A 124,778-nucleotide genomic window follows, 5' to 3' on the forward strand; every position below is an offset into this window, starting at 1 on the left:
CCACAGTTGAGTGCACATACCTAAGGGTAATAAAACCCCTTTTAACATTCTTTGACTATATAAGCGGACACAAAGCTTGTTTTGTTCTCGACTGTCCGTGCATATCACCAATGTCTCTTGTCTCTCTCTGAATGGCATGAGCACATAAAAGTGACCTACAGCAGTGGTTCTCAAAATTTGAAATTTGAAGGTCTCCCCTTAACTTTGACAGAGTACAAAATGAAACCAAATTGGCCCTCAGGGTCCATTTGGTTCCATTTGTACACTGTCAAAGTTACAGACTTGTAAAGGTAAATTTAAACCCCATAAAGGAGCCTAGAGAGCCATTGGAATTCACTTTGATAACCACTGACCTACAGTACTGCAGTCTGTGACGCTTAACCGAAACTGCAGCAATGGCCTCGCAGTCTGCCAACTCTACACCCTGGCACCACATGGCACTAAATTAAAAAAAAGAATGTCAGTTTAAAATGAATCTTACCGTGTGTTCCATTTTGTTGCCACTGCTGGTGTTACTCCTGACTGTTGTCAACACAGCGTTATCAGTCCATGCTGTTTGTTCTGTAGGCTGTTCTGGAGCTGCAACTGTTACTGAACTGCCAACCAGGAGAGCCTGTGTCAAAGGATAAATACTCATGTGGTGTGAAGCAGCCAAACTGGTTCCTCGTTGAACATCCCGCCTCTATCGCCCACATGTTCCCACCCTTGTTATGGTCTAACCCCCCCTTCCCAGACACACACACACAGATATGAACACTCTGTATTTGACCCAGTCCCAGTTCCAAGCTCACACGCATGCACGGATTGTACACACACACACACACACACACACACACACACACACACACACACACACACACACACACACACACACACACACACACACACACACACACACACACACACACACACACACACACACACACACACACACACACACACACACACACACACACACACACACAGAATTTCTATTCTGTACACTAGCACAAACCAAGTTCATGGAGGGTAAAAACTGAAATTTCAGGTACCCACACACACAAAACAAAACCTAAACACGGCACTCCCCATAACAACAGAAACAGGTGTGTGAAAGTGACAATATTACGTAAATGCTCAGTCTCACCTATAAGAACCACCTCCCTTGGGTGTTTCCATAGAGACCGTAAAATATAGGGTGGTTCAAGGGAATCGCATTCAATCAGATGAGTCATTCAAGTTGTTGAGATTATAAGGATACAATGACTGCTACCTGAAGAAGAATGTGGCTGTGTGTTATCCCTGCATAAATAGCCATCGAACTAGTCACTGATGTTATGTTAGGACAAAGTGGCAGGCAAACATAGTCCAGACAATAATACAGTTTAAAAAATAATAAATAAACATATGGGTGAAAGTTGGTGTGACTGTCCATTTGCGGGTCCAACTGGTTGCATTTGCACTCTGAGATTGAGATGAACACTCAGAATTCTAGTATGAATGTATAAAACCACCCAAGTCTCATAACCATAACGTTTTGATACTGTATATTGAATATGTGTAAAGGAAATAATGATGTACTCACATGACACAAGCTTTGACAAGGGATGTCAAAAACAGCAACCTTATATGTACTTTTGATCATAGAATTTTGTTAGCCTAATTACATTCCCTTCATAAAACACCATCAATGTTGAAATGAGATTACAGTGTGAACATATGCCAGGTATACAGTATATATCAAATCAGATTTATTCATAAAACACTTACATTATAACCAACACCATAAAGTGCATTATGGAAAACAGAAAAACTGGAGACCACAAACACATCAGAACAAGATGTGACGACTGCAGCATTTCCAGACCAACAGAACGCACTACAGATCTCTCTTCTTAATTATTGACATCACAAAGCAAATCATTTGCTCTGGACAGATTGTCCATTATTTCTATTTGTATAAAAAATATTCCCTTTGCTTGTATATAAAAAAGAAAAACACCTTTCTTCATTTCACTTGTCGAGTCCACATACCTGTATATTATATATAATATATACATATATTTATTATTACTATTAACGTTTTTTTGTTTCTCAATAAAAGGCAAAATAATAAAAAAGAAAGAAGTCCAGGTTATAAAATTAACCAGACTAAAAATAAGCAGTACAGACCACTTTCCCCTCACATAGAAGGCCAACAGTGTCTTTAACACTAAAGTGTTACCATTAACAGATGGAATAAAATCTGATCCTGTAACAGTGTGTAGTGTAGAGCATTTCAAGAACCAATACAGTCTGACCAGAAGCAGGGAAACAAACATTTCCCTCCTGGCAATAAAAGTCAAAATGAGTGGGGGATACGTTAAAAGCAGAGGTATGGATTCCCCCATCCTTGCCAGCAAATCGAACACTTCCATAAGGTATATTGTTGCTGTTGGGCAGAAACCTTGTATCATCATTCTCTATTCTAACTTTTTGTGTTTTTGGTAAAGAACTTCAAAACTATATCTGTAAAGCGTGGAAAAACTCTGTACATCATGACTTGATGATTGGGACATAATATGCTTGGACATTTAGGGCCAAGCCCATCTTCAGTGTGCCACATGACAGAGAAACGTCTACCAGGTAAAGGAACTCACTGTTTCAACATAAATGGCTGTTAATTACCTTATGCAGAGACTTATGTACACAAAAGGCCTCGGAGACAGAAGCCGTCTCTGGCACTCGGGTGGCGCAGTGGTAAAGTCCCTGCCCACCACCACAGAGATTGTGGGTTCAAAGCCATGGTGGTGAGTGTTGGGCGTCTATGCGAACATAGTTGGTCCGTGGTGGGGGAGGGAAGCCGGGCAGGGAGGGTGATATTGTTCATTGCACATACTCCTACGGGCTTTTTCCGGTATCTCAAGAAGTCACACACATTTAATTTGTAAACTTGTTGTAAAGGAAGGAGAAAAAAGGCAAACCAACCATGAGTATACTGCCACATTAGGAGGGGACTGATAAGACGTGACCCTACAACACAGCCCAGCATTTGGAAGTATATCGCCTTGACTTATCAGGGGTGCGCTACTTCATGAAGTCCCTCTATTGCACATTTTCTATGCTAGTTCTCTGCCCGGCACCTGTCAGAGCAGAGGGGAGTGTTGGGCGGGAGGAGTAGTGGCGAAGCCTCCTGGTGAGGGATCCTCACCGGCAGGTGAGCCAGAAGGATACAACAGCAATGACAACACAGAAATGTGTCGGCATAACAACTAAATTGGGCAGAAAGGGCTAAAAAAAAAATTGGCTACTAAATAAGATTAAATAAAATAAAAAAGCCATCTCTGCTAGTGGCTAGAAGTCCAAATGAAATGGTCCTTTAGCTGTGTAAATGTGGAACAGGTCAAAAGCACAGGCATCTTCACCAAAAAAAAAACTCTTTCACTAAATAAATAATGTTTCAAACTAAATGTCCTAAGTGTCACTCTGCTCTTCCATCAACTAGCCTGTGGAACACAGAGCTGTCTCTCTGGTAGAGAGCAGAGGGTGTGTCAAACTCCACCACCTTCCCAGCATGCATCACCAGCACCCTGTCACAGTCCATGATGGTGTTGATTCTGGTGACACCAAAAGGAAGGAATGAAGGACATGTCATTGTTGTGTGAGTGACACCAAATGACTTGCTCAATAACGTGACGTAATTTTCTTTCTAAATTCTTGAGTATTATACTGGCAGTGTGCACAAAACATTTGGCACTGATCCGTCCGGCATTTTGCAAGATTAGCTCCGGACATACGGACAGACAGACAGACAGACAGACAGACAGACCCTCTTCTAGACGGCTCGGCTCTGAGGAGCCATACCAAGAATTGCCTGTTCGTAATTAAAAACTGATTGACAGTACAAAAGATTTATCTAAATGTATCTTAAATCCATGGTTACATTTTAGATATCTAATCATGATCCAAATATCAAAATTGTCTTGGATGGATATAAAGGGACTAGGGAAATAATACTCTACAAGGCTATAATTTCAATTATTGTTGAACATTTTGTTTGGAAATCCTAAAGGCGGTAGCAATATACATTTTTTTCATCGTATTTTTAATTCATCAGAAGTGCTTAACGGTTACCTGTGAGCAATAGTGAGAACAGTCTTGTTCTGAAACTTTTCTCTGATGGTCTGCTGCAGTAGTTTATCCGTCTTCTGATCCACGCTGGCTGTGGCTTCATCAATACACAGAACCTGTAGACAGGACATGTGTATTGTAGCAGTTATGAGTAATGACTATGGCATTTTAGAAGTGGGATATGTTTTATCCTATCAGATAGATGTTTTCAGGACCCTCAAATGTATTTTATTCTTTTGACAAAATGTGAATGCAATTAGGTTTGAAGCTAGATCTTTTAACCCATTAAGACCTGAGGCTGATTCTACAGACAGAGACTATATACTGTACGATGCCTTCACGTGTTTCCGGCAATTCAGTAGCAAAACAGACAGATGAAAGCTAAGAAACAGCATTGAGGTGAACATCTCACAGTTATCAGTTCAGTAGTCATATCTCTACATAGTTCTTACATTGGCCTGCGTCAGCAGAGCCCTGGCCAGACACAGCAGCTGTCTCTGACCCAGAGAGAACATCTTCCCCTTTTCTCCTACCTCAGCATCCAGACCACCTGAGAGAAAGAGAGAGAGAGAGACACAGACAGACAGACAGACAGACAGACAGACAGACAGACAGACAGACAGACAGACAGACAGACAGACAGACAGACAGACAGACAGACAGACAGACAGACAGACAGACAGACAGACAGACAGACAGACAGACAGACAGACAGACACACACACACACACACACACACACACACACAATCATATTTTAATGTATGATCACAGTTAGTATGTCATTAAAAACAATGTTTCTCTATTCAGTCTCAAGAGATACAGGGATAAATAGGGACATGCCAAGGACAGCACACTTGGTAACACTGATCTCACCAAGTTAAAGTTGCTATGATAGCTGAATTTCCCACACAGGATAAATAAGGATGTCGCAGAAAATGTTGTAAAATAACCACCGCTTTTCCCACGTTCTCAGCCAATCTGCCAACAACATCCACACAAGTCTTTATTCTTACAAACTAAGACTCGACTATATCAGCTGTATATTAAGATGACTATTGTGAGCTTGTAGATCGGCTATTTTTTTCATTTAATCCAACATTACGCTGGTGTTTATCTTCTCAAAAAGTAGCGATTCTTATTTTGACCGGAAACAAAAACCGGAAACAAAAAAAACAGATATCTGTATCGGGTCGCATGTTAGATTTTGCAAGAAAACGCCCATTTCTCGGTTCCCTGAAACCTGATCCTGCACCGCGTCCCGCAACATTTCTTTTTTTCCGCACGACGTGGCGCAGCGCGCGTGTGGATCGTGCACGATCGTACTGGATTTACTTGAGATGGATAACTTATGGAATATCTTAGATTCCTCACCCATCCCGTGAACCACATGTCTGAGGTGACACTGGTCCAGGGCGTCCAGCAGGCTCTGGTCCGTGTGCCGCCCGCTGGGGTCCAGGTTCTCCCTCACGCTGCCACTGAACAGAAAGGGATCCTGAGGGATGATGGCCAGCTTGGACCTGCAGGGGGCGCCAACACCCCACAGCAATTAATATCCTATATCAGGGTTCCCCAATAGGCGGCCCGCGGGCCGCAAGGGGGGCTACTGTCTGACCCCCACCAACTCCAGTAATAATGGTGGTATAAGAACAGCAACAACACTATTATATCGTCGTTGTCGGGTGGAAAATCCGTATCTCAAAATGCGTACGCTCTTTCACAAAGTAAAGCTCTGCTTCATCAAACAAGGCCGTCGCACAAAAGTAGTGAAAACAGCAGATCTACAAGCACAAACGCCTCGCGGTGCGAGGCGTTGTGTGCTTGTAGATCGGCTGTTTTCACTAGTTTAAATCATTTTTTTTAAATGATAAATGCAAAACGAACGGTTTTGGACATACAAGATTTTCACCCGACAGCGACGATATCTGAACTGCCGCTGGAGTAGCGGGAACGCCACCGTCGCCCCCTGCAATGTTGTGGCCCTGGGCTTGGTACCCTAGACATAATTTGGCCCTTGGGGAAAACTAATTTGGGAACCCTGTCCTATATGATCCCTGTCATAATCGCTGTCACAGTTTATTGGTACATACTGTATTTTATACACATTCTGTGCGTCTATCCTGCTCATATCTGTAGTGCAGAAACCTCTTTATCTCCAATTTATTTTACCTTTTGTGTTTTTTCGTAAATTAATGCTCTACTTGATCATGCTACAGTTGTCAAACAAAAGTAGCAGATCTACAAGCTCAAAACGCAGATGCGTTTCGAGCTTGTAGATCTGCTACTTTTGCTTCGGAACTACAACTGCGAGGCGTTGTGAGCTTGTTGATTGGCTGTTTTCACAGCGTCTGCCTCTTTCTTACATAATTTTGACAATCTGGCCAATTTGGTATTAAACAGGAGACACGGGGAGAACATGCAAACTCCACACAGAAAGGCCCTTTCGCCAACCCCACCTATGGTATGGGCACTGATGACGCGGAGGAGAGAACACGCCCCCTGCGCCCACAGCGTCCCCGGCGGTAATCGAACCCAGGACCTTCTAGCTGTGAGGCGACAGTGCTACCGACTGCGCCACGGTGGCCCCAGTATGTTTACTGTTGTGTGAGAAAACAGTGTTGCACATTACGCTGATCCATCCTGGGACCGCCTCAAAATAATTTGGGGACCCGACTCTGGGTCCCACTGCAGTAAATGAATGGTTCTGTCACCTGAGCTGAGCCAGGCCCATGGTGCTGATGTCCAGGTCGTCCAGGAGGATGTGTCCCTGGTTCAGCTCCGCCATGCGGAACAGAGCCAGGAACAGTGTGGATTTACCAGAGCCGGTGCGGCCCACCACCCCCACCTTCTCTCCCGAACGCACCACCAGGCTCACCCCGTCCAGGGCATTGGGCAGAGACGCTCTGTAGGCCAGCACTGCGCCGCAGAACTCCAGCCTGCCTTTCTGGGGCCACAAGGGCGACACCTGAAATCAAAGACGAACCAATTAAACGTGTTAACAGCTGCGGTCTTGGGATTTAGCTAGATATCGTCCTGTGGGGCATATTGTTAACCATTTCTCCTAGTCATGCTGTAGGAGAGAACAATAGCTCGGTGCCACTCAGCTTAAACCATGCCAATAGGCCCTATGCGCAGCAGCCATTTTGGAGAGAAGTTGGATGGTCTTCTCACTTCCTTCATAGGTGTTACCAATGACACTAATGAAGGCTCTGTTCCATTTCATGTTGCACAGTGGTTCTCAAACCTTTTACGCCTGCATTTGGTTCCATTTGAACACTCTCAGAGTAACACATTTTAAGGGGTCATTTGAAACCCCCAAGGAAGCACGAGGGTCCCTGGACCACAATGAGACCCACTGGTGTAGCAGAGTGTTTCTAGTGAGCCAACATGCACAATATCAGCACCCTGACTCTGTTTGAGCAGAATGGAACAGAGCCTTCATTAGTATTATTGGTAACACCTCTGAAGGAAGTGAGAAGACCATGCAACTTCTAGCCAAAATGGCTTCTGTGCATAGAGCCTATTAAACCAGGCTGAAAGTGTGCAGAGAAATGACAAACTCTGCTCGAGGTTTCTTTCATCTCCAGGCCCTAGTAGAAAGCAGAGTGAGAGGCCTGTGTATGTGAAATAGTATTAGAGTAAGGTAATGTGGTACCTGTGGGTTGTGGTACTGTGGCTCCGTGGGCAGGCTGCTGCAGTACTCCTCTGTGCGCTCCACGCTGACCAGCTGCATCTCTGTCTGCGTGAAGCTGAAGATGAGGCCAGAGAGCAGGCCTGTGATGGACAGGGCATAGGACAGAGACAGACCCACCAGACCTGGCGACAGTGGACAACACACACAAATCAATGACAAAGGTGTGACCAGAGTGACAAAAGGCACGCACATCTTGTCCTGCTGGGCTGGGTGCTGGATCAACATTTTGACATGAAATAACAAGACAATCCGGCATTTGTGAGCGGTGCTCCTTGAAGGAGCTATGCTCCAACATCTGTCTTTGTCCGGTTCCCAAAAGATATCTGGGCCCTAAAGTAAACTGAAGAGTGGCCTACATCTGGCCTAGATCTAGGCACAAACGACTCAAAGTGTGTTGTATTCCCGCCCCGGGGTCCCATTGGCCAAGTGTTGCAGGACGGTCCCGCTATGATTGGCTTGATGAAATTAACTCATAAATAGCACTGCTCACTTCACACTAGGTGTGATTTGTATTCGTAATATTTCGAGCCTGGCTCGAAACGTTACCAATACCCACGATGGGAGCAGCATTCTGGTGAATGGATTTTACTGTTATTTCAACACACAAAAATACACATATTTTCATGCTGGAACTGTATTATGCTCATTTTAGAAGGTCCAATTATATTCAAAGATGATGTCCAACCACAGAAAGATGTGATCAAATTCATCAACTACAAACTATTCAGCCCAGCCGTTTAAAAAGTATTATAATAACACTAATAACAGTTATAATATACTGTAGCATGTTTTCTGTATTCATCTGTAAATGCCAACCGCACACAAATTCAACACAGGCATCCTGGATTCGGATACTAGTGTATAGAATACTACCCAGTTGCCTTCATGAGTTCAGGTTAATGATTTGGCTAATGGAGTGATAAACGGACTGTGCTTTGTCTGGTCTTCCAACCTTAAAATCCTTATCTGCTGTCTATTCACTCACACATTCACATACTGAAGGTCTTATCCACTTTACAATACAGTAATGTCCCTTCACTCACAGACAGAAGGAATGTGGATGCCAAGATCTTGAAAATGTGTGCAAATCTTTAAAATTATACATTTTTAAATATATAGGTACATTTTTAAAGCTAACTTTTGTAAATCTTTGCTTCTGGAGGTGCCCCTGGAACAAAATATTTTGAGATGGGGTAGGCGGTCAAATACATATAATTTTAGGAGTTCTTGACATTAAAAAGTTTGAGCACCACTGATCATAGGAACATTCGTTTTTCAAAAAAAAATAAACATAGTATTTAGAATAGGTTTGTAGGTATTTTTCAGGCCTTAACCTGACTGTTGACTATCTGGGACTCACCTGGGTCTATGGAGCTGTACTGATGCTGGATGACGGCGATCGCTGCGATGCCGGTCACCACGGCGACTCCAATCATCTGCAAGCGGATGTCCAGCCACTGCATGGCAGCGTTGCTGAGGAACAGGCAACGCTGGTTCTGCTCCAAACGCCTCAGGTTCTCCTCCTCGAACCTGGGACCATCATCACATACACAGTCAACAAAGACTTATTTTGGCGGGCCTTGATGCCGTCGTAATGGCTGATTTGGTTAGATGCCAAAAATAGACGATCTACAAGCTCACAACGAGCTTGTAGATCTGCATAAAATGACCCGTCTTTTAGCTCTACTGGATCTCTTCTCCACTAGTCCCTCCCTAACATTTTAGTCTAGTTTTTTTATTTGTTGACTAAATCGTCAATATATATTTTGTCATTCGACAACATCAACGCTGCTTTCTAACCTGGCCGAGCTTCGACTGGCCCGGATGGTGCCCAGGCCGCTCAGCGTCTCAGAGAAGTGCGAGTAGACGGGCGAGAGCGTGAGGCTGCAGAGGCGCTTCAGCTCCCGGGAGGTGTGCCTGTAGAAGCTCTGCGTGCGGTGGTAGAGCAGCCCCAGGGGGAGCAGGGGCACCAGGATCCAGGGCAGGCCATAGCTCATCACCGCCAGCATGCCCAGCAGGCCGAACACGTTGGCCAGCAGGATGTTGAGCACGAAGGGCAGGCTGTCGTCCACCGTGTACAGGTCAGAGGAGAAGCGGTTGAGGACCCGTCCCAGCGGCGCCGTGTCAAAGAACGCCATGGTGGCCTAGAGAGGGTGTTAGGGAGGGGCAGGGGGGTTGAGTGACGTGAAGGCAGTGGTGTAAAGTAACAGAGTACAATTTCCAATAGTTTTACTTCTACTCCACTATGTCTCGGATCCACTACAATTATATGAAAACTTTAGTTTCTGGTTACTTTGTAGATTTTGATTATTATTAAAAAACATAAATTACCCACTTCAGTCCTATATACATTTTGTCCATTTGAAAATAAACGATCTACAAGCTCACAATGTGTCGTGATGGGACACATTAGACATTTGAAAAGTTGTGAAATCGAATATTCTGCATTGTGAGTACTTTCTACTTTTGGTACTTTTGTTACATTTTGACATATACACATTGCAGTATTGATACTTTTAGTTAAGTAAAACATTTAGTACTTTTTCAACCACTGGTGACGTGAAGGGATATTGGTCACTGGTATGAATCCCTGTCAGGCTGGAAAAATCTGAACTGGGATGCGATTGTGTTCTCCTGTCCCTTAGTAACAGTAGTTTAACCCATTTAGGCCTAGAATTAGAAGGATTCAAAAGACACTTATAGAATCGGGTCAAAATTCTAATGTTCACGACTTTTCAAAAATAGCAGATCTACGAGCTCGCAGCGCGGCACTCGGTGCCGCGCTGTGAGCTTGTATATCTGCTATTTTTCAATAGTTAAAGCATAAAATAATGATACACAAAATGTGTACCCGTTCTAAATGGGTTAAAGGCCAGTGAGCAAGGCACTGAACCACCATCTGCTCATGTGCAGCAGCTTAAGTGTCCAGCATTGAATCAAGGAATAGTACAGGGAAGCTCCCAGTTGTAAGTTAACCTCAAGAAACCTATATCATCCCAATTCTGGGCATGTTATAACAGGTGGAAATTCAGCAAAAATAACATTTGGTGAGAATATCTACAAGCTCAAAACGCATTGCAAGGCGACTAACTTATTGGGTATGCAAACAACTTACTCGTATCGCGGAGATTTATCATGAAGTTGTCCTCCGCCGTACACTAGGATGAATTAGCTTTTGTTTAGCTTTAAAGGAGTAGTTCACCCCCAAAATGCCTTTTTTTCTATTGATTAGTCACGCCATGGAGACTAGAGTTCAATAATATTTTTAGTTTTTTGTCGCATTCCAAAAGACAAAAATGTGATAACAATAAATTTACCCCCATTCGTTCCGGATGGGGACCCGTTTCGAAACGGGTCCCCATCCGGAATCAATGGGGGTAAATTTACTCTAATCAATTTTTTGTCTTAGGAATGTGACAAAAACCAAAAAATATTATTGAACTCTACTCTCCATGGCATGAGTAATCAATAGAAAAAAGTCATTTTGGGGGTGAACTACTCCTTTAACTTGGACTTGTAAAGAGCATATTTGGTACGCTCTTATTTATTTCACACAAGTCGATTCGGCAAAAAATGTGTTGCAGCATGAGCTTGTAGATCGGCTAATTGTTGGTGAACGTTCACGTGGTTAACAAAAGAGACATGTCATTTTCATATGGTCCCATCCCTACTTCACAGAAGCAGGTGGAGACAGCTACTCCGGGTTAAGAGTTCAGATGACATACTGTACACACCTTAAGGACCTTGTCCAGAAGTCTGTTGTGAATGACCGTTGCGGCACAGATGGCTCCGTAGGCGAAGAGGAAAGCACGGAGAGCGGTGAACACAGTGTTGCCGATGGCGATGGAGCTGTACACTATCAGATAGAACTTCACCTCTGAGCTCACGTTGGCTACAGGAGAGCTTTCTACAATGGAGGACAATGGAGACCTGTATGGAAAGATAGGTTTGACTATGAAAAGAAATCATGATCAATTCATATTGCACCACAATAATGTTTAAAACCTCTTACAGTAAATTTGAATACTTAAAACCACGTGGCACAGTTCTGAGTATTATGGAGGCACGAAGGCGTTAAAACAAGAAATTATACAGCAGTAACTTACCTAACCTCAGTAATATAAAACAGTGCTTCTCAAACATTTTAGTTCGACCCAAATTAGAAATTTGATGTCTACCCGAGACCCAAACTAGTGAAACTAGCTACTTCTTAGATATTATTTTTTTGTACATCGAATTTATTGGAAGACCCCAGACCCCAGAATTGGGTCCTGAGTCCCGACCCAGCCACGAACATGAAGTACTGTATGTTTAACATGACGCGAGCTGATGTTGTGACTCACACTAGTCCTCCGGATGAGAACAGCAGCAGATGTGGTGAGCTGTAGGTCGCTGCACATGAACTATTACTCCAGGAGGAACCGTTGTTCTTCAGCTCAGAGATCCAGTGGGACAGCCACCAGTCAGAAACGTTCTTTGAGGCTGGATTTGAGAGAACCAAACAATGCTAGGTGACTTTCTGACATTGCTTGATGCAGGCCTTGGTTGAGTCCGACATCACATACTAGCGTACTACATAGTAAACAGTATGCTATTTCCAACATACTATTTAGCCCCTACTAAATACTATGTCTCATCTTGCACATACCATACTAATGATGCCATACATAACGTTAGGAAAGTGCACCATCTTGTGACAAAGCAGAGGTACTACACATACTGTATTTTCCTTTTTTAACACAGCATATAACCGTAATACCTTATTTAATGAACAACAAATAACTAGCCAAATAACTACATCATGCAAGTGTTTAATAGAAGCATATTTGACGTTATATCAATGGCTGGGAAACTTTGTGACGGACTGATCGAGGCCTGTGCACTCACTCTCTTTTTATTATCTATATTTAAGATAAAATAAGATACAAAGTTCAATCTTTATTGATCAAGTGACAACTGTGAGAGTAAAGGTAAAAAGAAAATTAAAGCAGTTTTAAAAAGGATATAATTCTGTGCCTGTTTATTTCAAAATGTTAAGAAAATATAGAATAGGTGAGTTAATATTACCTGTAGTGTAAAACATTAAGAAAAAAAAAAAAAATCCTAATCAATAAGCTCCAAAAGCCATAATGAAACCCAGACAGTGCAAGGTGCAGGGCAGGGGGTCCAAATGCAAACCTTGCATGAGAAGCAGGGACACCAGGACGGAGAAAGCCAGCACGCTGCCCACGGCCATCCAGTAGGTCTGGTACACCTTCCACGCCAACCCGCCCATCTGCTTCTGCTCCTCCCCTGATAGGTCAGATTCATCGTCTGCTCGCAGCTCATTGGATGCACCCAGGTCCTCCGCCACTTGCTCGGTACCACCGTCTGACCCGAATCGCAATGGATTTAAGAAAAAGAAGAAAAAAAGAAAAAAAAACGATAAGATACATAGATGCCACATTTGACTTTACAGTACATGTCAGAAGCTCAATTTTGGATCAAAACATCTCTTCAATCCATACACCATCCCAGCAAAAGACTGTTGTCCCCCACCTCTCGTTGTTAGTCTACTACTAAAGCATAATTCAACCCATTCTGACGTACTGTTCCTCCCCATGCTTTTACACCATGCTGTTTCAACATATTTATGTATATTTGTGTTGTATGCTGCTGTTTCTGGTGTCTCAGGCTGAACAGGCTGTGAAAACACATACTGTTAGATGTCAACTTTTAGTAATGGTGGAAATGGTTGTTCAGTGAAGTTAAGTCACAATATTAAATGAACTTTTATTAAGTTGAAGATGAGATACACAGTAATCATCCATTTATTTAAGTTTAGTATTCAGAATGACTATTTTTAATGGGAAAATATTTAGTTAAAGATAATATACCTTTCTCTTTAGCATTGCTGTCATTCTTGCGCTTTTTGGGCACTGCTTCCACCATTGGCAGGACCTCTGCAGGTGTGCCTGTTCAACCATCAAAGAGGAAGGTTAGGTTTAGTCCAAATCTGCTGAAACGTGTATGGGATGCTTACAAGTAGAATACGTAGTTGATTCAATTATAAACCTTTGCAGCCTCATTTGGAACGTTTATAAATTGCTGCCATAGTAGGTAATGTTACAATTACAGTTGAGCTATTAAGTATATTTCATAGAGATTCATGTGTACTGAATAGTGTACATTTGGGAAGGTCAGAACATGCTTTCAAAACCTATTTTCTACCCATTTTAATGATGATGGCTTTGTCCATAACGACAAAACGTGTTTTCTACCTGTTTTAATGATGGTCCCATTGTCCATGAGGACCACCATGTCAGCTTTGTCCACGAACTCTATGCGGTGTGTGCAAAGGATTCTGGTCTTGTTCCTGAGGACTCCCATGATGCATTTCTGCATAAGGTGATGGGCAACGTCTGCGTCAACTGCCGCCAGTGGATCATCGAGGAGGTAAATGTGTTTCTCCTTGTGAAGTAACAGACAAAATAAATGTGAAAATACATTCACATGCCATGCTAAATTAGAAAAGAAAATGGTTTCCTTGTTTTATATTCTATACAATTCCTAAGACTTATAATTATTATTATTATTAAGTTATTATTATTATTGATAATGAACTTTATGTGTATATTGGAAAACTGTTTGGAGAGGAGAGGCTAAAAATTATGATTTGTCACATAAAAATCCAATATTCAGACCAATATGAGAATACGTTAGCCAGATAAAACTTTCTGCAGGTATTCAGCTTCTGTTTATTCAAATGATTTCATTATCACTTGACACCCATCTGAACAGATGGCTGTCCTGTTGCTATGGTTACTGTGGAGCACTGACCATATAAACCGCTCTGGCCAAGGCCAAGCGAGCCTTCTGTCCTCCACTCAGAGTCACGCCGTTCTCGCCTACTTCTGTCTTGTCACCGTTTGGAAGGATCTGCACAAATACAACACAGTGAAGACCCTGGACGAACCTTTCTCTCTCAATGTTTCAGCGTCAAGCTGATGAAACGCGACACCAAACTTACATTAAATACATGACTTGACCACCACAGTGCCATGTAGCTTTAGATTACATTTTATTTATTTGATAAATTAAGTAAATAGTGTCTGTGAAAATTAATTTGTAATGAGCATCACAGTGAAATCATAATTTACCATTGAATAATAAGGAAAGCAAAGAAAGAACAGAGACAGACAGACAGACAGACAGACAGACAGACAGACAGACAGACAGACAGACAGACAGACAGACAGACAGACAGACAGACAGACAGATAAAAAGTATATATTTTTTTATCTCACATTGAGGTCTTCTGTGAGTGCACAGGCCTCGATCACAGTCTGGTAAAAGGTGGGGTTGTAGTCTCTTCCAAACAGGATGTTGTCCCGTACTGTTGCATGTTGGATCCAGGGCTCCTGAGAGGCCAGGCCAAAGCCAGCCTCTCTTCCCTCTACGTAAACCACACCACCAAGCCTGAACGACAACAAGATGCTTTACTATAGGCCACACCACCAAGCCTGAACGACAACAAGATGCTTTACTATAGGCCACACCACCAAGTCTGCTCTTAGCTGTCCAGTTACTTAATATTTCAGCATTCTAGAGTAAATGTTCAAAAGCTGTACCTGTTGAGTTCCCCAGTGATGGCTGCCAGTAATGAGCTCTTCCCACAGCCAACCTTTCCCACCACAACCACAAGGGAGCCCTGAGAAACACACAACAACAAAAATACATTCTTACCACATCACATCACAATCTGATGGGAGACAACAAGAACCTGATAAATGAGCCTGTAAATAGATACCTTAGTGATATTGAGATTCAGACTGCGCAGCAGCAGACTCCCTTTAGGAGCACCAGTGTCCGTCTCTGTGGGTTGCTCTGCGTTGGGGATGTCTGGGCCATCAGAACCCTGCTCCGTGTGGAGGAGGCCTGAGCCGTCAGAACCCTGCTCTGTGTGAAGGAGGTCTGGGCCGTCAGAACCGTGCCAGGAGAAAGAACCCTGACTCAACAGCACAGATATCTGAGGGTCTTCGGGACAAACTGTGGACAGAGAAAATACACTACAGTAAAATACATTTGTAAATTGTTACAAATGAAATGATATTGTATACTTATCACGTTATCAGCACAACACAAATGGCTCAATAACATGCACATGAGGGTGTGTGCACGTGTGCATGCACACACACGCAGACACACAGCAGCCTACCCAGGCTGTAGTATGCACAGAGGTCCTGGTTAGACAGCTTGAGGAAGCGTTGGATCCGTTCCAGGGACACCTTGGCCTCCAGGATGCCGTTGAGGACCCAGGGGAAACAGTTGAGTGGCAGGATCAGCATGCCCACCAGAGCCAGGGTGGTGAATACCTGCAGGGCAAGTGGACAGGGTTTTGATATACACAACCCGGGCCCGATGGACACTTGCTCAGGGACACATCGACACATAGCTGGGTCAGGGATGCAAACCGACGCTCTGTTTCCCAGACCCATTCAACAAAATAGGAGAAATTATGATGCCATGTGATGTAGGACTAGGGATGGGAAGATATGAAAAGGAAAATTACACTATTGTGGCACAAATAATTACAATTAGCGTTATTATCGCGATAATCCACATAGGCTTAAAACTTAAAATGCAACTTTTGTTAACCACTTGAACCTCCAGCATCCCTATTCTGGGAGGAACGTTTGAGTGTAGTGAAATAAGAGCGTACCAAGTGCCTCTTTACAGGTCAGTTTTATCAAAGTATAGCAGGGTTTAAGACGAGTGGTACTCAATTCTCAGCTCAACAAAAGCCAGTTCATCCTAGTCTATGACAGAGGACAATCTCACGATAAATTACAATCTCTGCGATACGATTGTTGTGAGTAGTAGATAGTAGACATAGTAGATAAAGTACTATGTTCTATCCGTCTGTCTTTCAATGTTATATGAGATACTTAAAGTGTGGTTCCTGTGGAAATAAGCCTCGGCTTTCTAGGATCTCCTTTTAGTTGACCTTGTACCAGTGATTTGTACTGTCATGAAACTGTACTTTTTTCTATTGCAAACTTCTAATAAATTCTTCAATCAATCAATCAATCAGTGATTGAATGTCAAAGGAAACACAAAACAGACACGCCTATGACAACCACGACTATCATGGTTGCCCACCTTAGCTGCGGTCAGTTGGTGTCCCAGCAGCACGTAGGTGACAAAGGTGAGGATGGAGATGACCACAGGCAGGGCTGCCCAGGTGTACACGCACACTGCATCCAGGTACTTGATGGCCTTGAGATGGGTCAGCTCTTGTTTGCGACAGTCTCTGATCTTCTGAGTGAAATGGCTCTCCCAGTTGTAAAACTTGATGACACGTATTCCGAAAAGGACCTCTGTCATCAGCTGCGAAAAAGAATGAGGCAAATGATGAAAATTATATTCTGTATGTATTGGAACACATACAGTATGCATTGCAAGCAAAGCTTTGTTTATTTATATAGCACTTTTTGAACACGCTGTGTCAAAGTGTGTTATCTCTATTTTCTAACTTTTTGTGAATTAATCCTGTACTTCCTACTATATACTACAACATCACAAAAAGCATCAAAAGTAGCAGATTCACAAGCTCAAAACACGGCGTGAAGCAACATGTTTTGAGCTTGTAAATCTGCTTTTGAACTTGAATCATGAAAACTAACATTTTCGAGATTTACTCCCGACAGAGACGATATACCTGTACATTCTGATGTACCGGTACTCTGTACAACATACTGTATGCTTCTGTATGTTATTGATGCATTATTTTCTGTGTATGCTGACATCATCCACCAGCTCATGTCCCCCCCCCCCCCCCCCCCCACGGTGTAATGTATCACTTTAGTGTGTTCAATATTAAAGACTTTTTTCAACCATGTGCTTATTGATGTGCTATATTACAGTGGTTCTCAACCTGTGGGTCGGGACCCCCAGGGGGTCAACTTAATGTGCAACATTGTTGTCTCACTCAAAAGTGAACAAACAAACATAAAGTTTAAGTGTACTAGACCTTACCCGTTGTTTTTATCCTCTCCTTTCTTTTCTTTTTGTTGTGGAATGATTCCGCCCTCTACTGGGCTGTATTGGTCACTGCAGTATAATGCATTTTGTGACTGAGTGACTGAGTGACTGACCTCTCTCTAAAATTATATGTAGGATAGAGGGTATCTGCACATGTCTAAAGTGACAATTTAAGGACTTTTTAATACATCTAAAATGACACATTAAACATTGGCCAAATTGTCAAATATTAGAGGCTGGAATTGTGAAAATAGCCGATCTACATGCTCACAACGCCGCTAGGTGTTGTGAGCATGTAGATCTGCTATTTTCACAATAGAACCGTGTTATACAAAATGTAATGCCTCAACTCTTAGTGCTTGTCAGGGTGGGGGGGTCCCCAGTTAAAATATGATTATTTTGGGGGTTGCGGCCTGAAAAAGTTGAGAACCACTGTGCTATAGTACAGTGTGAAAATAACAATAATAAAACAGTGCAGACAAATCTCACCTTAACGCGGCTGTCCTTGTGCCTGAGCATGTGCCTGTTGTTGTCGAGGATACGGGAGGCCAGCATCTTGTTGAGCGGGACGAGCAGCAAGGCCACGCCCAGCCCCCCCAGGAAGGCCACGCCCACCTGCAGGTACAGCAGGTAGAGGGCGATGGAGAACGTGAAGGGCAGACTCCACAGCTCGTGGAAGCTGTTGAAGAAGTTGACCACACGGTCCGCGTCTGCACTCATGAAGTTGACCACCTCGCCCAGGGTGAAGCGTGCCAGGCCGCCGCCGCTCACCCGCACGGTCTTCCCGTAGATGGCCGACACGAGCGCGGCGCGCGCGGACAGCGACACCTTGGACACCTGGAAGTAGGGATGCAAATGATCGATTCATTCATTAATTGATAGTTGATAACCTTAGCGATCGATTAAGCAATTCATTGATAAGCAGCGTTTTTTTTTTGGGACCAAATGGAAAAATCTTGTCCGAAACTGAAAAGGAGTGCAGAAACATAATTGCCTGGATGTACATAACATTAACGAGTGTCAACGAGCTTCAGTTGGGCACAGACACACCTCCCCTTTGCAGTGCTCTATGGAGTGTGTCTCATTTCTCTCCAAAAGCCCTTGAATATGATGGAATATGATTAAGGATTACTGTGATTATGTTAAGCTCACATTTGATATCACACATGCCTTACCTGTAACTTTCACTAGGCAAAACATTTAATAAAAATAAATATATATTTATTAATTCTTTCAAAAAATAAATAATAATAATAATAATACGATTATAATCGTTTAATTTAATCGAATAATTTCTTAACGGCAATTAATCGATTTTAAATGACATCTCCACCTGGAAGGAGAAGACGTTTCGGATGACGGCCGAGATGAGGGTGCTGGCGAAAAGTCCCAGGGCGCACCAGGCGCCTCGGCTGACGGGGGCGCCCTCGTCCTCCATGAAACCGACCAGGGCACTGAGGAGCAGGGGGCCCGTGAAGCCCAGCATGTTGCCCATGAGCTTCAGGATGCCCAACATGTAGTACCTCACGCCAAAGGCCTTGTGCAGCACCCTCACCAGAGCCACCTCGCCGTCCAACTCCAAGTCGTCCTCCTGGTGAGGGGAAGTCCAGCTGCCGTTCAGCAGGTTTCTGTTGACCGGGCTGGGCCACTGATCCCGCCCTCTGTGCCTCTGTGCTGCTGCGTCCTGCCGGCCGGCCTCCCAGCAACGGTAGAAGTGTCGCCGGATAACGGCGGTGCGCAGTTTCTGAGGGAGGTGATAGACGTCACTCGCTCTGTCCAGCTCCCCACGCTGCCCTCGCCGAAGCAGAGGATTCAGCCACAGGTACAGAAGCCGAGACACACAGCTACTCCCGTCCTCCGCCACCATCTCGCCTGTATCCGGATGAACACTCTCTGGAATGAGGTGAGCGCCGTCCCCGGCGTTAATGTACATGGTCGCCCTTGCATCGCCGACGCAGGGAAACACAAATGCCAGGATGTAAAGGGCGACAGGGAACGTCCGAGCTGAGGCAAGTACCAATCGTGTCATTTTGAGGGGTTCTTCGAGGTTTAGATACACCTCACTACGGTAATAACCGACCAGGGTGATCACAAGGTTCGGAACAGTGAGAAGAACCAGCAGTGGTAAAATCAGAGGGCCTCTGGTTCCTCTGAGAACAGATCTCTGGAGGGCTATCATGGTGCCAAACTGTACCAGCCAGGCCAAGATGGCACAGCCATCAGCCAACGCGTCTAGGTACATGTCATCCTGGTTGAGAAGGGCTGTCAATGCTACGTCTACCATGAAGAGCAGCGTAACTAGCAGCGCCGATGACACCCTGAGCATCCAGCTACATGGAGGAGACGTCTGAAGAAGTCTGTACCTGAGAAGAGGAAACAGTATGTACAGTATGATTGTTTTAGGGAATATCGAAACAGATATTTAGAACAATAGCCAACTTAATCTTGCTCATGTATGTTCATTGAATAATCCACAACTTGGATTGGATGTTTTGTTTTAGCTCATCATATTAACGAATCGACACTAAAGATTATAATGTACACTACACGTTGTGGGCTTGTAGATCAGCTATTTTCTTGCTGCTACATTGTACTGTAAATGTATTGAATTCATTAAGATCATTATGCTATAAATCATGTTCATTATTAAAATATATAGCGCAATATATTCTATTCTATAGACGATTGAGCAGGTGAGAGGCCCCATGTCTGGGGTAGAACCATATAGCTCAATGGGTAGCCCTTTTCTGAACCCTGTATACCTTTTTTGTATTTGGAATTTGGAATGATGGTATCCAGGATAATATCCTGATTCCAGATGGGGACCCGAATGGATTTGGGCCCCCATCTGGAATCAATGGGGGTAAATTTACTATAATCAAATGTAGGAATGCAACAAATAAAATAAAATAAATAAAATAAACTTATTGAACTCAAGTCTCCATGGTGTGGCATTTTGACTGGCATTTCGCCTAATGTAATTTCTGTCTACGCCACTGGATGAAGCTTAAAGTTTTCATTCTTCTGGCAGAATGTGCCTCACCTACCTTGGAATGCTAAGGTAGTAGGCGCTGATGATTGCCATGGCAGCATGAGGCAGGGCCCCCAGGACGAGCTGGTTAAAACAGGGGCTCAGGCTCAGCAGGGTTCCATTCTGCCAGACAGGGAACGGGTTGTGGACGTCTGTATGGCAGATGCCCGAGATCAACTCTGCTGGGCCAAAATCACCCATGTCTCCTCCGGTCCTCCCCCTATTCTCAGCTCATTCTAGAAAGAAATGACAGAGCAACAAAAAGTATATATAAGTGCTAGCCATAAATCATAACTCTTGTAGAGTGCTTTTATTTTGGGACGTTATCTTGTAGAGATAAAACGTCCCAAAATAAAAGCACTCTACAAGAGTTGTGATTTATGGCTATACAAGTGCTATGTCAAAATTGACAGAGAACATCCCCTTTCTAAAGCCATGTGGCTGGTATGAATGAGAATGTCCAACCTCAGTTAAACATATTAGATTCCATTGACAGTAGATCTCTGGGACGTCACTGACGCCTGACTATAATCACGAGCAGTGTTGTACCCGAACGCGTTCAAAGAACGATCGTTCATGAACACGTTCATATTTTGGGCGAACGTGAACTGAACGTAATTGTTTTCGCTTGATGAACGATATTGTCGAACGCGGTCATTCTGACGCCCGTGAACGACGTTCGTCGGCGTTCGTCGGCCGTTCATGCGGCGGTCCGCGCCTCCGCGGTCGTCTGTCCTCTGCTCCTCTCGTCTCTCTTTTCATTCACGTGCTCCAATAGTAGGCACTGCACGCAGCAGTGCCTCGTGAACGTTCGTCGGAGGCTCCGTTGATATGCGGTGCTGTCTACTCTGCACTCTGCTCCTGCACTGTGAATCTCCTCCTCGTCTCGCAAGCCTGACTGACTATACTTTGTCCTATGTGTTGCACGGCGAAAATATCTGATCTGCAAGCTCACAACGCGTCGCATCCACGAGACAACGTGAGCTTGTAGATCAGCTATTTTAACCAACGCGGATCATGCTGTGCACGGTTTAGAAACGTCTGCCTTCTAGTGGGGTTCCTTGTACATGTAACTTTTTGTTTTTTTCTAGTGGGGTTCCCTGTACATGTAATTTTTTGTTTTCATTTCAAATGTGTGTTAAAGTTTCTTTCACTTCCAATTTGTAGATTATGGTCTATAGCACAATTTTGGTTAGAGTGTCAAGACAGTAGATTGAAGAAAAATATATTTTTTGCCCTATTTCCAAAATGACCAAAATCGGAATTGTGTTTTTATTGAACAATGTCTTAGTTTTCCCACAACTGCTGTGTAATATATATCTATATTATTTTTTATTGCTATATCAAGTCAATACTGTGTGGGGAATCAATTGGAGTCAAATATTTGTTTTTGAATATTATGATATTTCACACAATGAGACAATAACATGGTTATTACATGCAGTCCTTCACAATAAGGGTGCAGGAAGACTGATATTGTGGGCACCTCAATGTTAAGTTGGATGAAATTATTGCTGTGTGTGGTTCTATATAATATGGGCTGAGTCAATAATTTTGACAAATAATAGCATGCAGAAACGTCTAAACATTTATATATATATAGACCTTTATATATTTTTTTCCCCTTTTTTTTGAATTGCCAAAAGTATAAAAAAAATATGGTTAAAAAAAGAACTAAAAAAGAACTATGTAGTTCATTTTGGGGAACCATGAACTTTAGTTCATAATGGGGAATTATGAACTAAAAATGAACTAGTTCATTTTAGAAGTTCTGAACTTGAACTTGAACTAGTTCATTTTTAAAGTGAACTTTCCCAACACTGATCACGAGTCACTGACGGTCACTGACCACTTCTACATGTTGCTGCTGCAGTAGCTCGGTTGCAGGAGAATTAATAAAAAATGTTTTTATACCTAGTTAACTATCTATGTGTGTAGTAAGATTGTGTGTAGGCTAAGGCTATGTATTGCTTTGTTTACGCGACACCCTGTAAAACAAGATGCATATATGGTAAATATCTTCTGATTGGCTTTTATAATGCAATAATTACCTTGCAACAAATGTAAACGCCTCGACTTTGTTTTGTTTATTAATGGAGCTTCCCGTCGACTCCTGATGACGCAGTGCGACTAGGTTTTCAAAATAAAGGTATTTTTCGAGCGTTTTTTTTTTTTTTGTACCATCTATTTTGATTTTTATGGACGACTATTTGACAATGAGATGTAGTATTATTATGTCATATTTTGTTCGGACATTTATCAACTGTAACCTATGGTTATGAATGATATAGCATGCATGCATTATTTTCTTTTTGTTGTAGATGACTACTAGGTTAATAGGTATCTTGGATTATCATTGTGACATAATTATGCCGATATAGGCATCCTTAGGCTTCTAAGTGGGGCAAATTCTAATCTAGTGTAAATAATTTACTTTTAATTGTAATATTACGATGATAAATGAAAGGGTTCACAAGACAAGACAGTAAGAAGGATTTTAATTCTTTATTGAGGGAGAGACTGTAGAAAAGGGGCAAGCGCTCTGTAGTAAGCACCTTAATACAAGTTGTAAAAGTAATTGCTGTATCCCTGGTTTCTCCTAATATACAAGGAGCATGGGGAAGGGAGTCTAGAATGTTAGATGAAAGTAGGGTGTGGGAAGGGAGAAAAGCACTTCATTCACAAAAAATAAACATCTTAATTTAGTAACTGTCATACTTTAAACACAATTAAAACCAAAATAACAAATTTAGAGCCTGGCATGGAAGTCAGTGCACATTAAATTGGCATGTAACATAAGTTAAAACAAAAATAAAAATAAGTCTACAAACATTGTTCCCTGGAATTAGAAATCTCTTTTAAATACTGGGTGTATAGCTGTCTAAGGCATGTTTATGTCATTCAATAGAAAAGAGATCTAGAAGTCTTATACAAAGCAGGAATGAAGCTATACAATGTCACATTATATTTTATTCCTTACACACTGTACAAAGTCCACTTCCTTTAGGTCTGGTCATGCCAGCCACAATACTAGGCAGTGTAACTTTTTATCCTACATTTTCAGCGTCAAATAGACATTGATGTATATACATACTGTATTATTCAGACAAAGTGGAAACTTAAATATGAGAAGGCTCCTACTATTCTTCCCACTGGCCTTTCATGTCTCCTGACATTATTCAAAAGGAATATAGACTGTTTTCCCCCCCAAATAAGCTATATATGAAATGTTGCCCTGTAAAAGCACTTTAAGACAACCCTGTTTGTCATAAATTGAATGAACGTTTGCATCAAATCACCATAGTGCAAATTGCAATGAGGACATTAGCAGGAGTGTCACCTCTGTGTTCAGCGTTTTGTACACAACTCTGCTTTATTGTTAAAGGGACAGTTCATTCAAAATACTATATATTTTTTCCTCTCAACCACTCAGTGCCATCTATCCAGTCTACCAGTTACTTTTGTGATTTGCCAAGATTTAAAGATGTTTAGCGTAGACGTTCCATCCCCCCAACAAAGCTCATTGGTATCTCCTTTGACACGCCAAGTGTCAATTGTGAAAAGGCGGAAAAAAGACAAACACCTCTTTCCTGTATGCATGGAAAGGTCACTTATAATTCATAGACCTCGTTATAAAACATTTAATCAAGACCCATCCGGTCAGCCAATCGTTTTGTGTATTTTGGGTGAACTGCCTCTTAAAGCTAGCTTGTACCATAGAAATGGGCTTAAAGCTACAATCCCTAAATGTGATGTCCTCTCCTGACAGAGAGGTGGTTTCAACTGTAAATAACATCTGGCATTCAAATCTGGGTCTCCTGCATTAAGGGAAACCAAAAATGTACCGCTCAAGGGATCAAGGGAATCCAACCTTTGGCCAGTGCAGATATTTGGGCCGATCAACCAGCAGGTGTCCTACTCTGCCTCAGTGGTTCTCAACCTTTTCAGACCGCGACCCGCCCCAAAATAATCATATTTGAACTGGGACCCCCAACCAGTTGAGGCATTGTAGGAGTTGATGCATTCAATTTAAAATGAGTTTGACTTGGTTCCAGAGATATTTAAAAAAAAAAAAAAAAAGTAGCTGATCTACAAGCTCACAACGCCTCAGTTTATAGATCAGCCATTTTCAAAGCCCACCTCCAACCTTGTGTTGGTTATATCATTAACATCTACCATACAGATTGGTTAGATATAAATATAAATGTAATTCATTAAAACAATAAGGATTGCAGCTCTAAATGTTTAGGATGCACACACAGTATTACATTATATTAAATTAAATTAACACTGAACAAAAAGGTGTGACTGCCATCTGGTACACCAATGGTTATTGGTCAAAGAGATTATCTGTTAAAAAAGTTAGTCTATTCTGTTAATGGAAGTAATTCCCATAAAAGCAGATCGGGTTTAGCATTTTCATAATAGAGAAAATAAGTCATGTCAAAATGTCCAAATCAACTGCATTATTTGATGAATATTGTACATCAGGGTTAATGCTGGTTTTCTGTATATAAATAGGAATTCAAACTTCTCAAGTGCTAATTCAAAATTAAAGCTATTATATAGCCAGTAATGTAATAAATGTAACAAAGTAACTGATCATAGGCCTGAGAAAGCTTTCGATGTTTTGTTTTTTTTGCATCTTGTGACGTGATTGTCAAGTCAGGCCAGTCATTTGGAAATCAAATTTTAAAAGTAGTGATGCATAGCCTACAAACCACCAAATCAAAACCGTACTGTTAGTCAGAATTGCAGTGTTACCCAAACACGCTATCAGACGTAACTGTGTTCCTTGTGCTACAAAACCTAAGCCCAGGGCCTGTGTAGAAACCTGGCTAGGATGACAGAGATAAACGGGTGGATGAGAGCAGGTATATCACATCAGAGGGTTCAGTGAACTGCCATGAGAGCTTCTGGCATGGCAGGACCACCTCTCTCTATAGCAGTGGTTTTCAACCTTTTCAGGCCGCGACCCCTAAAATAATCATATTTTAACTGGGGACCCCCACCCCGACGAGCTTTAAGAATTGAGGCATTACATTTTGTAGCCTATAACATGGTTCTATTGTGAAAATAGCAGATCTACATGCTCACAACGCCTTTCTGCCTCTAATATTTCACAATTTGGCCAATGTTTCATTTGTCATTTAGAGGTATTAAAAAGTCCTTAAATTGTCGCTTTAGAAATGTGCAATTACCCTCTATACACTTAAACTTTACATTGTTTTTTTTAACTCTTGAGTGAGAAAACTTAAGTTAATCATCTGGGGACCCCCCAAAATAATTTGGGGACCCCGACCCACAGGTTGAGAACCACTGCTCTATAGAATCATTGGTTTGCTAAATGACAGGACCTCTGGGACACAAAGAAATATTCCCGGATATCTATGCGATCTGCATTTCAGTTAATGTTAAAGTATGATGGTATGTGCTTATACACACATAAAATGTATAAAGGAAACTGACAAAGTTCTATACGTTTCAGAATAAGATACAGAGCTTCATATAATGTCCTCGAGGTTCCTGGATACGTTGGCCAAAAAGTTGTTCAAACAGCTGAAATGATAGCGACCAATCACAAAAAGCCCACGGTCAAATAAAACAGATTTAAATGCTGCAACAAATAATTGTTGGTCAAATGGTCAAATAAGATCTGCGAATCATCTTTTTACCCTTTTCACAGGGCCAACTTTAAACTAAAGTTCTGTTGCTGTTCCACAACAACAAAACCACTGGAAAAAAGTTAATGGTTGGGAAGTTGGGAGTTCTGCAGACTTGGGTGTTATGGATGATGATACAGGGCATGTTAAGCATCAAAGTCTTCAGATCCAAGCTGCATCTAGCTGTCCATCTGAAGAACAGATCATCTTGCCCCCTACGCATTTCACTTACATAGCGGAGCTGGTCATCCATTGGGGTTGAGGGGCACATAAAAACTTCTATTAAAACAAATAAAATCCCGGAACAGTTTTAGAATCCCTGCCAAGGAGGGATTGTTTTATGTACATCAGGCTACAGAGAGTCCTCGAGGAGTGGAAGGGTGATCGGAGTCTTCTTTGTGGAGTTGTCCCATTATGGGACGATGGACAGACACCCCATTTTTTATCCTTGTCCTGTTCCCCACTCCATATATTCTGCGGGATTAGGTCCATGAGGGTGTGTGGGGTGTATATACTCTGTATACAGTCCACTCATAAGTTCTTTGTGTTTATGTGCGTCTTGTAATGCTTGGTCAGGTGGTCACTCCTCATGAAGCGTTTCTGACACTGGTTGCACTCGAAGCGCTTGTCTCCTGTGGGGAAGAAGGATTGATTAAAGCAAAATAAAATCTCACAGGCCAAGTCCTAATCTGCAATTTGTGAAACAGTGTGAAAGGAGCCCCAAACACTATCGCCTAAAAAATAAGCACAATTATGATTTTTAGTATTATCGTTCTAATCCCATGTCCTTGCTGTTCTACATACTGTATACCCAACCAGTTGAATAAATTGCACATTAAGTCTTTAACCTTTGCTTTTTTTAATAAGTATATTCCTGACCATTAAGGTTTTATGGAAGATGCTTCTGTTCATACTACTGCTAGTTTGACCCATTCAACCTCTTTCATCTTAAAATAATGAATAACCAAAAATAACCCAATCTACAAGCTCAGTTGTGAGCTTGTAAATTGGCTATTTTTGGTGCATGATATGATTCCATAGAAGACATGCTGACTTCTATGTGGGATGGTTTATAATGGAACATGAAATAGGTTAGAACATTGAGACATCATTGAGAATAGTCATTTGAATGAAAAACGTAATTCTAAGTTGGATCATTATTATTGTCATATTTTTCTGGAAGCCTACATCTATCTCACAATTGATACCCCAGCTAACGCAGCCTTTTGATAGCTAGTGTTTTGATGCATCTGCTCTGTCTTCTTTGCCCAACTCAGGGTTCCCACACATTTTTACCAATTAAATTCAAAACGTTTCCATTTCTTATGCTGCATTCACACTGAGAGAAGCCAAGCTAATGGTTTGCTTGGTAATTCAAAGTATTCTCTATGCAAACCAGCTTTAAAACCTTCCAAGCTTTTTTTCCAGCTTGGAAATTTTAAAAGCTGGTTTGCATAGAGAATGCATTGAATTACAAGCAAACCATTAGCTTGGCTTTTCTGTATGTGAATGAGGCATTACCCCAATCCCATGCATATAGCAATCGCACAATGCAAAAATCAGACTCCAGTAAGCTATCTATGCCCCAAGACTCAAGCAAAGGCATCAGTTCTACAAGCGTGTCACGGTGTAGTGTTGTTTGCTTGTAGATGTTTCTCTCTTTTGTTTGGGTTAGGGTTAGGGTTGACGTCCTGCATACATTAGACTGCACTCACACGAATCGTTCAGCGCAACACTACATTTTACCATGTTACACATTTCACGTAGTGTTATGCTGCATTCACACTGCAGATATATAGTTGAACGTTTTGCTTGCTTGGTCAATGTTATCTCAATGGAAACCAGCTTTAAAGCTTTCAAAGCTTTGTTCTGTGTATGTCCTGTATCTTTAAAGCTGGTTTCCATTGAGATAACATTGACCAAGCAAGCTAAACGTTCAACTATATATCTGCAGTGTGAATGCAGCATTAGACATGTTTTGGGACATGTTTATATCAATAGACAAAAACAATGAATATCCAAACATTTTATTAATTAAAACCTTTGGCCTCCCCTGCAAGTAACAAGAAAATCTTGTGAAACAAATGTTACCACCCAATCATCAAGGACGATGATTGAAGAACCTTTTCCAGACCTGGAAACGGTTTTTCAAATTTCAAAATATTTCCAGGAATTTCATGACTGTGGGAACCCTGACAACTTGAGTGAGACACTGTTTTCATAGGGGTCAAACCAGTGGAATGTGCAATCTGCTGGTCCAGTGTTTCAATAGAGCAGTAGAGCCCCCCTATTATTGACACAGCAATTGTTCTTGAGGGTCAGGTGAGCGCCTCACTACCACCAGCGGCCGTGCATACATTCTACAGCATATTTTTTGAGACAGACAATTATGAAAATCTTACATAAGTTTACATTTAGTTATAAACCTAAAAAATTTCTTTTCGAGGACATTTTAACTATTTTGTTATTTTCCATGATAAGAATTCAGGTTTTCTGTGATGCAGGGTTCTCACACATCTTTACCAATTCATTTTCAAAACTTTTCCAAAACCTTTCCAGAATATTTAACCTGATTTCCAGGACTATAAAACAATAATTCAGCTCAATAACGCTCAGTATGCCAGTGGTTCTCAACCTTTTCAGGCCGTGACCCCCAAAATAATCATATTTGAACTGGGGACCCCGGCACCCTGACAAGCACTAAGAGTAGAGGAATTTTGTATAACACGGTTTTATTGTGAAAATGGCCGATCTACATGCTCATATAGATCTGCTATTTTCACAATTTCTGCCTCTAATATTTTACAATTTGGCAAATGTTGAATTTGTCATTTCAGAGGTATTAACAAAATCAATAACCAAAGACAATGCATAGCTATTTATTTTCCAGGACCTTCCAGGACCCTTGATCAATTCCAAAACCTTTCCAGTACTTTTTTTAATTTCAAAATATTTCCAGGAATTTCATGACCGTGGGAACCCTGGTGATGGGTGGGAAGTGGGAACCCCTGCATTGTGAAATCTAGTACCACATTCTTTCATCAGACATTACAGCAGACAAACCTGTGTGTGTCCTGGCATGTCGCTGCAGTTCATCACTGCGTGTGAAGCGCTTGCCACAGAAGACCCAGTTACAGACGAAAGGCCGCTCGCCCGTGTGCAGCCGCACATGCGCTCTGAGAAGGGAGGTTTTCCTGAACGTCTTCTCACAGCCAGGGATGTGGCAGATGTGCTTCCTCTTTTCCAAATCACCAGGCCTGCAGTTTATATACGAGACACAGGCGCACCAAAAACATTAGAATGATACATTATATACATACATACACCCCTTGCTTTTACAGCACAGCCTCTTCACTAACACCCCTAAGACGTGGGTGATCAGAAATGGAAATATTATAAACTTTTATCTATAGGCAACGTCAGATTAAAAAATATTCAATATTCAGCATCTACTTTTGCTTTTTACACTTTCTGATTAAAATGATTATTTTAAATCCCAATAGGTTGTGTACAGGTACATAAGAGTAAAACTTATTTTAGTTTTGCGTCCTTCAGACAATGCATAGATAATAACAAAAATATGATAAAATGTGTGTAAAAAAGAGCAAACAAAGAATAAAAAGATCTAGATAAAGATATACATAATTCCCCAAGGATGCAACAATCTCTGGCAGATGCCGACTTGCCTTCTGTCTGCGTCCTTACAGTTGGGACAGGTGCAGGCCATGCGTCGTTTCTTTTCTCCAGGCTGGGGGGGCAGCTCCAGAGTTAGGGTCTGGTCTACCTGGACCGCTTGCTGACCCTGGGAACCTGCCAGCTGGAGCCCTCCTCCTTGTATCTGCTGCACCGTGAGGTGCTGCTGGCCTAACAGATGCAATTTAGGGGTGAAATGTTAGATAATTCCCCCCCGGTGTCAGGTGAAAAGAAGATGGTGGCATGACGGATCGGAGGAGACCCGTTGTTGTCTTCACCCTCCCAATGAGTACTACGGGGATTACAGGGATGGGTCTAGCGTAGAGTATGGGAATGGGGGAATTGGCTTAACACTAAATTGGGTATATGGAGGGGAGAAAATGTTTTCTTTTATTATCCTTTATGGGCAGGGTTTCTCTTCTTTATACTAAATCTGTACGTACCGTGATGGCCTCAGATCTTGTGCTAATTTGTACCAATGATTATTGTGATGGGAATGGGACTTGGGGTGTCATCAATATGTGTGTGTACCTGCCTCATTGTGACACTGTACGTTAATAAAAAAAAGATTTGAAAAGAAATGTTAGTTAATTCATCAAATTAAAGTAGATTTAACTCATTAAGACATGAGGCAGATAAAAAACGGTTTTCTGAAAAACCTATGTTGCTACTATATGTATCGTTGCTGTCGAGCAGAAACCTTCCATCTCCATATTTAAATGTTTAGTATTTTCATAAATTAACTTGTTAACTGCCAGGGACCTAGAATGACGAGAGTGCTTACATAAGCCAATCTGCCAAGGACAGTTTGATGATATCAGACATCATAGAAAGACTTAATATTTTTAAAATGAGTGCTGTGTCGTATCGTTCCATATTGGAATCCTATCGAATTAGATGCTGCCATATCGTATATCACATCGAAGGTGAAATATCTATATCGCAGCATCACAACTTCAAGCTCACAACATGTCATGTTTAGACAATGTTGTGAGCTTATAGATTTGCCATTTTGTACTTGCCTATTGAAAAGATCACACCCGTGTGAACTGAGCGGTGGTCGCGGAGGCTGCGCAACAGCATATATATAATAATAAGGGTATTAAAAAAATATTTTACAAAAATATTAAAAATAATAATAATATGGGGGGAGGTGCTTGCTTGCGAGAGAGAGAGCCATCCATCCATCAATATCACTCAGGCCGCCACTGGTATTGCAGTTGATGCTCAGGGCAGACTAGACTCAACAGCACCTCTCTGGTCTCCATCCATCCATCCATCATCCATCCATCCATCCATCATCCATCCATCCATCATCCATCCATCATCCATCCATCATCCATCCATCCATCCATCCATCATCCATCTATCATCCATCCATCCATTCATCCATTCATCCATCCATCATCCATCCATCCATCATCCATGCATCCATCATCCATGCATCCATCCATCATCATCCATCCATCATCCATCCATCCATCCATCATCCATGCATCCATCATCCATCCATCCATCCATCCATCCAACATCCATCCATCCATCCATGCATGCATGCCATGCATGCATGGATGCTGTCACTCAGGCCACCACTGGTATTGCAGTTGATGCGCAGGGCAGACTAGACTCAACAGCACCTCTCTGATCACCCAGGGGTACTTAGGCTACATACATACACCTCAGGCTACATACAGACAGACAGACAGACAGACAGACATACATACATACACGGATACACACACGGCCACGCTATGGAGACGCTGTGACCACCGCTCAAAAAGCCCTCCAGTCCTCCTGCTGATTTTGCTTCCTGACACCTGTGTAGTTCTCAAACTTCAAAAACTAGAGTTACCTACACTTTAAGACTCACAGAAGGAACACTGACATGAGTAATATATACATGTACTGTATGTGTGTCTGGTGTTTACTGTTGACAATCATGCCACCTACATCAGTATGTATGGGAAATGATTACATATGCAATTCCTTTTAATGGGAATCACAGTTCTATCATCTCTATAGCACCGTTTCTAATTCTGATTGCAAGAGTAAAAAGAGGTTTGACTTGTCTAATCAGGACAGTCACAGTAGTGCCTAGATTGATATATCTATGTATTGGATGTATTGATGTTGATGCAATAGCTTGCTTATTGTTTTGATGTATTACCTTACTTATTGTAAGTCGCTCTAGATTAAGAGCGGTGCTAAATGCCTAAATTGTACCACAGCACAAACTGCAACACAGGGACACATTTTTGAAATGTTCTTTGAACTTCTGTACTCAAGCACTAGGGTCAAACCAACAAAAATCACACATTTTAATTGCATCTTGGGAATTTAAATGAACCATACACAGAACAGCTCAACTCAAAATGTATTATAATATAGCAGCCTTAAAGTTATACCATGTAACTTTTTTTATAAAACAAATCTTAAAATTGTCCTAACTGTTAAATCGCTAAAGTTTTAGAACCCCCACTCCGTTATTTTCAGCTTCTAAAGCCTTCTCTTTATATGTTTTCTATGATCCCTACCGGGGACCGGTTTTCGCGGCAAAATTGCGTCGTCACACTACCGGCCAATCACAGCGAGGGTTATACACTGCCGGCCAATCACAGTGCATCTTGGAGTGGGGTCGCTAGGGCGGCCATATTTGTAGTCTCCCGTGTGTCTCTATACTCGGGTGCACGGTGAAGCATGGGAGAAGGAGTGTATCTCCGGAATGGCTGAACGCACAGCAACCAGGGACCCCTCAAAAGATAGATCTCGGCGAGGTGGAGGCAGACGCGGGGGTGTGAGAACCGAAAAACGTCCGGAAGACGCGGACGCGACCGAGGTTTGCTATAGAGCTACTGACCACAAGTTGAGCAACTTACACAGTATAGCTTTAAAGATTGAACCTTACAATGAGGAGAAAATTCCTAAAAATCACCAATGCAGAAAACACTCAAGGTCTCGCCAACAAATGAATTACATTACATTTTCCAAACAGTGTATGAGTGACTGACTATCGTAAACAATACCAAGCCAACTCCCTTACAATATCGCCGGGACATTTTTTGTTTTTACAATTCTTATATGAGACCCAATTTTTCTCCAAAGAGAAATTACTTCTGTGACCATGGGGATGAACGAGTGACTAATGAATGACTAACGACCCATGGGGAGGGAATAGACAAAAGTACCAACTGCACACCATTCAAAACTCACCTCCAGCATTGGTAATGGTGACCGGTACACCCTGCACCTGGACCCCATTAATGTTGATCGTCTGTACTGATTGACCAGCTGAAGTGAGCTGCGACGTGTTCAATGCAATCATCCCCCCTGCTGGGGCAATCTTTGCTAGAGTCCTCTCTTTCCGCCCCCCTGCCAACGTCCTCTTGGCAGCACCCATGGGCGACGTGGTGGTAACAACTGAAGTGGTGGGGGATGATGCCAAGGACACCGCCTCGTGCAGCTGAACTGTTTGCCATTCTCCTGACGGTGTCTTGATCAGGATCTGGCGCGAGGGGGCACAATACAATTCAGACCAATGTACCACAGTTATTACAGAAGCTGAAAATGAACAGTACCCAGAATTTTCAAAGCTTGAAAAACTTTTCCAGACAGTTAATAGGGTGTGGAATCTGTGGATGAAAGCATCATGTATGTATGTATGCCTGAGCGTGTGTGCATGTGTGATTAGATTACATTTACACTTAGATTAAAATATTGTTTGGTCCATTTCTATTTCTTTTGGCCATTTCTATCATTTTCAATTCAAAGAAATTGCTGGAATACATACTAGGTTTTGTTTGCACAAGTGTTTGTCATTTTCCAGGTGAAAGCTTGTACATGGATAACGACATACTTCCATCAGAAAGCTTGCTTTCAGAAGTGAGTGCGTTAACACGTTGTGTGTACCTGTGTTTGTGAGGGTTCTGCAGATGACTGAAGGCTGTGTTGATGTGGATTGGACTGTCTCTGCGGTACTGTAGGCAGAGTTGCCGATGCGGCCTGAACAACCTTTAGGGCCTGCTGAGGAATCTGAACCATCTGAGGTTCCTGTTTGGGCTGGATCAGCTGCACCTGTTGCACCATGGGTGGCTGGCCGGGGCTCTGCACGATCAGCAGGTTGTTACCTGCCTGTAAAAACAGGGAGAGACAGCCAGTTAGAATTATAAATTGATAGGGCCGCAACTAACAATTATTTTAATAATACGGCAATTTGAATCATCAGAGAGTGGACTGAGTTTCTCTCAGTGGTTGAATAACCTAAAAAATTGTATTAATAGAAGCAGAATAATCAACTTAGATTTTTGTCAGTCCTGCACACATTCCTACACTGTATTGAAATGCAGAATACAATACTATGCTGGATACAGCCCTCAAGCTTAGCATACATGGTCAGGACAGTACATGAGCAACATACGTGAATTATGTTGTCCGTTTCAATCAATATGGTCTCCATCTGTTCTGGAGGTGGGGAGGGAGGCTGTGGAGGGGGAGGCGGTGCCAAAACCTTCTTCTTTCTCCCTCTGCGACCCTTCACTGGAGTGGGAGGGGACGCTGCCGTCTCTGTGACTATCTGGGCTCCACCCACCTCCCCGGTGGCCACGTTGAGTGGCAGTGTGAGTCCGCCAGGTAATTGCACCATGTTGGACGCCGCGTAGTTGGACTTGCGCGACCTCGGGGACGGTTTGATGGCCGTCATCTTCTGGGGCGTAACCGGGGCGGTGGCGGGTGCCGGCATAGCCATAGGAGTGGTGATGAAGGCCTGGTTGGAGCCTGGTTGGATGATTTGGAACTGGCCACCCTGTTGCAGCACCTGGATGGTCTGGGTCCCCTGGATCTGGGGCATCACTTGGTACTGGATGTTGGCGGGAGACGAGGCATTGGTGCGCGTCGGGCTCTGAATGGTGAGTACGATGGGGCTGCCGGGGCTGGAAGAACCCAGGCCGGCAGGCAGCTGGATCACATTGCCCTTGGCTGAGAGGAAGCCCAGGTTTTTGGGTGGCGCGGGAGCAATGGGGGCAGGTTTAATGGGAAGGAGTCTGCGAGGTTGTGGGTTCGCTGGGGGAGATGTGACTGGGGCCTGGGCAGCAGGAGGACCGATCTTACTGCAGGTGGCAGCCAGCAGGGCTAAGGGAGAGGGCTGAGAGTCCTATAAACAGAAAACAAAGGCACACTTAGGGCACAGCCACAGTCACACCAAAGTTTAATTCTACTCTGAGGGCGGATTCTGCCAATGCTTTTCAATGGGGAACGGAGCAGTTTTATTGCCATTTGCGGCAACTCTGTTCCCATTGAAATGCAGAATCCACCCCCATAGGTAGAATTAAACTTCGGTGTGACTGTGCCCTTAAATCACAATCCCTGATGGGGAGTAGGGCTGTCACAATTACATACATAATCGTCTAATCGTGATTATTTGACATTATCGCAATTATTTTGTCATAATCGTGAATGTTGAAAAATGTCAGAAATAGTGGAAATAGCAGATCTACAAGCTCACAACGCGTCGCATCTCGACGCGTTGTGAGCTTGTAGATCGGCTATTTCCACTATCAATGTTATTTTTTAAGTAGTAAGTTGTCAAATATGTCAGTAATGTATTTGTGTGTTTAGGTTATGTGTCATATCTGCCATATGCAACTTCAAAGCCTAAAAGCCAAACAGAAATGTAATTATCAACGACAAAAACACAATTAAATCGTTAATCGCCAATTATTTCAGTGACAATTAATCGTCATGTAAAATGTCATATCGTGACAGCCCTAATGGGGAGAATACATTTAAATTAATAGTTTGTCAATGCCAGGAGGGGAATCTTGGGTGTGGTCTGCATTGTTAACCAGACAGAGCATAGTAAATATTAAGGATAATACACACACAACGACGTAGTACAAAAGCCATGCTCCTGTTATCAGCAGGTTGCGCTACTGGCTGAGAGCCACATGACCTTTAATGAACTCTACCTGACAGTTATATTACACACAACAAACCCATGCACTGCCAAGTTCCACTTTAAGCCTTGTGTTTCCATAATATATCTTCCGTTTCCAGATAAGACAACAACCAAACATTGTACACTCTCAGCTCTTTCTGGACTCTTCTAATTGTTGTCTGTTTTTTCTCTATTTTTACAAGACAGTTATGTTCGGAGAGCACTGAGATGCAACATCAATGTGACATCTGTGGCATTCGAATAGTCGGACGGAGAGCCCTTGCGCTCTCACACACAGTGATAAACATTTTGGCTGTGCTGGCTGCCTGCTCCAAACACTATGAAAAACACTGTGATCAATATATTCTTACAAAGAACTATTTTCTTTTCGCCATACTTATCACCAGATCTGGAAATTACTCAAACAGTACATAGGCATTTGCCAAGATGCATACAGTATTATGTGTAGTTTTGGGGGAGGTCATATTCCATACGTTTCTTTTCTTTCTTTTCTACTCACCACAGTATAGGTGAGCCGTTTGATCTCATGCTGGCTACTGTAGCATAGCTCTACAAAACTACATACAATTTGTACACAGCATTGTCAGCAATTAAAATAAGCTGTCTGCTATGATATGCAGTAGTCTTGTTTTAACAGTTTTATTGATTTGAAATGGTAACAGAAAATATATGACTCTTTTGCACTTTAAGTGTCTAAATCAGTGCTGAAACACTTGCAAATGTAAAACTTTTCAAAGTGTAATGTGATTTTCTAATGAATTATCAAATTGTTCTGCTAAATCAAATTACGCAACAGAAATTCTCAGACAGCCCTAGACATACAACAAACAAGCACAGCTTCTACAAACTCATGTGTCATGGATGCAGTGCATTGTGAGCCATTTTCAGTGTGTGACACCGCCATAAGACAGTATAAATAATATTGCTTGTAAGATATATTTCTAATTTAACCCCTATATTGAGCCCAATTCAAGGTAACCCTGACTTCCCACCAGGCTTGATTGACAACGAATACAAAATCTGGACATCGCTGGGAATTAAAAATCTTGGTGATTTATATAAGGGTTCAACCCTTCTGTCTTTGAGCAGCTTCGAACAAAATATGGACTTCCCAGACAGAAACGTTTATAGATACCTCCAAAAATTAGAGATTTCATTACCAGAAAAACAACTTGGGTATACATGCCACAGCGTCAGAGGTAGAGCAATCACTTGGGTCCAACCAAAAAATCCATAGCCCACTTTTATAACCTGCTATGCCAGGATGATGTGTTGAATGTACAGGTCACATAGACATGGCAAACCTAATTAGGAATAAACATTGATGAGCAGGAATGAGATGTCATATGGGGCGGTGTAAAGAAAATGCCTGTGTGCAATCGTGTTAATCCTATACAGATTGCAAATCTCTCCTAACAGAAGGAATAATATGAACCTGCAGCTATCACCTATGTGCCTAAAATGTAAAATTTCAGTAGGGACCTACACTCATTGTTTGGTCCTGCTATAAAATACAGGCATATTGGACAGATATTTTGCAAGATATGCAAGAGGCAATGCGTGTGGTTTAACATATGAACCCGCTCTCTTTGCTTCTGGGTCACACGATTCAAGATGCAACTTTTGTTGCTAGCAACCGTAGGCTGTATGACATCTTTGCATTTGCTGCCAGAAAGAATATAATCGTGTCTTGGATAAGTGACAAACCTCCCACTAAGACCACTTGGCATACGTTGGTTATGGTGTTTCACTTGTATGCTTCACTCTTCAACTGGACAGTTCATGACGATATGGGCTCAATACCTTAGGTTTTCTAATACAGTGGTGTCAATGCTTACAAGTGTTTTTCATTGTGTGTGTCAACTTTTGTACCTTGTCTAGGGTAATGTGGTAATTATCCATCTCTGTCTTTATCCCCTCTCTGCTCCCTTCTCTTTCTGTCTTGAGCTGTAATTGTAATTATGATATGCATGTCTTTAACTCATCATTTTATTTTTATTGTGAATATGTGTAGATATGCATACAGTATATTCTTATATCTGACTTAAAGAAATGTTTCTATTCATGTCAATTGTAAATACTTGTTTGTTTGTTGCTGAGCTGTCTTTGTGTAAAACAAAATGTAAAACTCAATAAACATATTTGAGAAAATATATATTGCTTAACTAACTGGGTCTTACTTGTGAAGAGGAATTGGTAGAAGGCTGGAGATACTCGCTGGGACTGACGGCAACGGTGGCAGCCATACTGTCCTTATTATCTGAAATGACAGATTACCATTAGGTACAGGGTACTAAAGTTAAAGCATGCACACAATATTTTGTTAGAAGGACATGTGAGAATCTGACATAACACTTCCCATCTGTCTTGAGAGCTCACTCTTTAAGATGCCAGATAAACTCTGCCAGTGAGCCAACGTAAAACAAGTAGTTTTATGTACTGTAGGCGGGCAGAGTTTATCCGGCACCTTTGGAAATTGTTAGGTCTGTTTTTCCAACGGGTGCCCCAACAATAGAACAATATTATGATTGAGGTGTAAAATAGTTTAAGTGTCCTTTAACAGCTTTGACTTGGCATAATTAAAAGTAAATTCATACAATAATGCAATTACAATTATTGCATTTAGGCAGAGGGAGAGCAGCGCCAATTGGCACTCTGTGACAACGCAGTATTTATGTATTGTCTATTCTATTGTATCACTATGTTCTGTTGTATTGTGTGGACCCACTGATTAACTGGTATGATTAGCGATTTTCATATTTTGGAACAGAGGACAAAAAGTGGTAGAAAGAACCGTTTACACATTAGGTGCTGATTTTGTGTCCAGCAGAGTATTTACTATGAAATGCATCATATAGCCATGCAAGCTAACTGTGATGACATAATCCTTCAGAACTTGCTTATGTTTGGCTGACATCAGTATGTGAAGGGTGCTGTGAAAATAAATAAATCAACCTCTAAAACAAAAGAAAAGAAACTCCCCATTAGTCCATGGGCCATACGAGTTGTCGGTATCAAAAAGGTGGCAAAGGTTACCATGCATTTTTGAAAAGCTCTATATCTGTAGATTATATTTTGGTATGATAACCCTTTCTGAGACACAGCTAAATTGGTGTTATCAGCCGCTAGAGTTGGTGTCCCATTAACTTTACATTACAGGAAAAAAATGCTAAAAATTAATCTGCTTTAAGTAGCATAAGAGGGGTCCAACTAGGGGGTTTTCATGATGCTGAATCCATTGCAAGCATCTGTTTTGCACAAAAAACATCCGTGGGGCTAAAACGCCCCCCACAAAAGTGTGAAAAGTGATGACTCCTCACTTTTCATCACTAAACCATAGTCTTGTGGGACAGTTTTTAGCCAAAGGAATGTTTTTTGTGCAAAACAGATGCTTGCAATGGATTCAGCATCATGAAAACCCCCTAGTTTGACCCCTCATATGCTACTTAAAGCTGATTAATTTTTTGCTTTTTTTCCCTGTAATGTAAAGTGAATGGGACAACAAATCTAGTGGCTGATAACACCAATTTAGCTGTGTCTAAGAAAGGGTTATCATACCAAAATATAATCTACAGATATAGAGCTTTTATAAAATGCATGGTAACCTTTGCCACCTTTTTGATACCGACAACTCGTATGGCCCATGGACTACATGTTTAAGCATCTACCCTACCCTGGTGCTAACCTCAGCAGTAAAGTTCACAGAGAAATAGGGGCATGAATCTTGAGTACACACACAACATATATAATATCACGTTTACGGACATTGCCTTGGCATCCAAAGAGAACCCCCATTCAAGAACAGGCATTACTGTGACACATTCAACTGTCGTTGACATTGACCACACAAAATATATATTACATAAGAAACATCTCTGCACGATAACACACTAGGGCAGGTTCTTCAAGATTTGAGGTGGGGGTAAATCCTGGGAACAAACACAGGGTAATGCAAGCTAATGGTTAAAGTTAGGTTGCTGCTACTCAGCGGTGTCAAATCAAGCTAGAAATTCCCATATAATATGGAAGCGATATTCCTTTGGGTCCGCTTATTTGAATCCTCACAGCTTTAATATCAAAAACATCTGAAATATATGGGAATCTGTTCTGCATCACCATACGACAAGCGTAGACTAACAATCCAACACTTCAATGACAACCATCCCTATGACAGTAGTAGTCTGGAGGTAGACCAATAATGCATGCGGGTACTCTTAAGTTTTACTCCCAGTTGCACAATGCACATTAAGCTTGTGTTGCTAAAAAAAAGAAAGTCATCTCATGAGACCATCTCTACATGCATGTTAATTGGTTGTGCATCGATTTGCAGCACTGAACTTTGCAAGTTAAATGAGGAAACTGTGGCTCTGTGGGAAGTGTTGAAGCCACCTCTGATGGAAGCTATGCATTATGGTAAACATAATGCAATCATGGCTTGGCGGTGTCTTTCTTGGATCCGCTACTCTTCCGTTCTCTTCTGGCTCAAAGTACATTCTGAGACCCATCAATATTGTCTAGGCATATTTATTTTATATCATAACAACAAACAGCAGTAGGTGGCAGGCACAAGCAAAACACAATGCACACACTATTCCATTTTCACAACACCAAAAGCTATCTAAAGGGGTCCCCCTGTGTGTATGCGTTTGACTCAAAACTTAGTGGTGCACGATTGGGGGAAAAAAACCACCACTACACACAAATCCGGGCTGCGCGCGGCCTGAAAATAGCGCCGCCATCAAACAACATAGTGGATTCTCTCTGGACATCCAGCTAACGTTCCTTCTGTCAAGCCGAGGACGGGCTTCTGAAACGGCTATACTACTAGTAGCAACGAGCTTCAAGGGCTCCACTGCTGCTAAAGCCTTGTATTTTCCACTACACCCGTGGGAGGCGATAATAATGCTAATTCTAGTTAAACAAAGTCAAATTGTTTCCAATGTAATGTCGGTGCTGGGCAATAAAAAAGGAAGTTCAACATTACTACTATGGCTTCATTGCAAGAAAGTAAAGGAAAGAAAGCCACTGCAACAACAGTGAGCTTACAAGGCTAGCTTAATGTGTTAGCTAGCCTAGCTAACGCGTAGCTGCTAGCAAGTCAAACTCTTTGATAACGTTACAGAAAAAGGCTGCCCCTTTTTTCCGGAAGTGCATTGCTTTATTAGATGGCCCAATGCCCCAAAAAATGTTATCCCAAACATACTTATTCGCAACACACGAACACTGCGTGTGTTGCGGCTCAGAACGAACATAACGTTTTACTAAGTACAATGTATTATAAACACCAATGTTTTAATTCCTACCCACCGCTCATGACGACATTCGCTCTCCGCGAGCCTTGAAGAGCAAGCCCTGATGGATGAGTCCGCCCGCGCGCCTGCACCAATCCACGGACAATGGATCCCAGACGGATGTCCGGAGCGGCCAATGGCTGCGAGCCGTCGTCCCGAGTGACGTGCGACGCGGCCAATGACGAGACGCCCTTTTGTCATCGTCGGAGACGGGTGTCGTTTTGTCCAATGGGACGCCGAGATGGCGTTGGAGAGGGCGGTTCCAACCGTAGATAAACCCCCGACGAGCGTTTTAACCACTTTATAAAGCCCTATTTTCATACTTCGTCATGCGACGGTATCGCACGGGCGAAAATGGCCTATGTACAAGACCAGAATGCGTCCCCTATGCGAGGCGTTGTGAGCTTGTAGATCTGCTGTTTTCTGGAAAGGGGGGAAAATTGCGATTTCGTGTGCGTGTGTGTAAAATGTTCACGCCCAAAACAGGAACGCCCGTTTGTTCGTTTAACCTGCAACAGCAGAGGGGCAGTATCATCATTTTCTGAATTTATTGTATTACTTATATATTTATTTTAGACTACATTTATTTTACAAAGATAAGTCCATTGTGTAGGGAAGGCTATAATGCGAGAAGCATGGTGCACCATTTTATTAGTAGTTTTTAAAATCTAGCAGTTATTGCTGATATCCTCTGCCTAGCCTGATGTGTTCTATCTGTCTGTCATTCAATGTAATTATGAGTTTTAAAAAAAGTTTCCTATGTAAATAATAAGCTGAAAGGCTTTCTTGGATCTCCTTTTAGTTGACCTTGTATACCAGTGAACTGTACCGTCATGAAACTGTACCTTTTCCTATGCAAACCTCTAATAAAGTCTTCAATCAATCACATCAGTGAATGAATTTACTGTAACCCAGCTGTGAAATTGGCTCTTCAAGACTAAAGTGTCTGTCAGTTTACAGCTGAAATGTAGCCTACAGTTCCCCAAGCAACTCACCTGATAATTAAGTTGTGCATGTAATTACCTGATACTTTACTGTCTCTAGTGACTTAGCCTCACCCCCTGGCACTTTTATAAAACTCATTGCATGACAGTTAGGCACCATGCATGAGCTGGAAGTTTGGAACCTAAGAGTTAAATGCATTCTCATCTGTTACAGTGCACAGTAGCCCTGTGCATGTTGCATGATTGCACGCCTGTGCATGTTGCATGATTGCACGTGGTGACTACTGTACACACTGTACATTTGTGGAGTGGTAATAGTTAGGCTATGATGTTTTCATCTGACCCAACCAATATAAAGGACAGTTTTCACTGCTGTGTGAGCCTATGGAGATGAACATCCTGCAGTGGTTGTCAGTTCCATCTGCCATCAGTGTCCACTGAGCTATAATATCATAACAGCCAGTAGTCAATGAGCTGTCCCTGTTTCATACTCTCCATTTTTTGAAGAAGAGTGTTCTTTCATTGTAATGTATTATTTAAAGGACCATCTGGCACGTTTAGCTCATTGACTACTCACAGTAGCCTATGTATACTTGGCATAACTGCAGACTATTATCCAACACATATTGTGGTTTGTTTGCCACTGGATTCCATTGATTTCAGTACAGTATGAAAATACTGAGTGTACTTTCTATTAATCAGCGTGTGGTGCAGAGATTCAGGGTCAGCCCTAATGCTGAACATATTCCAACAGAAGATTCCCCATTAATCATGATCTGGCAGCATATGTACTGTACCTCAAGCTGCTACCAGTGTGAATCACACACACATTAATCTGACCTACACACACACACACACACACACACACACACACACACACACACACACACACACACACACACACACTATCTGCTCCTCCACACATGATGCACGCAGGGAACGCATGCATGCACCAAAAGACCCAAACCTACAAATTATGCAACCTTGCATTTCCTTTGCATATTCTATCTATCTCAAAAGATAATATGGTTGGAAAATGAAGGAGAAGCATTATCAAACTTTTCTCTTTTTTTTCTTTTTTTTTACTGAAAATGCTGAGCCAGTAGGCCTACCCAGCTTGAGGATACAGAGAAACAGATTGAGCAAAGTACAACTGGGCATTTCAACAAAGAAAATTGACAAATGGAGATCAACCATGATAGAGCGACAGTACAAGCTGCAAGGTGAGACTGGTTGAGGTTCTTTCTCATACCACACTCACAGAAGCAAAAAAATAATAATAACTCCGTTCTTTTTGTTGCTAACAGTCAAACATGACGAGTAGGCCTATGTAATTTAGGAGAGCTAGTATCGAGGCTAGCAAAGATACCAGTCTAATTGTAATTGATCAAACTAAACATTTTAGTTTTTAATAGTTTTGTAGTTAGCACTCAGCGATAAAAGCTGAGTATATCCATGTGTCAAGTTGTCTATATTACTATAGACAGGCCAACAAAAAAGCCATAATGTATGTTTTGTTCAGATAACGAGATGCATGTTCTCCGATGCATCTAATCGGAACAATGCATGTTCTGAATGTCTATGGGCAGTATACACAGTAACATCCTGCAGTGTTAATAATTTACCTTTAAAAGTGTGCAAATGGAACTACAGTAATTGGAACTGTTTGGTTCACACATGTGGTACACGTTTGTACACTATCAAAGTTTAACTCTCAGGATTTTACAGTGTATGACAGAATGACAGATGTGCAATACTGTTCCCGACGTCTTAACCCTGCTGAACTGCCCCACCTCTGCAGCTACGTTTATCCTGAGGGCCTCTTTAAAGGCACCGACACACTGCAAGCATCAGACTCCTGCGATTCGTCTGGTTTCCAGGATAGTTCAATATTAGTTGGAGCCATGCAGAAAGGTAACCTCTTTTTACTTCTTGACGGGAGAGTACAATTTCTCGCCACTTTTCATTGTGTCACAGCCTTAAGAGTCCCAAAAGCACTCATTTGGACTGAATGAAAGGAAAAATAAAGGAAATGACAGCAAAAGATAGTTGTTGTACAAATAGACCAGTGCATCATGTTTTAAAATTCCAGTTCAGAACATATTGGAAAATCTATCTGGGAGTTCGTCAGAGTTCAGAATTCAGGCTCGCTTTTCCCTCCCTTCCAGAGCGGTTGCACGCTAGAAGACCTCTCCAGTCACTTCTCAGTGAGGCCAAGTCCCTCTCTGCCTCTCCGTGGGCGCATTTGTTGCGGTCGGTTTCCTGACGTACAACTACCCCACAGCTTCCCTCCCTTCATTCGTCAAAGTAAATAGAGGGGCGGGTTCATCTGAATCCCACTGGATGCAGAGATTTCCGAGGACTTTGATTGGCTGATGCTGGAAGACTAGCAGGCCATTAGAGCTCAGTCCCTCACGCAGAAACCTAGAATGGGAGAAAAGGTGTAGGTCAACAGGCAGATAAGTCACTATCAAACATATAATTTTCCAAACTCACTCACGCTCTAACGCTCTAACGCTCACGCTTATCTACGTTTATCTATTCACTCGCTTCAGCAACTGATCCCAAAGTTCACATGGTATTGGCCATTAGCATTATACCAACGCTGACGGAGCCCGAATTTCATTTCTCCCAAATTAAAGCTGTTTATTAGCGTTTTCTTAGCCTGTTGTCATGGTTACGGTCCGTTCCTCCAGGCCATGGGATCTGTAGCCCCACACACACACCCCTCTCTCTCACAGTTAGGAATGTGCATTCTCTCTCTCTCTCTCTCTCTCTCTCTCTCTCTCTCTCTCTCTCTCTCTCTCTCTCTCTCTCTCGCTTTTACCAGGTGCGTTTGATGTGTGTCTCATCTTCCAACGGGTATGAAAAAACTATGTGGAGCAAGCGCATTCATACTTCTATTCACCTAAATTTGCTGTTAAATTATTTGCATCATAAATATACACTCCTCCATGAGCTGCTCCTTACATTATGATGCTCCCACATATTCTCACGCACGCACCACAGTAACTTTCCCCACAACCCACACTCTGCACATATTTTGGAGCACATATCTTCGAACGGGTAAGGTCTAGTTTCTTTTAACTTTTATTCTACCTATGAGGGCGGATTCTGCCAACGCATTTCAATGGGAATGGAGCTTTTTTTGTTGTTGCAGAAATCTGCGAATGGCAACAAACCGCACTTGTTGGTGGTGATGTCACCAAGAACGCTGCTCCTCATGGGCCAAAGGCCCTGCCTTTGCAATGTCGGTAATTTCTTTTAGGAGAATAAACTTGACCTACCGTATAAAGATTTGGTACAACATACTGGTCTCGCCTTTCAGCGAGCCCACAATGATTACAAATAGAGTTCAAGATACTTGATACTGTCAGATTCACGCCAACATTTCATTACAAAAGAAAACAGTCCACGGTGACATTCACTATTTACATGGGGAATAAAGGAAATAAGACAAAGTCACTCACTTCAGCTGAGAAAAGCACTGCTGTTACGTCTGAGACTCCACCTCTTGTTCCACCGCCAACGCAGCAGGGCGGATGCTCTTGATTGACAGGTACATCTCTTCCTCTGCGTCGTAGTAATAGAACTTCCGTAGGTAGGAGATCAGGGGTCTGGAGAGAATCACAGGTAAAATCACTGCATGAACACAGCATTGCCAGGCAAAGCAGGGTGAAAGTTATGTTTTCACCCCTATGTGTTTGTCTGTTTGTGTGTCTGTCTGCAGCTAATCTGGCAAACTGTTACACCCCATCACTGACAAGTTCCTTATACCGGTACATGCTGACAGTATGCCAAGGAACTCAATTCCCGACAGAGACACGTGTGAAAGTGTCCATTTGTACACTCTCTGAGTTAACCCATGCATTGAGACCGGGAATGTATCTGTCATTTTAGATTTTAGCTATAGTATATGCTATAGCAACAATAGTTTTTCTGGTAACACTTATAGAACATTGGTCTATAATAGTGGTTCTCAAAAATAGTCGATATACAACCTTGTACAATATTTGAAAAATATTCTGTTTTCTTTTTATGCAAATCTTCTCTCTGGGTGTCCCTGGCACAAAACATTTTCTACAAATATTGTATAATCGGCCTCAGGCGTTAATGGTTTCAATAAACTGTGAGGTATATACATATAAATGAATGAGAGATTCAGCATAGGTACTTGGGCAGAGGAAGCTCCTGGATGTGGTCGATGCGAACCATCTGACGGATGCAGAAACGACAAAGGTGCTGCAGAGACTTGACGTTGCTGAAGCGAGAGACAGGGTGGAGCAACTGCACCGGGGTCGGTGGAAGCCCTGGAACCCGCACACGCACGCACACACACACGCACGCACGCAGGTACACGCACGCACGTACACGCACGCCCGCACACACACACACACACACACACACACACACACACACACACACACACACACAGGTTTGTATAACTATTCTATATTGTGAGGACATCAACATTTTCGGGGATCAATTTCATGAATGCAATTTTTAAAATTTCTAGGCATTTTAACCGTAAGCCTATCGCCGATCTACAATACAAGCTGCTCATGTTGTGAGCTTGTGGATCAGGCATGAGTTTGACTCTATCTCTAATCCCTAAAGCAAATTTTAAAATGCCTAATCCCAACACTAACCCCTAAGGACTGGGAAAATAGTCCTAACAACTATCTATTTTCATATTCTACTATAGTTGTAGGGACATTTGCTAATACACACACACATACACATACTGAATAAAATCCTGCATTTCTATTTGTTGATAGTTACCCCTCTACTAGAGACAAATATTGCACCTTTCATTCCAATACATTTGACAGCTTTAATTAATTGTTACTTAGTTTGCAGATATATATTATTAACATAAAAACATACATTAACCAATAGTAATTATTAAAGGTTAAGCTAACACAGCAGCACAAAGTGTAATTAAAATCAGTCCCGTCTTTACCAGTCGCCACGATAAAGTGATGAACACATGATCATCACTAATTACAATCCAATATTATTGTGAAATGGGCCTTTCTGCATACTGAGTATTTTGTAGCATTTGGCAATGTAGGTATATTTTGATACTAGTACTTAATTCAAAAACAACGGAGCTTGCACAAAAGCAAATCTCACCCACTTCTTTACATGTAGGCTACACCTGTGATGTGTACTGCTGTATTAAATGTTTTATTCTATGTACAGTAAGAGCAATGCACCAAGCCAAATTCCTTGTATGTGAACAGATTCTGATTGGTGTTCGGGAGGCACAGTGGTAAAGTGCCCACCCACCACCACAGAGGTTGTGGGTTCTAATGGTGTATCCGGCTTTGTCGAGCCTCTATAGGAACACAATTGGTCCGTGTTAGGGGGAGCAAAGCAGAGTTGCGGAGGGAGATATCCCTTTTTTGAATGAATTGAGCTATACAGTGGAGTACCTCAAGGGAGTATACTAGGACCACTGTTGTTCTTAATATACGTAAACGACATGTCATCTGCTTGTGACTGCAGTTCACAGTTTAGGCATTTAGCAGACGCTTTTAATCCAAAGCGATTTACAATAAGCAGATAACATCACAATAATAAACAAGATAATACCGGTATGTCAGTACATCATCAACAATATAACAAATGCAAATGGATATCTATCTAGAAAAAACACAATATAATCAAAGTTCTAAAAACCTAAAAAGAAACAAAAACAAAAACAAATGCTAACTAGCTTCATGTGTGGTCATTGATTTTTTCTGTAGTGCTAAGGGTTTAGGTGGAGTCTGAAAAGGTGAGTCTTCAGTCCACGGCGAAAGCTAGCGAGTGAGTCCGTTGTTCTAAGTGCGTCAGGGAGTTTATTCCACAACTTGGGGGCCAGGAGGGCAAACTGTCTCGGACGAGTGGATTTTTGCCCTGGAGTTTTTAGCGAGGGTTCTGTCAGCATCCCTGTGTTGGCTGATCTAAGTGAACGGGTGGGGGTGTAGGGGTTGATCAGGTTTTGGAGGTACTGCAATCTGTTTCTGTTCGCGGATGACTCTGCTCTCCTAGTCTCAGGCAGAGACATATCGCAGGTTGAAAAGGCCCTTAACTGTGAACTTAACAAGATCTGCACCTGGCTCAATGACAACAGACTCTCAATTCACCTAGGCAAAACTGAATGTATCCTCTTTGGATCTAGTCAGAAACTTAGCCTAGTTGAGAACTTCACAATTAAAGTAGGTGACACTGTGATAGAAAGAAAAAACTACATCTGCTACCTGGGTTGCATCCTGGCTGGAGGCTAACCTATCCAGTGAAAAAATGACCACCAAGGTAATCAATAAAGTCAACCAACGAATTCGCTTCTTGCAAAGGGTTGCCCCGCTGATCAATATTAAATCCCGAAAGACACTAGGAGGTGCTCTTATTGGGCCCCTCATTGATTACGGAGTCCTTGTCTGGTATCGCGACGCCCCAGCTGCCTTAAAGTTAAAGCTCCAAACAGCCCAAAACAAACTAATTAGGGTTGTGCTTGGTCTCCGTCCTCTGACCCACCTTACCGATCATCACCACGAAAGCGTGGGATGGCTCAAAGTAGCTGACAGAGTACAGCATCTTGCAATGGGCCTGGTGTACAAGATACACTACACCTCCAAGATTCCCATGTACCTGACAAACTACTTCTTAAAGGTCAAGGATGTTCACGATCACAACACCAGAGGCAGCTCCACTAATCATCATCAACGTAGATTTAACACTAAACAAGGCTCTAACTCGTTCTCCTGCTACACCATCAACATGTGGAACGCCCTTCCTCAAGCCCTAAAGGAGAGCAAATCCCTAGCCTCCTTCAAAATTGGTAAAAATTGAAAAGTCACCTTCAGACAGCTGCTACCCGTGACTTGTAAATAGATTAAGCCCCCATGCTCCCCCCCCCCCCCCTCCCCCCTTTTTTTCTTTTTTCTGCCTTTGTATTTGATGTTATGCTTTTGAAACTGATATTATCCTAGATAAAGTACTATGTTCTATCCGTCTGTCTTTCAATGTTATATGAGATACTTAAAGTGTGGTTCCTGTGGAAATAAGCCTCGGCTTTCTAGGATCTCCTTTTAGTTGACCTTGTACCAGTGATTTGTACTGTCATGAAACTGTACTTTTTTCTATTGCAAACTTCTAATAAATTCTTCAATCAATCAAAAAAAAAAACAGTACAGTGTATGTGTTTGTTAACATGTGACCTCAATATTATGTACCTGGTACTCGAGAGCGGAGGAAGTAGAGGAATTTGCCATTCTTGGAGTGCATGATCGCCCTCTCAATGAACTCCACCACCGAATGGCAGCGGTCCTCAAACTTTGGATGACACCATAAGCTAAATGTTCCTGGAGAGGGGGGAAAAAAATAAGTATTATTTGAAGAGTGATCCATTCAAAATGATACATTCTCCTGCCTGGGTTTCAAAACATGGGTTCCCAAACTTTTCAGTTCCAGACCCAAAAGATACATTTTGGGATACAAACGGTACCGGTACGGGTACAAAATGACATTATCAACAAGAAAGATGCATTGGAAATTGCAAGTGTGGTTGCCTTGACGCTCATTTTGCAAATGAATTTCTACCATTTGAATTTTCCCCATTCAAGTCAATGAAAAAAAAAAGAAAAAGCTCACAAAAAGCTCACAAAATGTTGTGAGCTTGTAGATTGGCTATTTTCACTGTTTCTTAAACTTCTTTTTTGTTTTGTTTTTGGGAATATTTACTTGTGAGCTATGAAAATGGTTCCGTGACCAATTGTTTAGTAACCACTACTCTAAAACATGTCTTTGTCTGCAGCCTGATGATTGTGTTCAGGCTGCAGTGTAAACATGCAAACATGTCATTGTACAGACCATTGTGCATCATGTGATTGAGACTGCAAGTCAATAATGTGTGTTTCTCGGCAGGATTTTATTAGTTTGTTATGAGGAAGTTAGTGCTGTGGTGACCTATATATATCATATATCATCACTGTCATGTCCAAAACCTGGTATTTTTCAGGAAATGGAAAAAAAGATGTATGTAAAATAAAAACATTTATTAAAACTACAGACAGTCTTAACCTTTCACTTACAAGCAGTTTTCAAAAGCTTTTACATGACAAGTTGGGCATTTATTTTGTGAGTGAGTGTGTGTGCGTGTGTGTGTGTGTGTGTGTGTGTGTGTGTGTGTGTGTGTGTGTGCGTGTGTGTGTGTGTGTGTGTGTGTGTGCGCATGCGTTTTGTGTTAAAGTTCATATGTGCTGCATGTTTGCACAAATGGGATGAGTGTTTCAGTACATTTTAGTGTGTGTGTGTGTGTGTGTGTGTGTGTGTGTGTGTGTGTGTGCGTGCGTGCGTGCGTGCGTGTGTGTGTGTGCACACACTCGTTTGTGATTGAGTGAGTGAGTGTGACCATGTGTGTGACTCACCGCGGTAGTGCTCCATCCGTGTGTGGTGCGTGACGCCTTGTGATCTAAAGCTGAGGCTGAGGATGTAGCGCGGGTCGGAGCTGTCCCGGACCAGGAAGGAACCGTCCGGCTTCCCCTTCAGCTTCATCTCTGCGTCCTCCCAGTTCATAGGACCCCAGTACCATCCGCACTGGAGTGGAAGTGGGGAAAGGACACATGCATTGATAGGAATTATTTGTCGTATGGTGGCAGGGTGGCCAAGCCTCTCTGGCTGATAACCAATGGTGTACAGTAGTGGTTCTCAACCTGTGGGCCGGGAGCCCCAGGGGAGTTCCCAAATTATTTTGGGGGGTCCCCAGATAAATGTGCAACATTGTTTTCTCACTCAACTGTAAACAACATAAAGTTTAAGTGTAGGCCTATAGAGGGTATCTGCACATTTCAAAAGTGACAGATTTTTTTATACCTCTAAAATGACAAATTCAACATTGGCCGAATTGTCAAATATTAGAGGCAGACATTGTGAAAACAGCCGATCTACACACACGGCGTTGTGAGCATGTAGATCTGCTATTTTCACAATTGAACCGTGTTATACAAAATGTAATGCCTCAACTCTAATGCTCGTCAGGGTGGGGGGGTCCCCAGTTAAAATATTATCTGGGGTTGAGAACCACTGGTGTAAAGTATCTAAGCACATGTACTCAGTATTTCCAATTTACAGTACTTTTACTTCTACTCTACTACATTTCTGATCAAATGTTGTTGCGACCGTCAGGTCGCAGTTCAAAACCTCGACCAGCTGTCCGTCAGTCTGTCAGTCTGTCAGTCAGTCTGTTTGACACAGCTCCTACAAATTTTGCCCTAAAATCACTCAAATCAGTACACACTTGCTCTACACTCATGTCATCAACATGGATCTGTCCCATTTAGCGCCACCTTCAGATTTTTTAAAACAAATTTTTGGACACTACTCCTACAGATTTTGCCCTAAAATCACGCAAAACGCTACACAGTATGTCTACACTCATGTCATCAACATGGATCTGTCCCATATAGCGCCACCATCAGGCCGATTTTTTCAAACACATTTTTGGACACTGCTCCTACACATTTTGGCGTAAAATCACGCTGATCTCCCGATTTGGAAGTCATACTGGTACTTTTACTCCACTACAATGATTTGAAAACTTTAAATTATAAAATGTATTATAAAATATACATTAACCACTTCCCTATTTTATACCTAGGCTGTTTGAGCCATTTCACAGTCCTTTATTTTCATTTTTTTTTATTTGACAAATAAATAAGACCCCCTTGGCCCCCTCCACTCCATAGTATTGGCAGAACATAGTCTGCATACAGCACAACGCTGCTAGGAACGTCACAGATAAAAAGAAACCAAGAGCCACTTGTCCAACAGACAAGTACATTTCTAAAGATTTATTAGATGTCCCGGACAACAGGGCAAGCCTTAATGTCATGCCCTGTACTGTATGTTGGTTTGTTTACTGTTGAGTGAGAAAGCAATTTTGCACATAATCATCTGGGGATCCCTCCCCAAATATTTGTCTGTCTTTCTCACCCTCTCACACACATACTGCTGTACAGTACATCTACATGCAATACCTTCTCCAGCTCTCTCAGACTGGCGGTGAAGTTGCTGGCTTCAGGCCTTTGCAGGGGACAGAGAATGGGGGGCGGGGCCAGTCTAGCTGGGTGCAGGGTGTCGGCCTGTGATGGGTTGGAATGAGGCAGGGCCCGGAGAAATGCGTCTGATAGAGAGAAAATCAAGTGCCTCAGTTACATTTTCTGAAGCAGTCCATCCAAGACAATGTTCTAATCTGGAACTGATATTACTAATGCATTGCAGATTTCAAATGAAATGGTGTGACTGTAATAAAAATGTCACAATAATTGCAGGTGTGGAAAGTAAAACATGTCAGTTCACTTTAACAACCATAACATCAAAGTAATATGACTTCAAGATTTAAAAGGACACATATGGTGCACATAGTGCTCAGCGACCTACTCTTGCAAAATAATTCCTGACTTGAGGTACCGGTAAATAGTGGATTATCACCACAAAGCCTTTCTCAGATTGTATGCTTTATTTAAGATATATACAGTAAACAGAGAGACAGGAAAGGCGGGGAAGAGAGAGGGGGATGAAATGCAGTAAAACGCCTTGGGTCATATTCAAACTGGAGTCAGCTGTGGGAACGACAGCAGGCCATTTGCTGTATGTGGTATACGCTCTTACCCTGTGATCCATCAATCCATTTTTACATGGAAATGTTATGGAATGAATCTTAAAATGTGGCACACAAACCACAACCATGAGTTTTTATCACCCCTGTTTTAATGTGAATCTCTTTTATTCAGACATGTTTCTCAGTAACGTCTCTGCCTGCTTGACAGGAAGCTTAAGTCACAAGTAAATGGTCATGAGTGCAAGACCTTCTCCCCGAGTAAAAGTCAAGCACTGCGCTGGTATATGAATACAAACATGCTAGACATGTTAGAGGATATTAGCCTATATTAGAAATATTAGAAATATCAAGATGGCAACCATTTAAAAACAGATGTTATGATAATTAACACTCAGAAACATATATTATAGGTTACTCTTATGAGTCATTCTGAGACATTTGCCGGGGTGACTAAGTCTAACTGAATATTTACTTGAATATATTCTTACTGTATAGAATGGGAACTAGTAGTAAGTTCCCATTCATTCGATACATTAAAAGGAGAACTTTGTACATTTTAAAACTGATAGCTGGCGTTCTGTTGTGAGGGGGGCATACCAAACCATGACAACACTTCCCAGTTCCCAATTCGCTCTCACGCAGAAACACTCCGCCAGCACAAAATCACATTTCTAAAACGGCTAGTTCCATTCCTTGATTCTGATTGGCTGGTTGCCGTGGTATATGAGACTATAACCCACACTTTATATCAAAGCCAGGTGCGTTATTTCTTTCCACTGTGCCGTGAGGCTGAACTAGAGAAGCGAGCGTTTGATTTTCTCTCAAATCCTGCCGTGCGGGTGCTTCTAAGCACCGCCCGCATGCATAGGACAGTGACTGAATGGCTCCGGGCGGGGCTTGTAAAGGCGAAAAGGCTAAGCGCCTCTATTCTCCAGGCACATACTCGGCTGTTAGTTTAGGTTGCTATGCTAGCGTTTTTGATGTGATGTTCACCCACATAGCAGCTAAATCTGGATGAAAATAAACATGTGTATGGATCAAATATGGTTCTTAACATGAGACTGATCTAACACATAAGTGTTGTTTCCCTATTTTTTGGCAAAAAGAATGACGTGACTTTATAAACACACACTGGCTACCGTTCCTGGGATGTGGCTGGTACACAAGGAAATGTCTCTTCCTGGTGGCGGAGAAGCGTACTTTTTTCTTTAAATAATGGAATGCTGTGATTTTCATGTTTCAATATAGACCTTATTCCAAGCCCCCAGAACGGCTTGTAAACATTGAAGCGGCCGCGCTACTGGCCAAAGCTGGAATTTCAGGCGGGGTGAAACATACAAGCACGAGCATAAGAGCGCGCAGCTGGGGTCTACAATAGAGTTCAATGGACGTCGACGTCGTTCGTGACGTCATTACGTCTCGACGTCAAACATTTTGGCACATACTTATGTGCCAATTTCCCCCAGAATGCACCTGGATTCAGCTACTTCCGCATGCTTCAAAACGCCACTGAGCACTTGCATTGAAGTGAATGGCTGGGGGCGGGGCTGTCCGCTCTCTATTATATATATATATATATATATATATATAATATACTCTATGCCTTATTCACACCGCGGCCATCTTAATAATAATGGATTGCATTTTTATAGCGCTTTTCTAAGCAAGTTGCGAACTCAAAGCGCTTAAAATGTTCCATTCATTCATACATCTTGGATCACATGACTTCCTGGGATAGCAGCCTGCATTACAAACCATTGTGAACAATGGAACGATGGTCCCAAAATATGAGTTCAACCATTTTCTTTTGACCAAATGGGCAGATGACAACATCAACATCCCCAAAAGGATTAAATTGAAGGGTACATCCACAATATTCATGTAGTTAGGTTACACTGTTACTCTGTACAAAGACTTGCTACAGTATCTGTGCAGACTAGTGCTTGCTCTGCCATCATATAGTTAATATTACTGTATCGTGATTTTTGCATATTAATCAGGAACAATCTAACAACAACTAGTTCATATGATGGTGGAGCAAGCACTGAACAGATAGCAAGTCTTTGTACACAGTAAGGTTGCAACCTAACTTATCTTGAATATCGTTACCATGGATGTAATCAATCTACTGTAGCCCTTCTATTTAATCATGTTGGGGATATTGATGTTGTCATCTGCCCATTTGTCAATTTGGTAAAAAGAAATTGGTTGAATAGAACTCATATTTTGGGACCATCGCTCCATTGTTCACAATGGTTTGTAATGCAGGCTGCTATCCCAGGAAGTCATGTGATCCAAGATGGCCACGGTGTGAATATGGTCTATTGTGACCGTTTTAGAAAAGCAATAAGCCACGAGAGGCTTGTGGTTACCGGGGTATTATACACCGGCTGAGAGGGTCGGAAACACTCGGCTAACGCCTCGTGTTTCCCAACGCCTCTCAGCCGGTGTATACTACCCCGGTAACCACTCGTCTCTTGTGGCTTATTGCTTTAATAGGCGCGGTTGCTTCAAAAAGATGACTTGTAGGCAGACAGCATCAGGTGAAAAAGCTCAGCTTTGTTTGGTACAGTATAATAATTATTTTTTTAAATACCAGCTTGTAGAGACAAGACTAGACTACTTCTTTTGGCATTATGTGGGGGAACAAAAACCAACGTATCGCCAACTAGAAAGCCAAATGGAAACCACAACTAGAGTTCTGGTTATTCTAGATAGAATTCTACAGTAGGCATGGCCTAAGACCGAAGATCAAACTGCTCAGTTTGGAATGAAAACCAGGCCTCCGTGTGGAAAGCCTGGGGATGCAAGGTTAACTATTCATCCTTCATCCAACACTCTTACCATTGAAGCTGATACTGTGCTGGATGGTGGCATGTGAGGGAGGAAGAGGCAGGGGAAGGGACTGCAGGGAAGCCCCCATGACACTCACTAGGAAAGGCCCAGGCTGCGGCCCACCTATGTCATCTAGAACAAGAGCAGGACAGGAGGTGGGGGGAAGGGGGGGCAAAAAGGAGAGGAAGGAATAAAGGAGTAAACAAATAAAGGCATAAACAAAAATATTAAGAAGGATGCAAGAGAGGGAGGTTGAGAGGAAGCAAGGAAGGAAGGAAGGAAGGAAGGAAGGAAGGAAGGAAGGAAGGAAGGAAGGAAGGAAGGAAGGAAGGAATCTCATTCCTTCCTATCGGGACAGGGTAAACCAAGCATAGTAATTTGGTACCAATTGCGTACACGTCGAGGTTTTAGGACTATAATACATGAACGAATTATTAACCAGTCAAGTGGTTCATCTCAATTTTGTGGTCCTTGACTTGAAAATGTTTGAGAACCACTGCTCTACAATATATTTTGATAGCAGTCCCGAGAATCAATGATGAGAATCCTTTCTTTAGAGAGCCAAAGAAAAAAGGTCACTCAGCTTTACATAGACACACTGTCCACAGCGGTGAGTCAGCAAGACATTTTAAGCTATGTTATAGACTTTACTGCCCTATCAGCTCAATAATAACACTGCACAGTTCCAATATCGTCGCTGTGGGGCAGAACCCTCCTATCTCCAAATTTTAACTTATTGTGTTTTTTTCATAAATTAACTCCCTATACATACCCCATACTAGAGCGGCACACAAAAAAGGTAGCAGATCCACAAGCTCGAAGCCACAGTGGGACGCAAAACTTGATGCAAAATGACAAGAAGCATGACACGTTTCAAGCTTGTTGATCTGCTATACTTTTTAACTGAAAAGTAAAGTTTTGGACAGTTTTGTTTTTTCCAACCGACGATATGCCAAACATGTTACTGTTAAAGTTATTGTCACATGAAAACCTTTACCATCAAACAACAACATTGTTTTTTTTTAAGATAACATCGTTCACTGCATTCTGAAGCTTCAGTTCCAAGTACTCAACGTTTTCAACGCCACAGCATTGCCTCTAATAAGCTGCAGGTTTCCACACACAACAGAAGTCACACTGGGGGAAATCAAGTTTAAAAGACCACTTCTGTGTAGATATGGGTCTATCGGGTGATGGTGTTACCTAGCTCATTTTGGAACCTCTCCCTCCACTGTATAACTACGAGATGAGGTTCCTGGAAACTACATGCCCAAATCGGAAAGTTTCGTGGAAGGTCCGCCGTCATGAACACTTCTTACCCTTTGTGCACATCGTATCCAAAAAGTAAAGGTCACAAATCGCTATTTTGTCAGCCTGTGGCCAGTTTTCTCACCCCAACCGCTTGGTGGCTAAACATTTCTGGTAGACAGATGAGTGGCCAGTCATGCATGCGCATTCCTGCTTCTGTGAAATTGCATTGGGAAAAACAGGCTGACAAATACAGCGATTTAAACTCTTGTTTCAACCCCATCGCTTAGATTTTCTTCCACGCTAAAAAAGTAAACATCTGAGAGAGGGAAAGCCGACCATGTATCATCTCGGAGATATAGCGGATGGAGAGGTTCCGAAAGGAGTGTTACCGTGTCTAGAGGCAAAGTGTACATATGTAAAGTTGCAGTAGTTTAGAACTGGAGTCAATGCGTGCAAAGAAGGAAGATTAGAGGTCAACCAGACAGAAAAAAGTTGTTTTAGTTCAAGCGAAAGCTGAACGAGAGAGGAAGCGATAGAGAGATGAGAGAGAGATACCTAATAGACTGAGACTTCTGCGTGGGGGAGGCGGAGGTGTGGGCGGGTGTGGAGTGTTTGCCCCTCGGCGGGAAATATCTACATCCATCAGGGAAACAGTCTCACCTATATTACAACCCAGACATTAAGGCAGAAGATAGAAGAGGCAAGTCAAAGAAAGAGAGAGGGAGGAAGAAAGAAAGACACACAGGGACAGAAACAAAGACAGTGAGAATGTCGAACAGTGAGTGCAAATGCTATACCTATTACCACCCTATTTCAAAGAGACGTTAAAGTTTGTTAAAAGTGTGTGGTGTAACATGATAACTTGATGATTTTTGAGCAGTGTTAAACCGCTCCATAGAGTGGCTGTGCGTGTGTCTGTAGCCACTTTTCCTCAGCGTTTAGCCATAGCAATGTGTTTTCCTCAGCGTTTTGCCATAGCAATATGTGTGTGTAGCCTGTATTACATCACCAATTACAACCTATCTGTAGCCGCTTTTTCCTCAGCGTTTTGCCATAGCAATGTGTTTTCCTCAGAGTTTTGCCATAGCCATGTGTTTTCCTCAGCGTTTTGCCATAGCAATGTGTGTGTGTGCGTAGCCTGTATTACATCACCAATTACATCCTAGACCTATATCCTAGTCTGAAGACGTTATGCAAGCACGACCACCGCTCACTTCACATTGGGTGTGATTTTTTGTATTATTACTATTATTCAGTTATTGTAATGATACCCTGAATTAAATGAATAGCCTGGGAGCCTGAGAGGTTGTTCCATTTGCAGTAAATAACCCCCCCCCAGCACTAGGCCTCACATGATCAAACTGCTGTTTCAGATGTCTTTCCGGCCCACAGCAGCATTTGTGAGGGGTAAACAGTGTGTGTGTGTGTGTGTGTGTGTGTGTGTGTGTGTGTGTGTGTGTGTGTGTGCGCGTGCATGTGTGTACTGTGTGTATGTGCGCGTGCATGTGTGTACTGTGTGTATGTGTGTGTACTGTGTGTGTACTGTGTGTGCGTGCGTGCGTGCGTGCGTGCGTGCGTGCGTGCGTGTGACTAAAAAGGTGTTTGGCCCTAAAGTGTTTGGCCCTTACCAGTGAAAGCTGCTAGGGAGGCAGGAGAGAAGGCACTTTGGGCCCTTGTCAGTCGAGGAGGTTGGCTGTGGCTGCATGTGAGGAGAGAAGAGAATGAGATGAAGAAAAGTATAGATGACGTTGACTTGAGGACTGGAGGTGTGGACACGCTATTACTTACTAAACAATGTAAAAGGAAAATGTTAGACAAGCCACGTACATGTGTTGTTATAAGCAGGGGTTGTCGCCATGCATGGCCGTGTAGAGTGGACAAGTTATATTTTTACCATGGACAATGGACATACAAATATATGGACAAATTAATACCAGAACATTTACGGCTCTGGGGGGGTGGGGGGTCCTTGAAAATAAGAAATTAGAGAACCACTGTTTGTGGACTGTTAGCCATATTAGTAAGTCAGTGTCATACATACCATATTTTAAAGAAAACCAGAGGACTGACATTCAGTAATTGGGTCTTATGATCAAAATAAGAACATTGTTATGTAAAAAAATAAATGTTACATGGCCAAGTCTTGCCATGGAGACAAGTGCCCATATTATGGACACATTGATAACCCCTGGTTATAAGTGTGAGTGCATCTGTAATGTATTTGTTTTTACCTGTCGCTGTCCTGTTCAGCACCAGTGGCCATATCCATTAGACTTCCAGCAGAAGAGATAGAATAGGTCACTGATGGCCTTTTATCCAGAAGATGGTTGGAGCCACTACAGCTTTTAGTCCGGAATAGTTTGCTCAGTCTAATCTTGAGTGAGCCTTTCCTGGACTTCACCGGAACTTTGAGTGTTTTGTCCGCACACCCTCCTCGGCCCGTGGGCGTCCTGGGCGCACTAGAGCACCTTTCGGGCCGCCTCCTGGGTGTCGACGCCTGGCTAAGGTTAGGGCTGGTGGCTCGTGTCGAGCTCTGTCCAGGTGTTGGTGCATGACCCTGAGGGACGACCTCTGAAACTCCAGGAGGAATTGGCGAGCTCGGATTATTGGACAGGTTTCTGTGGAGGACGCACTGTGCCTGTGCGTCAAGCTGCGCCGCCGCGGGGCAGGAGCTCCCTGACATCCCCTCCACCTGTCTGGTCAACTCCGCTTGAAAACTGCCGAGGGAAAAGGCTCCGGACATTTTCTGAACAATTTCCCTTTTCCTGTTGAGCAAAAACGCGCGGCGTCCGTTCTCGTCGTCCGTCTCGTCGTCCAGGCATTCGTCCATGCCTAGCCCGGCAACGTCCCCGGCGCCCAGCCCTTCGAGCACCAATAAAGCGTCGCTGGTTTCGGTCGGGTCGTCCCCGGGCTCCATGCATCCCACCGCCGGCCCGTGTGCGCCCTGCAGGCACGAGCACTGCGGGAGCTCGCCGTCCTTGAACAGGATCTTGGGCACCGCGCGGACGCCCATCTCCCCGAAGCGCCGGGCCAGTTCGAAGACGGAGCCCTCTCTCTCCCCGGACGCGCATCCCCATTTGGACTCGATCATGGCCAGCGGGGTGGCTTTATCGGACAACAAGGGCCATTCCGTGGAGCCGGTGATCAAGCTGTGCTGCCGACACATCTCAGCAGCCGTGCCTTCCATCCCCGCGGCCACAGTGGATAATGTTAGCCGCGGATGCAGACCCCACGTCTGGACTAAGTGGCTCTGCAGTTGAGCGTCGCCGGGGCTCGGCGTGTTGTTGTTACTGGACAGGTCACAAGGGGCAGAGCCGGGGACCTTATCTGTAATATCCACTGGATGCCTCGGCTGAATCCTTGGGTCAGAATCGCGGTCTAAGATACCCTCCCCACCGCGCATTATATTGGGGAAAACGAGGAGCTGAGGCCGTAGCAGGCCGCCTCTGGAGGAGAAATCAAAGCCCTGGGCCTCCATCGCGCCCTGTGCGGGAGGAGGAGACGCCATCACTCCCATCATCATGTCAGGTGCCGCCGCTCCCCCGGCGCTCTGCTGGCCGCTGTTCAGCGACGGGAGGCGGCTGGGATGCGCGAGGCCCGCCGTCGGATCTCGTGCGAATTCCAAGCCTCCTCTCAAGCCGCCGCGAGTCAAGACCTCCTTGCCGAGTCCTGCCACCACTCCACCCGACGACAAATTCCCATTTTCTTCGTCCAAGCGGTCATCCTCAGCCGCGGAAACCAGGCGCATCAAGACAAAATCGGGCGACATATCTTGCGCGTTGTTCATTATTAATTCCTCAATTCGCGAAGGGAATTAAAGCGATCGGCAGAGTCCGCACACTTCACATAGCTACACCGCGATGATCATCTCTCTCTCCCTATAATAAAGAAAGGGCCAGACCGCTATCTGCCATAAATAGGCTGCGAGCGAAATGCAAACTGTATTTCAACCGCTCTTTCATCCTCCCAGATCAGCGTCCATCTTTACACGACGTCCGCTAAATATATCCAGCTCGGAACCCCGGGGTCAAACATACGGTCTTATTTGCTAGAATAAAAGCCTCGTAAGTGTACGGTCAATGACCACTGTCTCTCTCCGTTCCCAGCGAAGCCCCACCCGCTGCTTCACTTCCGCAAACCCTCTGCGCTGTGCGCTCCAAGGCTCTGGGCTCATAATGACACTTTATGTGCGCCGCTATTTGTCCAATATAAGTTAACTGTAGCTTTGGCATTCTAAACCTGATTTCGGCCATGATCTGTAAACAATTACCTCTTTTGATGTAGACCTATTGATTTATACATGGCCTATATGCTTCTTCAAATGCAATTAGGCTATAGGCCTATAGCTAACCAGTCTTAATATCAGCCAAAATAGATAGGCCTACATTGATATGGATAGGCCTACATTAAAGTTTGTACCTTATGTATGCCTAATAAAAAAATATACACAAATAAAATAAAATAGTCTCGTTTTTCAATTAATGCTCAAATTCCAACCTGCCTAGAGTCTGTTGCTGGATGTGACAATTTCATCTCAATTTGGCCCAAGAGGAAACAATATAGGATAACGTTTGGCAACGAAAGGATTTGAATCGAGAGAGAGAGAGATAGAGAGAGAGAGAGAGAGAGAGAGAGAGAGAGTTTGATTGATTGATTGATTGATTGAAGACTGTATTAGAAGTTTGCATAGGAAAAGGTACAGTTTCATGACGGTACAGTTCACTGGTACAAGGTCTACTAAAAGGAGATCCATGAAAAGACTAAGCTTATTTCCACAGGAAACCATTTAAGTATCTCATGAGAGAGAGAGAGAGAGAGAGAGAGAGAGAGAGAGAGAGAGAGAGAGAGAGAGAGAATTTGAAATAGACCGCCTATATTATTTAATTAGGTTGTCCGTTTTTTGTAGGCTATATAGTGCGAGTCGGGAGGACCGTATCATTTTGACGTTTATTACAATAATAGAGGTAGGCCTATTATATGGCTATAGTAAAGTCTGTATAGAAATGGAATAGGTGCAACGAAAGCATAGCTCTTGATTTGACTCTGACGTGACCTGTTTAGTGACCATATACCGGCGTCCACCGGCCCTTACTTTGCATAATCATAGGCCTACTAATGGGACGAAGTGTTTGTAATAATGGAACGGTCCGTCACCCTTTGTCAGTCCTCCATCGATCATGTTATGTGTACGGACGTTATTTTACCAGCAGGGGTCGCTGGAGACCGCTCACGTGTTGGTTGGTTGATCTAATACTTTATTAGAAGTGTTCTACTTTGCATACAGTTCCCTGATACACTGATGAGTGCTCTTGCTAGAGTCTTCAAAGTGTTCTTACTGACCAGCGCGTAGTGATCCTGCACAAAAAACAAGTTCTTGGGTAGATTTCTTTGCTTAGCCTACCTCTCTTAGTTTGAGGTCATTTCGTCACTGGAAAGATTTGCCTCTAGGATGCAACCCAAGTAGGTAATTTCGTTTTCCTTGTGATAACACGATTATCACGGTTATTTTCACCCACATTGATTGTTTAGTTTTCGACCTTTTTGAGGTTGCAGTTGGAACAAAGAGGATGGATTCAGTTTTACCCAGGTGTAGGTCTATCGATCAGGCCTGCCAACATTGGACTGTCAGAATCCAGGACCAGAGATTTATTTTTGGGGGGGTGCGCGGAACTCCCCAAACGGGGTCTGGGGGTCCAAAACTTCTAACAGATATCTATTTTCCTGTGTTCTGTTGAATGTTGTGCATGTTTGATACATTTATCAGGCTTGCTTTACTAGCATGGGTACAATTTCAGCCTTAAAATGCCAAATGTAGGTGTACAGATTTGATGACTGAAGCAAAGTAAGACATCTTTAATAATGACTTCTCATCTTTAAGTCATTACTTAAGTGAATATCTGTATGATATTGCATGCATTGCCCCCACCCCTAAAGCGGGGGGTCTGGGGGTCCTCCCCCAGAAAAAAATTAAAATGGCAGATTTATTTTCCTGTGTTCTGGTGAATGTTGTGCATGTTTGATACTTTTATCAGGCTTGCTTTACTAGCATGGGCACAATTTCAGCCTTAAAATGCCAAATGTGTACAGATCAGATGTGATGACTGAAGCAAAGAAAGACATCTTTAATAATGACTTCTCATCTTTAAGTCATTACTTAAGTGAATATCTGTTGCATGCATTGCCCCCACCCCTAGAAGAATCTTAACATAGTAGATGTAATTTCCTGTGTTCTGGTGAATTTTGGGAGTTTGATACCAAATCCAGGAGAAGTCCAGGAGATTTGCCAATCCAGGAGATTCCCAGGAGATGGGGTCAAAATCCAGGAGACTCCTGGGAAATCCAGGAGCATTGACAGGCCTGGTCGATAGTCAGTGAGCCAGGTGCAGATCTTTGAGTTCAGAGCTCAGGGCCTTTTCAACCTAGCCTTGTTGGAGCGACATTCAGGAGGAGGCGGTTTACGAGGCTATTTTCAACCTGCAATTTGTCCCTGTCCGAGACTAGCCTGGGATCAGTAGCATTTCGGGTTTCTGATCCAGGTGGGAGCGAAACCGGAAACAGAAATATTTTAAAATGGTTTAAATTGGTATAATCATTTCGTTTCTTTTGGTATAATAATCGTTTGGTATGTTGATCTTTTATTCCAACTCGTACTGCGACTAGCAAGAATAAACCAGGGGCATAGTTCTGCCGATTTAAAATGACTCCAATAGGGAAGTAAACCCCCTCCGGCCGATCGCAAAAAGAATTGTGCTCCATTGTTGGATCCCATTCATTTTCCCCTTTCGTTTTCTAACCTTAATTAACATTTTGATGAATACTGCATGGTTCCTATCGCTAGTTAAAAATTGCCTTTCAATCACCATCATATTCGTTTTGTCGAATTGTGGTCCAATTTATTTTAAAATAAATGATAAAGTTGCGGGGGGCGTGGCCAACTAAACTGATACCAGCTGGCTGTGTTCTTCTTCGTGTGCTGTATTTCGGGAGGCTCCGACCACATTCTCCCATGTATCCCTGCGGTTGCACGTGACCGTTGGCAGCCAATAGCATCTCTGATGCCTTTACAATTCTATGATGGCGACACCCATTCCAAGGGGTAGAAAGGGCCATTTGCGCTGCATAGAAACCAATGGCTTCGCATCGTCCATATTTTTCGACATTCTATGGAATAAACGCATTGATTTGCATTATTACGAAGATAACGTTACGTTATGTTTTAGTCATCATGAGGCCTGTCTTCCTGTTTCCGGTTTAAGCCACGCCTAGTCTGGGAGACCGGGGGTCTTATGATGAGTATCCGGTTAAAGCGGAAATGAAGCCTCCCCACTTCCTAATATAAACAAAAATCATCTAAGAATATTTACGTTGCTGCTTAGCAGAGATTACATTTTGAAATATATTTTCATGAACGGAAATGCCAGCTTCCATTACTCGCCGTGCAGGAGGTGTAGTTCCAGACTAGCATTTGGAGATTTCCGTTCACCTCCACCACTTGTTCTCTCCCCTCCAGGTGAGATCGCATCCAGCTCACTGTTGCAAGTAGTGAACAGTTATTGGATTCAAATGATAATGGCAGAGTGAACTAAAACTGCTGACTAGGTGCCAATTTGCGTCTGGCCTACTTGTGCGCCAGCAGAGTAGCTGTTGATCGAGGCGGGTTTCAAGGTCTGAGTTGAAGCGTTTGTTGAGTTTAGACCTGCACTTTGTATCTCAGAGTAGCCTATTTTAGGCTACTCTGAGTGTGTCTGTGTGTGTGTCTGTGTCTGTGTGTCTGTTTGTGTGTACGGGTAAGGATGGAGAATTCTCAGAAACCCGTTGCCATGGCCACCAAAACAAGGATTCTCGCCTGCATTGAAGTTTAATTTATGTTCCATCGTAAGACGGTTTCATTGAAACACTTCAGCTAAGAGTTTAAAACCATTTGACATTTATTAGAAATAACATAACCATTTATGCAATGATATTGCATTGAGTTTGGCAGATGGGCTCTGCTCTGATGATATACAGATTTATCTGTGTAACCATAACATAACACAGAATCTGCTATCTCAGACCCCCCAGAGCAGAGCATAAGTTTCAGATGTACATAAAACATGAACTTCCAATTACATCATAAATTACAGCACATAGAATAACCATAGTACAAACAACATTTCATCATACCACAATCATGGAATAACCATGGTACAATCCACATGTTATCCTATCACAGAGCATCCATTACAACTGAAGCTAAATGCCACAGGGAGGAGGCCGGGGAGGTGGAGGATTTTTCTTACACACATCACACAACCTGTTTTGAAAGCAGTGAGCAGAGGCTGCTTATAAGGACTACACTGAGAAATGAGGGTGTGTATGAAGTAGCTTGTAGCGAATGAGAATGAAGTAAGAATGAACGTGGGCGTATGAATTAATTAGCTGTTAGCGAATGAAGAGGGGGGGTTCGGGGTATATCTAGACTCTAACTTCCGTGTCCAAATGAACTACGCTGCGCTAGATGTGTCGAACCCAATACAAATGGCAGACACATCCGCGCTGCATTGTTGTGAGCTTGTGTCTGCTATTTTTTTCACGCGCAACACCGTCGGGTGAAAGGTCAGGGAGGAGGAAGGAGTGATTGATTGATTGATTGATTGATTGATTGATTGAGTACTTTATTAGTCAGAAATGTAGGCAGCACGTGGTACAGTAGCTAAGGCTAAAAGGATAACACAAAATAGTCCTGGGGACCTGTTTCCATTGTGGTTCTATATGTAGGCCTATTCAATTCATCAATGTAGCATAACAATAAAGTTAACAATAATACATGTCATCAACAAATACTAAGAGATTGAAACATTTAGTTTCCTCCCCTTGTCTGGTCTCCTGATGGATGTTTTTTCAGGCCAATTTTGAAAGAAAGCAGTGTTACATCCTTTAAGGCAGTGGTTCTCAAAGTGGGTTCCAGGGACTCTGTGGGTTTCTATGGGGGTCTAAATTGACCCATACAAGTCTGTAACTCCGACAGTGTACAATTTGAACCAAATGAACCCTAACTGGTCCATTTGGTTTCATTTGTTCACTGTCAGAGTTAAGGGGAGACCTTGAAATTTGAATGTTTGAGAAACACATCCTTTAGTTTAAGGGATGGTGTCAGGTGCCACATTTCCACGTAAAGAGGCAATTGGAGGGTATGCACTGGTAGACATAAATGCTAACAAAGTAGAGTACTGTAGGTCTATTAAGTGAAAACAAATTTTGAGTATCTGTATTTCACTTGGGTATATAACTATTTGTATTCTTGGATATACTTGACTTTCACTTCACTAGTACATTTCAAAGACAAATATTTTATTATGACTAGGGAATTTGACTTCCCTATCCACAAGTTTCCAACGTCTACACAGAAACAGGTGGATATACCCGTAGGCCTATAGTTCTAGGAAGGGAAACTACTTAATTAACAATTTTAAATAGTGAAAATTGCAGATTTCATTATTATTTATATTTGAAATGATATTTAATGATGAATACAGATGAAACATGAATTACAGTAGTATAATTGAGAATACGATTAATTGATTTGATATGTTTGAACACTTTGGTATGGGCCCCATCGCAGGAGAAGAGTCAGATCAGAGCGGTCTTGATCAGATCCTGCCTGCTGAACGCAGGGGGCTCTTCAGGAGCATGCCCCCCTGTAGATATAGGACCAACCTGGTGGTGCCTGCTGCTTGGGCGGTGTCAGTCACGCAGGTCTCCTGTTCTGATTGTCCAAACTGTCCATATGCCTTCACCTTCCTCCATGAACAAACGAAGATGCTGAGAAATGGACAGACCACTTCAGCAGCCTGTCGGCAAATAAACTGCTCTGTAACCAGACAGGAGAAACAAGGAGGGACAGATGAACCGAACCCATCAACAGTTTACCAAGAATTTAGCTAAGGCGGGAGACGCGAAGAGAGATCGGCTGAGCTACACTGGAAAGAAAACCTTTGTCTGTAAACAGTGTGATAAGAGTTTCAGTCAGTCAGGTAATCTGAAGAATCACCAGCGCATCCACACCGGAGATAAACCCTTCCATTGGAACAGTGTGACAAGAGTTTTAACGAGTTAGGTAACCTAAGGACACACCAGCGTACCCACACTGGAGAGAAACCTTACCACTGTGACCACAGTTTCAGTGTGTTAGATTCTCTGAAGACACACCTACACCTATGGGAAAACCTATTAAATCACTGTGAACAGTGTACAGTAACTGTTACACTGTTTCACCGTATCAAGTATGATAAGAGTTTCTGTCACTTAAAGATGGGGTGCTGTGATTTTTTTCGAGGCTGTAGGTGTTGGAAATGTTACGTTGAAATACTCCAGCATTGAATAATAGGAGGCGTGGGATTTGATTTGAACAAGAAATGACTGTACTTAGAGTCTGATGATTAGAGCAACACCACCCAGACACATGCAGATTTGTTTTAGTACTGTTGAAGCATTCAATTTGTATGTTAATCTTCAATTAGTAAAGTAAACTGCTGATTTGAACATGGAATCTATGTGCCCGGAGTCTCATCATTAGACTACCACACCATTCAATCACTCTCATCAGACATCTCTTTGTAATTGTTACAATCCTGTCTAGGGGAATGGAAAGGATTGTGACATAAGAGACAAATCAGTAAAAAAAACTTTTCTAAAACCTAAAAATGCTATCTTTGTATGGTCATTGAGGGAAGGGGAGTGTTACTGTTACAGTAGTGCTATGGGTTTAGGTGGAGTCTGAAGAGATGAGTCTTCAGTACACGGCGGAAGCTAGGGAGTGAGTCTGTAGTTAAGTGCGACAGGGTCAGGGAGTTTATTCCACAGTTTGGGGGTCAGGTGGGCAAATTCTCTAAAGGACGAGGGGCTTTTAGCGAGGGTTCTGTCAGCATTGTCAGCATCCCCGTGTTGGTTGATATGAGTGAACGGGTGGGGTTGTAGGGGTTGATCAGGTTTCGGAGGTATGGAGGAGCCGTACCTTTGGCTGCTTTGAAGGTCAGCATCAGTGTTTTGTATTCAGTGGGGGGAAGGACAAAAAACAGTTGAGTGTCATCAGTGATAGGATTGTACTTCACACAAAAGCCCCAAAAGTATCAGATCTGCAAGCTCGAAGCATGGCACAAAGTGACTTTTCCTATTTCTGAATTTGAATCCTGAAAAGTAACAGTTTTGGACATATGAGGCATAGACAATATAATCAATTCAAAGTCTGGTATTAAACATTTACTTGAGTAACTTGAACCCCATTGCCCCCGCAATTTCATTTTCACTGTAACATGATTATTGTTACCACTAAGGCATAATAATCAGCTGCCATTGTACTTTTTATCCATACATTACTCATATTACATTATTATTACAAATTATTGTTACTTGTTTTTATCATTTCTCACCCTATACTTTTACATTACTAATATTACAGCACTACTCTCACTAAAACATCTGTAGAGTTTAGTTTACATAGTTTGGAATATATTCATACAATTTATTCTATCAATTGATGACACCTTGGTGGACAATTTCTCAATTGACTATAAATGTTTTCAATGAGGTCTTGAGTGTTATTCACTATTCAGAATGCAAATATTCCATAGGCGGAGGTCTTTTTCAATCATCTTTTCCTAGATAAGTGATCACAGCAGGACAATTTGGTAAGAGAAATGTGATGTTTGACACTGCATTTGTGAAATGTCAATCATTGTAGTTTTGAGTCCACAACTGTTCTAATTTGGGCATACATTTTAGGCAGATTTTTCCCCTGGACCCCCCTGGGGCTTAAGAGGGTAAAAGTACAAAAGCATCCTCATTAAAATATACTGAAAGTGTCGCTTTCAAGTTGTGAGCTTGTTGTATGCATGTTTTGCAATAACAATCAAAATCTACAGAGTAAAATGTACATGCACAAAAACACACCATACAATTTTAACTTAGTGAATTAGGATGAGAGAGATTGTGATACACGTAAAACGCGTGTGTGCGGGCGCGTGCATGCGTGTGTGTGTCTGTGTGTGTGTGTGTGTGTGTGTGTGTGTGTGTGTGTGTGTGTGTGTGTGTGTGTGCGTGTGTGTGCGTGAGTGTGCATGTGTGACTGTGACTGTGTGTGTGTGTGTGTGTGTGTGTGTGTGTGTGTGTGTGTGTGTGTGTGTGTGTGTGTGTGTGTGTGTCTGTGTGTGCCTTAAGTTCTTCCACTCCCCTGAAACAGTGACACAGCTGGCAAGCTTGTGCATGAGTGTGTGTGTGTGTGTGTGTGTGTGTGTGTGCAAATGACTGTCTGCTTGCAAACAGCACCACTCTCCAATAAGCTAGGCACTGTGTGTGTGTGTGTGTGTGTGTGTGTGTGTGTGTGTGTGTGTGTGTGTGTGTGTGTGTGTGTGTGTGTGTGTGTGTGTGTGTGTGTGTGTGTGTGTGCGTGCGCGTGTGCGCGTGTGTGCGTGCGTGGTGCGTGGTGTGTGTGTGTGCGTGTGTGTGTGCGTGTGTAAGCGTGTATACGTGTGGGTGTCTATGAATACATTTACTGCGTGAGTGTGTGTATGACGGTAAAAGAGCATCCCCCATCAACTCCTCTGACCGGAGAAGCAGGGGTTAATCCACAGAGCGTGAGGGATTCCACCCAAATAAGGGCAGGGCTTAACCTGCCTGCATCATCCTCTCCTACAGTATATGCACTCTAACACACGCACACGCGCGCGTGTACACACACACACACACACACACACACACACACACACACACACACACACACACACACACACACACACACACACACACACACACACACACACACACACACACACACACACACACTAGCGCATGCACGCGTCCACAGCAGCCTCTATGGCCAACAGATGTGGCACTCTCATCACCTCTCATCCTCAGAATGAATAGGTAGTAGGGAGGGAGGGAAGTGAAGGGGAAAGACAGTGGAGGGGGTGGGGGGTGAGTGGAAAGGGAGGGAGAGAAAGAGAGAGGGAGATGGAGTGGGAGGGAGAGGGAGAGGGGGCTGAACAGCAGGGCTAGCCTAGACGCCGTCACTCCATCAGTGAGTGAGAGGCGCTTTGCGGCGAAGCTTCTGACCGAGTCGGGAGACAGAAGAGTGGGATAAAGAGGGCATAGATTCATTAGAAAGTAGTGGGAGTGCTTCTGTACCTCGACGTATAGCTCCCTGTCTCTCCTGTGAGAGTCAGCGCCTCCCACGGAATCCCTCAACTTTGGGGATTCTCCTCCTCCTCCGCGTATCGCATGCGCACCCCTGTGTGTGTTTTTTTACTACTTACTTTCTGTCGGGAGACGCACAGTTTCTCTTCTTTCTATTTTTGTGGCTCTTTTATATATATATATATCGATCAGCTTTAGTCGGGCACTGTTTCTGAGCAACTATCACAGTCGATAGTCACTAGGGAAACAGAAACGCACTAACTAGCATGAGACGGACTGCAGAGATGCTGGAGAGGGGATTGCCTTCACCCCTGTCTCTCCATCCCACCGATGGATTAATAACGTGTGCATTCGTAGGAGGGCTTCTAAGTGTGGCTGTATGATGCACAGATGGAGCTGTGCGCCCGGTGTGTGAGAGCACTGCAAACCTACCACACACATCATCCCAGACACCTGCTGCTGCAGCAACCTCAGCCTGTGCGACCAGCGCTGGAGAGACAGGATGGAAAAGAGGCTGTAGAGAGGGGAGACTAGGCATTTCCAAGGTTCTGTGGAAATGTAATTTATTTTGTTGTTGTTGATGATGAAGAGGAAATCAACCAGGGGTTAAAGAGAACCACTCAGAAACAGGGCTGTCAGTGACAACCCTCAGAGAGCGGATTACAGAATGCAGCTGGTCTTGCTTCTCCTTTTGCTCCCTCAGTTCCCCCATGCACAGGTGACCCCCAGCGTCTTCACAGGGACAGGTACAGCCGAGGCAATCAACCGCACAAACTCTTTATTTAATGCCACAGGGACCCCAGAGAGCCCCTCTAGCTCGGAGCCGCCAGAGATTGTGCCAACACCTTCAGAGGCCCCAGAGGATGACTGGTCGCCGGCCGAGACCTATTTAGCCAGCGGAGATCCCTCCGCTCTGGCACTGGGGGAGTGCTCGCGGTCGTACAGCCCGCCAGAGCTGAGTGGACCCTTGCCAGAGAGCTTCTACGCCCCTCTCCAGCCCGCCATGAATGCCCTGGCAAACACAGCCAACTTCCTGAACATGGTCTTCCAGGCCAGCGACCTGCGGGAGAGCACCGTGAGGGAAGACATAGACTGGTACCATGCCCTGGTCCGCGCTCTCCTCGAGGCCGACCTCCTCATCGGCCACGCGTTGCTCACCTTCGACGCCGATCCGGCAGCCCAAGTGCCCCAGCTGGTGCTCCGTGCCTCCAGGAACCTCGCCCCTAAGGTTCAGGGCATCCTCTTGCAGGACCTGTCCCGGGCTTGGAAGAGCCTGCATCCTCCAGCGCCGGCCCCCGATGACAGCTGGTTCAGCGGCTTCAAATCCAACGAGCCCATGGCTGCTTTGTCCAAACGCGTGCTCCTCAACGACCTCACCACCTTAGACACGCCCAAATGGGGGCAGGGTGACAGCTACGTGACCAATCGGAGTGGGGTGCGGTGGGCCAATGCCCCCTTCCTGGAATGCAAGGATGGCCGTTTCCTTCCCCGATGGATGCTCACTCTGTCCACTTCCTTCTACGGCTTGAAACCCGACCTCACGCCAGAGTTCAGGTCAGGACCCTGTTATCATCACTGTCGTGCAGAAACCTTGTATCTCCAAGTTTCAAATGCGTATGTTTTTTCGTAAAGTAAAGCCCTGCTTCATCATACAAGAGCATCGCACAAAACTAGTGAAAATAGCAGATATACCGTACAAGCACACTTGTAGATCGGCTAATTTCACTAGTTTAAATTATTTTTTAAATAATAACAAAAAAGGAAGGTTTTGGACATACAAGGCTTCTACCCGACAACAACGTTATACACCTCCGTCTGTCTTGTGCTGATGATGTCATTAAAGGTTCAAAGGTGAATAAGGTCAGCGACTGATGCTGTTGAGTTCAAGTCAGGACTTCCAGCTCTCTCATGTTATGGATTTTGTCAGTAATAGATGGACAACAGGTGTGTGTTTTTTAAGACCATGCTAATTATGATTTTTTACTAAAACAATGTATCACTACATGGACCTGACTTCATGTAAGGACCCCTCAGTCTGTCTCGTGTTGATGATGTCATTATTGATGGTACCAGAAATAAAACTTCAGCATGATCAACTAAAAACAAAAGCTGGGTGTAAATGTGACAATTAAGTTATTTTGACTGTATAGGCCTATAAGGGTTTAATGACATTCATAGGCTTCTGCATGTTTACCAAATTCTTCAGACATTCTTCAGACCTTTTTTTAAAAGCAATCCAGTGTTTGCTACTTTGAGATACTTATTTAAGCATTTGGACTGAGAGATGTGAAGTCTGACATTTGAAAAGGAACAATTTAAAGGTCACGTAAATTATTGCAGAGGAAACTTCGGGGGACCTGACTATGATTCCAGTCTGTTGGGGCTTTAAAGCAGCTTTACTTTAATTTAGACGTTTGGGTTTGTGTGTGCTTTTAATAGTTTAAAAAGCATTCTGCACTTTGTTAAAAGACTTGTGTTTGTGTGTGTGTGTGTGTGTGTGTGTGTGTGTGTGCGCGTGTGTGCACGCGTGCGTGCGTGTTCTCTGTTTTAGGGGGGTGATTCGTGTGGATGTTAGCGTTCAGGACTTTGATGTGGACCAGTGTGCCACGGGACCTGGTTGGTTTACCAACACACACCAATGCAACCGAACCAGCATGGAGGTAAACTTCTCTGTATCTCCCAGAACTATGCATGGCCTACAGTGGTTAGACCATTATGTAAACCCAGTTCCCCAGTTCAAGTTTGAAAGAGTGGGAAATTGAATTGGGGAAGTATTTTTGTTTAAAGGGACAATCATACATCAAGACTCTTGATAAATAGTTGGTGCATTTTGGGAGTTTCAGTTGGTAGCCTTTGGTAAACCCAGCGTGGTTTAAGGAGAGTGGCGTCACGCTTTGATCTCGCCGCAGACCGGAAGTGGCGTCGCATGGAGCCTGTTCTCATTCTTAGGGAGCCTCTGCTGCTCTTCAGCCCCATCCGCCCCATTATAACCGAGGCATTTTCACTCGCTGGTAAGTAAACTAAATCACGTCTTTTCCGTGATTTAGTCTACTTACCAGCGAGTGAAAATGCCTCGGTTATAATGGGGGCGGATGGGGCTGAAGAGCAGCAAATAGGGTTGCCACCCGTTCCGTATAATACGGAATCGTTCCGTATTGGACAATTAAAAGATGCGTTCCGTATTGAACCAATACGGAACGCGGTTTGTTCCGTATTTAACCAAATGCCCCATAAAGGTCTGTCACACAAACTTCAAAACAGAATTTAACAATAATGAATGAAATAAAACACAGGAAAAGACAGCAAATGTCGCTGCGGCTGTACGCTCTCCTCTCCTCTCCTCTCCTGCGATCTCCGCTAGCACGGCCCCTGTCTGCATATGCACTGCATGTCGCTGTCAATCACCGTTGCCTAGTTACAGTCGAACTTCCTGCTTACACCAGGCAGATCAGGCACACCGCGCGCTTTAAAAATGTCGTCTGAATTCAATACTCCACCGCCTCAAAAAAAGGACAGACGCCTACAAAGGTACAGACGCGAGTGGGAAGAAACAAACCCGTGGCTTGACAGCGTCAGTGAAGGTTGCTTGCCAAGCAACCTAGCCTACAGTCAGTGTGTGGAGAAAAATAACAACATGCAGTTGCCAGGTCTGATAATATAAGCCATGTTGGGCTAGGTTGGATGAAATACCATGCAGTGTTGCCAAATCTGACTATTATAAGTATTTTGGGCTCTTATTTCTGTAAAGTTGCTCAGGTTTAGGCTAGTGAAGCCTATTCAGCCTAAAGTAAAAATGTTCAATGTTCATTGCTAATAAAGCACTTTAAACTAGGCTATGCTCAGGTTCAGGCTAGTGAAGCCTATTCAGCCTAAAGTAAAAAAAAAAAAAAATCTTTGTTGCTAATAAAGCACTTTAAACTTTAAGTATATGACTTAATGGTTTCTTGACTACCTTCTCTTTACTGACCACCAAGTGACCCAATACAAGAGCCAGGTTCAAATCATTGATACATTGCTTTACTTCATACAAAATTAACTTATTCATATTTTAGAAACAATTGGCCACTTCAAACTGCAAAACAATATAGGTTATACCATGTTGTGTGTAGTGTGTTATAGTTATAACTATTCTATGCATTTCATGGATTTGGTACTGCATTTTTTCGCCGGCCGGCGGCTGTGCCACGCGCCCGGAACGCACGCACCGCGTGCCCGGAAGAGGTGTTCCTTATTTCAATTTCTGAAAGGTGGCAACCCTAGCAGCAAAGGCTTGCTAAGAATGAGAACAGGCTCCAGTAAGCTAGGCTAAGCTAGCTACTTCCATAGCTTTCCACGCTTACAATGGAAGTCGACGTAAGTGTCATAACTCTCTCTTTCTAGGGGTCTGGATAAACCATCGTCATGTAAACTCACTAAACTGTGCTTTTCAAAATAGTCTGCCTGGTCTAATTATCTAGAATGGTCACTTCGTTTTCTCCCACTCCATTACCTTTCTCTCCTCTGTGAAAAAAGCTTTCACCTTCCTCCCTCTCTCCAGTTTAATCTGACTGCCTTTAGACTATGCATTTAAACGAATGTGATACTCAACGTAAAAACAAGTCATATATGTTTTTGTGAAAACAATGTATTTATCATCGAGCAAGTATAAGCCTTCGTGTCAGTGCCCTCTGAACTGTGGTCGACCCCTCAAACCTAGGCCCGCAGTATGCTCTGAATGTCTATCTCTGCCACACAACGAAGTGTAAATCAGGCTTTAGTGATTTTAGTCACAAAAAGACTCATTTGTCTGGGCAGGCCCAATCCTCCACCTCTCATCTCATCCTTCTATTTAAAGATGGCTGGGCTGCATGGCGGCCTGCGGGATGATCTGCTGGATTAAGACGATAATCCAGCCGTGTTGTTGACATACTTCCCCCTCATGCACTGCTCTCATAGGCCACCGTATAACACAAGAGAAGAACACTCCCAAATCCACATTGCACCCTCTGTCCCTTCCTGTTTCACCTGGCTTATAGTTGACTCAAAACATCTGGCTTTGTGACAAGCATATGAGGTTACGAACATTGTCTGAGTTCTGTGATTCCATCTTTTATCAACATATTCATAATTATAGAAGCAAGCCAATGCTAAATGTTTAGTATGTACCGGTATTCTGGATCCAAAATGTCAGTGTATTCCATTAATAGAGCAGAAATTCCCAGGATAATTGACATACCGCACTGTTACTACACATATTACTGTAAGACGCCTCAGGGCGACATGCGACCTCGCCAGTTCTTGGCCATCTAGCCAGTGATGTATATCGGACCAGTTACCCTTGTACAGTACTCTATATAATACATCCCTTTTATGCCCATACATGGAGATCCCCGTCTGAACCAGACACACAGATATGGGCTGTCTTCCATATATGCCTTATATGGGCATTCCCATATGTCCTGTTAGATATGGGCTTAATATTGATGAGATCAGGGATCTCCATATAAAAGGGATTCTGTTAGAGTGGTTCCCATGACATCACAGCATACAATATATTTTATGCCCATACATGGAGATCCTTATCTGAACCAGCCACACAGATATGGGCCATGTCTTGGCCATCTGGCCAGTGATATATATATCGATGACATCAGGGATCTTCATATATGGGCATAAAAGTGATTCTGGGGAATACCCATATATACGGTATGGACTTTTACATAGGTGATGTCACCTGTGATATCACCTGTGATGTCACAGTGATGTGTCAGGGGAACCACAGTGTCAGATGTGACCTTCAGAGATAGACAGATACGTGGACAAGATCACAGAGAAATCAGAGCATGATGTCAGAGCGGCAAACCCATAGACCGTAAAAATGTCTACACATCTACGCTTCGCCTCCCATGAAGCGTACACAAACTTTAGACAAACGGAAAAAGACAGATGTTGGTTGGAAGTCAAAAACCAAACAAACCGCGTAGTCATGAGTCTGATCAGTGATGTGACGTAGGTGTGAGGGACGCATAGTGTCCTGAACTCTAGATGTAAAGGCAGCTGGCCATCCAACATCTATTGGTCCCTTGGACCTTTAGGAAAGCCAACTATCAGGCATAAACAGCAGAGACAGAAAGAACATCAATCCGTCTCCTGGACCCAGATTCTGCTGATGTGGACGCTGTGTACACATGCCCAGCAAAGAAGACCATTCCACAAGGCTAGAGAGCTATATCCCAGGCTGGGATGAAGAATGCAGCCTTCTTTCCTGCATGACCACCAGCAGGCTAGCTCCAGGGAAGATGTGAATGTAACGGCAACAGCACTTCTCCAAAAGCTGGATACCACCCGTAAGGTCAGATGGACTGAAGTCGCCAGTCGACTTCACCCACTCCAGACGCAAGGTGTGGCAGACCATCAACCAGCTGACTGGCTGAAAAACAATGCCCCCCACATGTGCAATGGCCCTGGCCAAGCAGACTTAAGTACCATGCATAGTAGTACTTAAGGACCGCAGGAATACACAAGAAACGGAGGGGGAGAGTGATTTAATCCGGTTCCTCCGGCCGTCCGGACGTAATTGATTGTCTCCGTAATCTTACGGACAACACGGATAAAAAACGATAAAAACGTACGTACACATGAACTACCCGTGGCGAACTTTTGTCAACCGTGGGGGCAGTAGAGGGAGAAATGTTTCGTCTTTTTTCTGGTCTCCATTTCGTATGTGGAAGTGACCTCATGCATTGCCGTGGGCATAAAAAAAAAAGAGAAAGAAATCACAAAGTAACCAACACGCTGAACAGTAGTGAACAGGCCAGGACGCAGACCCGTTGCCAGCCTAATCAGCGATCTCTGCCAGCTCTCTCGAATGTGCCTCTCTCCACTCCCACGCACACGATTTTTGCAGGTTTTGGGGTGTTTTTAGTCGGTTTTGGGTCGGTTTGGGTGGCTCATTAACTGTCGGCGGCGCCCCCTTGAGATAGCGCTCTAGGCGGTCGCTTGCAACGGCACTGCGTGTCCACGCTCATCCATTCTCCAGTCCTTTTTATATTATATCCAGACAGCACAGTGTCTAGCGCCGATGGGAGAGTGTTTTCTGCAGGTCGTTCAATCCGAGTGTATCTGTCAACAATGAATGTAGGCGCTAGCCTATGTAGCATTTGCTCATTGGGAAGATGCATTTGGGTGCCATCTAGTGGATACAGTTTGTACATAGGATTTATTGAACCTAATGTAACACAGAGACCGTACTGTACTATGCATGTCGACGCAATTACCGTACGTACTGTCTCACCCCCAAACGTACACAAAATCAACCATACGTAACTATAAATGGCCCTTTAGAGGACTGAGAAATGGTGTCTGGCAAGGACAGCCCAGATACATGACTGGCATATCCTGCATGACACTACAACGACAACAGTGCTGCCAAACAGACTCAAGTCCCGCCACCCGTACAACAAGTGTGGCGGAGAGAGTCGCAGCCCCAGCCTGAAGCCTCAAAAGTATAGTATCTGCCCTAGTTCCATAGGGATATCCCTTTGGAGTAATGGTTAAGATATTGGACTTTCATGCGGGAGACCCGGGTTCAAAGCCGGGTGGGGAGGTTCGGATCACCTCCGTTACACAAGGCAGCACAAGTGATGCTCCGCTCTGTCTCTGAGAACTTGTCTACAAGCGTATGGCTGGTGGCTCCCTGGAAGTAGGAGTGGGAGTCAGCCGGCCCTCACTTATCTACTGCTACATCTGTGACCCGGGAGATGGCATCATAGGAGATCTATACCACGCCGGCAATGGACTCTGTGGAGGACAAACTCCCACTGCCTCTTTTCAGGAAGGGACAGCACACTCCAATGAAGGACCATGGGCAGGATTCAATGCTTACTTTATTTTTTATTGAGCAAAAGCACGACGTGTTTTGCTGTGTGGCTTTGTATATATATATATATATATATATATATATATATATATATATATAAAGGTATGTCTATATTATGACCTCGGATATGCTCTAAAAGTGTGAAAAACATAGCTATTCTCTCATACATGGTTTGTCATCCGTTAGCAGGAATCTCGGGCAAGATGATAAAGTACCACCAAGTGCCAGCAGGTACTAATGGAAAGGCAAAAATGTAGGTCACCTCCAAAGTGAGTGAATTCCCAATCATCATTCAATCATAAAAGTGCAAATTACACTGTAGTAAAATTTGGTCAAGAGAGCATCTGAGTAAAACCTATTAAACACAACTTTTCCCATTTTAAACCTGATCCCATCTCATTATCTCTATTGTCCTATGTAAATGTTTTAAAACATGTTTTAAAACATGTTTTAAACATGCAAAACAACACATTAAAAATTAAGAGCAGACTCGGTACTGTCATACAAAGTTTTGGAATCTGTAATGCATATGATGGGTTTCTGTATTTGTGGCATTCGGCCGGCAAGGGGATGGCTTTAAAGTTAAATAGGTGATTATCCTTGACTGTATATGTTTCTCTGAAGAGAATTATGTTATGGCTACATACATATATACATATAATCCATAGCACATTAATATTTAACCACTTCAGCATACCATTAGGTATTTTACCATTTGATGTGGGGGATTGTATGTATTCATGTACTGTATATATACTGTATGTCTTTGCACTTTGCACTTTGGCTCTGTATGTGTGTGTGTGTGTGTGTGTGTGTGTGTGTGTGTGTGTGTGTGTGTGTGTGTGTGTGTGTGTGTGTGTGTGTGTATGTGTCCGCGCGACTGCACGTGCACACACACACGCGCGTGCGTATTTGCGTAATGCCTGTGCATGTGCACACATGCACATGGATACAGGATTTGGAGGAGAAAAAAGGATAATGCTCTGGGTTGAGGCATTATGCATCCATTTAGCTTTTAACTTAGATTAACAGAGTATCCAAGTGTGCATGCATTTGTGTGTGTGTGTGCGTGCACACACGTGCCGGTGTGTGTGTTTGTCAGTGTGCTCGCGCGTGGGTGCATGTGTGTGTTTGTGTTTGTGTGTGTGTGTGTGTGTGTGTGTGTGTGTGTGTGTGTGTGTGTGTGTGTGTGTGTGTGTGTGTGTGTGTGTGTGTGTGTGTGTGTGCGCGTGTGCGTGTGCGTGCGTGCAGACTGACAGAATGACAGACTGCAGTAGGAGCTGAAACCACAGGGTTATTTATCCAGGTAAATTAAGGACTGCAGGTTGGGCAAGGCAGTTTGATTTATCAAGCAGTTCTCATACACAGAGGCAATTCAAAGTGATTCACATGAAATAGATAATAAAAAGAAAAGAACATCGAAAGCATAAAATAATTAAGGCCCCTCCACCTTGGGCCCTAGTAACTCAGTCCCACTCGCTAGCTCACAGCGCGGCACTCGTGAGCTTGTAGATCTGCTATTTTTGAAAAATCGTGAAAAATAGAATTTTGACCCGATTCTATGAGTGTCTTTTGAATCCTTCTAAGATTTTTTGAAAAACCTGTGTTTCTATATCAGCAATCTGGCCAGCCATCGTCAAAGAAAAGGTCCTTTTCACTTAAATGGAGCTCAGTTAGTCTGTTCTTGAGAGACTACTGTGTCAGTGGTGCTCAAACCTTTTCATTTGAAGGACCCCCAAAATGATATGAATTTGGCCACGGACCCCCATCTCAAAATATTTAGTTCCAGGGACCACCCAGAAGCAAAATTTGAGTTACAAATATATTATATATATATTCAAAGATTTGCACACATTTTCATGACTTTGTCCAAAAATAGCAGATCTACAAGCTCGCAGCGCGGCACTCGGTGCCGCGCTGTGGCTTGTATATCTGCTATTTCTCACTGGTTAAAGCGTTCAATAATTCTAGGCCTAAAAGCATGAATTAGTTTTCTGTGTTGTTTAGACATGTATCCTCTTCTTACTTTATGTTTAGGACGGGTTGATTTTGTTAGATAGATTTGATGTGGGAGTCAAAATTCTGATCTGAATGAATACTGACACCAGGATTATTGATCCTGATTGTTTTTAGGCCTCAAAGAAAGTGAATCAAGATGTGCTCTAGTTTTCAATCTAGACAGTTATCTAAGTTTTGATCTTGTTAGTTGGAGGACATTTTGGCACACAGACACAGTTAATCACTTGGTGAGAGAGAGCTATATCTAATTGCGCATCATCCACATAGTTATAAGCAGCTTTGGTCTTTTTGGTCTTATTGTGGGAGAATATAGAGGTCCCTGAACTAAAGATTGATCGAGGCACTCCACAGTCCACACGTTAACGGAAGCTTTTGTAATTGATGTTATCCTATGTAAAGTACTATGTTCTATCCGTCTGTCTTTCAATATTATATGAGATACATCAAGTGGTTCCTGTGTAAATAAGCTGTAAAGCTTACTAGGATCTCCTTTTAGTTGACCTTGTACCAGTGATTTGTGCTGTCATGAAACTGTACTTTTTTCTATTGCAAACTCCTAATAAACTCTTGAATCAAAAAAGACCTGAAGTTAATGAGTTAATAAGTGGTTAAGTTGTGTTGGCATTTTTTATTATTATTTAATAAAGGCGGGTTTATATATGGGTTTGTACAGTTGCTAATTATAGATTAAATCAGGTTACTGCAGGCTTATACTCAGCTTGACTGCTACACATTCAATTTCACACTGCAGAGCTACAGACCCCCCAAAATAATCATATTTGAACCGACTGACAAGCACTTGGAATGTAGGAGTTGATGCTACAAGCCCACACCACCTTGCAACTTGTAGATCGTCTATTTTCACAATTTCTGCCTCTAACTGTGGATTGCCTTTGATGGGGGTCCCGACCCGCAGGTTGAGAACCACTGCAAACAAGCCTGCATTCAGGAATCAATTAATGCATGAATTATAATAATTTATCTTGATTAAGAAATGTTCTAGGTGTTTTTCTTTTCATATTCGATGTGAAAACAGCACAGGGCTTGTAGAGGATATATACCTGTACTAAATGTTTCTGCTATTTTGTGCAGTGTGTGCCCCGTCCAGACGGAGGGTTTCGATTGGGCCAGTATTGCTGCCGCTGCAAAATGGGATATTATAGCCCCCCAGTGGACACAGGTAAGCCAACACTAACACCTGTCCATAGAATGCAAGCCGCCCCCAAAGCACAGAGGAGTTCTTTGTCGCTGCACTGGCTCTTATTAGGGCTGCACAATATATCATTATCAAGGTATGACCATGCACATTGCACAATATCAGTATTGCGAAAGGCAGCGATATTGCAATACCGGTATATCGCCCTGGGCGATATATCGTCCATATCTTTGCCCATATCACCCATATCGTTGCCTTTTGCCTTTTGCTTCACTTCGACTATCAAAATTAACAAGTTTGGGAACCCAATAGCACTTAAAATTAAGATCGATATTAACTTATTATTATGCTGTTTTTTTAATACTGCTTAGTTTACACCGTCGCGACACTTAAAACATTGAATATGAAATGTGTACGGTAATATCGTATATCGTATCGATATCGAAATATTTGGCATAAATATCGAGATATGAGATTTGGTCCATATCATGTAGCCCTAGCTCCTATACAGGCTGGTTGGGGCGCAGAACTAGGAGGGATGACATTTTCCTCCACACACATTATCTTATTCTCTCTGTCAGGTGAAACATGTAAATATATAAAGGCATATTGTTGTCTACACCCTCCACAGGGGTGGCCGTTTGATGTTCAAAGAGAAATTGCGTAACACTGGATGGGCGGTCTGGCACTTCTGGCAGATGCCAGAAGGGCTGAGCCAAAACAAAAAATCACACCTAGCGTGAAGTGAGCAGTGCTATTTATGTGTTATTTAAGCTAAGTTTGGCTTTCTGTGTGAGTGTCAGTGTTAGAGTGAGAGGGTGAATAAATATATAGAGATTGGCGTACATACATGCCAAACGTGCCCTGATGCTTGGCCAATGGCAAGCTTTGCGGGACATTCGTGTGAACATGGGTGTAAAAACAGACGTGGACAAACGGACAAAAGTCATTCACACTTGTGTAAAGATGTAGGCCAGATGTAGGCCACGCTTCAGAGCCCGGACATTTATTGGGGCCCGATCATTATTTGGGGCTCGTGCATTTTTTGGCGCCTGGACATTTTCTATGAGCCATTTGTGCAAGATGTAGGCCAAATCTAGGCCAAAGGTAGGCCACGCTTCAGAGCCCACACATTCTTTGGGGCCCAGAAAATTTCTTTTGGGCCCGGACAAAGCCAAATGTTGGAGCTTATGTAGCTCCTTCCAGGAGCACCGCTCAAAATTATAATAATAATCATTAAAAACTGTAATGGCGTCTTTGGGCCGGTGAAGACCACACATGCCAGAGACGATTTTCTGTGCCAGTCTGTGCCTGTGCACGCAGGGGCGTCACAAGGGGTAGGAAAGTGGGACTGAGTTACCAGGGCCCAAGGTGGAGGGGCCCTAGTAACTTTAGCTATTGAAAGATAGCAGATATACAAGTTCACAGCGCGGCACTGAGTGCCGCGCTGCGAGCTTGTAGATCTGCTATTTTTGAAGTCATGAAAATGTGTGCAAATCTTTGAATATGTATTTTTTAAACAAACATTTTGTAACTCAAATTTTGCTTCCGGGGGGGGGGGGGGGGGGGGGTCCCTGGAACTAAATATTTTGAGATGGGGGTCCCTTGGCCAAATACATATCATCTTGGGGGTCCTTGACCACCACTGACATGGAAACATAGGTTTCTTGCACACATTTTCTCAAAAATAGCAGATCTACAAGCTCGCAGCGCGGCACTCGGTGCCGCGCTGTGAGCTTGTATATCTGCTATTTTTCAATAGTTAACATTCATGGGGGGCCCACAGTGAATCCTTGTACCCAGGGCCCAGAATTTGGTGTGACGCCCCTGTGTGCACGAAGACAATAGCCGTCAGTGGAGACATGTTGACTGACTCTGCTCACGATAGAAGGACTAAACATTATTCAACAGCTAAATTATTTTGATCCCCACTAATGGTGGGGCTTTAAGGATGGCAACTGTCCGTCTGTCTGTCCATCCATCCAACACTTTGGTCCCAAAAAAGCGACAGTGTCTGGAAACCTATGTTCGCAAAAGAAAAGTTGTGCCATTAACACTAAACTCATGACAGTATAATCTTTTATCATGCCTGCTAAAAATAAATATACACTATAGGGCCTGTGCTTAAAATGGTGTCAATCTACATTCTCTTGTGCACATCAAACAGAGTAAGCCAGTTACTCCATCTGTTGTTATTCCTGAGAGGATGTTACCGTCCACATAACCATCAATGACTGGTTCTACAACAAATAATGTTTGTTGTAGAGGTGTATAATATATTATATTATAGTACATTAGCACATGAACATATATATACAGTATGTGTGCAGTGGTGTAAAGTAACTAATTACATTTACTTTTTTGGTAATCATATGTTCCAATTTCCAATACTTTTACTCCATTACATCTCGGATCCAAATATTACATTTTTTACTCCACTACATTTATTTGAACACTTACTAGTTACTTTGTAGATGTATTATTATTACAAAACATACATTAACGCTTCAACCCTACAGTATATACATTTCTTCGGCCATTTGAAAATAGCCAATCTACAAGCTCAATGTGACGCATTGTGACCGTATTGCGCATCGTGTCGCATTGTGAGCTTGTGTATCTGCTATTTTCAAAGGATTTTTTAATATATTTGAAAACTTGAAATGGGACATTCTGTACAATGAGTACTTTCTACTCTTGGTACTTTAAGTACATGTTTATACCAATACTGTACTTTTACTCAAGTACATTTTTAATACGTACCCTACTTTCTTTTTACTTTTACTTAAAAGGATCCCTGGCTAATACGACAAATATGCCTTAATACATTATAATTGTCCTCTATAACTACAATGTAAAATTAAAAACACCTTAAATATTTTATTTCTTCTAGAAATAGCTAATCTTTCACTCAATAGGGGAAATGCATGTCGCAAGTTGATGATGTCATAAATATCATGTGTGATCTATCCCTATGGAAATGATGGCATGCATGTGCAAAAAACACATTTGAAATATTGATTTGATGCTCATATTAACCACAGGAAGTATTACGTTTGTTTTTATTTGCACATGCATGGCATAAATTCCATAGGGATAGATCACACAACATTTATGACATCATCAACTTGCGACAGGCATTTCCCCTATTGAGTGAAAGATTAGCTATTTCTAGAAGAAATAAAATAATTGAGGTGTTTTTAATTTTACATTGTAGTTATAGAGGACAATTATAATGTATTAAGGTATATTTGTCGTATTAGCCAGGGATCCCTTTAACAGAGCATTTCCACAATTCCACATTGCAGTATTTTACATAAAGTAAAACATTTGAGTACTTTTTACACCACTGTATATGTGATGCAGGTGCCAACGGTACTGGCAGTGGAGACGTGTGTTACCCTCTCATGCCAGTCTGCCTTCCCTGCTGGCCTGGCTGTAAGAGCTGTGAGGACGGATCCCCCTGCCTGGTGCAGCAGAACAGGTTCCTCAGAGTCTGGATGATGGTCATCCAGGGCTTCTTCATGATCCTGGTGTTCCTCAGCATGCTGGCGGCCTACCAACACCGGCAAAGTAAGGTGAGTGGAGGTGTTTTTGGTTATTCTTTTATTTTATTTTATATATACTAGACCTTACCCGTTCGAAGATATGTGCTCCAAAATATGTGCAGAGTGTGGGTTGTGGGGAAAGTTACTGTAACTGGTGCGTGCGTGAGAATATGTGGGAGCATCATAATGTAAGGAGCAGCTCATGGAGGAGTGTATATTTATGATGGATACAAATAATTTAACAGCAAATTTAGGTGAATAGAAGTATGGGGATGTATGCGCTTGCTCCACATAGTTTTTTCATACCCGTTGGAAGATGAGACACACATCAAACGCACCTGGTGAAAGCGTGAGACAGAGAGAGAGAGAGAGAGAGAGAGAGAGAGAGAGAGAGAGAGAGAGAGAGACCATGCACATTCCTAACTGTGAGAGAGAGGGGTGTGTGTGTGTGTGTGTGTGTGTGTGTGGGGCTACAGATCCCATGGCCTGGAGGAACGGACTGTAACCCTGACAACAGGCTGTAGAGTTGAACAGAAGTGGTGAAGAAAACGCTAATAAACAGCTTTAATTTGGGAGAAATGAAATTCGGGCTCCGTCACCGTTGGTATAATGCTAATGGCCAATACCATGTGAAATTTGGGATCAGTTGCTGAAGCGAGTGAATAGATAAACGTGGATAAGCGTGAGCGTTAGAGCGTGAGTGAGTGAGTGAGTGAGTGAGTGAGTGAGTGAGTGAGTGAGTTTGCTCGTTTAATAGTTAGATATATCTTCATTGATTTTGGACAAAAATACGTGCACATTACAAAGACACATACACACTTATAGGACAACACAATACAATAAAAAAAACAGAATCAACAGCATACCATGCAGCAACCAAAAGTAGTTTCAATATTTGTAATAAAAAGTAGTTGTCAGGTACTGTATACACAAAGTGCAGTATATACCCAAAAAGTGCAGTTAGACTGTACACACTCCCATACAAATTACACTTTTCCATTTCTCTTTTAAAAATCTTGCAATTGGTGACCAGTCTCTAATGAATTAATGCATATGATAACCTCTCCATTGGCATACCTTTTTCATAGCATATTTTTTGGCAATAAAAGGTCACCAAAGTTGTTAGACTAGACTAGAGGGTTACGAAGCAATCGACCCAAAGCTGGCTGTCCATACAGTATTATTATTTTTGTTTTGTTTTGTCGTTGTTGTTGTGCCTAACCATACACATGAAAGAACAACCCAGTTGTTTAGTAGGCAACTGGGTTTTTGTATTCCTCATATGCAGTAGACTTCATTCTATAGGCCTATGCCAAAGCACTGCATCATCAGAACTCTTATCTGTTCAATAGAAGTTTGGTGTGAAGGTCTCTCCTTATCTTCTTAAATAGCCTACCATTGACAGCAGAGCAGGGTAATTCACTGAAATTATCATTTTGGTTTAGAAATGCAGACCATTCAAAAGTAAGAGAAAGATACTGCAATCTTTCTAGACCAATTATCGCTAACCCTAGCAAATCTACCAGCGGTGTGGGACAAGGGTTAGTGAGATAGATTTTCATTTTGGTTTAATTGCTGCTTTAAATTATGTAAATTATTATTCATTCATCATTATTGTAATGGCCGATGGAAATCACATGCCCAAAGGAGGGACACCAGGGTAAATGTGGTCGATGTAAATCAAGGGCATTATTATCACAATAACTCATAAATTCCTCCAGTGCATTCCCCATGGCACATGATAATTAATCACACAATAACAGAACAATAACTAATATAAACACACCCCAAGGCATGCTGGGAAGTCTCTCCTCAGCCACTAAACTATACGATATAAATAACCAGCTTTGATTAACCCAGGAGTCAGCCCAGATCCTCATCCAGACATCAGTCATATCAAAACTTGACTACTTTAACTCTCTCCTCACTGGCCTCCCGGCATGTCCACTTAAGCCTCTCCAATTGATCCAAAACGCTGCAGCACGATTGGTCTTCAAACAGCCGAAATTCCCCCTTCCCCGCTCCCTCCACTGGCTCCCGGTTGCTGCCCGCACAGAGTACAAAACACTGATGCTGGCCTTCAAAGCAGCCAAAGGCATGGCACCTCCATTCCTCCAAAGCTCGATCCCTACAACCACAGCTGTTCACTCAGATCAGCCCTGTTGCACTTACACTTAGAACGGCAGACTCACTCCCTAGCTTCCGCCTTTGTCTGACTCTGAAGACTCACCTCTTCAGACTCCATGTCGGCCCATAGCACTTACCATAGGACTTGCCTGCCCGCAATGACCATACCATGTAATTTAGATATCATTTAGATGGTTTTTCATAAAGTTTTTTTCTGAATAGGTGCGTGGTCAACACGTTTTTTTTTTCTTAGATTACTATTTCTATGCATTTGATATATGGTATTCATGTCGATGCATTGATGTATTACCTATTACCTTGTATTGATGTTGATGTATTGATGTATTAACTATTATTAAGAGCACCTGCCAAATGCCTAAATTGTAAATTGCAATTGTAAATTGCCCAAAAAAAAAATGGAAGCTTTAATGCTAATAACCAATTACATGAAAGTCACATATGTTTTTTAACCCTGCTAGTGGCAGGGTTCAAAGGAGGGTTCGATCAGTTGGTTTGTCCACCCGTCCACCTGTCCACTTTACATAAAACCAAGATCATCTCAAATTATACTGGTAGAGGATAGCCCCTACAGATTTGGGTGATCCCATGGCCTCCGATCCCGGAGGATTGTCCTCAACCATTTGAGCCTTAATTTCCTCAAGTGTCACCCTCAGCCCAAAATGTCACATTTGCACATAACACTGTATTATGTCAGATTGGGATTGCAGGGTGAAACGTAGAGTTTTTGGTGAACCCATGGCCTTTCCTTTAGTCTAGCCCGACATGTCGGTGGGTGCCTGGGTAGGTCCTTGGGTATACCTTCAGGCTGGTAGGTAGTAGGGGTGTAACGATATAGTAACTGAATCGAGATGTTTTTTAAAATTTGCAACGATCTACTATATCGTTATGCAAACAACAAGATATTATACCGTTTAGCTTTGTATTGTATCGTTTTACAATGCAAATAATCGGTATAGAATCGTTTTGGAATGCAAACAATTGATTGTATGGATACTAAGTACTTGTGCCTTGTATTTAGCCATTTTAAGAACAAAAAGAGGGGTCTAATTAGTTCTCCCTCCATATAGCTACTCTTGGTCTATCGATAAATGTGTGTAATCTCTGTAAAGGTGCAGGTTTGTCCATATGTGTTGAAATATAATGTCCATATTTGCTAGAGAATCACAATGTTTAGTTATTTATATCCATAACAATAGAATTGTTTCCCTGCCCCCATTCTTGGTTTTTGGGTGATTGGGGTGATTTTCACCTGATCTAATGTGATTAAAAATAAAAAAATAAAAACGTGCGGGCTCTGCCACAGTTGTCAGTCACGTACGGAGACCCACTGTGTCTTTACTGGACAAGGCTCACATGTCCCATTTATCATCATTTATTTATTTTTAGAAATTCTTTATCTTTGTTACCCCCTGTGAAATGGCTCCAATAGCACTTAACCACACCTGTCTGATCCCTCTAAATTGCCAAGTACAATTCAGTATGTATTGCTGAGGCATCGGCCGTATAAGCCAGTAAATAACAACCTTTTTTATTATTATTTCAAGAACCCCTTGTTTGATAATAATTAGGCCATGGATTGATAGTTTAGTATTTTCAATCTCTGGTACAAGTGTGTGCACGGGTTGCACAAGTAGACCGTATGAGATTTACAGAACTGTATAAGAGGCAGTTTGTTTGCTAACTATCAACCATTTACCTTGAGGGACCCCCTCAACGACCCACACGGGGTCACCCGGATCCTGCGTTGAGAACTAGTAGTGTGCAAGCAATTATGCTGGTAATAAATAAGTAAGTCACTTAATTGCAATGATTCTAAAGTCAATATCCATTCTCTCTCCTCTCTATTGTCTGTTCCACTCACTCCCTCTGTCTGTCTACTGTGTTTTTCCCCCCACAATCTCTAACCTCAATTACCCCCCCCCCCAACCAACCACTCCACCTTGTTTTCCAAAGAGGATACGGGCTTCAGGTCTGCTGCTGTTGGAGACGATCCTTTTCGGCGCTCTGCTGCTCTACTTCCCGGTGAGTAAGTGAGTAATGCTAAATTTATACCACCGAAAATAGCAGATCTACAAGCTCCCCGTTGGGCGCCGTAGACTATTTTTGGTGCACGGGAACCATCGTACAACAAAGTATAAATCAGGCTTTAAGTGAGTGAGCGTATGAGAGATTAGAGCTCTTTTCAGATCACTGCACAGTGCCAGGGATTATTATATCATAATGGATGGTTTAGAGAGAGCTGGGAGTGGTTGGTTGGGGAGGGTTTGTGTGCTGGTGTGTAAAGCCAAATTTATGCCCTGTCGCAAGACGGTGTCGTGCGCTGAAAAACTGCCGACCTAGAAGCTCACGCGGTTGCTGGGAACTTGTTAGGTCGGCTATTTTCGACGCGCGACACCGTCACACCGGCGAAGCACGAATGAGCTTAAGGACATATCTTGTGTGGTGATGGGGGTGGTGCCGGGTATAGGACAAGCCATCGCTTTCATAACATGTCATTGGTTAAAATGTGAGAATCAATCCGCAGATTCATTATACCAATCACAGAAGACCGCTTGCGAAAGGCGGCCATCAATTTTCATCCATCTGTCTAAAAGCATTGATTGAGGTTTGCCCGCAGGTCTGCTGATACTGGTGCTTATGGTCTGCGGGGGCCTCAGGGGTCATCCATCACATTCTGTGCAGTGGAGCAGCTCGGCATTCTGTTCCATGTATTTGATGCATTTACCGTACATGTTAACGCTCTAGTGTACGCCTCTCTCTTCTCTCACACATCTTATTACCCATTTAGGCACTAGAATTATTGAATGCTTTAACCAGTGAAAAATAGCAGATATACAAGCTCACAGCACGGCACCGAGTGCCGCGCTGATAGCTTGTAGATCTGCTATTTTTTTTTTAAGTCGTGAAAATGTGTGCAAATCTTTGACTTGTATGTATTTTTAAAGCGAACATTTGTAACTCAAATTTTGCTTCTGGGTGGTCACTGGAACAAAATATTTTGAGATGGGGGTCCGTGGCCAAATACATGTCATTTTGGGGGTCCTTCACATGAAAAGGTTTGAGAACCGCTGACATAGTAGTCTCTCAAGAACAGACTAACTGAGCTCCAGTTAAGTGAAAAGGACCTTTTCTTTGACGATGGCTGGCCAGATTGCTGACATGACACATGAGTTTTTCAAAAAATCTTAGAAGGATTCAAAAGACACTTATAGAATCGGGTCAAAATTCTAATTTTCAGGATTTAAAAAAAATAGCAGATCTACAAGCTTGCAGCGCGGCACTCGGTGCCGCGCTGTGAGCTTGTATATCTGCTATTTTTCAATAGTTAAAGCATTCAATAATTCTAGGCCTAAATGGGTTAATTGTGAACACTGAGGTGATTTATTGCAGCCTGTCATGGGCACGAGCCAGGCACCTCATCACTGCTCTCTTCTTCACAGCTGAGGCCTAGCTAACTGTTCAACCACATGAAACCTATTGGGCATGTCACGCATTATAGGCTAAACTACTAGTAAGACGCCTCAGGGCAACAATCTGGCCAGTGATGTTCTGATGTACAGTATATCGGACCAGTTACCCATATTTGGAGACCCCTGGTACCCATATAGAGATCCATGTACTGTATAAGGAGATATGCTGTGAGAGCCCAAACATGATTACTCAGTTATTCGTTATCTGAAAGTCCTACGACGTAGATGACATCTGACATCATACATACAATCCCTTTTATGCCCATACATGGAGATCCCTGTCTATAGAACCAGCCACACAGATAAGGACTGTCTTGGCCATCTGTCTTGGCCATATATGGATTCTGTTAGTGTGGTATGTGGCCGATGTGGCCTCCATATATGGGCATTCACATATGAAGTCCTGTTAGATATGGGCTTAATATTGATGACATCAGGGATCTCCATGTATGGGCATAAAGGGGAATCTGTTAGTGTGGTTCTCCTGACATCACTGTGATGTCAGAGCGGCAAACCCATAGACCCATGAAAGTGTATACGTCCAGACGGACGGAGTCAGCATGTACCATTTCACATACTAAACTGCAACCTTCGGTCGCAATAAAAAAAAAAAGCCAAAATAATTTCAAAAATTGATAGATGAAGCGATCTACAAACTCACAAGTTTGTGTAGGAAAGATTTTAGTGACTGTGAAAGAACTTTCTCCCAAGGTAAGATGAAGACATCATGCTTTATATAAACCCTATTATATTAAGCCTAAACGGTTTTGCCGCTGTGTAGGACTGTTTTAACATTTCTTTTACTTTAAAAATGAATAATTTCCTGTGGAAAAACCCACAAGAAAAACAGAGGGGGAGTGGAGGTCTTTGATCTTGACCCCCCCTCCCAAAAATCTGTACGACGGGCCAGCGTGTCGTCGCCACACGACATGATGTGAGGTCTGTTAGACAGACTATCAAATATTAAAGGGCTTGAGTGGTTGAAAATGCAATGCATGCCCAAATGATAGCCAACCCACTGTAACCAGGCATAGAAACCCCATTCACAACAAAGTGGAAATATTTTAGCTGGTGAAAATGAGACCAAAAGAGAGGTACTGTACAGTCAACATGCCCACTTCTGCTCGGTACTGTAAAGGCCAAATGAAAGGCTGCGTGGGTGTTCTCTTTACCCTCTCATCTCACTGGGGTTACTCACCTTTCTGGTTCTCAGGTCTCAGGTCTCTTGATCTATTCTATATACAGTCACATTTTGGATTGATGATGCTTACTGTCATTCAAACATTACCCTGTACACATTCATATATAAAATCCTTTTTCGTTTGAACATTATGAAGTGGTTCCTCAATAAATCAATCCATTAACTAAACAAACCTATAGCCACAGGGCAGGAGCCTATTTCCTGTTAAGCGTAAAGCGGCTTGATATACCATACATCCATGATGTACAAGCACACCCCCTGGCCATGACGCTAGCATGTCGAGGGGATTTACCTCCAATCCAACCCTTGATGCTGAGCCCCAAGCATGGAGGCATTATTATTATCATGATTGGGTCCCATTTTTATAGTCTTAAGTATGACCCCGCCAGGGTATTGAACGAACCCTGACCTCCCAGTCTCTGGGCGGACGCTCTAACCACAACGCCATTGACCTGGTAGCAATGTATAGGAGCAGGGACGTGCTGGCCATTGGGAAAAGCAGGACAACTCCCGAACGGCCGGTTCATTCCCAGCCGGTCCAGGCCGGCCATTAGGAAAAATTTAAAAATAAAATGTCGGCCTTCGTTCCATTTTGGGGGCTGGGTGGCCAACAAAGTAAATCGTCACTGTCGGGCAGAAACCTCGTATCTCCAAGTTTCAAATTTGTAGATTATTTTGCAAAGCAAAGCCCTGCTTCATCATAAAGGCCGTCGCACAAAAGTAGTGAAAACAGCAGATCTACAAGCACACAAGGTGCGAGGCGTTGTCATTTTTAAAATGATAAATACAAAACAAACGGTTTTGGACATACAAGGTTTCCACCCAACAACGACGAAATATAACTCATGTAATTGGCCCACTGGCTTGTCACTTGTCATGATCTGAAATGGCAAATCTTTGAGTAGCGGCAGCACTATAGAGAGAGATCTCTCTCTATAGTGCGCAATGAGGGCCTCTCCAACTCTTTTTCCCAGGCTGAATCAGGGGCCCAGCACGTCCCTGTATAGGAGTACAGTATTTTCTGGACTATAAGGCGCACCTGACTATAAGGCGCACATAATAGACGCTACCGTTGCGTTATGCATCCAACAGATGGAGCTGTGCTAAAGGGAATGTCAATGTCAATGAATGATCCATATATAAGGCGCACTGGACTATAAGGCGCACTGTAGTTTTTTGAGAAAATTAAAGGCTTTTAAGTGCGCCTTATAGTCCGGAAAATACGGTATATTGTAATCAGACCTGTCTGTTCGTGGTTGAGTTTACTTTATTAGTGAACGGATGGGCAGGTTTTCATTAAACTCTGAGAGAGAATGGTCAGTAGGCGACCCCGTAGAGATTCTTGGGTTGATAACGTCGAGATCACAATCAAGGTCAATGTCAACCCTTGATGCTGAGAATGGATGGGAATGATTATTAGACTGCCTCAAAGAGATGATGAAGTTTTGGTCTGTTAAGGTCAACGGTCAATGTCACAATCGAGAGACATGAAACAAGAGATGGTTGAGTGTGTGTTTTGTCTGTAGACAATAACTTGAAAACAGGTAAGCAGATGTTCATGAAACATGAAGGGAATGATCTGTAGGCTGTCCTGTTCATTGCAAGGGCACATACTGTAAATGTATTGATTATTTCCTTGTGTGACTCGGTCTCTCTTTCTCTTCCAAGGTGTTCATTTTATACTTCAAACCCAGTACGTTCCGGTGTATCCTCCTTCGCTGGATGCGAATGTTGGGCTTCTCTATTGTCTATGGGACAGTGACGCTGAAATTGTACCGGTCAGTTATTAATTACTTTTGTCATGTAATATTAATATGTACTCCTCTTTAATTCATCAAACTATTTTTTCCCCCATCTGAGCATAAGTCATCATTTTATCAAACCGTTCTACCAAATGCTGATTGTCTCAGGATTCTGATAGCACTCCCCTGATTGATTGATTGATTTATTAATTGATTGCTTGATTGATTGCTTGATGTTTCTATCGATGAAATGCATGCATGTATGAACTTACTATAATTGTACGTATTCGTCAAAACGATAAAAGCTCAAGAGTGTCTTTCCATTGTGGTCCATTACTGTTCCTTGGAGTGCATTCCCCAGCCTAGTCTGTGCTCAGCATGTCTCAGTCAAATGTTTTGCTTGGTCTGTCGGTTTTAACTTTGTTTAGATAGTAAAAAGACGGTGTCCACCTGGGAACAACAAGGGGACATTGCAGTTACATGGCCGTTGCTACTCTTTTTCTGTAACTCTAACTGCTGTTCTGTCTCTTGGTCTATCGATCTCTCTGTCTGTCTGTCTGTCTGTCTGTCTGTCTGTCTGTCTGTCTGTCTGTCTGAGATGATCCAGTGTTGATTTTGACAGCAAATTTAGATTTAGTTTTAGTTATAGCCTTTTGAATAAAATTCCAATTTGTTTTCTTGTCATAGTCATCTGAAAAGTTTTAGTTTTACTCTAGTTTTAGTCGAGTAAGTATCATAAGATTTCAGTTGACTAAATCTACAGGATGTATTTTCGCCGGCCTTTTTGGCGTCGTACTGGCAGATTTTAAACTTGGTTGCATGATGAAAAGCTGATCTACAAGCTCACAACGTGTCGCGCTGCAACACATTGTGAGCTTTTAGTTCTGCTATTTTCAGAGTGCAACACCCAAGCGCAACCAAACATAAAATGACTTGTCTTTTAGTTCTACCGGATCTCTTCTCCACCAGTCCCTCGCTAACATTTTTGTCTTGACGAAATTGTCAATATATTTAGTCTTTAGTTTTAGTCATCTTAATTTAGTTTTTATTTTGTTATCGTCATTGAAAAAGGGTAGTCGACAAACATTTTTCACAATAGTTTCAGTTGATGGAATCGACACTGTCTTACACTGACTTACTCGTCGATGAAAAGCTGATAGACTCCTGTGTCTCCGCAGGGTGCTGAGGGTGTTCCTCTCGCGCACGGCTCAGAGGGTGCCCTACCTGTCCAGCATACACCTGCTGAGGATGCTGGGAGTGATGCTGGTGACGGTCATCTGGTTCCTGTGCGCCTGGACAGTGTGTGTCCTGCAGAACCGCGAGCGCAACATCCCGGTGTTCGTCACGTCCACCACGTGGGACGGCCTGGGCTTCCTCTCCTGTTACATGGACCGCTGGGACGACATGATGGCCGTGGGTGAGTGGCTGGAAGTGGTGGAGAAAGTATACCCAAATGTAAAAGTATCAATACTGCAATGTAGGGCATTCACCAAATATTTGAATATTCGAATATCAAAGTCACTATTCGACGTTGTTCACCAAAGTCGAATATTCGCTTATTTTATTTCATTGTTTACTCTTTAAAAAATATATAGTTTATAAAGCTTGGCTAGATAGGAGGTCATAAGAATGAGTTGTCAATACCCCTGGTGGATGAATTTGTTAATGCTCTATACCAGGGCTTCTTTTTAGGCCGTGACCCCCAAAATAAACATATTTGAACTGGGGACCCCCACCCTGACAAGCACTTGGAATTGTAGGTATCACATTTAATGTGACTCGGTTCTGCAGATAAATATGGTGAAAATAGCAGATCTACATGCTCACAACGCCTCGCAACACGAGGCGTTGTGAGCATGTAGATCGGCTATTTTCACAATGTTTGCCTCTTGCTTACTTAATATTTGACAGTTTGGCCAGTCCTGTCGAATATTCGACTATTCTAATACTTTGAGGTTGAATAATTCGAATACTAAAAATTACTATTCGTGAATGCCCTACTGCAATGTGTAAAAGTCCAGAATACAAAATGCGCTTGAGTAAAAGTACAAAGGCATTGGCAACAAAATGTACTTGATGTACCAAAAGTAGAAAGTACTCATTATGCAGAATGTCCCATTTCAAGTTTTCAAATGTATAAAATCTTGTGCCCACTGGACTATCGGTCCGGGCGCATACCACATAGGCTCAGTGTAGCCTGACAGCTTGTTGCTGGTTTGATTCCCGATCCCAACTACCTTTGCTGCATGTCACTCCCCATCTCTCTCCCCTGTCAGTCTACTGTCCTATCAATAAAGGCATAAGACATAAAACAAATAAACATTTATTAAAAAGACTAAAGGGCTGTATTTTGATTGTCTCAAGTACCAGCTCTTATGCCTTAACTTAAAGGGCTGTCCATTCTGTCTCCAACCACCAAACCTTTCGTCGGAGAGTTCCGACATTCCGACGTGCAGCTTTCAGAACTCTTATTCGGGGTAATGCTTTTCAGAAAATCCGAGGTCATTTTGTAGTTGAACCGGACCTTTCGACAAAACGTTTGGTGGTCGGAGAGAGTATGGACAGACCTTTAAGTTAATGCATAAGAGCTGATACTTAAAACAATCAAAATACAGCCCTATGACTAAAACTAGAACTAAATGTGCTGTAAAAATCAACACTGGTTGTCAGCACCCTTGAGCAAGGCACTGAAGTCAAACATTTAATTGGCCAAATCGTCAAATAATATAAGAAATAGTCAAAGTTGTTGAAAATAGCCTCAGTTAGTCCTCAGTTCAAATATGATTATTTTGGGGGGTCACATCCTGAAATGGTTGAGAACCACTGATTTAAGTTACACGAAGCATTTAAATCATCATTCTGTAGGCCTATAGTTGCCATTCAGAAGATTGACTTCCATTATTCTAAATGGAGGTGTCACCTAAACCTAACCTTAACCCTAACCCTAATGCACAGTCTCGCACATAAAACCCATAGGACATAAACTACAAGATGACCTGTATGATTTTATGAACTAGGGGAACCAACCCAACCTAAAATTGCAACATTCTTTCTTTTTAAAAACAAGATGGCGAAAGCACTATTCTCTATATTGCATCTTAGGCATTGACTTGGCCTAGGACAATATATTGAAGTCTTCACTCCCTAACCTAACCTCAGTGGGGGTATTTCTGAATGGGGAAAACTGTCCAAAACCGTTCCTTTTGCATTTATCATTTTAAAAATGATTTAAACTAGTGAAAACAGCCGATCTACTGTGCTTGTAGATCGGCCTTGTATGATGCTTGTAGATCGGCCTTGTATGATGAAGCAGGGCTTTACTTTGCGAAAGAACGGACACATTTGAAACTTGGAGATACGAGGTTTCCACCCGACAACGACGTATTGTCTTTTCCATACCAATGATGAATGGTGTCTGTCCTCTGCTTGTGCCGCCACAGCTGAGTTGCTGTTGCTGTGCTGGGGCAGCTCCCTGTGCAACGCTGTCAAGCCTGTCCCTTCAGCCTTCCACGAGCCTCGCTACATGGGCTTTGCCGTCCACAATGAGCTGCTGCTCTCCTCCATGTTTCACCTTCTCCGGTAAGCAGCCATGCCAGCAGGGGTGTCACAACGGGGGGGAAAGTGGGACTGAGTTACTAGGGCCCAAGGTGGAGGGGCCTTAATTATTTTATACTTTAATAGCTATCGAAAAATAGCAGATACAGATCTGCTATTTTTGAAAAGTCGTGAAAATGTGTGCAAATCTTTGAATATATGTATTTTTTAAGCAAACATTTTTTTCGAACTAAAATTTTGCTTCTGTGGGGTTCCTGCAACTTACTGGAACTAAATATTTTGAGATGGGGGTCCGTGGCCAAATACATACCATTTTGGGGGTCCTTGAAATGAAAAAGTTTGAGCACCACTGACATAGAAACCTAGGTTTCTCAAAAGAAAATCACGATTTTTCAAAAATAGCAGATCTACAAGCTCGCAGCGCGCCGCGCTGTGAGCTTGTATATCTGGTATTTTTCAATAGTTATAGCACAAAATAACGCGTAATAATGCGTTCCCAGTCTAAATGGGTTAAATCCCCTCCCCCTATGAAGAACATTCATTGGGGGCCCGCAGTGAATCCTTGCGACGCCCCTGTATGCAAGCAGTATCTCTGTTCTGATTGCTTGCACCAGCACCAGTATTAAGTTGCTGCTCTCCAAGTCACTTTTGCCTATCACAGTGGTCTCACAGGTGGGGTTCGGGGACCCCCAGTGGTCCTTCCAGGGGGTCTCCCCAGCCAAATCAGAGCCATAAAATGTATAAGTCTGAGTTACATTGTCCTCCTGTGTCTGCATTCTTTATACTGTAAACAAACTGCAACGCAGACCAAAAAGAAAACACGACTGTTGCTTTTGAAAACTAAATTGCAGTATTTGATCTGGCCCAAACTTAATCAAACAAACATCACTTCAAAATACAAACTAAAATGATCAAACACTCTTTAGTCCTGCAACACAAAGTTCTTTTAAAAGTTTCCAATGAGTATAGTTTCCAATAAGTAATCTAACAAAAATGGCAAATTTGTTCAATTTTTACACACCCAGAGTTAGCCTGTGGCCTAATATGGTCTGTGATGAAAAGGTTTGAGAACCAATGGTTTATCAAGATTGTATTAGATCAATGGTTCCCAAACGTCTTAGCCTGTGACACAATGAGAGATTAGACGTTTGCCCAGGACCCAAACTAGTGAAAACAGACCATCTACAAGCTCACAACGCGTCGCTTTGTGCCACGTTGTGAGCTTGTAGAGATCTGCTATTTCCACTACTTGTTTTCTAATTTATGGAATTTCTTAGATTTCTCTTTTATTTATTCAATTAAGTTTTTTCTGTCTGTTTCAGGTTTTTCTTACCTTCTCTTCACCCTGACTGGACGTTGTTGCTGTTTTTTACACACACACATGTCACCATCACTGTGACCCTTGCCCTCCTCTTCGTACCCAAGGTATTTCGAGATTTGAGATTTTATTTTGAATCTATCAGCTACCTGACAAGAAAGTGTATTTATTTTGTACACGTGCCAGGGGAAATGTTGTATAGATAGCAGAAATTACGAATGGCTAATGGCACTTGAGAAAGAGATAACCAGGTGCTCACCGGAGGCAGAGACGCAAAAAAGTCACATGACGTCTCATCATTAAATTGTCCTATCAGAAAAGGGACATACGGACACGTACCGTAATTGCGACCATCAGGTCGCAGTTAATATCAAAACCTCCACCGGCTGTCTGTCTGTCTGTCTGTCAGTCAGTCTGTCTGTCTGTCTGTCCGTCACGTCACATCATACTTTTGCCCTCATCATCTCTGGCACCGTTGGCCCTATTGATGCCAAACTTTGCACACAGACTTCTTGGATGGCAAATTACAACCTCCAGCCCTGATTTCTCACATGGCCTAAAATCACGCAAAGTGGTACACACTATCACTAAAGTCATAGTTCCCATAATCCCTCCTGATTGGCTACGATTGTTTCTAAAGTTTGTTATGCGACGTGACGGTCGCTTATCTCCCGATTAGGGAGTCTTACTGGTAAGTATTTGATACACTGTCTGTCTGGCTCTCTTTTATGCCCATATATGGCATTCCGTGTCCAGGCCAGTCTGTGATGTCATCTCCAAATTTGGGCACTGTAGTGATGTCAGTCATCTCCAAATTCGGTCATTTGTTTCGTCATGTCAGACAGACATTATTTTGGAACTGTTTCAGCATTTTTAGCGTCTGCTACCATGGATGTATCCGTCTGTCTGTCTGTCTGTCTGTCTGTGTCCCTTTCATGCCCATATATTATGGTGTTCCGTGACCAGGCCAGTCTGTGATGTCATCTCCAAATTTGGGCACTGTAGTGATGTCAGTCATCTCCAAATTTGGTCACTTGTTTCATCATGTCAGACAGACTTTATTTGGGCATTCTTTCAGCAGGCAGCTTTTACCATGGCGACGCTGTTTAATATCAGTGATGTCAGCATGCAGACTGCTATGTCGGGCATTGTTTCAGCATTGGGCTGTTACCATGGCAGCGTCACTGTTTAGTATCAGTGATGTCAGCATTTGGACAGACGGCCGGGTATACCTGGCCTATACCTTAGTTATGAAAAATAGTTGAGAGACATATTAGAAAACTCACATTTTCACTTGGGAATGTTTTTTTTTCTTCTGATTCAGCACCCTTGAATTATGTAAAATGGCTTGGTTGACCTACCCACTTTTACCCCAAAATGCCTCGATAGAAGGCCTTTTTTCTGAAATCCCTCCGGACTACAAAATCATGAAAACATGCACTGTCTTCTCTCTTCTCTTAATCTCTCCTCTCTTAAGAAAGTACAGTATATACTGTACACAGGGATAGTTAGATAAATGGAATTCATTTCCCAGTGGATTCCTCGTGACTTACGTCAGTGCAACCACACTTGCAATTCCCCAGTCCTACCTCTCAGAGAGAGGTTTCTCTGTTCATTTAGGGGAATTCTCGTCGCCTAAGGCCACCCTCTAATGTGGGGTGCACCAAGGCTCCATCATGGCACCTATGCTATTCCCCCTTTATATGCTTCCAACGTTAGGATATTTTTTGCTAAACATAACATAGTCTTCACAGTTGTGAGGATGAACTCAAATGATCCATTTCAGCCATTTCTCGATTGCCTACAAATCTCACTTATTAGTGAAAAAGAATAAGGGTGAAGTGTGTGGACCACCAAACTGTGAAAAGTGATGACTCGTCACTTCATCACTTAACCATCGTTTTCTGGGGCCATTTATAGCCCAAGGAATGTTTTTTGTGCAAAACAAATGCTTGCAATGGATTCAGCATCATGACAAACCCCTAATTAGACCCCTCACATCCTACTTAAATATCCAGAAAAAAAAATGTTTTTCTGAGTATTTCCTGTATAGAAAGTCGATGGGAGCCCAACTTGATTTAGCTGCTGTGGTGACCCCGAAGGTCGCCGACTCGGGCACCCTAGCTAAATCATTAGAGCATTCCCTGGGCTACATCTGTGCAAAATCTGGCGCTTTTAGACTGATTAGCACAAAATTACCATTCTATCTCCCTAAGGCCCCCGACTAGTGGTTAAATACGTATCTGAAAACACAAATTGACATGAATCCAAAATACAATGATGATTGTGCTGTCAAACAATTAAACTATATGGAATCTATGATGAGGTTGTGAGAGTCCCTGTTTAATCTCTCTCTCTCAACTAAGGGGTCCTTGGCCTGAAAACGTTGAAGACCCCTGCTCTAACAATTACATTTTCCAGAAATCCCACCGGTCTATTATCTGTGTCTGTGTATCCTGTAGTTCCTTCACGTGTCCAGGCCAAAGAGAGAGGAGATAGCAGCAGAGGTGTATGAAGACGAAGTGGACCTGCGGCGCTCTGGCTCCTATTTCAACAGCAGCTTCTGCTCTGCTTACAGTGACCACAGTTTGGAACCGGATGATATTCGGGTAAAATCCACAACACAGTTCACCAAAGGAAATTCTGAAATAAAAAGCACTGGTTAAATTAAATTACCATCCCTTAATTTCAGCTATACATCAGTGGTGGTTCTCAACCTGTGGGTCGGGCCCCCCAGGGGGGATTAACTTAATGTGCAACATTGTTTTCCTCACTCAACATTAGATAAACCACCATAAAGTGTAAGTGTAGAGCCAGGGTATCTGCACATTTCTAAAGTGTCAATTTGAGGACTTCTTAATACCTCTAAAATGACAAATTGAATATCGGTCAAATTGCCAAATATTAGAGGCAGAAATTGTGAAAATAGCTGATCTACATGCTCACAACGCCTGTGAGCATGTAGATCTGCTATTTTCACAATAGAACCGTTAAACAAAATGTAATACCTCAACTTTTAGTGTTCGTAGGGTGTGTGTGTGTGTGTGGGGGGGGGGGGGGGTCGCCAGTTACCATATGAGGTAACGCTTTACTTTACAGTACAGTAATTACCAGGTAATTACCAGGTAATATTAAGTATTTTACCAGGTATTTTCCTGGATACTACAGGGTAATTACCCAGTAGTTACGGTTGAACTGTACTGTAAAGTAAAGCGTGGGTCAATTCCATGACATTACCTAGTAATTATAAGTGTTTACCCAGTATCTAGAATATGTACCTTGCATTTACCCAGTTAAGTGGAACTACGGTAAAAATAAGTACTTTTTGTTGGGACCAAATGGCATCGTGGCCATGGGTGGATAAAATAACCAGGGAGTGGTGAATACTCAAAACACTCTTTTTTGCGTTCAGTGCATGCAAAGTCCTGGCTCTCCTCTCCGGTGTCCGCAAGTCAGCTTCTCCTCTGGACAGCACACTGCATCTGAAATCCACAGAGTTCCCACCCAAAACACCAGCATCCCCACCATTACCAAGCCATGATGAAACACAAATATAATATCATTATATTAACACCTCCTCAAACACCACCACCCTTGACATAATACGCAAAAACAGGTGAGCTGGCAAAGAGATATATTTATTTATTTATTTCCATAACTGGATCTCTTACAGATGTTTAGATGCAACGTTATTTACAGTACAGTAATTACCCGGTAATTACTAGGTAGTTTAATTACCTGGTAAATACCCAGTAAATACTGGGTATTACCTAGTAGTTACCTACTGTACTGTAAAGTAAAACGTTACCAAATGGGTATTTTGGGGGTCGCGGCCTGAAAAGGTTGAGAACCACTGCTATGCATCACTAAATAATGACTTTATATTCATTAGAAAAACATAATTCATATAAAACATGATTGAAAACTGTTTATCTTCACAATTTGTCTTTGTATGAAAACTTTTCATGACCTATGTTTTCTCCACCCCATATCCCTTTCTCATCCCCTAACTATGCTCACCTTTACTCCAACCCTGTCTTTAAATTTTCCATTTACTCACCATCGCCCACATTCGCTTCTCCTGAATAATTCTACCCTTTCTCCAATCCCTCCATACATTTTCTCTCCTCTTCAACTGCGCCAGGATGAACTGAAGAAACTATATTCCCAGCTCGAGGTCAACAAGACCAAGAAGATGACGTCTAACAACCCTCATCTGTCGAAGAAGCGAAGCTCTCGATGCCTGTCCATAATTAAAAGCCTTGCTGCGCCACTGAGCCGACAGTGCAGTACTCGTGAAGAGAAATCGAGGAGAAGTAGTCTTTGCCCTGACTCTAGGAGGGGCTCAGCCATTAGTATCAATGTCAGGGATACTAGCTCTACAGTGCATAATTCCCAAAGTGACCATGACCATGTTGTGGAGAGAAAACCTTCTTTGCGTGACTCTATGCTGAAGGCAATGACCAAAAGAAATTCTCAACGATCGATGACAGACTCCTTGGACATCCCTCCAGGGGTCCCCAAGTCTCTTAGTGCACAAAATCTGACCATTGATAACAATCTCTTGCATCCTGACCAGTGCAAACTTCAGAAGTCCTTGAGTCTGAAATCTACCCACTCATTGGTGGATATACCTTTACCACCCCCTAAGGTTGATACACTTAAGGTTGACAGAGCAAAGTCCATGCCAGAGGCCAACATCAAAGACCAGATGGCAGGTGCCATCCAGGCATCACAGTCAACTGACAAGGCTGAAATTTGCCCCTGGGAGATGGAAGATGCTTCCTCACAAGGAGAGGATGCAAAACCTGTTGACTTAGGAGCTCAACTGATATGTCCCTGGGAGTATATACCACCACCACCACCACCAAAGCCTGTAGAAGAGGCCCCCCCACCCAAGGTCTCCGCGAGTGCACCAGTTTCTCCGATGCCAAAAATAGGGTTGGCGAAGGCGCGTGGTCTCTCCTTGAAAACCACCACTCAAAAGTGGCTCTCTGTGAAAGCGTTCGCGGGGGGATCTCTGGATATAAAGCCTAAGGAGAAACCCAAGGATGGTGACTCTATTTCCCAAAAGAGCCGCGACAGTGAGACGAGAGAGAGAACTGCTTCCATTGCTTCGTCTACGTCCCCCATGCCTAGTCGAGTTCCAAGTGTGGAAAGGAGGTACCTACAGAGAAAAAGTATCACTTCAATTGATGGGAAACCATGCCTTGTGAAGCAAAATGCAATCAGATTGTCATCTACTGATTCAGATAAAAGCCCAAGACCCCGCTTGCCATCACGGCAAAACAGTAATCATAGTGGAACCTCTAGAACTCCTTCTACCAACAGACCAGGCAGTGGTCGACTTTCACCCGCTGTTAGTAATCCTCAAGTGTGTCCATGGGACGCACCACAGAGTGATACCAGCGGTAAAGCGAATATCTGCCCTTGGGAGGTACAGGAATCGCAGGAGCGTGCCGGTGTGTGTCCCTGGGAATCACAGGACACTAATACTGTGAAAAGACAGGACAGTGGCCGTGCTGACGTGTGCCCATGGGACTCACAGGATGTTCCTGCAACTTCAGCAATGCCAGTATCCAAAGAGTTACAGCAGAGGAAGCAGTCATTGCATGACATATTACAGCAGAGGAAGCAGTCATTGCATGACGTATCCAAAGAGTTACAGCAGAGGAAGCAGTCATTGCATGCAGCAGCCGATGTTTGTCCCTGGGAATCTGCCGAAGCAACACAGTTACAGCAAAGGAAGCAGTCATTGCATGCAGCAGCCGATGTTTGTTCCTGGGAATCTGCCGAAGCAACACAGCTTTCAGTGAGACAAAATACTAATACTAATGTTTGCCCATGGGAGGTGGAAGGCAGTGAGGCTATATATCAAAATGTTAACCCTTTAGGGACCAAGGGACCACAGATGGCTCACTTACGACAGGGGACTGTTCAATCGAGTGTGTCAACTCAACAACCAGACAAGTCAGCAGAAAGTTGTCCATGGGAGTTCCCTGAACCGCCTACAATAGTGACAGACGTTTGCCCATGGGAAGAGGCAGAGCCTTCCATAGAATCAACTCCTCATGGGTCCACTACTATAAAGGTAGATATTTGTCCATGGGATACTCTGTCCGCACCTTCAGTGGATAACGACAGCCCCAGACTAAACATCTGTCCCTGGGACACAGAGCAACCAGACAAATCTGTGGCTCCTCAGATTGTGTCGATAGCACTGGGAAAGACAAAAGGACAAGACAGTGGCGTCAAGGCAGATGTTTGTCCTTGGGAAAGTGGAGAACCGGGACCAGAGAAAATGTCATTGTCCAGGAGCACAGATACAATCAGAATGCAAGACGTGGCTAAAGCAAACGTTTGTCCTTGGGAAAGTGGAGAACCAGAGACAATGTCAGCTTCCAGGAGCACAGATACAATCAGAATGCAAGACTCGGCCAAAGGAGACGTTTGTCCTTGGGAGGCAGCAGAACCAGAGACAATAAAAAAGCCAGACGTTTGTCCGTGGGAAAGTGCAGAACCAGAACCAGTGAAAATGTCATCCTCCAGGAGCACAGATACAATCAGAAAGCAAGACACGGCCAAAGCAGATGTTTGTCCTTGGGAAAGTGGAGAACCAGAGACAATGTCAGCTTCCAGGAGCACAGATACAATCAGAATGCAAGACTCGGCCAAAGCAGACGTTTGTCCTTGGGAGGCAGCAGAACCAGAGACCATAAAAAAGCCAGACGTCTGTCCGTGGGAGGTGGACGAGTCTAAAGCTGCTCTGGTGCAACATGGCGCACGGGATGAAGCTTGCCCGTGGGAAACGGCGGAGCCAACAAGTCTCAAAAAGCCAGGTGGCGCTCCGGCAAGTGTCTGCCCATGGGAAGCAGAGGAGCCAACGACTCTCAATCAGGGTGGCGCTAAAGGAGATGTTTGTCCGTGGGAAACAGAAGAGACAACAGGCCTTAAAAAGCCAGGTGGTGCTCTGGCAAGCATCTGCCCATGGGAAGCAGAGGAGCCAACGACTCTCAAAATGCAAGACGGCACATCACCGGGATCTAAAGCAAACGTTTGCCCTTGGGAAGCTGAGCCTGCACCAAACCCGACAGAAAGCCAGGCCGACGTTCCCATCTGCGGAAAAGCTGAAGTCACAGGGAACTTGCAACAGCGTCTCTCCACCGAAGAAGTGCCTGTGGAAGGCACCGTGCCGCAGCATGAAGAAGAGTCGAATGGCAACTTGCCCCTAGGCAGACGCGATGCTTTGTGTCCCTGGGGGATGGAACGGTCCAGATCTGGTTCGTTCACAGACACTTCGGATGTTTTTACGTGGGAGCCTGAGAACATTCCTGAAGAGGAGGAGGATGACGATGCTGAGTGTGCTGCTGAGGCCTGTTTCTTCCCAGCTGACCTTTAAACTCTTATTAGTCACAGGTTACAGTAGTTTCAACTGACCCGTTCCAATGAGCCATATGAGACTCTTATGAGAGTGTGGTGTCTATGGCATCATTTGGGCTGGGGCTCACCGGTGGGCCGTCGGGATATTAGAAGTGGGCTTCCAAAAATCGAACCTATGGCGAACTAACAGAATGTACTCTTATCTGTCCCCACTGGCTCACATTATTACCATCTCACTTTGAAGCCTCTAACTGAGAATTAATTCACAGGAGGTGATGTCGACAGACTTGAGTGAAAAGACAACTCCACCAGCATGTTTATACCTGTGCAGTGTGCACAATAAACTGACTTATACTGTAGGTGCAACTATGCCATAGTTTGGGATCTGAGAGAGCATCTAGATGCAGTCCCCTTTCTTCCTGTTTCCGCTCCTGTTGAATTCAAACTATTTTTTTCTGTGAATCTGTTAGTTTTAAAGACTAATATACTATTTGACAACTACAGTATGTTGCATCCATTGCAACAAATCAATGTGTTCAGTAGTGGATCAAAACTCTTGAGTTTAAAAAAGCTGACACAAGGAAATAAACTGCAACGAGTTTGAAATTGTAAGCATAAAGATCATTAATGTAGGAAGATACGACAATTCTGTTCTTACATAAGTTTCTTGTTGAAGAGTGGAACTTGTAGATAAATTGACCTATATTGATCTCCATAGGGAAACTCGGGTGTATGTTTACGTTTTAGAATGTTATGTTAAAATGTAACCAAATTTAAGGAAGCCATATTCACTGTCAGTGGTGTTTGGATTAAGAATGGGTTACACTGTGGCCATGAAGGGCATAGTACAGGGGTCTTCAATGTTTTCAGGCCAAGGACCCCTTAGTTGAGAGATGTAGCAGGGACCCCCACCTTATCATAGATTCCATATAGTTTAATTGTTTGACAGCACGATCATCAGTATATTTTGGATTCATGTTAATGTGGGTTTTCAGATATTTAACCACTTGAACCGTCAATAATAAACTTGACCTCTCACTGTACTTAGTCTGCTCTTTCCCCCCTCTAAAGCTCTTCTGTGAGGCGTTGTGAGCTTGTAGATCTGCTATTTTTGGCTAAAGTTCTCTGAATATGGACGCTAGGGTTCAAGTGGTTAAAATAAAAAGGGGGTAAAAACAAGTTTCTATCACACAAAGATTTGGAGGACCCCCTGTAGTAACTCTAAGGACCCCCGAGGGGTCCCGGACCCACTGGTGACTGAAGACCCCTGGCATAGTAATTTAGCTTCACTATATGCATTCCACCTAGGTATGCAAAATAATTTAATTATATGAACGATTGGGGCTAGACATCCCACCATTTTCTAAATAAATAACCTTGAAAACTCAAATTGGATTCTAAAAAAATTCACCGTTAACATGTTCCCCTTATTCATTACGTTTAGAGGATTAAAATGTACTCCTTTACGGTAGAGCAAATCTGTACGTAATCCTTGATTTTCTATTCCTTCAGTGAGTGTTTTGTAGTTCCCTTGTCTGCATGCAATGCATAGGATGTTGAACCCAGCGATAAATGGGCCAATGAGGTGAACTACAAAAATCACTATGAAACCAGTGATATACTGTATGTAGCAATGAGATTAACCCATTTAGAACGGGTACACATTATTGTGTATCATTATTTTATGCTTTAACTATTGAAAAATAGCAGATATACAAGCTCACAGCGCGGCACTCGTGCCGCGCTGCCAGCTTGTAGATCTGCTATTTTTGAAAAAACTTGAAAATTAGAATTTTGACCCGATTCTATAAGTGTCTTTTCGTTTTTTGAAAAACCTATGTTTCTATGTCAGCAATCTGGCTAGCCATCGTCAAAGAAAAGGTCCTTTTCACTTAACTGGAGCTCAGTTAGTCTGTTCTTGAGAGACTACTATGTCAGTGGCTCTCAAACCTTATTTTCATGTGAAGGACCCCTGTAAAAAAAAAAACATATCTCAAAATATTATAGTTCCGAGGACCACCCAGAAGCAAAATTTGAGTTACAAACGTTCGCTCTAAAAATACATATATTCAAAGATTTGCACACATTTTCACGACTTTTTCAAAAATAGCAGATCTACAAGCTTGCAGCGCGGCACCGAGTGCCGCACTGTGAGCTTGTATATCTGCTATTTTTCATTGGTTAAAGCATTCAATAATTCTAGAGATTTCTTCGAGATTGTCAAATGGTAGATCTCATTTTAGACTTGAGTCCACATACATGCAGTGATCACATTGTTATGCACGGCCTCAACTGTCTGTGGACCAATCTGTTTGACTGTTTCTGCATGTTGTGATTTTATCCAGAAATCTAATGTCATGTGACTCCATACACATTTTTAAGATTTTTGTTAGCTTTTTGTATTTATCAACTATTAATACTATATTCTGAAATCGTCTTACCCAATCCCTTTTGTAAGTTAATGATGATTTTTTTTCTGTTTCTCTTCTTTTTTTATGTATTGACCATGAAGGACACTATTCTGATATAAACTCACTGAAACTGATGGAAGTGGAAAAAACAACAACAGATGGGGCATTTTGTTTTTGTATTCTTTAAATTAATAATATGTTCATCATCACAGAAATGAACCATACAATCACTGTAATCTGGGAAATACACATTTTGTTTTAGATACACATATGAAAAGAAAATTAATACGATCTTGTGGGGGGAAAAGGGGGGGAAATGTATGGGAAAATGTAAAAATATACATTTTAAATGGCCCGTGTCCAACATGGTGAGATGGGAAAAACAGTGCCCCTTGGTGGCTTATTTGTTCCACTGCACCGCCTCTGGCTTGGTAACTATGTGGTTGAGGGCATCGAATTCATCTCCTGGTTTGAGCACTGGACCGGGGATCATAACAGTCTGAAATATGTAAAAAGAAATGCTGTTGATTATCATAAACACTGCTAATGTTCAGCAATTAACATCTATAATCCCTTTTCGTAATGAATGTTAACCACACCACTATGACAAACAGTGACACAGTCAACATAATAGGGGACACATACATATTTGATATTCTGTTGTTTGAAGTATCAAATTGTTTTCTGTTTTCCCCATTCCCTTGTTTGTCAGAGTTCAAATGTTGGTCATGTTTCCAGCAGTGAAATGTGGCTTCATTTGCACACATTTCGCAAATTGGCACGTGTATATATTAGGGCTGTCAAAAGTGGCCAAAGATGACGTTCAAATTATTCATTACAAAAACAGTAAAAAACATATTGATCGGACATATCGTTAGCCTCATAGCATAAGTGTATGTATGGTATAACATTTGTATGGTTTTCTGCCTAAGTCACCTAGATGACTTAGGCAGAAAGTAAAAATTGTTCCTACATTTTTCCTAAGTCATGTTTATCTGCCTAACTCTACTCTCTCACCTTCTGACTAAGTTATGTTTGGAATATAACAAGCATTCTGATTGGCTTAGGACATAGGCAATAATGCACAATGATGCAGCAGTGTTTGGACAGTAGAGCTATGCAAAAATGTCAATTTGAGCAAAATGAGTTAGCAATTATGCTATGAGGCGAACGATATGGTGGTAACTTGACACTGCACTGCTGGGTACTCTGAGAACAAGTGCAATGGGTATTGCATAAATGGTTGTGGCACGCATCAACCTGCACCATTCCCGAGTAGGCTTAAGTCCGCGGGTACCACAAAGGGTACACAGCAAGTACCCAAAGTGATCTCTGTGATGTTCAAGAGCTCTTTGTGGTCTTCAAGAGAGTCGATGATGGCTGTGGAATGTACAGTGTTGAAGTTACCTTGATGACGGGGTCTTTGGTAGGGGCCCAGGCCGGCACGATCTTGCCGTGTAACCTCCAGCGGCCGTACGGGTTGACCAGATGGCGCTCCAGCACCAGGTACTCCAAGACGTCTTTAGGCTCCGTCTCGCTCCCCAGCATCAGCCTCCCGAAGCGGTCGTAAATGGCCAGGGTCTGTTTGTCATCCAACGAAAAAGGTTTATATACACACACACAAATTAAAATGCTGTTTGAGGAGGCTGGAGGGAGAAAATGTTATATAATGAAAAGCATACTTAACTGCAATACTTTTTCTTATTTTTTTGTCTGTAGAGACTTGTATATTCTAGGATTAGGTTTCCCTTCATAGTCACCCCATTCGAATGATATCATAAATGGGAATTTAGCTGAGATACTGAGCTACCGGGTAGGTAGTTCAGTATCTTGCCTACTGCACCAGTCAAAGGTCTGAAAAGACGTGCCAAATTCCCATTCAGTGGGTTGATAGCATTCAAAACCGCTGTCATAGTCGACTGACTAATCAGTCAGTTTGGTCTTAGTAGACCAATAAGATTTGTAAGTAGATTAGTCATTTATTTTGTATGCCTTTTACAATGCAAATCTCCATCTACAGTATATCACGTTCTAAACATCAGCCCAAGACATCGAAGCAAATATTTAAACCAAAGGATTGTATACGGCAGTTGTTCTCAAAGATTTTCATTACACGGTCCCCTAATGAATTTGACTGTGGACCCCCATTTCACATTTTTGCATTGGCTATTCAAAAATAGCATATATATATATATACAGCTGTATAAGCTCACAGATCGTCACTTGGTGCTGTGAGCTTGATCATCTGCTATTTTTAAACATTTAGGAAAAACCTTGAAAGTGTGGGAACTGCTGATTTCAAAAGGCATACGTAAAATCAGCCTCAGGTCTTAATGGGTTAAACTTGCTGGGGAACCCCTTGAAGCCCTTCCCAGGGCCCCTTGGGGGTCCCTGGAGACCCGAGAACCACTGGTATACGGAAACCAGTCAAAATGTAGCGTTGATCTCACCTGTCTGGAGTGCATGCGGAGTGTCACCTGACCATACAGGTTGCCCTTGGAGACCATGTCCGGGCAGCGAGCGTGGACCACTCTGGGCGGCTCAAGAGACTCAACGAATGTCCAGTGGATGGTCTTGTAGCGGTTTCCCCTCGTCATTTCCTGGACAGGAGGCAAGGAAATGGGTGAAAAAACAAACAAAAACGAATCCGGAGTGTTCATTTAACTCTTGAGAGTGTACAAATGTAACTTAAAAGGGTCCAGTTGGTTACGTTTGTGCACATTTGAGTTATTTTACTGGGTACAGTCTCAATGATACGGGATAGGACAGGTACATTGTATAATGAAAATAAAGCTAGATCTTACTTTGGTAAAGCATTTATAGTTTTAGTACCTACAGTATCATATGTTCCCAAAGCCCGGCCTAAACAATGAACAGTTCCGATAAAGCCGTAATAAAGGCAACAGCCTTTTAGGACGTATATATATATTTTTTTCCCCATATTTGCAGAAACGAATGAAAGGGAATCTAAGAAGGGGGAGGGCAGTGGTGAAAGTGGTTTGAAATTCTTGCCGGAACTGTCATAAATTGGCCGCGTGGCGAAGCCGCGCGGCCGGAAAAAATTTGGGAGGCTCTAATCCCCCAAAACCCCTGAAATGCATAGAAAACTGCATTTTGGGAGGCCCACCTGCTGCCCTTCTATAATAAGCCTCTTCATATTGTTCATTGTTCCATACAGAAGGGTAAGCATATAGGTCTATATATATAATATATAATTATTATATTTATTATATTATTACCCATATTATTATTAATATTATTATAACCAGTTATCTAAAGTAACTAAGTAGACCTACATTTACTAAAAGTACTGTATTTAAGTACAGGTTTTAAGTATAGCCTAGCCTACTTTACTGGAGTATTTCCAATACTTTTAATTCTACTCCACTACATCTCCCATTTCCAGATGCAGTATTGAATCATTTTGGTCTATTCTGCATTTATTGCCGCATGCAGGCACAGACACGAGTCCTAGAGATGGGATTTATGGCTCTTTGAAGTGAGCCGGATCTCTGGGATCCGTTCCTTTCAAAGAGCCGTTCAAAAGACGTAGGCCTACATTTTGATACTTCTACTACTCAAGTACATTAACATTCCAAACTTCTACTTGATTGCAGTATTGATATTTCTAAAGAAATTGAGTAATTTTCCCACCACTGTTCATTAGAAAGGAACGGCTCCCTACTGTGAACCGAATCATATCGTTCATTTCAAAGAGCCGTTCAAAAGACTCGATTCGTTCGCGAACGTCCCACCCACTCGCTCCGTGTCAAACAAACACTGAAACGCAAACAGACTGGATCACACTGACCTACACAAACCCACGGGAATAATTTAGAAGCACTTTATCAGAAAATATAACTAGTAACACTTGTGTACTGTATGTTAATCTGACTTTAGTATAGGCTATTGTTTTCTTCCTGGACGTGCGTTTGTGGCTGGCTATTTAACATGGGATTTTGATAACTGGCTGCTTCTCTTCTTAACGGAACGCCGTTCCGGCCCCGAATGTTTTAACGGAACGGGGGTTCCGCCTCACTTTCACCACTGGGGGTGGGGGTGGGGAACACTTATCAGCAACTAATAGTAAACGCTGATGAAGGCCTGAGTGGCCGAAACGTGACAATTTGTCATGTCTGCTGCTGCTGTAAATTCACCTTGTGAGCTTTCTCGGCTGTCCTTCTCTTAATCTATTGACAGTAGCGCACAGCACGCTCAGCTCGCGACTTCTGTCCACTAGTAGTTGGATAATGTGGCACCACCTTGACCAGAACCAATTCTGTATGTCCTGCATCTGTGTTATGAGTTCTTTACCAGTGTGTGTGATCAAACTTGACCTGTCATGACTCATGTCATAGAGTAAAACCTCCTGCAGTCATGTTAGGTCACTGTGGATAAACATGCCAATCAAATGTCTAAAGTGTAAAACATAATTCCCATTAAGACCTGGAACACATTATTACGCATTCTTTTATGCTTTAACTATTAAAAAAAAACAAAAACAAAAAAAAACAGATATACAAGCTCAAAGCGTGGCACTTGGTATCTGCTATTTTTAAAAGATTATGACAATTTGTGCAATTCTTTGAATATTCTGACCCGATAATGAATGTCTTCTAAATCCTTCTAAGGTTTTTGAAGAACACATGTTTCTATGTCAGTGGTGCTCAAACTTTTTCATGTCAAGGACCCCCAAAATGATCTGTATTTGGCCACAGACCCCCATCGCAAAATATTTAGTTCCAGGGACCCCCAGAAGCAAAATTTGAGTTACAATTAAACGTTGATTCGCACAAATTTCACAACTTTTCAAAAATAGATTTACAAGCACGCAGTGAGCTTGTATATCTGCTATTTTTCATTAGCTAAAGTATAAAATAATTCCAGGTCTTAATGGGTTAACACGAACAGTGATTAAACTCCAGTACACTAGAGGAAGGATTATTTCACAGAGAGGAACAGACAACTCACAGGGTAGCACCTTTCTGTCACCAACGAGTGCAGTTTGTCCTTGTTGAAGCTGAAACACACAAACAGGTGAGGTTATTCTTCCTAGAGACATTCTACTAACTGTACCAAGCACTGTAATAATGGCATCAGAGTTCAATTTATGTTCTGCTTGCAATCTGACTGCTGTCATCACATTTTTGGATATTGAGTAATATTATTATTAATAATAACAACAACAATAGCACCTTTCACAATATGGAGTTACAAAGTGGCAAGTGCTATGATAATCATATAAAATAAAGATAAAAAAATGATATAGATATAAAATAAGGTTACAAAAAACACACAAATAAAAAATAGCATTGAGTAAATATACATTTAAAGATGGGGTGCCATGATTTTTCCCCCTAAACATGATGATCAGGTATTATGATTATACTAGGAGGAAGATATTCTCAAAAAAGGTGTACAGAAAGAGTTAAAATTATGTTTTTATGTGACCACACCCGCCAGTTCATTAAGTATGCCTGGTTGTCAGGTGAGTGGTGAGTCTGACCCAGCTAAAGTTAGCCACACCCACAGTGTTGGGTGTATGGTAAAAGCGGAGAGGATGATATTATGATGTAATTAAATCAGTGTTTTTCGATCAGGCCTTTTGACTCAGCTTTCAGGAAGAAACCAAAAAACAAAAACTTGCACATAACCACACCCAGTGTTCTATTAGAGTAATATTAACTCCATAGACAAAAAAAACTATGGCACCATGTCTTTAAATAAGAATTTAAGAGTAGTATTACACTTTAAAGCAGACAAGAGATGAGCATGCTCTCTGTCCGCCCCAGTGAGCTAGGCACAGTCTCACTTCTATCACAAATTTCTCACTGAAATAAACGCTCCCATAAATAGACCGTGACCTCTTGCACGCTAAATGTATGTCACACCACTGGAAGGAGGGCGTTGGCCGAGTTATTTGTACGTGAGAGAACAAGGAGACAGAGCCTTACTGTGTCAGGGCATTGTGAGCTTCAATGAACGTCTCTTGAGCTTGTGCTGGGAACTCCTTCGTATTGAAGTGAGAATCGTACTCCTTTATCTTACGTATCCTGCGGGGAGTAATGAAATATTTAGATTACATTTCCCACAGGCATTGTAGCTCCAGTTCATAAAACAACTGTGATGACAGGGAGGTGTCCACTTGATAAGCCCAGTAGCCCACTAATTATTACCACCGGTAAGGATATTACGTATTTTTCCCTGTCTGCTTATCTGTCTGTGACACATTCATACTCCCAGGGGGAAGAAACCTATTGATTTTGGTGACCCCATGACCTTTTCTCTAGTGCCACCATCAGGACAAATGTTCCAATTTTGAAACAATCCTGTCTCCTGTACCCTTATCGGTACAGCCATAAGTTAACGTTTGCTATACACAGTCATCATGTTCCCAAGAGGAAGATCCCTATTCATTTGGGTGTCCCCATGCTGTTTCCTCTGGTGCCAATATCATACCAAAGTAGAAAGATGTGTTAGGCCTTGGTGGCGGTCTGCACTGAAATAAGTACATTCTTATTCATTTTCTATTGCGACCGTAGGTTACAGTTTACTATCAGAACCGTCACAGCTTGTCCGTGTCTGCAGTCCGTCCGGACGGGTAACGCCTGACACTGTGGTTCCCCTGACACATCACTGTGACATCATAGGTGTAGGCTTGTCACGATACTGGATTTCTAACTTCGATACGAGATTTTGAAAAATGTCGATACTCGATACCATTTTCGGTACCACGCAACGGCAACCCTGGCGATTTTAGTGCAAAATTGTTTATTTTTATTTAAAGAAAAATACAGAACTTCTTGAGGTAGATGGTAGTGCACTTTTTAAAGGCCTGCCTTTGATTTTTCACATTCTAAGTACAAATATGCCTTTAAAATAACTAGGAATAAGCCATACTAGGAAGGATATGCATAAAAGTAACGTTGGTGTAAACCAACGAGAGAGGTAAAAACTGAGTATCGATATTATCGATACTATGGAAAAGTCACATTGAATCGACACTATATTCAAAATTGATACCTTTCGATAAATCGATATTTTTGACAACACTACACAGGTGACCTCACAGTGATGTCAGATACTCAGAGCAGGGATCTCCATATATGGGCATAAAGGGATTCTCCATATATGGCCATAAAAGGGATTGTATTCCAGTTGATGCCCTGTTAGGAGAACCACACTAACAGAATCCATATATGGCCAAGATAGATGGCGCCCTTTAGGGCGAAGTCGCTTTAAGCCCTTAGGTCTCTTACTGGTTATGGATTTCTCTTTCTATGTCTACTTGCCTCTACTCTGCCTCTATATCCTCAAACAACAAACTGTGATAGAACAGCTCAAAATAGGTTTCTACAAACTGTAAGAGCACTCGTCCTAGATTATAGTACCACAAATAAAGGCAACAGATGATGAGCAATGGCGATATCCAAGTAAACACAAGGTGGAAATCTGTTACTGTTGGAGCAGAAGCAAGAATGCATGACTTTTGCTGCAGGTAATTATAAACAAATCGTAATAAATCAAGTGTCATTGAACATAAGAGCGGTGAAAGGGGCTGACAGATGTATGGATTTGAAAGGCATCTTTGCTTGCAGGAACAAAAAACTAAACAATACAAAAATCTATACAAAAACAAATAATCTATTCAAGCATACGCAAAACACAAAAACAGAGATTGAGCATTTGTGATGGTAATGATCTTACGCGAGTTGCGAGGCAGCACCCTGTTTTATCTGCTCAGTGCGTTGTTTCAGCCCCTCTTTGGACAGACTGGAGAGACGGGCGTCACCCTCCGGAGGGATGTAGGGGTCGAAGATACCCGCTGGTGGTGAGAGGAGACACACAAAGACAGTCAGTATGCTTTTGGTACAGATCAATCATATGCCCTACACCCAGCAATGGTTGCTGAAGATCTGGTACAAAGTGCACATCAAATAAATCAATGAGGGCTAGATCTAGTCATTATTATTAAGTATCACAGTCAGTTTTATACTGTTTTGCTAGCGTTCATTTATTAAATGATTTCCAAACAACGGCCCTTTAGCTACCTTTCTTTCTATAGTGACTCACCAGCATTTGCTTCAAAGCCTCAAAAATGTTACTGAGCTCATCTAAACACTGGTGTTCATTCACATCATACTTGGGTCTGCCACAATTATATAAATATATAATTACCCAATCGCAATTATTTGAGATAATCACAATCCATGTTTGCATAATCGTCATAATCATTTCCATTTTGAATAATATCCATTTAGTTTATTGTGTGTTTTTCTATTAGTATAATTAAATTGTGTAAGTTATTTATCATATATGACCTGTGCACCTTTGTTCACGAAGTCTGACTCTGAATGTAATTTGTATTCATATGTTCCAATGTTCAACGACAGAAACGCGTTTAATTCATCAATTCACAATTATTTGAGCGAAAATTAATAGTCGAGTATAATTACTAAATCATCACAGCCCTAGTCATACTGTGCACATGTACGGATGCATAAACTGTACTGTACCAGTGCAGGCTATGTTGATGGGCCTCTCGATGTACTGCTGACTTATTACAATACCAGCCGCTTTGGCCTTGGCCTCCTGGTCTCCGATTCCCGAAGCTTTCCCTTTCACCCCAGCGGACGGTGGGATGAAATATCGCTTCTTGCTCCGCACTGGCAGGATTAGTGGGAGAGGATGCCGCACATGCGAACACAACTCTGAATTCTGAAATAAAAACAATATTAAGTATATAGTGTTTCATGCACAGAGATGTCTTCAAGGTCAGCTGTGAGGTTCCATGGTCCATAGGACAGCATTAGCCACAATCTAAAAAATAAATATTATTATTGTGTAAAAAAGCATGCAGATGCCATAGCACCCCAAATCATCACTGACTGCGGAAACGTCACACTGGACTTCAAGTAACCCTGACTTCAGAAGGTTGACATTTCAGTATTATAAATCCGACCTTGTTTTATGGATATTTTATGGATATATAAGATATGGATTTTTTGGGAGCGGTGAAAGCGCTCCCAATGAACAGGTATGTCTGTGGGTATGTGGCTGGGTGGCTGGCTGGGTGTGTCCGTAGTCTGGCAATACCTTGAGTGGCCACACACAAAACACTAGTTAAAGGAGGGGCGCTGTTTTGTGCAGGCCAGGCACACTCACCACTCACTCACAGGCACAGTTTACACTCACTCACCCACTCACATAGGGTACAGCTGCTCAAATTCACCGCTCCACTTCGAACCGAGGTTTGATTTTTTTATTCATTTGTAATGTAAGCCATAAAAAAAAATCTAAATGAAAACTTGCCTGTGCAATGTACAGTATCTATAATATCTGAAAGTTTACATTTTTGAATTATATTACCAAAAAAAGTGATCATTAATCAATTTTTAATGGATCTGTAGAGTTGCAATACCAACCCATTCATCCAAACAGAAAAGTCAGATCTGATTGTATTAAACTATGTTAAACTCACCAACATTGCAGCTGTACGGAAATCTTGTATTATCCTCTTTGTATCTGCCAAATTTCTGTATCTGACATGTTAACTTTTTCGCCGCCGTTGACAGTCCTCACCGTCATTGAAAGGGTTAATACCATGGCGCCGTTGACGGTGAGGACTGTGAATCTTACTGTATATACAGTAAAGATATTATTACTTACTTAATGTCGCTCCGGTCCCGCTCGCATCGGTAATGTCGGCGATTTGTTTACAACGCACGTTGGGCGTGCACGCGAAGTGAAGCTCCTCAATGTTAAGTCAATGGAGAGGCCCATAAAGAAACTTCATTTAAACAAAATAGCCATTTTGAGACATTTTGCAGCAGATCTAAATGTAAACAAGGCACAAGGCAGGGCGCAGCCATCTTGCCTCTTCTTGTCCCACACTGTCATGTGACTAGATGACGTAATCGTTGCCGTCAAGTGATAATCCAAAAAAACAAAAACAACCCCCTTCCGGCCCTTCAAAATAATAGCGGCGGCCGACGGAGGAAACGACGTGGCGCCGAGGCACCAAGCAACCTTCAGATTAAGAGGCAGTAGATGTGTTAAGAGCTGCTTTCTGTCAATAAATCAATGCAGGTGATCATTTTTCTGAGTGTTGGAGTTTGGAAGCTGGCATTTTCAATAATGCAACATCCTGCAGCCTCCTGCATTATGTGCAATTTCAAAACAGATGGTAAGCAGGACCATTGAGTGATTTCCAATGAGGCTTCCAAACACTTTTTTTTGATTGATTGAGTAATTTATAATATTAACAGAGCACAGAGGTACAGATTTGTACAAAAGCAAAACTAAAAGCAGGGTTTCCTGCAGCACTTTACAGGCCAGGCGCCCCGCCCGGCCAGAAAACCCCCCCGCCCCCCCAAGGGTATTAAAAAAAAAAAAAAAAAAAAAATTAAATATTTTTTTTTTTTCAAAAAAACTTTTTGGACCTCCAACAATGTACTAGGCATGATCGTGATCACGAAATTGCATGTTTAACCCCCATACCAACCCTATCTTTCAAACATGGCAGCCATGTGAAGTTACTTGTGCCTCACTGGCAGGAGAGCAGAGCAGCGCATGCAGCTGCTTAATTGACGGTCGTTAACTTCTTTTGAAGTTCTCTGAGGCCGGCTACAGACCTAAAGGCACAAAAACGAGTGCGTGTCGTGTGGGGGAGGCGGGGGGCAGGCACAGCGCAATGCATTCCGGATGGGAGTCGAGTGGTTTGAAGTCGAGTGCGAGTCGTGTGGTGTTGTGTGGTTGCGTCCAACTTGCTCACGACTCGCACAGAGACAGTTGTAGGCGAGCACTGGGGAGCAGACAAGCTGCACTTGATGAGACAGAAGGCAGGGTTCAGCTGCCAACCAATAGGAGAGAACCACCGTTCTGCGGCGAAACTGGGCAGAGCACACTTGTAGTCCACTACACTACAGTGCGTTGAGCCTTCGGTCTGCAGTGATCATCGCGCTGTCTCTCCTCTTCCCTCGTTCTCCTGGCCATTTCAAGCCGCTTCTCCCTCCTTCTCCTTCTCCTCGCCACCAACACCGCCAATACAAGCGCCCTTTTGCGTCCTCTAAACAACATTTTGCCCAACAGGTGTCACCAAGCAGCAGCAGTACTGTCCACCGACGCCAACTCCAAAAAGACTACACGCTCGAAATCCACTTACACTTCCGCCTCTCGCTGGACGGCCCACGTCCGCAAAGCATTGTGGGAAATGTATTCTTTTTTGGAACAGACTTTCCAAACGGAACAGACTCGCACTGAACACAGAACGTTCCAGTCCGAGTGCGGCCTGAGAGGCGAGCCTAGCCTAGGTCAACTTGACAGTGACACAGCTGCACAGCGAGTCGTAGATTGCAGAGAGAGAGAGAGAGAGAGAGAGAGAGAGAGAGAGAGAGAGAGAGCTCTTCTCATTTACTCACAACGACACAAGTAAAGTACAAATACCTGAAAATCTCCTTTGTACAGTATAAGTACAGTAGGCTACTTAAGTAAATCTACTTAGTTACTTTACACCAATGTTGTTGTTTTTTTACTGTGCTGTAGACTTCTATTTATATGGCACGAGTGCTGGTTGATTAACCTGGGGGAAAAAAACAAGTTACACTGTCCTGTGAAAAACGTAGTTATTCAATGTTGAATAAATGTGGATGATAGCATGTAGTTGTGTTTTCCGTCATCATGGGCACATTCATGTGTTTTTTTATAGGGCAAAAATAAGAATTAATATTAAAAATTAAATGAATTAATTACTCGAATTCATTAATTAATTATCAAAAAATTTCGGCGCACGCGCGCCATGAAATCCCCCCCTGGTCAAGACTTTTTCCTGCAGGAAACCCTGAAAAGTATAACCAAAATAAATACAATACAATACAATAAAATATGCATTGAGTCCTGTGTATTACACTTCCTTTTGTATTGGTATTGCAACTCTAGATGCCAGACATTACAATTACAAATACAATATAAGAGTTGCTTGCAGCTATTAAAGTAGTGAGGTTCCATGGACAAGGCTGAACTCACTCAACTGAAAGCAATACTCATTTGTGAAATTGATCATGTGCATAAGTTCCAGGCAGGATAGCCTGTAACGTTATAGGCATGATATCGATTTCTAAGGTTTTATCTTTCTCTCTTAATGCAAGAGACAGACTAGCAGGGGAGTAAAGAATGGCTTGAACTGTGGAATGTAAATATCATCACTCGCTCACTGGACTTGGACATGCAAAAGGGTCTGAGTTACCCACAATAAAGGAAAATAAAAGTTATGTTATGTATGGAGTGAGTCTCTGGAGCAAAAAAATAATTCAAAATAAAGCTACTGTCAGACTCAGTCAGACTGACAGTATGACTATCACGGTTGTTCATCAAGCGTAACAAGTCGGGCTGTTACAACAGTAGTCTAGATATAATCAGCCTATGCCGTTACATATCATTTCAGATAATGACCATCATCACAAAACCTCAAGTTACACTGCCAGTGTCACTAATTTGTAATAGAAACGTACCTTCAAAGCATTACATGTCAGTAGATGAAGGGTTCCTAACGTCCTCCGCATGGACGTCGCCATCTTGTCTGTGTAGGTTTCCAGTGGTAGTGTTCAAGAGCGTCACTATAGTATCCTCTACAACCAGATGCGCAGAGGAGTCACTTCATAGAGGTATAAAAAGAGTAACTTTAACAAAGACATAAGATGTGAATTTTGATTTAGAAATGATTGCGCATTTGCGTGTTTATATACACTTTATATAACACTTGTTTTATGTTGAAAGGAACAAGGCTCAGTCAGTCTAAGTATGAATTCTTAGGTATAACATTATACAAAAATAATATATAACATTAAAGGAACAATAATACAAAGTGTATATATATATATATATATATATATATATATTGTTATTATTATTTTATTTCAAATTTTATGAAGGATAAACTCCAAGGGGGTCCTCCAGCACAACACAATCAACATAACAGTAACATAGACAAACTAGATAATATTGTTCCTGAAGAAACAATGTGGGCTTGCTTGCTTCAAGCCAAAAAATAAATAAATTAGAAGCAGTGCTCTTCCAAGCACAGGTCTCCACCAGGCCAGGCGTCCTGGTGGTGCTACTGTATAATAGCCCAATGTAAAAAGGGTGGCATATGTTCTTCACCTTAGACCTTTCATGGCAATCGGACACTGCATGCATGATTTGAGGCATGTGTTCAAAAAATGTGTTTTGCTAAAGTCTACCTGTTGGTGGCGCTATAACAGGCCAATGTGAAAAGGGTAGCATTTGTTCATTGACATAATGGGAATATGTGTGGCAAATTTCACGGTAATCGCAAGCTGCGTTGATGATTTGAGGCATTTTGTTCAAAAACGGAGCAATCCTGCAAACTTTGGAAGCTAATATTAGCCAATCAGGATGGAATATGAAATATCAGACGGATCAGACTTGATCACATGAGTATAGAGATACTATGTACTGATTTGTGTTATTTTTGGAGAAAATCTGAAGGAGTAATATCCAAAAATGTGTTTTACATAAGACAGCCCAAAGGTGGCGCTATAAAAGGCTAATATGAAAAATGCAGTGAAAAGGTTTTTCCTTGGCCTCTAGGAGTCTAGGGAGTGCGTGTACAAAGTTTGACACTGATCGGTGGAGTTAACCGTAAAACCACAAATCGGCCTGTTATAGCGCCACCATGAGGCCTAGTGGGAATGTGTGTGTGCGATTTCATGACAATTACACTTTGCGTTTGTGATTTGAGGCATTTTGTTCAAAACGGCTCAATCCTACAAACTTTGGAAGCCAATCTTAGCCAATCAGGATGGAATATGCAAAATCGGACAGATCCATGTCGATCACATGACTGTCGAGATACTGCCTACCGATTTGTAGGATTTTTGGACAAAATCTGTAAGAGTAGTGTACAGAAATGTGTTTTGCGAACATCGGCCTCATGGTGGCGCTAGAACAGACCCATTTGAAAAATGTGGGCCAGAGGTTCTGAATTGGCATCCAGGGAGTGTATGCTCATTTTGGCAGCGACCGGGCCAACGGGGACTGAGATTAGGTGGTAACAAACTGCGAGGACGCACGGACGGACGCACGGACGGACGGACGGACGGATGGAGGGGAAAACATACTCTCCCCCATGCCTTCGGCTGGTGGAGACAATAAATAAATAGCATGAGTTGCGTGAGGTGGGGTTGCAGTGGAGTATAGGGGGTGTGTGCCATCCTATAGACCATACTACCCTACCCATGCCTTGTAATTGTAAAGGAAGTAAATAAAAACGTAAACCCATGAAAAATACCAAGGCTCGACAGGTTGTCTAAACCTCAGAGCAGAACTTAAACCGGTAGGCCTATGTCTAACCACAAAGTGACATAGTAGCGGGGGCTCTGCATGGTGTAGGCTATCTGGGTTGTAGGCTACTAAGACCAAAAATCCTAGGCCTACCTACATAAGGTGCTGAACTCTCTCCTGAGTAGAGTGTTACTGAAGATTGAGATTTGAATTCCTTTTGAAGAGTTGAGTCGGATCATCATTGGAATCTGAATCTAAAATGGGATTTACCTGGCCTTTATATTGTTGGCTATGGTTGCTGTGTCATCCCGGTGATGTCAGGCTCTATGAGTTAGTCATATCCATATATGAAGCCCTGATGTCGGTCATGCCCAAAGATGGAGTCTATAACGTCAGACTTAGATAATGTCAGTTGACACAGTATGTCCATATATGGGCATAAAAGGGACAAGGACTGACACAGAGATATCCGGGGGCAGACCTCCATTCATTCATTTATAAAAGTGAATTAGTTTTCCCTATTGACTTGAATGGGAAAAATTCTAAGGTTAAGACGAAATTAATTTGCAACCACACTTGCAATTTCCAATTGCATCTTTCTAGTTATTAGTAGGCTATTATAGTCCTACTATTAGGCCTATATACCGGTATATATACATATAAATATAAACAGTATGTGAGTATGTGAAGGAGGGTTATAAATAGCATAGAATGCATGCAAGGAGTCAATAACCAACTTAAGTTTAACATTAAATTGTGTCTCACAGCTTTTTGTTTTTTGTTGTCTTTATTGTTCCAATTATTGCATAAACCCAAACCTTTAGTCATTGGGTGATGGTGCACAGCTGCTTGCCAAAATAAAAAATCATACAGTATGTACAACAAAATATTACCAAGATGTTGAAACCTAAAGCCAGTTAAAATAACGCAAATAATTTTATTTATTTAAAAACTCAAGTCATCTCCTTTCTTTATGCCTTCATTATCAACTGGAGGTGTTCAGATTTGGAGACAGCACTGAAATTACAACTGATGTATGTTATGACTTTTTGATTTGTCAGGGTGCCTGACACAACATAACTATTTTGAGAAATGTATTGCAAGAACATTATTTTAATTCAGTTTATCTATCAGTCTCTCAGTGTTGATCAGGGGGTCCCCAGCTACATGGTTGATATTATTAGGAACCTTATATACAAGTAAGACGCCTTAAAGGAGTCGTTCAGACCAAAACACATATAGGGTTAAATCTGCCTTTTATCATACCCCTTCATACCTGCTTTAGTCGATTTCTTTCATTGCTGCCCCTGTTGCTAGATTTCGGCTGCCCCTGTTGCTAGATTTTGCGGGCCCCCTCATAACTAACAGAGTAGATGGACTTTATTCTAGTGCGGTTATTTCTTTAGCTTCCAAGTTAGTATTTTTTTATTGGATTGTGTTTACACAATGACCTGAGACCAACCAAACCGCTGTTTTGACCTCACAGGCACCCTTACTTGTCAAACGGCTTCTGCTGCAGGGAGAGGAGAGCCTAGAAAGGGAGGGGATCTTCTCGTCTGTTTGACAAGTAATGGTACCCGCAGGGCAGACTTAAAAAAATAGTCAGTGTAAATCTGGCAATGTACACACACACACACACACACACACACACACACACACACACACACACACACACACACACACACACACACACACACACACACTAGCTGTAGTGCCCTGTCAATCACAGAGACAGCACACGGCTGCAGTGACACCTGGGCACATGAAAGACAAAGGCGTGCTCTATTAAGGAGGTTTAATAATCAATGGTCGGGTCTCTCTGAATCATGGAAATAAACTCTGCAGAAATGTGACCGTCCATTTCAATGTCAGTCTGTCGCTCCAACACAGGTATGATATGCAGTATGCACCCAGGCAGGGGTTGCAGCTGAGTGCAATAAGTGTGAAACAGCACAAACAAGACAGATTGTGTGTGTGTGTGTGTGTGTGTGTGTGTGTGTCGCAGCTGAGTGCAATCAGTGTGGAGCAGCGCAAACAAGACAGATTTTGTGTGTGTGTGTGAGTGGCGTTACAGGCAAGCATTACAGGCAGTGTGACAGGCAAGAGTAACATGCAGTGTGACAGGCAAGAGTAAAGCCCTTTGCACACAGGACAGTTGCGGTTTTTTCGTTTGTGGCATGAATAAAACGCATTGGATTTGGTGTGCAAGGCTGTGCGGAATCGGCGCTGCGGATCCAAAAAGGAGTCATAAAAGGAGTGATGAGTTTTTTTACCGCATGCGACAAGACGCACGAATCGAACTGGGTTCGATCGAGAAAAAAACGCACGGCGGCAGCCACTCGTCGCACGGCTAATTCGGAGCCGGTGTGCATGAGGTCATAGAGAATCATTGTTTTCTTTTCAAAAAATAATATTGTCCGTTTTATCCG

General features: G+C 42.6%; 5 protein-coding genes across 6 annotated transcripts; 1 reads left to right on the forward strand and 4 right to left on the reverse strand.

The window, feature by feature from the left end:
* Positions 1 to 2,909: 2,909 nt before the first annotated feature.
* Positions 2,910 to 22,943, reverse strand: abcc10 (ATP-binding cassette, sub-family C (CFTR/MRP), member 10). The gene is made up of 23 exons (XM_080721093.1): positions 22,888 to 22,943; positions 20,853 to 21,072; positions 19,139 to 20,168; positions 18,295 to 18,642; positions 16,924 to 17,151; positions 15,980 to 16,136; positions 15,572 to 15,810; positions 15,393 to 15,472; positions 15,069 to 15,240; positions 14,602 to 14,700; positions 14,043 to 14,232; positions 13,659 to 13,736; positions 12,961 to 13,152; positions 12,126 to 12,264; positions 11,517 to 11,712; positions 9,583 to 9,926; positions 9,143 to 9,312; positions 7,744 to 7,904; positions 6,800 to 7,053; positions 5,463 to 5,608; positions 4,542 to 4,639; positions 4,093 to 4,205; positions 2,910 to 3,575 (listed from the first exon to the last, which is right to left on the reverse strand). The coding sequence occupies exons 2-23, from the start codon at positions 21,035 to 21,037 to the stop codon at positions 3,440 to 3,442; spliced, it is 4,755 nt and encodes a 1,584-aa protein (XP_080577219.1). The 5' UTR covers positions 21,038 to 21,072; positions 22,888 to 22,943; the 3' UTR covers positions 2,910 to 3,439.
* Positions 22,944 to 23,326: 383 nt separating this feature from the next.
* Positions 23,327 to 41,489, reverse strand: sp2 (sp2 transcription factor). 2 transcript variants are annotated; one of them, XM_080721832.1, is made up of 8 exons: positions 41,450 to 41,489; positions 38,323 to 38,402; positions 34,607 to 35,338; positions 34,099 to 34,320; positions 33,403 to 33,694; positions 30,186 to 30,363; positions 29,563 to 29,756; positions 23,327 to 27,131 (listed from the first exon to the last, which is right to left on the reverse strand). In XM_080721832.1, exons 1-8 carry the CDS (start codon positions 41,454 to 41,456, stop codon positions 27,031 to 27,033), a joined length of 1,806 nt encoding a protein of 601 aa, XP_080577958.1. In that variant the 5' UTR covers positions 41,457 to 41,489; the 3' UTR covers positions 23,327 to 27,030. The 2 variants fall into 2 exon arrangements, with proteins under 2 accessions (XP_080577958.1, XP_080577957.1); XM_080721831.1 differs by lacking the exon at positions 41,450 to 41,489 and adding an exon at positions 38,015 to 38,089 and having other exon boundaries at positions 38,323 to 38,534.
* Positions 41,490 to 44,678: 3,189 nt separating this feature from the next.
* On the reverse strand, positions 44,679 to 60,859 carry socs7 (suppressor of cytokine signaling 7; the record flags this gene model as incomplete). The annotated part of the gene is made up of 10 exons (XM_080721022.1): positions 44,679 to 44,801; positions 45,848 to 45,994; positions 46,552 to 46,687; positions 49,601 to 49,729; positions 50,795 to 50,963; positions 52,403 to 52,548; positions 55,831 to 55,953; positions 57,628 to 57,732; positions 58,701 to 58,771; positions 59,304 to 60,859. The coding sequence occupies 9 exons, from the start codon at positions 60,857 to 60,859 to the stop codon at positions 45,871 to 45,873; spliced, it is 2,559 nt and encodes an 852-aa protein (XP_080577148.1). The 3' UTR covers positions 44,679 to 44,801; positions 45,848 to 45,870.
* Positions 60,860 to 70,632: 9,773 nt separating this feature from the next.
* On the forward strand, positions 70,633 to 103,873 carry gpr179 (G protein-coupled receptor 179; the record flags this gene model as incomplete). Its single annotated transcript, XM_080722494.1, has 13 exons — positions 70,633 to 70,758; positions 70,946 to 71,796; positions 72,794 to 72,902; positions 81,212 to 81,299; positions 84,642 to 84,853; positions 88,925 to 88,993; positions 93,311 to 93,420; positions 94,563 to 94,801; positions 96,825 to 96,963; positions 98,262 to 98,364; positions 100,720 to 100,866; positions 102,402 to 103,341; positions 103,806 to 103,873. The coding sequence occupies 13 exons, from the start codon at positions 70,633 to 70,635 to the stop codon at positions 103,871 to 103,873; spliced, it is 3,201 nt and encodes a 1,066-aa protein (XP_080578620.1).
* A 4,351-nt stretch (positions 103,874 to 108,224) lies between these two features.
* On the reverse strand, positions 108,225 to 120,624 carry mrpl45 (mitochondrial ribosomal protein L45). The gene is made up of 8 exons (XM_080721543.1): positions 120,558 to 120,624; positions 116,565 to 116,766; positions 115,756 to 115,873; positions 114,003 to 114,101; positions 113,020 to 113,068; positions 110,499 to 110,648; positions 109,456 to 109,629; positions 108,225 to 108,547 (listed from the first exon to the last, which is right to left on the reverse strand). The coding sequence occupies exons 1-8, from the start codon at positions 120,618 to 120,620 to the stop codon at positions 108,449 to 108,451; spliced, it is 954 nt and encodes a 317-aa protein (XP_080577669.1). The 5' UTR covers positions 120,621 to 120,624; the 3' UTR covers positions 108,225 to 108,448.
* Between the last annotated feature and the right edge of the window lie 4,154 nt (positions 120,625 to 124,778).

The sequence above is a fragment of the Nannobrachium achirus genome (genome assembly GCF_963921795.1).
Source record: "Nannobrachium achirus genome assembly, chromosome: 3".
Classification (NCBI taxonomy): domain Eukaryota; kingdom Metazoa; phylum Chordata; class Actinopteri; order Myctophiformes; family Myctophidae; genus Nannobrachium; species Nannobrachium achirus.

What these genes read in the sequence shown, in the direction of transcription:
- mrpl45 (XM_080721543.1), bottom strand. Translation starts at nt 120,620, where the DNA reads ATGGCGACGTCCATGCGGAGGACGTTAGGAACCCTTCATCTACTGACA. An exon ending in CATCAACATAGCCTGCACTG is followed by an intron (nt 115,874 to 116,564) that starts GTACAGTACAGT and finishes TCTCACCACCAG; the next exon opens with CGGGTATCTTCGACCCCTAC. An exon ending in CCAAAGACCCCGTCATCAAG is followed by an intron (nt 108,548 to 109,455) that starts GTAACTTCAACA and finishes TACATATTTCAG; the next exon opens with ACTGTTATGATCCCCGGTCC.
- sp2 (XM_080721831.1), bottom strand. Translation starts at nt 38,388, where the DNA reads ATGGCTGCCACCGTTGCCGTCAGTCCCAGCGAGTATCTCCAGCCTTCT. An exon ending in ACCACATTACCCTAGACAAG is followed by an intron (nt 35,339 to 38,014) that starts GTACAAAAGTTG and finishes TTCTGTTTATAG; the next exon opens with GACTCTCAGCCCTCTCCCTT. An exon ending in CACCATTACCAATGCTGGAG is followed by an intron (nt 30,364 to 33,402) that starts GTGAGTTTTGAA and finishes TGCATCTGTTAG; the next exon opens with GCCAGCAGCACCTCACGGTG.
- abcc10 (XM_080721093.1), bottom strand. Translation starts at nt 21,037, where the DNA reads ATGGGTGATTTTGGCCCAGCAGAGTTGATCTCGGGCATCTGCCATACA. An exon ending in TGGCCAGAGCGGTTTATATG is followed by an intron (nt 14,233 to 14,601) that starts GTCAGTGCTCCA and finishes TTACTTCACAAG; the next exon opens with GAGAAACACATTTACCTCCT. An exon ending in GTACAGCTCCATAGACCCAG is followed by an intron (nt 7,905 to 9,142) that starts GTGAGTCCCAGA and finishes CACTGTCGCCAG; the next exon opens with GTCTGGTGGGTCTGTCTCTG.